This window comes from Natrix helvetica (assembly GCF_964273705.1).
Source record: "Natrix helvetica genome assembly, chromosome: 5".
In the NCBI taxonomy this organism is placed as follows: domain Eukaryota; kingdom Metazoa; phylum Chordata; class Lepidosauria; order Squamata; family Natricidae; genus Natrix; species Natrix helvetica.
In genome coordinates this window covers 79,231,331-79,342,760 of record NC_138551.1, presented here as the reverse complement: position 1 = coordinate 79,342,760, position 111,430 = coordinate 79,231,331, and the positions used below count along the sequence as shown (strand labels likewise).

At 40.5% G+C, this 111,430-nt stretch overlaps 3 protein-coding genes across 3 annotated transcripts; all 3 read right to left on the bottom strand.

The window, feature by feature from the left end:
* Window positions 1-1,631: 1,631 nt before the first annotated feature.
* Window positions 1,632-29,044, bottom strand: LOC309392660 (putative lysosomal acid lipase/cholesteryl ester hydrolase; the record flags this gene model as incomplete). The annotated part of the gene is made up of 9 exons (XM_081954089.1): window positions 1,632-1,868; window positions 3,453-3,518; window positions 11,620-11,691; window positions 12,965-13,111; window positions 16,866-17,002; window positions 17,829-17,938; window positions 23,385-23,583; window positions 28,030-28,147; window positions 28,961-29,044. 9 exons carry the CDS (start codon window positions 29,042-29,044, stop codon window positions 1,632-1,634), a joined length of 1,170 nt encoding a protein of 389 aa, XP_081810215.1.
* Window positions 29,045-35,355: 6,311 nt separating this feature from the next.
* Window positions 35,356-66,485, bottom strand: LOC309393520 (putative lysosomal acid lipase/cholesteryl ester hydrolase). Its single transcript, XM_081955831.1, has 10 exons — window positions 66,440-66,485; window positions 64,420-64,526; window positions 63,643-63,760; window positions 61,534-61,732; window positions 59,398-59,507; window positions 56,253-56,389; window positions 48,347-48,493; window positions 41,817-41,888; window positions 37,466-37,531; window positions 35,356-35,945 (listed from the first exon to the last, which is right to left on the bottom strand). Exons 2-10 carry the CDS (start codon window positions 64,519-64,521, stop codon window positions 35,709-35,711), a joined length of 1,188 nt encoding a protein of 395 aa, XP_081811957.1. The 5' UTR covers window positions 64,522-64,526; window positions 66,440-66,485; the 3' UTR covers window positions 35,356-35,708.
* Window positions 66,486-83,801: 17,316 nt separating this feature from the next.
* On the bottom strand, window positions 83,802-110,609 carry LOC309392659 (putative lysosomal acid lipase/cholesteryl ester hydrolase; the record flags this gene model as incomplete). The annotated part of the gene is made up of 10 exons (XM_081954088.1): window positions 83,802-84,911; window positions 86,519-86,584; window positions 88,283-88,354; window positions 93,120-93,266; window positions 95,484-95,620; window positions 100,822-100,931; window positions 103,611-103,809; window positions 106,389-106,506; window positions 109,807-109,913; window positions 110,582-110,609. The coding sequence occupies 10 exons, from the start codon at window positions 110,607-110,609 to the stop codon at window positions 84,675-84,677; spliced, it is 1,221 nt and encodes a 406-aa protein (XP_081810214.1). The 3' UTR covers window positions 83,802-84,674.
* Between the last annotated feature and the right edge of the window lie 821 nt (window positions 110,610-111,430).

Here is a 111,430-nt window from a genome sequence, read left to right as displayed (position 1 = left end):
TGTTGGCTTCTGTTTTCCATGATCTCATATTCATGCAATCCCTTGTCCTCTGGGAGAGAAGTGAGAGGCTCAATTATTGGGGAGACCAGATCTATAAGCGACTCTGCTGTGTCCATTGTGACCAAAAAGGATTTCTTTAAATTTTCTAACTTCTCTATCTTGCGCATTAGAGTTGACCATGTCTGTTGAAAGAACTTTATTGGGGGTGCATGGAGCCCGATATTGTGCTTGAAGAAAAACAGCTATAACTTTTCTCAATGTCTCTAAATCATGTTGAATGGCTATTAGTTGTTCAAAAATTGAAACCACCGTTTGCCCTGTGAGAAGGCATTGCTTTGGCATAAACTCTGTTGTATTTTTCCACGGTAAACTCTCCATACTCTGAATTAGCTTGTTGTTCTTAGACTTTTTATCCCTTATCTCAGACTCCATACAGGATGTAATTGGACTAGTTGTCTGTGAGAACACCTGGCTGTCAGTTTGCTCCCCCCCTCCCAAATTGGGAAAGTCTAGTAGCTGTAGTTTTGCCAAATCTCTTTGCTGGTCTTGTTCTAATGTCTCAAGATTTTTGGAAATGGAGGGGAGGTTAGTATTACTTACAGATCTCTTGCCAACATAGTGCTCCTCAATTCTTGGTTGTTTTGCAGTTTTCACGGGAGGGAGAGATCCCGGGCGGGTACCATGGCATTTTTTTCTTTTTCCCCATGCCTCTTTAGTCCCTGGCAGCAACAAAACTTTTGTCTGGGTTATGGTCTACGCAGTTTCTCCTACAAAAAATATTAGTTAAATAAAAAAGAATCCAATGGGAGTACTAAAAATTAATAGAATAAAATAAAACCAGGAGGCGCTACCACAAACACACACCGGCTGCACCAGCTGCAGCTCTGCCCCCTTCAGGGTGTCATACAGTAAAATAAATCATTTGAGGAAAAAACGATCAGATATAATCTGAAATCTCTTCAAGGACAATGTGGAATAAATATCTATAGATACAAAGAGAACTTCCATAATATATGAGGTAATCTACTCAGGAAACTTTGTTACGCATGGATTTCTGTATAAACAAGTAACCAAAAATTATGGTAGAAAACCTCAAATGTTTAACTTAATCATGGAAATTATGTATATATAGTTGTGGTTTAAAATGAACACACTTAATTTGTCAGCGTTCCTGAAAACCCAACTCCAATGAAACTCCAAGACAGGCATTTTCTCAAAGCTCCCATTTATTAGGGTAGGTATACAGGCACATCTGCGAAAACCCAAACTTGATGGTTCCAGGTTTTCCCTCCTAAATGTCAAAAGTCCAAACCATCCCATCCATGAATCAGTCCATCACCTTGTCCAATCCCAATCTATCCCAACTCAAGACATCACTCCAACCACTCCTTCTCCAGATGAAGGAATACCCTGAACTTGACCAAAAAGAAGAATGCTATTTTATCTAACTACATCCCCTCTACTAACACCCCCCCCTCCTGCTTTCCCAGGCACACGAATGTGGCAGCGTGGAATCATCCGGTGTTAATATGGCTCCCAAAGCTGACATAATTTTTTAAAAAAAGATTTCAAGAAACAGGCAAGTGGCTGAGGTGTTGTCCCCCTTCCACCAAGAGGCTCCAACCCTGAAATTAATCCTTGTATTTCTGCATCAACTCAAGCACATCGGGATAGAAGCGTTGTGGGGCATCCAGACCCCAGATTGGATCAAAATGTTGCCAGTCAGGAATATTCTTATAGAAAACCAAATGAGGGATTCGAGGAAGCAGGGATTCAATATCACGTTTGGTTGCAGCAATATCTTTTCCTCCACTCCACATGGCCACTGGCACAGTAACATCTTCTATTTTATAAAATGGAGGTTTTGTCTGCGGAGGAAAGAGGAGAAAACAAAGAATGTGATTTGGGAGTCACCCCCACTGGGCAGAGAAGTTGCCTAATGGATTCATGGACTTTTGAAAGCAGATTAACAGCAATACTGAGAAGATTTCACTAACGGCTTGTTTAACAGCTATTGACTATTAGTCCTAATAGATTTCTTCCTCCTCCTCCTCCTCCTTCGCTCACACAGAGAGGGACTCTTCCGGGTGCCATCCACCAAGCAATGCCAACGGGCGGCGCCTAGGAGTAGAGCCTTCTCTGTGATGGGCCCAACCCTCTGGAATGACCTCCCCCCCCCCGATATTAGAACTACTACCGACTTCCGCTCCTTCTGACAAAAACTTAAGACTCACCTGTTCCAATTAGCCGGCCTGGCCCACTTATAGTTCTACTCTTACCTCCTGGCGGACATTTTATTTGGGATAGCTTTTAAGGTTAATGTTTTTAACTTTTTTAAATTTTTTAAAAATTTTAATCTAACTTAACTAAATTGTACAGGGAACTTTCACTACCTCCTCCAGTCCTATTTTTAATTTATTTGTTGCATACTTATAATATGTATATTTACTGTTTAACTTTTTTAATATGACTGTACACCGCCTCGAGTCTCTTTTGAGAGAGGGGCGGTCTAGAAATTCAATAAAGTTAAAGTTAAGTTAAGTCCTCCTCCTCCGGTCTTGCAGCCAGATGGTGCCTTAATTTCAGAGGTTTAGGGAAAGCTAACGTCCAAAATTAAGACACCATCATCTGGCTGCAAGACTCCAGTGGTAGGAGAAGGACCAGAAATCAAGACAGTAAATGTTATAGCAATAGCATTTTGGCTTATCTACTCCTTCATAATGCTTTACAGCACTCTCTGAGCGGTTGACAATGTCAGCATATTGCTCCCAATAATCAGAGTCCTTATTTCACTGACCACAGAAGGATGGAAGTCAACCTTTGATCCATAAGGATTGAACTCTAGACTGTGGACAGAGTTACCCTGAATATAACATTCTAACCACTGTGCTACCAGAGTTCCTCCTCCCTTGTTATGCTGATATTAACTGAGCCATGGAAAAAATTCTGCCTGTCTTTGAGGATACTGAAGTTTAACGAGGCTGGAAAATCATTTACAAGGGGAGATCTGAAGCTTTCCTAGCCAAACATGGCATCTTTATTTTTTCTTTGAGTGTGTTGATTGAGTTGAGTGAGTTGATTGATTATCGAGAGTTTATCTCAGTCTTAACAATCTAGGCAGTTTACAACAAATATACTACAAACGGTGTAAATTAGATCATGAGAATTCAATTCTCAGACCAATGGTTTTATTTATATACAGCTGATGAGAGCTAAATAGCTCGAAATGGATCCATACTAGTCTCCCTTTATTTATTTATCAGCACAAATACAACACAAATATAAAAAGGCAACATTAAAAATAAAAATATGGGTTTCTGCCTGGATGGTTTTCTGTTTGTATTTGAGTTTGGAGGTATTCATAGTTGTTAGATAAATTACAGGAAATCAACAATATTTAACCAGCAATTTAAAAAACTGTCAAATCCCTATCACCATTATACTTTTCTTACCATATTGTATATCTCTATGTTTCTCTGCCCATAGTCATAATATTTAAATTCATGAGAGTGTATAATCTAAAAGAAAATGAAAACATTATTCACAAATTAAAAATTAGTTTTGAAATCTTAATATTAAGAAATATTAACAATATATATGTACAAAATATGTATGCAAAATATTTTTCATCTAGAATTTTATAGAAAGATTGCAAAGTTTTTTAAAACAATAAAGGCAGTAAACATAGTGAAAAATAATAAAATATTTACTTTACTCAGATAAGTATCACAGAAATTTTAAAACTTTAAAAATGTAAAACCCATAAAAGGAAGTAAGCTTAATATATTCTATATGGTTTAGATTTAATCATAGTTATTTTCATTAATCAAATTTATATAGCCACCTATCTCACAAATGGGACTCTGAACAGTGTACCATTGAAAACAACAAGAAAAAACAATAACCTATAATAATTTAGGGATTTCCGCCTTTTAGTATATTTAAATTACTAGTATGTATTACTGTTTTTAATTGCATTATTATTATTATTGTTATTATTATTGTTGTTATTATTATTGTTATTATTATTATTATTATTATTGTTATTATTTACATAATAATGTAAAATCACATCTGTCGGTTCTTTTGCCTTGCCATATCTGTTTTCTGTTCTTCATTCGGTGTTTCTTGTAGGCCAGTTTGGTCTCTCTAATACTCAGTTTCAGGTTTCAGGTTTATTTGGATTTATATGCCGCCCTTCTCCAAAAGGACTCAGGGCGGCATACAACATTAAAAACACACATCACAAAAGTTAAAAAAAAAGGTTAAACCCATTTCCAAAAAGACTAAACCAATTTTTTTTTAAAGAAACAATACATTTAAAATAAATTTAAATTAAACTTAACATTAACAGGCCAGGCCGGCTTCCTGAAAAAGCCAACTTTTTAGGGCGCGTTGGAAGGACCGGAGGATTATGCGGAGCTCCGGGGGCAGCTCATTCCAGAGGGAAGGCGCTCCCACAGAGAAGGCTCTCTCCCTGGGGGTCACTAGCCGACACTGCTTGGCCGACGGCACCCTGAGGAGGCCAACTCTGTGGGATCGTACTGGACGGTGGGAGGCTACTGGTGGCAGTAGGTGGTCTCGTAGGTACCCTGGGCCTAAGCCATGGAGCACTTTAAAGGTCATAATTAATACCTTGAATCGCACCCGGAAAACAACCGGCAACCAGTGCAGGCCGTCTAAAAGGGGTGTGACATGGGAGCACCTAGGTAAGCCTCATGGTATATTAGCTTCAGTAGATATTCTTCACTGGACTTAGTAGATATTCTTCCAATGCCCTTGTATCTTCTTCAACTGCCTGATGTACTTGCAATATTCCAAGCCCATATATTTTCCTTTGATCAGTTGAGTCTGTCAACATCACTCTGTGGATGAGGGACATGATTTATTGTCATTATTTTTTCTGCTCTCCTGATCCAGGAAGTTCCAGTTCTGATTCCAGACCATTATTTCAGCTGTGTATCTAAGGACTGGAATTCCCCAGATGTTATTTGCCTTGCTGGAAGAATATTTTCAGATGTTCTTCACTCTCAAGATGCATTCATTGCTAACCTTCTTGATTGTAATGTCCTGCGTAATGCCGGTTTCTAGGATGTCCAGGGATTTTTAATTAATTATTATTTTTATTTGTTTATAATATAAAATACAAAAATAGGAGAAATAAGGAAGGGAAAGGGGAAGGTTATTGTGCAGAAAAGAAGGGAAAAAGAAGGAAAAGGCATTGACTTCTGACTTCTTTTGGTGCAGTATAATAAGTTAGTAATATCCAATCTTAACTTTTTACGTTTACAAAATAGTATAAACTAGCCCTTTCTATATCCACAAATCTATCTAATTGGTAAAACCTCAAGCACAAAGTCCAGAAGCAGTTTCCAAGTAGAAACAAAATTACTTACCGGTATATATTTTTTCTTTTATCAAAGCAATGAATTTAGCCATCTATGCAACCTTCATCAACTTTTGCAGCCATTGGATGTTCAGGGATTTTTAATGATCTCCTTCATCAAGAATATTGATCAGTTTTGCCCTATTTTCTTTGTTCTTGCCTGTTGATTTTGTATCCAAAAGGTATTTAGTCATAACGTGAGGTGTTTAATTTAATTTAAATGTTAATATTTTGGCTAGCCTTGTCTTTGGACCAAGCTTCAATGCAGGCAATCTTATTCTGTTGTTTCTGATCTGTTCTTGATGCTCAATTATTTTTTGTTTCAATTTCTCTTATTTTTTGATAGGGGGCTTTGAGCTTCCTGTGGGGAAGGCAGAAAAGAGGGTGTCTGGTTTAATAACTATGCTTACTTCCTCTACTGTCAACAACTCCTGATTTGCCTCTGCAGTCTGAGCTACTTCTGATAAGGTTTCCTTTGTTTGCCTGAGTAGATTTCTGCAATTCTTCCAAGTCAACTTCCATGTGAAGATCACAATGGTGCTTTTATCAAGAAGTAACTGGACTTTCTAGCTTTTTTTTTTTTGAAGATATTTTGAATTCTCATCTTGGATGAGAAGCAAAATATCTTCAACACCCCCCCACCCCCCGGAAAGTCCAGTTGCCTCTTGGAAAAAAAAGCACCTTTGGGACAACCATGATTTGGTTGACTGATAATCTCCATAGACTTCTGTGTGAATACTTTATTTCGCAATATAGGTCCTCATTGATCTGCTAGTCTCTATTCTGTTAGTTCTGATTCTGGATTTTGTTCTTTCCATTTTTTAAAGATATTCTGTTCTTGGTGAACTTGATTTGTTATAACAATTCATTCTTTCTTGGTTTTCTTGGTATTGTATTTGTGATTTGTGAACAATTATTCCTCCAGTAATTTTGCAACTGCTGGTCTTCATTGGTCAACCAAAATCCTGAGTCCTGTATCCCATTTGTCACCAGATATCTAAGAGCTCCAGCATCTAATGACATCCTTGTCCAGTTGGGCAATGAGGAATCTGATATGGATTTCTGTCAATGAAGTCTCACTGAGGTTCTGTCAATGAAGTCTCAATGAGGAGGAGGAGCTTCCGGCGATGGCGGTAGCCTTCCTACGCTCCGAAGCTTAACATGGAGCGTCCCGACTGGGTAGGAGGTTGCTGCCGGCCCTCATGTCATCGGAGGGCCGAGAATTGGGTAGCCCGACCACCCTGGCTTGCTTTGGGCTCATTTTAGCCCACCAGGGTTGGTCGGAGAAGATCGGAGAGTAAAAGGAGCGGAGCGGTTGCAAGCGGCTGAGGAGGAAGCCGTGAGGCAATGGCGGCGGCGCACGCAGCGGCGCAAAGGCGCAAAGTTTAAACTGCGTTGCGAAAAAAATGCGAAAAAAATGGGAAAAAGCAAGAGAATGGCACCAGAGAGAACAAGGTGGCACCGGAGGTACCAGAGCCACCCTACGACACCAGAGAAGACAACGAGGCACTGGAGGCTCCGGAGAGGTGAGCAGATCAGGGAGGCAGTCGGGAACGGCAAAGGGAGATGGCTGCAGTGTCGGAGGTGTGGAAAGAGCTTCAGCCAGGGACTCCTCTATGACATTTGGCCGTAGCCTGGCTGCTCCCATGCTCCCGGGAACCTGGAGAATGTTCTTATAATTTTTGAGAGCTTTACCCAAATTGCAATGAACACTGAGGCGCCGGATGGGGGACCAAGATGAATGTGTTGGGGAACCAGAATTGAGGAGAAGAACTAAAACAACGGCTGGGGATGGCCTAGAACTTCAGAGGCCACTGGAGGCCTGTTTCAGGGCTATGGATGGGCCTGACTGACTGCCTAGATTAAGAACAGCTGGGCCCAGAATGCCCCTCCCCACCCACTAAGGATCCCACATCTGTAATTATATCTATCCTCAACCACCTTAGACTGTCTCCCATTTTTATGACATCTCTGCCTTGCTCCACTATTTGGGAATATTTGAACATTTCCCTCCCGCCTTCTTTCCAAGTACTATCTGGACACTAAAGCCTCCAGCTCCCTATTAAGACCTTAGCCCTCCGGCTATTGACTTTTACCACCAGCACCCTTACCCAATTGGGCTTCAATATTCTATCAATTTATTCAAGGTTAGACCTGCTCCGCCTGCGGGAGGCCCCTCTCTCGCAGGTATGGCCCTTGGCTCTTACAAGGGCCTGCCTTGATGACGGGTTTGTGAACCCCGAGAGGTGGAAGAAACGGAAGCTATGGGGATTTTTAGCCAAATGTTTTACATTGTTTTTAGGGGGTTCCAGGGAGGGGGAGGTGGGTTAACCAGGCCGGGAGGGAAGCCAGCGCCAGACGAACAGGTGAGTCCAGGAGGGAAGTGAGCGGGGTGGGGGGGGGAGAGGGAACAAATTATTCCGGTAGAGGGTGGTTTTATTACATCGGTCGCGGGGAGGGGGGATGCGAGGACAAGAGAAGATCACAAGGTCGGTTGGGAGACCGTGGCTGTTGGCTACGCCCGGTCGTTTGTACCAACCCCCGTAGCCTAGGTGGTCAGGAACTACAGAGCCAGGGCCTGCGGCTGATGCTTTGCAATGCAAGGTCCGTAACCAACAAGGCCCCCCTCATTAGCGAGTTGATCTCCGAGGGGGAGCTGGACCTTGCAGGAATAACGGAGACCTGGTTGGGCCATGAGGGTGGTTTACCCCTCATGGAAATGTGCCCACCAGGTTTCCGTGCATTCCATCAGCCTCGGGCCCTGGGTAAGGGTGGTGGGGTGGCGGTAGTTATACGGGATGGTCTGGAACCGAGAGAGTTCACTGTTCCTCAGATACCCTGTTGTGAATCCCTAGGTGTGAAATGGGGCCCAGGGAGGCAGTTGGGCCTGCTGATTGTATACTTGGCTCCTCGCTATACATCAGCGGCCCTGCCCGAGCTCCTCGAGCTGATCTCAGAGACGGCGGTTGAGATCCCCAGGCTCTTGGTCATGGGGGACTTCAACCTTCCGTCGACGGGAGCAGCATCTGAGGTGGCTCGGGAGTTCATGGCTTCCATGACAGCCATGGGCCTGACCCAATTAATTCAGGGCCCCACACACGAGGGCGGTCACACACTGGACATTATTTTTGTATCTGAACAGTGGACGAGTGATCTGGGAATAGGGGACTTAATTATTACTCCCCTGTCATGGTCAGATCACTCATGTCTCCAGCTTGACTTCCCTGCCGCTACCCCCCACGGCGAGGAGGCGGAGCCAGCCTGTCCAAGCTGGTACTGCCCCAAGCACCTGATGGAACCGGATAGGTTCCAGACGGAACTTGGGCCACTACTTGTAGCCCTGACCCGTGCTCAGTCGGAGGACCTAGTGGCCGCCTGGAATACGGCGGTGGCTGGGGCCTTGGACCGGGTTGCGCCTTTGCGACCTCTCCTGCGGCAGCGATCCACCCGAGCTCCTTGGTATACCGAGGAGCTGAGGGTGATGAAGCGCCATAGGAGACGTCTAGAGAGCAGGTGGAGATCCTCACGCTCCGAGTCTGATCGAACACAGGTAAGAGCCTATTTACGGACCTACCTTGTGGCATTGAGAGCGGCCAAACGTAGACATTGTGCCGCTCTTATTGTGTCCGCGGATAACCGCCCTGCCGCCCTGTTTAGGGTGACCCGCTCTCTCCTGTCACAGGGGACGCGGGGGGCACCCTTGCAGGGTAGAGCAGAGGAGTTTGGGGAATATCTGCAGGACAAAGTCGCTCAGATCCGGAGCGGATGGGCCCCCTCCAGTGGGCCGGACGAGCCGTCAACAGTGAGTCTTGTGAGACCATTCTGGGAGGAGTTTGACTCTGTTGCCCCCGAGGATTTGGAAAGGTTGCGTGGACGGCTGCGACCCACCACATGTTTAATGGACCCGTGTCCCTCCTGGCTGGTACTGGCATCCTGGGAGCTGACTCAAGGCTGGCTTCTGGGCCTGGTGAACGCCTCATTGGGTGAGGGATCCTTACCAACCGCCTTGAAAGAGGCGGTGGTGAGGCCCTTGCTTAAGAGGCCTTCACTCGACCCAATGGAGCTAGCTAATTATTGTCCAGTCTCCAACCTTCCGTTTCTAGCGAAGGTTGTAGAGAATGTGGTGGCACAGCAATTTCCACGACACCTTGACGAATCCGAATATCTAGACCCACGCCAGTCCGGCTTCCGACCCAGGCACAGCACAGAGACAGCCTTGGTCGCGCTGGTTGATGATCTATGGAGGGCCAGAGATAGAGGTTGTTCCTCTATCCTGGTCCTATTAGACCTCTCGGCGGCTTTTGATACCATCGACCATGGTATCCTATTGCGCCGGTTGGAGGGGATAGGAGTCGGAGGTACCGTTTTTCGGTGGTTCGGCTCCTACCTCTCCGACCAGACGCAATGTGTGTTGGCAGGGGAGCAGAGGTCGACCCTGAGGTCGCTCACTTGTGGGGTACCACAGGGGTCGGTCCTCTCGCCCCTTCTGTTCAACACATATGTGAAGCCGCTGGGGGAGCTCATCCGTGGTTTTGGGGTTGAATACCATCTGTACGCTGATGATACTCAGCTGTACGTTTCAACCCCAAATCACCCCAGCGAGGCTGTCAAAGCGATGTCCCGGTGTTTGGAAGCCGTCGGGGTCTGGATGGGGGACAACAGACTCAAACTCAACCCCTCCAAGACTGAGTGGCTGTGGCTACCGGCACCTCGGTTCAGTCAGCTGACTCCAACGCTGGCCATAGGGGGCGAACAACTGCCCCCTGTGGAACGGGCGCACAATTTGGGCGTCCTCCTTAATGCCCGGCTGTCAATGGACGACCATGTGGCAGCCGTGGCAAGGGGGGCGTTCCACCAGGTTCGCCTGGTGCGCCAATTGCGCCCCCTTCTGGACCGGGATGCCCTACGCACGGTCACTCATGCACTGGTGACGTCTTGCCTGGACTACTGTAATGCTCTCTACATGGGGCTTCCCTTGGGACGCGCACGAAGACTGCAGCTAGTCCAGAACGCAGCCGCGCGGGCAGTCATGGGGAGTACTAGGTACTCCCACGTAACACCGCTCCTGCGCGAGCTGCACTGGCTACCTGTGGTCTTTCGGGTGCGTTTGAAGGTTTTGACCACCATCTTTAAAGCGCTCCATGGCATAGGGCCTAGTTACCTGCGGGATCGCATCCTCCCACACACATCCCTGCGGCCAATTCGCTCTCACAGGGAGGGGCTTCTCCTGGTGCTGTCCACTAGGCAATGCCAATGGGCGACACCAAGGAGTAGGGCCTTCTCTGTGATGGGCCCAACCCTCTGGAATGACCTCCCCCCCCCCCCCGACATTAGAACCACCACTGACTTCCGCTCCTTCCGGCAGAAACTGAAGACACACCTGTTCCGACTGGCTGGCCTGGCATAATTTTTAACATCTACCTCCTGGCATATATATTTCCTACTGGTTTTTTAGGGGACTTAATTTTATAGGACACTGGGGTTTTAAATTTTGTATATTTTAAATTATTCATTTAGCAATTACAGTTCTGTCTATTTTTATCCTCCTCTTATTTATGTATTTATCCATTTAATAATTTCAATTGTTTAAATTTTATTTATGATGTTTTTGATATGGACTGTACACCGCCCCGAGTCCCTTTTGGGAGAGGGGGCGGTCTAGAAGTGCTAATTAAATTAAATTAAATTAAATCACAATATTGTTTAAGAGAGAGCCACTCTTGATCTGACTTCCGTACTGAGACCAGTTTAATATGGTTAAATCTCTGGCATAGTTCTCATCTTTCTCATACCCCAAATCCATGTACTTGGATAATAATGAGAGAGACACGGTGAGTGAACAAGAGTTCCTTGATGTCAGTATAAAAATCTTAATGAGCATTTATTTTCTGCAAACAATTTTTTTGAAGTGCTAATAGCAAAATCACTTCCATAATAATGTTTGTTCTACAATATCGAATGTATTTCCCTGGAATTAGAACTGGAGACATTACATTGGTGCCAGTTTTGTTTTTCTTTTAAAGTCAAATATCAAAAAGGGGCTGTCTATCATAAGACATTTCATCAAATATATATATATATATATTTGACTACATGGCCGACCAACCAACCAATAAACACCCCTGCTTGTCATGTCTTTTGCACTCAAACCAACCATTTAATTAAATATAAAACAGTGATATATCAAATTTGATTTGCCTTGAAATAACTAACAAGCTTAAATTGTACTCTACCTGAGTCAAGTGAATCCAATTTTTTACAGATGAATAATCAGGAAAGATTCCAGCATATACATCCGACCGGCTCTGAAAAACAAGAAAAAATTACATATTTACAATTTTTAAAATACAAAATATTTTATTGTTACATTGTTGTAAAACAGAAGCAAATAAGCTAAAGAGTTCTTTCTCCATCCCGTACCTCAGTCTTCCCCAAAAATGTTTGCATACTACCACAAACAATAGAAAATCCTATTGGAGAATAGGTGAGTGATTATGCACTTTTAAAAAGGGCTCCCTACGTTTTTGCAATAATTGTCCCATCACCAAAACTCTGATTTTGTGATGATTACTGAGGGCCTACATACTACTTTTGCTCTTTGTTCCAACGCAATGTACTCTTAGTAACCTTTACATCTAATAAGCCCTGGATGTATATATATGAATGCGACTGGTGATTTGATGATTCATTACACTAAACTTATTATATTTGTCGGAGATGACAGATGAGGTGGAGGAAAACTTCTGGCATTCAGGAGACACCCAACTTCCATTTTTATAATTTCTGTGAAGGATTTGGAGAAGGTGTGCGAACTATTGAAGTGATTATCCATTTTAGCAATGTAGGACCAACGAGGAACACAAATAACATTCTATAATTCATCTATCTTGCAAGATCATGACAGATCAGGTGGATGTTGTTATCTGTAGAAATACACATGTGGTGTAATTTAGATTTTGGACTAGGCAGTTGGTGAGGAGTCAGATCAGGTTGTTCTCAGCTCACAGATAAATTTGGTTTAACAATGATGTCTCCATTATCTCACACAGTGCTATTAGCTGTGGAGAGCCACGTGGGCCATGATGAAGAGTTTGATTGTGTAACTGCATTGGAGTGTAAGCCCAGTTGCCATTTCATTTGGCAGCTGCTTTGCTTAATGACCAAATTGCTGGTTCCAAATGTAGTTGCTAAACAAAGACTACCTGTATGGAAGGAGAAAGGATATCTTCAAAATAGAAGAGGCAAATGTCCCAGATGAATGAATAGGTATATTTTAAGCACCTGGGCGGGGTGTTGCTGTTAAGTACTTGGTTTCTGCACTGTATTTTTTTCTTTTTCTATTTCCTCCTCACTTTTAGGGAGCCATGATGATGACCTTGGAGAAAGCAGACCGTCAAGATTCAAGATCAAGCAGTGTTTCTCAACCTTGAATTCTGGATGTCCATAAAGCTGCCAAGTGTTGAAATGCACTCCTATTAAAGTCTTGTCCTGGACTTTAGTTTCTGATCTGGTCTGACCTCATCTGGTTAACCCCTACCTTGCTTGTAGAAAATTTAAATAAAAATAGAGCTTACTTACCACATTTAGGTTTTTCTCATTATATCCGCCTGAAGAGAAAATGAGCTGGAGGCAGAGCTGGTCGATTACTGGATAACTGCATGCATAGGTCATGGTGTTCTTTATTCTCTCATTAGAAAGAGCAAATTCTTTAGTGCCCCATATTAGCTGTAAAAAAATGGCCCATGAAGAGAAAGAAACATGAACTTTACTTTGACCCAAGTTATCATTGGAAGTCCTTCTCTAGACTTCTCCCACCAAATCCTTTGTTTTCATACACCTCTACAAAGTCACATTGTAGGACTGTACATATTTCAGTCAGTACAATTCTATGCTATATTGCAACATAAATTGAAAACAACTACTTCTAAACAAAAAGGAAAAGTTTTATGTTATTTTTTTCATGTTTTTAATTCTGGTTACTTTTTTATTATTTCCATTCTGTTTTTATTGTAAGCCACCCAGAGTCAGGTACTGCAGGTAGTAGTCCTCCCGTAACAACCCTAATACTAGGTGAAGCAGTCATTAAACAGGAAATCACATTCCTGCGATTATCCATTCTGGCTGGAAAGAGAGAAGACTATTCATTTTTACACCTTAGCCGTCAAACTAGTTCCTTACCCTTTGCAATCTTCAGAGTGTTTCCTTACATGTCAAAAGTAATGTGATCATGTTATTAACTCAGGGTTGTGGGTCGTCAGAAGTGGAGGGATTGAAATAACGCGAGCCAAAAAAGGTTCGCCATCGCTGAGCTAGATGTAGCACTCTGAAGGAGGATAATTATATTAAGACTAAAACAACAAATTGCAACTGACTTCTTGAAATGCAAGTCACCTGCAACTATCAATGATAGGAAGAATCTCTACAATTATAATGAACATTTTACCCAGAATTTTATACCTGTTCCAGGCAATTCCAATTTGATTGGGCAAAGACTTTTTTGAAGACCTAAATAAAATAGTCTTGAAGTTTATTTGGCAAGGGAAAAAAGCAAGAAAAAAACTTAAATTGTTACAAGATGCTAGAACAAGAGGAGGATTGGGCTTACCTGATTGGGAGTTACATTATCAAGCAACAAACCTGATGTGGATTAAGGAGTGGGTAACACTAAAAAATTCCAGACTATTGAATGTAGAGGGTCATGATTTACTGTTGGGATGGCATGCTTTTTTATGGTATAAGGGAACTAAAGCACATGGTTATTTTAGAAGACATTATATAAGGGAGGCTTTGTTATTAAATTGGGAAAAGGTTAAAAGATTACACTACTTAAAAACTCCAGCCTGGATATCAACTATTGAAGCATTTTCATATCCAATAATATCTAAAAAGGAACAAACAGATATGTTGAAATATTGAATACGGAGAGTGAACTCAAATCTATTCAAGAGTTGAAACAAGAAGGAATAGAAATGAATTGGTATTCATATCTACAGATACAATCTAGATATAATAAAGATAGAAAATCAAAAGGTATTTACAATGAAATGATTGAGTTAGATAAAATCTTAACAGGTACTGATGAAAAAGTAATTTAAAAACTATATGGATATTTATTAGGGACTAAATTACAAGAGGAACAAGTTAAAGAAATTATGATAGCTTGGGGGGGAAACTTTGGGCATGGGATAGATTTAGAGAAATGGCAGAAATTGTGGTCTCAAAATTATAAAATGACAATGTCAACTGCATATAGAGAAAATTTGTATAAGATGTTTTACAGGTGGCATTTACCCCCAACGAGAATTGCAAGAATGTCCAAGAATAAATTGGAAAAGTGCTGGAAATGTCATCAGATACTGGGTTCATACTACCACATGTGGTGGACTTGTATTGAAGTTAAAAGATACTGGACTAAATCCACATGTGGTTGGAGAAAATGATACACAAACACATAGACCTTAAACCAGAGATCTTTCTATTGGGAATCATACCAGAAATTTATAACAAAGACGTAAAATATTTGATTGTAAACGTTTTAACAGCAGCGAGAATTGTATTTGCAAAAAACTGGAAAAGTGAAATGATACCAAAACAGGAAGAAGTTATTCGAAAGATAATGGAGTGTGCTGAAATGAGCAAATTGACATTTGAAATTAGAGAACAAGAAGATGAGCAATTTTATAAGATATGGGATTCGTTTAATCAGTGGCTGGAAAAAAGAACCTGGAAATGAAAAATGTTTTACTTATGTTTTAATTGAAGGAGAAAAGTGAGAATACAATAATGTTGTTAACTAGACTAATAACGATACAATGTTTTAATTGAAGGAGAAAAGTGAGAACACAATAATGTTGTTAAATAGATTAATAATGATACAATGAAACACTGACATATATATGTATAATTTAGAATATTTTGTTATAAAATGAAGGACAAAGATAATAAGGAATCTATGTACATTTGATAGAGGATTGGTAATATAATGTATAACTCTAAGTGCATACTATAAAGATATCCTGTTGAAAATAGTGATAGATATATAAATATCCATTCTGGCTGGAAAGAGAGAAGACTATTCAGTTTCACACCTTAGCCTTCAAACTAGTTTCCTATCCTTTGCAATCTTCGGAGTGTTTCTTTACATGTCAAAAGTAATGTGATCATGTTATTAGCTCAGGGTTGTGGGTCGTCAGAAGTGGAGGGATTGAAATAATTTTACAACGAGTTCATTGCCCTGATGATTTCCTCCAACAGTGAGTTCACCAAACTGTTCAGAAACTGTCTGGATCCTACCACTGGTTGTTGGTGTTCTATGCTAGCACTTTACTCTCTTGAAATCCTCTCTCCCCTCTGCCCCATCCTTTGGGATGCTCAAATGCATTTAAGGTAATGGCACAGCATGGCCACAGCTCCCAGCTCAAGGCTGCTGGCACAACTGCCTTGCTTTTGATGCATAGAAGTGCTTATTAAAACTTATTAAATTAAACCTTACAAATTAGTGTTACAAGGTAGAATAGGCTCAGTATATAACTGGGATTAATGTGTATCGGGCACCACTGGAGAAGAAGGAAGAAAGAAAGAATTGCTGCTGAATCAAAGCAGGGCAGCATTGCAAGATTTTATCAAGGTAGTTATGTGATAGAATTTGCTCCTTGGGTTGTTCCTATCTGGTTTATCTCACGAGTCTGATATCGATCTTGCAGGCCTGAAAGAACAATCCTTCTTTTCTCTCCCCACCCACATCTCCTTTACATACTGCAGTTACCATTAATATGCTTAGTAACAATAAGACAGACATATAGTTTGGGATGTCAAAATCATGCCATCGCATGCCAAAAGCATGGGGAGCACGTGGGGGGGGGTCATGCACATGTGTGCCCACACCCATAATTCTTTATACACGGGACCCCCACTCTCCCCCTATTTTTGGCACGCAATGGACCAGTTTTTCACCCTCCCCAGGCTCCAGTAGTTTTCTAGGAGCCTGGGGAGTTCGAAAACAGCCTCTGTCGCCCCCCTGGAGGCCCTCCGGAGGCTTCAGGAGCTTTCCCTGAAGCCTCCGGAGGGCGAAAAACGGTCCCACATGCAAACCGGAAATCTGTTCCTGAACCTCTGGGTTGGCCATAGAGTTGTTTTTCACCCTCTGGGGGTTTCAGGAGGCTTCCCTGAAGCCTCTGGAGGGAGAAAAATGGCTCAACACACAAAGCCCGTTCCCAAACTCCCAGTTTAATTGCTAGATTGTTTTTCATCCTCCAGAGGCTTCAGGAGGTTTCCCAGAAGCCTCTGGAGGGAGAAAAATGGTTCAACGTGCATTGGAAAGCCTCCGGAGGGTGAGAAATGGTCAAAAATGAAGGCCAAAATCAGCTGGCCAGGACACACATGTGCACTGGAGCTGACAGGGCAATACCTTGCATGCCCTAATAAATGGCTCCAAGTGCCACCTGTGCCACAGAGCAACTGGAAATAAATAAATACCTACTTTTACAAGTCCTTCTGGTATTATTCCAAGTATACGAAATGTCCCACTTAAGCCTTTCAGGGTATAGACAGGTGAGAGGCTTAAAAATAATTTCACCCTTTCAGAGAAATGGGGCAGGACTGCCAAAGCAATGAAACCTGCAAAAAGTAAAGAAGTAATTGAAACTATAGAATTGTAGAGGGTATTTTAATCTTTTAAAAACAGAAAATATGAGATTAGGAAATGTTTTATTATTATAGTTGACTAGAATGGAGAAAATATGGGATTTTTGGAGAGTTAGAATTATACTAGTGAGGAAGTGAAACAAATGTAAAAATTATTAACAAAAGAGTGTACTTGGAAAATTGAATTAATGAAGATTATGAAATTGACTATTTGGGTCCTTTTAAGATTTTGTTTAGGAAGAGATTATTTTTATAATCTTGATTTATAATCTTGATAATACTTTTGGATTAATGATTGGGTAATTATGGTAAAATTGTAGAAATATTGTACAGAGAGTCCTCAACTTACAATTATTTGTTTAGTGACTGTATGGAGTTACAATGGCTCTGGAAAAAAGTGATTTATAGATGTTTTTTATATTAAAACCATCACAACATCCCCCAAAGTCATGTGATCAAGTTTTGGGTGCTTAGCAACTGAGATGTATTTATGTAATATCTTTTATGTAACTGGTGGCACAATGGTGGCATTGCAGGCTAACCCTGCCTAGAGCCTGAAGTTTGATCCTGATAGTGCTCAAGTTAATTCAGCCTTCCAAATTTCCCAGGTCTGTAAAATAAGGACCCAGATTGTTGGGGGTAATTAGCAAATAATGCTTAACCAGAATAGATTTTGAAAACTTTGCAGCAGAGATGTAGAATGGTGTGTGTGTTTGTTTGTGTGTGCGTGCGTGCGTGCGTGCATGCGTGTAAGATGATATGGACCAAAGCCAAGAAAAATAATAGACTATATTCTTACCTATTGATGCTCCTTGGGAATAGCCAACATAATATAAAGACTCTTGTTTTGTTACCTCTAGGATGAAGTTTACTGTTGCTGGTATGTCATAAATTCCCATTTCATGAAAACTGTAATACGAAAATACATAGAAATCAACCTGTAATAATATTCACCTAGGTTACCATCTTTGGATAACGGGAACGAAGCACTAATACTAATATTAGTACTAGTACTAGTACTAGTATTGTCCTGTCCTGTCCTATACAATACAATAGCAGAGTTGTAAGGAACCTTGGAGGTCTTCTAATCCAACCACCTGCCTAGGCAGGAAACCCTATACTATTTCAGACAAATTCACAACTTCTAGAGCCAAACTGTTCTGATTAATTGTTCTAACTGTCAGGAAATTTCTCCTCAGTTCAAAGTTGCTTCTCTCCTTGATTAGTTTCCACCCATTGCTTCTTGTTCTACACTCAAGTGCCTTGGAGAATAGTTTGACTTCCTCTTCTTTGTGGCAACCCCTGAGATATTGGAACACAGCTATCATGTCTCCCCTAGTCCTTCTTTCTATTAAACTAGACATACCCAGTTTCTGCAACCGTTCTTCATATGTTTTAGTCTCCAGTACCCTAATCATCTTTGTTGCTCTTCTCTGCACTCTTTCTAGAGTCTCCACATCTTTTCTACATTGTGGCGTCCAAAACTGAATGCAATATTCCAAGTGTGTCCTTTCCAAGGCATTATAAAGTAGTATTAACACTTCATGTGATCTTGATTCTATCCCTCTGTTTATGCAGCCTAGAACTGTGTTGGCTTTTTTGGCAGCTGCTGCACACTGCTGGCTCATATTTAAATGGTTGTCCACTAGGACTCCAAGATCCCCCTCACAGTTACTACTGTTGAGCAAGGTACCACCTATACTGTACCTGTGCATTTCGTTTTTCTTGCCTAAATGTAGAACCTTACTCTTTTCACCATTGAATTTCATTTCATTAGATAGTGCCCAGTGTTCAAGTTTGTCAAGATCCTTCTGTATCTTAAGCTATCTTCTGGAGTGTTGGCTATTCCTGCCAGCTTGGTGTCATCTGCAAATTTAATGAGTTCCCCATTTATTCCCTCATCCAAATCATTGATGAAGATGTTGAAGAGTACTGGGCCTAAAACAGAGCCTTGGGTTACTCCACTGCATACTTCCCTCCATGTAAATGCAGTTCCATTGAGGACTACATGATGTGTACAGTTGGTCAGCCAGTTACGAATCCATCTGGGGTGATGCTGTCTAACCCACATTCTTCTACTTTATCTAGTAGTAGGTTATGGTCTACCTTATCAAATGCCTTACTGAAGTCCAAGTATATCGACGGAGTTCCTTTGGTCCACTAATTTTGTCACTTTGTCAAAGAATGCAATAAGATTAGTCTGGCATGATCTGTTTTTGACAAACCCATGTTGGCTTTTGGCTACTACTTTGTTTACTTCTAGGTGTTCACTAATTTGTTGCTTGATTATCTTTTCCAGAATCTTTCCTGGTATTGAGGTCAAGCTGATAGATCTGTAATTTCCTGGATCTGTTTTTTTTCTCTTTTTTGAAGATGGGAACCACATCAGCTCTTTTCCAGTCCTCTGGCAGTTCTCCGGTGCTCCAGGATCTCTGAAAGATATAGTTCAGTGGTCCTGAGGTCTCGTCTGCCATTTCCTTCAGAACCCTGGGGTGTAATCCATCCGGTCCTGGTGATTTGAACTCGTCTAGGGTAGACAGGTGCTCACTTACCATTTTCTTCCCTATTTCAACTTGTGTTCCTAATCTGATTTTTATGGTGCTGTTTTTGATAGGTTGGACTCTTTTATCCCTTTGTGTAAAGACAGATGCAAAAAATGAGTTAAATAGTTCAGCTTTCTCCCTGTTGCTTGTCACTTTCTTGCCACTTTCTCCCAGCAATGGACCAATTGTTTCCTTAACTTTTTTCTTGTTTTTAACATGTTGGAAGAAGCTTTTTTGTTACTTTTTAATTGGGTGGCAAGCCTTTCTTCATTGTGAGCCTTAGCCTTCCTCACTTCAACTTTACATGCTCAGGCTATTTGCTGATATTCTGCCTTAGTTATGCCCCTCTCTTTCCACTTTTTATACTCATTTTTTTGTCTTTCAATTTGTCGGAGAGTTCTTTATGCAGTCATGCTGTTTTCTTTTGGGAGCTGTTATTTTTCTTCTTCATTGGTATTGTGCTAATTGTAATCTCATTTTTCAAAATTCCCCAAGCTTCTTGTGTTGTTTTCCCCTTGAGGATTTTCATCCATGGAATTCTTCACGAGCTCTCTCTAAGTTTATTGAAATTAGCTCTCTTAAAGTCCAAGACTCTAGTTTGACTTTGTTCTACTACTTGTGTTTGCATAATGTTGAATTCCAATATTGCCTGGTCACTAGCCCCCAGGGTTCCTGTGGCTTTAACATCTTCCATTTTTTCTCTCTGTTAGTGAGAATAAGTCCAATATGGCTGATCCCCTTCTTCCCTTCTCTACTTTTTGGGAAACAAAGTTGCCTGCTAGGTTTGTTAGGAACCTATTGGATCTTCCACTTGGTGCAGAGTTTGTTTCCCAGTTGATGTCAGGGTAGTTAAAATCCCCCATTATTATTGTGGTGTGCTTCCAACATACCTTGCTTAGCTGACTGGCAAAAAGTTCATCTACTTTCTCTGCTTTGTTGAGTGGCCTGTAGTATAGACTTATGGCAATGTCATTTCCCCCTCCCCAAACTTTAATATTGACCCAAATGCATTCAAGATAGTTCTCATCATTATTGTGCTAAATTTCTGTAGAGATGTAGTTATTTCTTATATATAGTGCAACTCCACACCCTCTTTTATTTGGTCTATTTCTTTTAAATAATTTTAATCCTTTTAGCTGTATGTTCCATTTGTGGGTTTCATCCCACCGAGTTTCTGTAATGGCAACAATATTGTATCTGCCCTCATTTACTTGAATTTCTAATTCACCCTGTTTATTCCTCATACTCTGTGCATTGGTGTATAGACATTTGAGTCCATTTTGATTGACCCTGTGTTTACTGTCTACACAACCTGTGTTATGCCTGACTGCCCCTATTTTCTTGCCACTTGTATGATTCATGCACATGGTATGGCACTCACTATTAAATGCTTGGTTTTGCTTGATAGCAGGAGTGATAATCTTACCCGCACAAACATCTATGTTACATGCACTGATAACCCTATGAATTTTAGATTGCTGGTTGCAGAAATGTTCTGTATCAATTAATTTTCCTTCCCCACTGTTCAGTTTAAACTCTACTATATTATACTTACTATCCTCATTTCAAATTTGTATTAGCTATCTGTGTCACCAAAAGTTACTCTAAGTGGCATACAACAATCAAGTAAATAATAGACATAAACTATAATAAAGAATAAGTATTATAAAAAAAATACACAAGGAAAGATTCATATAGAGCACAATGGAGTAGAACAATCTGGAGGTCTCTAGGGCACAAGTGATTATAAGCAGGAGCTGCCAATCCAGAAATTGGCTGAACTGGAACATAACACAAAACTTTGCACCTCTCAGTAACAATCTGCAGTCATGAGTCAAGGATTTCCAAATTGTCCACTGGATCTATGTGGGGCAGTGCAACTCCATCCAGCAGCAAAAATATCAAAAATATCACAGTTCTGGAACCAGTGGCTCCCCAAATCCAGAGCCACTCAATTGCCAGAGTTCAATTGAAAACTGTTGCTCAATTAATGTTCAATCAATCAATCAAAACTGGGTTAGTTTTTTAGGGGTAGTTTTTAATGTATTTTTAAATTTTAAATTTTTAAATTTGAACTTTAACTATTATTGTACAGTAAATTATATGTTACCTCCTCCAGCCCCATCTATATCTATATCTATATTTATATTTATGTATATTTATTGTGTTTTTAATATGACTGTACACCGCCCCGAGTCCCTTCTGGGAGAGGGCGCGGTTTATAAATTAAATAAAAGTTAAAGTTAAATTCCAACTTGGCACAAAATAAATATCTCATGAAGTTGGAATTCATCGATTGAACATTTTGTTTTTAGTCCCACAAACTTTTGTTTCTCTGCACATGGTGGCAAGAAATGCGATAGAGAACACGACGATGATGGGAATGAGGTTAGCGAAAAAATGCTTGGGGGAAGCGAGGGCATCTGGGCAGTGTTGGGTGAGGCAAGCTCCATGGTGCAGTGTTGCACTGCAATGGAGAAATGGGAAGCGGAACAGCTGGCACGAGGTAAGGAGGAGGGGCAGGGAGAAGAAAGAGGGAAAGTGGCCTCCTCAGAACAGGTTGTTAAATTATTCAAATCCCACCACTGAAGTAAACACAAAAAACTCACTTAACCCAATGTAAACATAATTATGAAGAGACTCAATCCACATTATTTGATTTAATAGACTCCTTCTCTAGGGTCAACACATACATAAGCCCATGCATGCCCCCTCAATTGTTACCTTGAATAAGTACATAAACACATCTACACCTATCAAGACCCACACCAAGGACAAGCTCCACTCTAAAACAGCCCTTTTATACCTAATTTTCTCTGTAGCTACCCATCACCCCTAGGGAAATTGCTTTCCTTTTGGGAATAAATAAATCTCCTCTCCTCAGAGCACGCGGGATTTCATTTTGTTATTGAAGAGACCTGGGTCGAATTGGAACCCCAAATTATTCCTCTGACAATAGTTAGGGTGGCTCAAAACATTTCTCATGTTCATTTTGCTCCGCAAACTTAAGGATTCTTTGTCACTTACAATTCCAAGATTCACAACAGGAGAATCAGCAGAACTATTCTACTCCTTAAAAAAAGAACATTCCTTCTGCCTCTTTCTGTTTTCTAAGGCCACTATTTCATGTTTGGTAACAACTCATTTCACTTTAAGAATACTTTTTTTGTAGCAAGTGACTCATTTATGAGGGATGTTAAAAGATTAGTTTAGTTGTGTGATAATGTAGTTAAATGGCCATATATAAGAAACATGTAAAATCAACATTTTCTTTACCCTTCACATCTTAGTTATCAAAGAATCTTAGCTTAACTTAATTTGATATTCAAAACCTTCGGCAACACATGATAAGTGTTCATCTTTTAAACATATCAAAACTGAACTGACATCTTTTTTCTCCTTATATTGTGTACTCAAAATTCATATTTTCGCTAAGAAGACCAAAAGGGTTTTTAATTTTTTAAAAATAAAATGTAGTTTAATGACACTCTAGTTTTCTAAAATTAGAGTGTCATCAAAAAACACTTTGTTTTTAAGAAATAAAAACCTTTTTGCACTGAAAAACCGATGCCTCACCAGTCCATATACTTCAATACTATTATTGTTGGGGTTGCTGCTAATCTTTTTTCTATTTTTTTGTATTTTTCCTTTGTGATGTTGCTTTTTGAATAAATGATTATTGTATCCATTTTATATTTATATTATAGAAAAATATTTATTCATTAATTTACATAAATCCTCCAACATCCTTTCCTAACAAATTGCAAGACTTTCACCAAACATTTTTACTATCAATTCTCCTTGGAATGTACCTGAATTCCCAGAATTCCTGCTGGTCAATTGAAAACTTCTTGTGTCTTCTAGACCAAGTGGTCCCTCTAACATTTATTATCCAGACATCATAGCAAGCATCTGCTAGGAAAAATCCCAGGCTGTTGCTAGGAAGATTTGCAATCCAAAATCTCCCATCACACAGAAAACCATGTACCAATAATACAATTGGTCTGGGCCCTGCAAAAGAATCGAAGAATCATGATTTATTGTATGTCATCTCCAGAAATGAGTCAGTACACTTTCTCTTGGTAAGATCCCTTTACAGCAGCACACTTACATTAGGATTGTGTAGAGGTCTGGATTCAAATGACAAAATATAATTTTTACACATGAACCCTTTGTCGAAGGTGCTCCATACCAAATGCTTCTCTTCCTAGGATTATGAGGACCCAGATTGTTGGGGGCAATATGCTGACTCTGTAAACCACTTAGAGAGGAGTGTAAAGCATTGTAAAGCATTGTGAAATGTCTAAGTGCTAGTGCTATTATGGACCATCTGCAATAACATCCACAGGATCTCAAGAACAGATGTGGTGGGATTCAAAAAAGTTTACAACCGGTTCTGTGGGCGTGGCTTGGTGGGTGTGACACGGGAAGTATACTGTAAAATCTCCATTCCCTCCCGATCAACTGGGACTTGAGAGGGAGAGAAGAGATGGGGTGGGGTGAGTTCGAGGTGGTATTTAGCGGTTCTCTAAATTACTTAAAATTTCCACTACTGGTTCTCCAGAACTGGTCAACACCTGCTGAATACCACCACTGGAACAGATGTAGTTGCTGTGTATCCCCCCCCTTTTGTGGGCATCACCAATCACAGTTTTCCCTGCAGAATCTTAACTGTGCTACTAGATCTACCACTGATATTGCTTTAACAATATTTATAAAATATCTTATGCTAAATATGTAAGAACGTAAGAGGATTGACAGAGGTATAAAGTACTTGTGTATTTGCCCAAAATCATTCTAGGAGCCAAAACTATTCTGGTAGTCTATGCAACAACCTTGTCATCAATATCATCTTACAGTAGCAGGTTGCCTTAACTAGCAGTCTGGCTACCACATTCTGCACCAGTTGCAACTTCTAAGCTGTGCTCAAAAGTACTCCTAAGCGAGGGTTCACATTTGATTTTTCTACCAATGTGAAGTAGAACCAGGAAGATGCTCAAGTCACGGACCAGCTATTCAGGATGATCCTGACCCCACCAAAACTAAGTGCCACGATTAAAGTTAATGTGGAGGCACAAAGTAGCAATTCTGATTGTTGGTAGGGTCTACTCTAAGCTGCCCTATCTAGACTCCCACAACATCCTGGAGCCAATTTAAACTTTCACTAACTCTCACCCTGGGATAATAATGTACAGCTGTGCATCATCAGGAGAGAGAAATTCTCAGCCCAAACTGACAATTATTCCCAGTTTCAAAATGGGATTAAATAAAATAAGTGAGAATTGAAACCTTGCAATATTCCAAACTGGAGCAACAAATTGATTATCAGTTGGAAATACACAAGTAAGAATGAATTTATTTATGAATGACCATGAAGTACTGCTTACTACTCCCAGAGCTTGACATTAGTTTAGAAACATACCACGTGTGTTGTGTACCGAGCCGGTCCACCAGCAGGTGGCGCTGCACAGGCCTTCCCTGATTGGCCCTTACATCCGGCGGTAGAATCCTGGTTACCCCATTGGCTCCCCGACGGACAGCTATCCGTATAAATAGCTGTCAGCCGAGGTTTTTGTTGCTCTGTTCTGTAAGTTACTGTTACGAATAAAAGGGTTAAACGTTCAGCAGCCTCCTCGTACTTCATTACCTCAGAACATAAAAACGTGTGATTGTGTTCAATGTCACCAAGGAGTCTAAGAGGATCAGGACAGATGCACTACTCTGAGTCTCCATTCCTCAGAATGATCAATGCAGTTTCTGTCCCATGACCCAAATTAAAAGTAATGAAGACTATTCACTTCCAGTAGGATCATGTGCAATGGACTCCTTGTTGTTGTTAGTCACAAAGTCGTGTCCGACGCATTGCAACCCCATGGACAATGTTCCTCCAAGCCTTCCTGTCCTCTACCATCCCCTGGAGTCCATTTAAACTGCTCCAGTGACTCCATCCAGCCACCTCATTCTCTGTTGTCCCCTTCTTCTTTTTTGGACTCCTTATCACTTTCTTAATTACCAATCCTAAAATTGGAGACTAGCCTACAGTTGGAGATTAAGTGAAAGTTCTCTCAAGTAGAGATGGGTTAAGGAATGTCTCCTTTAAAAGAGAGACAATCAACCCTTTTTCAAGTCAAGTGGAAAAACTCTCTCCCTCAGAGAAACCTTAAATCTCTCCTGAATCCAGCCACTCATGCTCCACCAGTTATCTTCAGGAGCCACAAAAGGGCATGGACCAGGCAAACAGAGACGGAGTTGATGCTACTGAGAAACTCATCATTTATTTGGTTTCACAAGTTCAAAGGACTCTCAGAGTGAATCATCCATCATAATAAATCATGCTGCACAATTATTTGTAGAAAGATTATAGAATACTCATGCCAAGTATCTATGGCTTTAAAAAAACCCACAGCAGAAGCTTCCAATCAAAGCTGAACTTTAACTTTAACTTTTATTTAATTTATAGACCGCACCCTCTCCCAGAAGGGACTCGGGGCGGTGTACAGTCATATTAAAAACACAATAAATATACATAAATATAAATATAGAAATAGATATAGATGTGGCTGGAGGAGGTAACATATAATTTATTGTACAATAATAGTTAAAGTTCCAATTTAAAATTTAAAAATGCATTAAAAACTACCCGTAAAAAACTATCCCAGAATAAAATGCTTGCCAGGAGGTATAAAATGCGACTATAAATGGGCCAGGCCAGCTAATTGGAACAGGTGGGTCTTGAGTTTCTGTCGGAAGGAGCGGAGGTCGGTAGTGGTTCTGATATCTGGGGAGAGGTCATTCCGGAGGGTTGGGCCCATCACAGAGTAGGCTGTACTCCTGGGCGCCGCCCGTTGGCACTGCTTAGTGGACGGCACCCGGAGGAGTCCCTCCCTGTGGGAGCGAATTGGTCGCAGGGATGTATGAGGTAGGATGCGATCCCGCAGGTAACTAGGTCCTGTGCCATGGAGCGCTTTGAAGATGGTGATCAACACCTTGAAACGCACCCGAAAAACCACAGGCAGCCAGTGCAGCTCGCGCAGGAGAGGTGTTATGTGGGAGTACCTGGTACTCCCCATGAAAGCCCGCGTGGCCGCGTTCTGAACTAGCTGCAGTCTTCGGGTGCATCTCAAGGGGAGCCCCATGTAGAGAGCGTTGCAGTAGTCCAGACGGGACGTCACCAGCGCATGAGTGACTGTGCGTAGGGCGTCCCAGTCCAATAGGGGGCACAATTGGCGCACCAGGTGAACCTGGTGGAACGCCCCCCTCGCCACGGCTGCCACATGGTCATCCATCGACAGCCGGGCATCTAGGAGGACGCCCAAATTGCGCGCCCGCTCCACGGGGGGCAGTTGCTCGCCCCCTATGGCCAGCGATGGAGTCCACTGGTTGAACCGAGATGCCGGTAGCCACAGCCACTCTGTCTTGGAGGGGTTGAGCCTGAGTCTGTTGTCCCCCATCCAGACCCGAACGGCTTCCAAACACCGGGACATCATTTCGACGGCCTCGTTGGGGTGGTTTGGGGTGGAAATGTACAGCTGTGTATCATCAGCGTACAGGTGGTATCCAACCCCAAAACCACGGATGATCTCACCCAGTGGCTTCACATATGTGTTGAACAGAAGGGGCGAGAGGACCGACCCCTGTGGTACCCCACAAGTGAGCGACCTCAGGGTCGACCTCTGCTCCCCTGCCAACACACATTGCGTCCGGTCGGAGAGGTAGGAGCCGAACCACCGAAAAACGGTGCCCCCTACTCCCATCCCCTCCAGCTGGTGCAATAGGATACCATGGTCGATGGTATCAAAAGCCGCTGATAGGTCTAATAGGACCAGGATAGAGGAACAGCCCCTATCTCTGGCCCTCCAGAGATCATCAACCAACCGGACCAAGGCCGTCTCCGTGCTGTGACCGGGTCGGAAACAGGACTGGCGCGGGTCTAGATAATCAGTTTCTTCCAGGTGCCGTGGGAGCTGCTGCGCCACCACACTCTCTACAACCTTCGCTAAAAAGGGAAGGTTGGAGACGGGACGATAATTAGCTAGCTCCGTCGGGTCCAGGGAAGGCTTCTTGAGTAAGGGCCTCACCACCGCCTCTTTCAAGGCGGCCGGTAAGGACCCCTCACCCAATGAAGCGTTCACTAGACCCAGGAGCCAGCCTCGTGTAACCTCCCAGGATGCCAGTACAAGCCAGGAGGGACACGGGTCCAATAAACATGTAGTGGCTTGCAGCCGCCCACGTAACCTGTCTAAATCCTCGGGGGCAACAGAGTCAAACTCCTCCCAGTGTGGTCCCTCAAGACTCGCTTCTGACATCTCCCCTGAAAACAGCAACTGTACAGGAAGTACAAACAGTTTTATACTCCCCTTCCCAAGAACGCATAGTGAGATTTCCATGACCACTTGAATGACTATATATGAAGTATGTAAGCAATTCATATCTGGAAATATCATATTACAGACCTACCTTCCTTATGTGGACAGTGTTTCCCATAAGGGATTCTGTTTAACTGAAGGTAATAACCATCATCAGTCAGAACTTCATACTGTTCACTGGGATATCCCCAATATTGGATGATTTCAGGCTGCAAAAGAAATAGTAAATTCTTGCTCAACATCTAAGTTGTATACCTATGGGGTATATAATCTGTTCAGTAGTTTGAATATATTTCTATTTTATATACCTTTGTGGCTTCATCTTCTGATATAGTGACTTAGCAGTTCTGGAAAAACTAATCCTGGTGGTGAATGCAATAATGAATTATACCTAACAAAAATTATAGCTAAACACCCTTGACTGAGCTTGGTTCATATGCCCTGCCTTGACAAGAAAACTCTTGAGTTTGGAAAGTTATGTCTTTCATAACTGCTGAGTTAAACTGCTGTGATGCCCCCTACCTAAAGTAGCCTTTGGGGGTACCTAGAAATTGCAGGTGGTATACAATGTGTTAGCAAGAGTATTTGCAGAGCAGCCCCACCAAAGTAGAGTTATTCTTAAGCCAAAATTCCTGCATTGGTTGCCAATGGGCTCCTGAATCGAGTTGAAAGTGCTTTATAGCCCTTCAAAGGGATAGCCCAAAGACACTGTTGCTACTCCTTGCCCAAACTGAACCTGCTCCTCTGGTTCAGTTGGGGCAGGGGGATTCTGTATCCACATCAGGTTAAGCTATGCACAAGTTTAGTATTTACATTTAGACTTGATATTGCCTTGGAGGTCAATGAAAGTTGAGTTCAATTTATTAAGGTATCCATTAAAACAAAACCATTCTTTGTTTAAAAGGACCTGGGCTGGTAGTGTGCTGTAGTGGGACAATCTTTGTTCTTGTCTTGGTGGAGGAGGAGGAAAGATAGGGCAGGGGGTGATGAGTCAACCTACTTGTTTCATGTCAACAACTTACAATTGTCATGAATCCTTGAGGATTCAAATGCCTTCTTCGGAAAGATTCTTCTGAATTTGTAGTCTGCTGGATTAAGCATGCCATTGCCAGAAACAGCCACATCCCACCTGTGTGGAAAGTGTTTTAAAATTACAGTGTTAATGTCTGAAAGTCTTCAGGAATCTTTTTAAATAGGCATTAGAATACATTCACCTGGCTGTATTGAGCTAATAGCAAAAACAATTTGGCTGCATTGGCACATCCTACATTTTATGCTTCTCAGAACTATTCTAGAATACTCACTAGAATAACAATGATAAAAAATATATTTTCAAGAAGAAAAATATATATTTACAGTCCAAATATAATTTAGAGGTATTTTACAAAAGATCATTAAAATGAATGGGAAAAAAGCCAAAGAAAAAACCTTGGTTTTGATACCTTCAAATTCTTTAATGCATGAGAAAGTGGAAAAGAACAACAAACACCCAAATACATTTCCCATTACATTGGAAAAGAGGAGAGGCATATTTTGGCTGTCCTAGCTTTTGGAGGTATTGGTTGGAATACTTGGAAGTATTAGTTATCATTCTGAGGCTGGACCAATGAATGACTTATATTCCATGATTCCCAGCCAGCATTATTAATCAGTCCTGTCCTTATAACAAAAATAACTTAAATTCGATTGTACGTACCTCTTAATTTATCACTCCGGAGAGCTTGAGTACTGAACAGATGCTGCATAAGGTTTAATTAAATGTACCTAAGTACAAGGCAGTGAATCTATGCTATTTTAAACGATGATGTAGGAACGAATTTGCTTAGAAATTCTGCATGTCCTCAGGTAAATGTTCACCAAGTTTAATTTCTGAAATGTTCTGTTTTGCCCGACTCAGCTTTAAATTAATGTTCATAATAGACGACTTCTGAGATCACAGAGTTTTCTTATCCAAGAAGCTTCTTCAGCTCTTCAGAGAGAAACCAGACAGCCCAGTTGGCTCTTGAAAAAGCACCTTTTGGGACATCTGTAGTCTTGGGAAAAAAGAAAAACAGGATCCAGGAAGACACAACCTAATGCACAGTTGAGTCTGAGGCTGCTCATTATGCATTATTATGTCCATCGCTGCTTTTTGTTTGGGGGGGATGAGTGGACACGAAACAGCTCTGACAAGAAATCGTTCATGGTGCCTATTTGTGGAATTGAAACCTTGGTGAAATCTTTGAAGACTCCTTTTAAATGCCCCACAGTGATGAAACAGCAATCCTGCCATGCCAGAGGACTGATTTAATGATTGTTAAATGATTGAGAATTTGTAATGATTGTGAAGAGCGGAAAAAACTGGCATAAAGAAATTGGCATGTACAGTATTTGATGCATGAGTACATGTGTGCAACACATACACACATGTACACACACATCCCATACTTAAATGCTTGTTCCTGAAACAGCCGGACTCCTACAATTTCCTATGGAAAGATTTAAACTTGCTCCAATCACACAGAATGAATGTGGGTCTCTATCTTTTCCTTTCAGCTCGTTGTTTGTTTCAAGCACACCTCACTTTTAACTTCACGTTTTGACATTTAGTGTTTTTACTTGCATTTTTTACTTTTAAATGTTAATTGATTGAAGGCTGGTTTATTCTAACCCCTTGCTGAATTTTAAACTGATTGTTTTGCGTTTTACTGCTTTAATATGCTGTTGCAAATACCTTCGCTTTCTCCGTATGGAAGTCAGGGTCAATTTCCCGAATAGTGAAAGTTATCTGATATGATTTATACTTCTATTGTATTTTCACTAAAGGAATTTTGCATTTTATTCATTTTTTAAAACTCTGCTCTTATTTTTTTTTAAAATCTTTGATGGAAATTTTCCTTTCTTTCCACTTATTTTTATCATGGGAAAGACTATCTCAATATTCTTTGAGGTTATTTTGTTTTGTTTTGCTCTCCTTCTCTTTGAGATGAACTTTGGGCTCAGCTACAGAAGATGGATATATTTAAAATACAAACAATGCATCAACTGAAGGATAAAGCCCTTTGGGAAGCCTTTAAAAATGCTTTTAAATTTATAAGTTCAAATTGAAATTTTAGATCAAAAGGTTTGGTAAAATAACAATGGTTTAAATCAACCCGTGCTATTCAGGTAGCGTTGTGGCCGGCCAGAGGTCAGCGAAGGTGACAGCAGATTCAATACAATAATACAATAGTAGAATTGGAAGGGACCTTGGAGGTCTTCTAGTCCAATCCCCTGCCTAGGCAGGAAACCCTATACCGTATACAATGAGGAGGTAGGGGAGGATACAATGAGGAGGTAGGGGAGGAACATGGGCCAGTCCTGGAGTCTGGGAAAGGCTCTGATGAGGGCTCTCTCTGTGTGTGTTTTTTTTTATCATGGGAAAGACTATCTCAATGTTATCTGAGGTTATTTTACTATGTAGCCTGCAGTACTCCACTCTAACCACTGGGATGTACTTGAAATACATTTATCAGTATTCAACTAGGGGGAGACAATTTATGAGTATAGTTTTTTTTCCTTTTTACATCATTTATTTTCTTGCCTAGCTTTGCTTTCTCTTTGTATCCTCCCCCCCCCCCCTTTGGAGTTTGTATTTTAATGTTTTGAATAAAAAAATATTATTTAAAAAAAAGATGTACAGATGCATATAAACAATGCTGCTTTCATTATTTGCCCTAGTGCCACACATCCCCTCCAACATTGGTTTCTGGTTTTATTTTATTTTTTTTAATATAATTTTTTATTTTTGAATAAACACAAACAGACAAAACACAACAAACACCACAAAAATATCTTCCATTACAAATTGTAAGAAGTGTGACAATTGGTTACAAAGAGCTTCCATGCATCCCTTCCACAGTCATCACCTACAATTCATATCAAGTTATATATTTTAAATCAAATATACATATTTATATATATTGCTATCATCATATCTCAATCTTCATATGACTATAAGTTGTACACTTTCTAAATAAAAATTAATTATGTTTAATAACAAAGTTTCTAAACCTTCTTTCCCTTTTATCATGTCAATACATATATTACATTATTATTATTAATCATTTATTTAACAATAGCCATCATTATTTCATATATATATATTTGGTCTTAGTTTAACTAAATTTAACTTACTCTTTTTTTATATATTATAAGCTTTCATACATAAGAGAGTTTCTAAACTTTCTTTCATGATCACCATTTAGAATTTATACCAAATTTCCTCTTATCAAACCAATACATATGTGTACATTGTTATCATTATCAATTATTTATCTAACTATATGCTTTCAGTATTTGTCCTAGTGCCATACATCCCCTCCAACATTGGTCTCTGGTTTTATTTTTTTTTAATATCTTTTTAATTTTTGAATAAACACAAATAATTTTTGAATTTCAAACATAATCTGTTGTAATGTTATGGTTTCTTTTTGGTGCTCTGCCATTCTTCTGACTAGCAAACACTGCCACTCTAGTTTCAAAACAAAGTTTTGTTTTCACTTCTCTCCAGCTGCCAAGGAAGCATCCAAAGAGCACCTGCATAAACAACCCATGCTCTTCTCCTTATCTCTTCTGTAAACAAGCTGAAGCCTTTGAAGTGCAAGGTCAAAATGATCAAAGAGAAAAAGAGAGAAAGCAATATTTCCAGGACTCAACCTCCAACCTCCAAATAGCAGTGCAACTTATTTTCCCTGTTATTACTATATACCTTTTATATCTTCTTTTATTCCAGGCTTAAAAGAAACACAATTCTTAAATGGAGCAAAATAAAGAGAAAACCCCCCTCCAAACCAATGTTATAAAAATAAAGAAAAAGATTTAATCCATAGGTAAAAAAAGAAATGGAAGAAGAAAAACCAATACTTTCACTTTAAAAAGTAGGAAATATTTGCAAAATTTCCATCCATAAAAGAAAATGAAAAAAAAGGATAACACACTGTCCAATATAGCTTAATTTCGCTGCTTATTTTCTTTTCTTTGCAAGTTTAATTTAGCTTTGATTTTTTGGGGGGGACAGTCTCTTTTATAACACTAAAATTTTCTCATCAGATGGACACACTTTCTCTTTCCGCTTACCTCCCATTGCTGAGCTGTCCCAACTTCAGCAGCTTTTGGCTGCGCTTTTGACGTCGGCAAGAAGAGATTCTCTTGGATCAATCAAGGAGTTTGTGATGTCCCTGAGATCAACAAGACATACACTTCCCTGTCACCATCTCTTCAGGACGGTTTAGGTCCAAAAGGACCATCCGGTGGTAAAAAAAATCAACTGCAATCTCGGAGCTCCAAGATCGCACGTCGTACCATTGCGACATCAGTTCCTGGTTTTATTGATGCACAATAAAGTCAGTACAGAAATAAAAAGAAAACAATACAGTTGAAAGCAATAAAATGTTAGTCTATAGCCGTGATGGCAAGCCTCTGTGGACCTACGAGCCATCGCCCAGCTCAGCTCTACGCATGGGCCTGTGCATGCCTCCCACCAGCCAACTGATTTTCATTTTCTGAAAATCGGGAGACACACACACATGCATCAGGGTCGTGCTCGCATGTGAGGGGGGGCAGGGGGAGCACTGGGGGTGGGGGCCTCCATGTTTCATTTTTGCTGCCAGGAGGCTTCAGGGAGAGCCTCCAGCATCTGAATGAGGGCGAAAAATGGGCCTACCGGAAATACTGGAAGTTTGAAAAGTCGCCTGTTTCCGGCCTCCAGAGAGCCTCTGGAGCCCATGGGAGGCAGTTTCCACCCTCCCTGAGGCTCATGGAAAGCTTCCAGACTCTGGTATGAGCGAAAACGCTTATCCAGTGGTACAGGAGGCCAAATAAGCTGCATCGGGGGGACGGGCTGTGCACACATTCACAGGGGGGCAGGCACATTGTATTGTGGGTGTGGGCATGCACACGCGAGAGCATGCATACACAATTTTCACACCCGAGGAGAAAAAGGTTAGCCATCACTGGTCTATAGAGTACATGTATACAATCCTTGCTTTATTGATTGCATGTAATATTCTAATTTTCTGAGATGGTGGATTTGAGGTTTTCATGAGCTGTACGCCATAATTATCACAATTATGACAAATCACAGCTTGAACTATCTTGCTTTGCATGTAATGAGTCTTCTCTCATATATTAGTTTCACCTTTTAAGGTGCATTACTGAAATAAATGAACGTTTGCACGATATTCTAATTTTTCAAGTTTCACCTGTATAATACAAAAGGAGTTATAATTAATCATGAAAATATACAGTCATGGATTACAAGGCATAACAATAGTAGCAAAGTTTTAATGAAAAGAATTTAAAATTTAAAAATGCCCATTGTTGTTCAGCAACTAAATTGGCAGACTATTATTTTATGTGTCTTAATAAAAGCAGACTAGAACATCATTTTTAGAGCTATAATCCATGCTAAACTGCCCAGTTTAACTAGAAAAATGAAATAAAAGAAAAGTAAGCTGGGAAACTGTTTTCCTACAACAAATGGATTGGCTCAGCCACATTGAGTACAATATTGTAGAATAAATCATTTGAGGAAAAAACAATCAGATATAATTTGAAATCTCTTCAAGGGTAAGGCGGAATAAATATCTATAGATACAAAGAGAACTTCAATAATATATGAGGTAATCTACTCAGGAAACTTTGATATGCATGAATATATATATATATATATATATATATATATATATATATGTATATGTATATGTATATGTATATGTATATGTATATGTATATGTATATGTATATGTATATGTATATGTATATGTATATGTAATGTAAATGTATATGTATATGCATATGCATATGCATATGCATATGCATATGCATATGTATATGTATATGTAATGTATATGTATATGTATATGTTGCATTTGTGCTGATAAATAAATAAAGGGAGACTAGTATAGATCTATTTCAACCTATTTAGATCTCATCAGCTAGCCATACCCTTACTGGGAATCGAACCTGAACCTTTATTTATTTATCAGCACAAACGCAACACAAATAACAAAGGCAACATTAAAAATAATAGTTTTCCGTCTGGATAGTCTCTTGTGATGAGCCGATAGACAGAGAAAGGAAGCAGTATGCTTCCTCCCATATTTGGGCATACCAGGGGTTGTAATTCAATGCATCTATGTGTGTCTCTGTGTGTGTGTGTGTGTGCGCGCGCGCACGAGCGTGCGCGGTTTCTAATAAACTCACTTAATTTAAAAAAACCTCAAATGTTTAACTTAATCATGGAAATTATGTATATAGTTGTGTTTTAAAATAAGCTCACTTAATTTGTCAGCGTTCCTGAAAACCCAACTCCAATGAAACTCCAAGACAGGCATTTTCTCAAAGCTCCCATTTATTAGAGTAGGTATACAGGCACATCTGGGAAAACCGAAACTTGAGAGTTCCAGGTTTTCCCTCCTAAATGTGAAAAGTCCAAACCATCCCATCCATGAATCAGTCCATCACCTTGTCCAATCCCAATCCATCCCAACTCAAGACATCACTCCAACCACTCCTTCTCCAGATGAAGGAATACCCTGACCAAAAAGAAGAATGCTATTTTATCTAACTACATCCCCTCTACTAACACCCCCCTCCTGCTTTCCCAGGCACATGAATGTGGCAGCGTGGAAGCATCCGGTGTTAATATGGCTTCCAAAGCTGACATAATTTAAAAAAAAAAAGATTTCAAGAAACAGGCAAGTGGCTGAGGTGTTGCCCCCTTTCCACCAAGAGGCTCCAACCCTGAAATTAATCCTTGTATTTCTGTATCAACTCAAGCACATCGGGATAGAAGCGTTGTGGGGCATCCAGACCCCAGATTGGATCAAAATGTTGCCAGTCAGGAATATTCTTATAGAAAACCAAATGAGGGATTCGAGGAAGCAGGGATTCAATATCACGTTTGGTTGTAGCAATATCCTTTCCTCCACTCCACACGGCCAGTGGCACAGTAACATCTTCTATTTTATAAAATGGGGGTTTTGTCTGCGGATGAAAAGAGGAGAAAAGAATGTGATTTGGGAGTCACCCCCACTGGGTAGAGAAGTTGCCCAATGGATTCATGGAATTTTGACAGCAGGTTGAACTTTTCGTGTAGGCATCTCTTAAAATTATATGCTATTCACAACAGGACTATGATAAGTAGATGAGTAGTCCAAGCAGATTCGCAAGGCAATAGGATGCGCATGTGTGAAGAAGATGGTGGCAGCCACTTTTTCGCTGACCAGAGGACTTTTCAGCAGCCTGTGGTCAGCCGCCAGTCTCTTTGAGAGCCGCTTTGCAAAGAGGCGGTATGAGCAAGTGGTGACTGGGTAGGCGGGGTCAGCAACCGGCAACAGGGGGACCAGTTTGGGGGTGTGGCCAGTCAGCCATCACTACCAGTTCACCAAAGTGGACAAAATTCCCACCACCGCTTTGGGTGAGCTGGTGTGAATCGACTTAATACCACCTCTCACCTTAGGAGAGCAAGTTCCAAGAGAAGAAAGTCATAGCAGACAACGTCTGTTTTTGAGGCCCCACCTGTCCTATTCATCAGCACCAGGGGGTGAGAGTCGTACACAAGACCTGGCCTGATAATGTCAGACAAACATGTTGTACCTTTAGTAGATGATCTAAGCCCAACTGAGGTCTAAGGAAATACTAGTCCATTCTCTTTCTTAGGCTACTTCCCAATTAAACCCTTCAAGGAACTGGAATCTGCATTCAAAGGGAGGATTATATAATTCTACTCTAGAAATATACTGTTATGTCTGCTTTGTGGTAAGGTTGCAACTGGATCTATAGGCCTAATTGCCCTTGATACTACTGGATTTCTGTTTATCCCTAGGCTGGAACTTTGATGGAACAACCTCAATGTTTTTTTCCTTTACTGTAATTTAATAGAAATAGCCAGGAAGGCCCTCTGGTGGATGAAAAAGGCAGTTACCACCACAACATAGCTCTTGCTATGGGTTTCCTCCAGTTCTGTGGTGATATTACTGTTCTTAATATCTGTTCTTATGTTCAACTGCACCACTTGAATACGATTCTTTTTGAGTCCAAACAAGGCAGGAAGAAACAGGAAAAGAAGAGTTTTCACTGGCTTTGAGACATAGGAAGCAAGGTAAAAGCAGGATCTGAGGCAGCTTCTCCTATAGAAACTGTAGGATCAAAGTGAGAAGTTGGACTCTTCCTACTTGTAACCTTGTGGTTACAAATGTCCTCTGTGAGACTCTGGAGAAGACTATGTCTTCTGAAAGACGTATATCTCCCGCAAAATGGAAGGATGCAAAAATGTAATGGTGTGTGTGTGTGTGTGTGTGTGTGTGTGTGTGTATACATACATGTATACATACACATACACACACACACATACATATAAACTTGTAGAACTCGCATTTCAGCTAATGTTGATATTTTAGTTTGGAAGTATTCATAGTTGTTAGATAAATTACAGGAAATCAATAATATTTAATTAGCAATTTTAAAAAACTGTCAAACCTTATCACCATTATACTTTTTCTTACCATGTTGTATATCTCTCTGTTTCTGTGCCCATAGTCATAATATTTAAATTCCAGCGAACGTATAATCTAAAAGGAAATAAAGACATTATTCACAATTTAAAAATTAGTTTTGAAATCTTAATATTGCAAAATATTAACAAGATATATGTACAAAATATGTATGCACCAGTGACCTGCGGTAAGGTTTATGGCTGGTGTGGCATTGACACAGTGGTGGGTTTCAAAATTTTTTAGAGCCTCTTCTGTAGGTGTGGCCTGCTTTGTGGGAGTGGCTTGCCGGCCATGTGACCGGGTGGGAGTGGCTTACTGGCCATGTGACTGGGTGGGGTGGAAAATGTGGTGAAACTCACTTAACAACACTCTTGCTTAGCAACCAAAATTTTGGGCTTCTTTCTTTCTTTCCCTTCTTTCCTTCCTTCCTTCTTTCTTTTTCTTTCTTTCCTTCCTTCCTTCCTTCCTTCCTTCCTTTTTCTTTCCTTCCTTCCTTCTTTCCTTCTTGTGTCTCTCTCCCCAACTTATTTTCTTTCTCTTCCTTCCTTCTTTCTTATCTCTCTCTCTCCAACTTTCTTACTTTCTTATTCTTTCATTCTCTCTCTCTCTCTCTCTCTCTCTCTCTCTCTCTCTCTCTCTCTCTCTCTCTCTCTCTCTCTCTCTCACTCACACACACACACACACACACACACACACACAGACCATTTCCCTCATGTCTTCCAGACTGCCACTGACAGCTTTCAAAGAGAAGGAAAGACTCCTGCCTTCGGAAGGGGTTGGACTAGATTACCTCCATGTTCCCTTATATGCTCCTAGGTCTACTCTACTCTACACACATATGTTCTGCTCTGTGCCAGTTGAAACTGTTTTGCGTTTGTGTGTGAGGGGATGTTGTTAGAAACTACCTTGAGTATTCTGACGAGGTAGGGCAGAGTATAAATAAAAATGAATAATAATTATTATTTACTATTTTATCCTACGACTTAAAAACATATTTTGGTATTGTTTAAGTGATGAAAATGAGGAATAGTTTTAAATAAATGAATAAATTACTTTTTTAAAAGGCAGGTTTCAATGAAATTCACACACATACTATTTAGGCTCACCACTGAAATTGGGAATGAGAGTCTGTGGCTCTATGTCTCACGATATTCTTCCCCACCTCGGTTCCGTGAGCGAGAAGTGCTGCTGCTGCTGCGGCGGGGGAGTCGGGTCGCTGCCCGCCGAACAGTGCGACCCATGGCTAGCCCAGGAGCAGGAGCTGCCGCCGCCGCCGCCATCGCTCGCTACCACTCAGGCCAGTGCTCGGGCACCAGGAAAGCACGCAGAGTGGGTGTGGTGACAGTGACAGCAGCCCAGCAGGGGAAACGCTTTGCCAAAATGTGTTATCTCACATATCTTACCATCATGTCGTAGAGAATAGTAAGCTGCAATAAAGCATGTCTTATATATCTCCCCAGCTATCCATGCTGATGTTTGCTTAAAAATCCTTCTGTTTTCCCAGTCTAAGGTAGATTTGGTTTTGCTCATTTTGTCATATGCTCATAAAGTTGGGGGTGGAAGTGGAAAAGAACAGCCATAGTGGCTTCATTTCTACTTGGCTTCTCTGCAATTTCAATGTCATCTTAGGGCAGAAAACTGATTAATTAACCCCATGGTCAAAAGTCCCCTTGATACAACTAACCAAGGGGATTGTTTTAATCCTATGTAAACTATGTCTGCTTAGGGATAAATCTTATCTATCCAGGGTCTAAATGGATGAACAGATTCCTTTTGGAATCCACTCATCCCACTGGCCAATGAAGGCAGTCCCATGGACAATAGCTTAGAGTTACACCCAAGAGATTGCAGGGGGGAATTTATTTCTCTTCTTCTTCATTCTGTCTGCAATCACCTGGGATCTCCTAATCTGGGATGTGAGAATGGTTTGGGAATGCTGAGAGAAGGAAGGAATAATGGAGGCTGCAGGGGAGACTCATTTGCCTCAGCTAAGCTATCTTGTTTCGTGAGGCAGACGGAGAACGAAAGGAGATAGTCGAGGCAAATGAGCCTGCCCTGCAGCCTCCTTCATTCACACCCATTCGGGCAATGGGGGGGGGGAGCTTTCTGAAGTCATGCAAGAAAGCCCCCCCCCCGCCCAAACGTGTGAATGAAGGAGGCTGCAGGGCAGGCTCATTTGCCTCAGCTAGGCTATCTCCTTTCATAAGGCAGACGGAGAAGGCAGCATTGGCAGCATTGCGTTGCTGGGCAGCGGGCAAGGAGGAGGAGGGCACAACACTGCCGCCTTTGCCCTTGGGGCTCTTCTTGTGGGACATGATGGCTGGGACTGCTTTAGGGCGCTCCGGCCGCCGGCTCCTCCGTGCGCAGCCCAGCTCCCAGCACCACGGTCAGTCTTTTTTTGGGGGGGAGAATCCCCAGAACCAGGTTGCCCAGCACCCTGAAGAGGTCTGCGCGGGGCTGCAGTGGCTGCAAAGCAAGGCATGAGAGGCAGAAGTCCCTGAACCCAGTGGGGCAATGCAGCTCCAGCAGCCCTCACTAAGGTTTCCCTCTTCCTGCGCCCAGCCCTCCTTTGCTTAGGCTTCTTTCTCAAGAAACGGTTTTTGGGGCTAATGGGAGAGGAGAGTTCGAAGGTTCTCGGCACTCTAAGAAGCCGCGAAAGCGGCTGGGAGCCCACACCTCCACCATCAGCAATCCGGAATGAGTCGCGCTCTGTGGCTGTCACTTACCCTGCTGCCGCTGAGTCACAGGAAGAAGAAGCGCCCTCTACTATGAGGCAGGAGAACTGCTTGCCTCACCTAGTCTGAATTTTTAGGCGTTTTATGATCGCTCAGCACAAGAAACACGTTCCACACATAGTGATCATAAAACGCCTAAAAAGTCAGACTAAGTGAGGCATGCAGTTCTCCTGCCTCATAGTAGAGGGCGCTTTTTAGAGGCTTTTTTTAACAGTTAAGCAGAGTCATCAGCAGCCTCACCTCAGCTGTCGCCTGAGAGGCTGAGCTGGCTGAAGCCTCACCGCAAGCTCTCGCTTGACTAGTTCAACACAATATTTTTCAGCTGGAATTTCATAGAAAGACTGCAAAGTTCTTTAAAGAAGAAAAGCATTAAACGTAGTGAAAAGTAGTAAAATAGTTATTTTACTAAGATAAGTACTGCAGAAATTGTAAAACTTTAGAGATGTAAAACTCACAAAAGGAAGTAATCCAAATATATTCTATATGGTCTAGATTTAATCATAGTAATTTTCATTTATCAAATTTATATAGCCATCTATCTCACAAATGGGACTCTGAACAGTGTACAATTCAAAACAACAAGAATAAACAATAAATTATAATAATCTAGGGATTTCCATTTTATAAGTATATTCTAATTAGTAATATGTATTACTGTTTTTTTAATTGCATTATTATTATTGTTGTTATTATGTACACAATAATGTGAAATCACATCTGTCAGTTCTTTTGCCTTGCCATGTCTGTTTTCTGTTCTTCATTCGGTGTTTCTTGTGGGCCAGTTTGGTCTCTCTAATACTCAGTAAGCCTCATGGTATATTAGCTTCAGTAGATATTCTTCACTGGACTTAGTAGATATTCTTCCAATTCTTCCCTTGTATCTTCTTCAACTGCCTGATGTACTTGCAATACTCCAATCCCATATATTTTCCTTTGATCAGTTGAGTCTGACAACATCACTCTGTGGATGACGGGCATGATTTATTGTCATTATTGTTTCTGCTCTCCTGATCCAGGAAGTTCCAGTTCTGATTCCAGACCATTATTTCAGCTGCCTATCTAAGGACTGGAATTCTCCAGATGTTATTTGCCTTGCTGGAATTTCCTCAACTGACTTTGAATTTGAAGAATATTTTAAGATCTTCTTCGCTGTCATGATGTATCCATTGAAATCCTTCTTCTAGATTTTTATGTCCTATGTAATTGTTTTAAGGATGCCCAGGGATTTTTAATTAATTATTATTTGTTTATAATATAAAATACCAAAAATAAGAAAATAAATAGTAGGAGTGGAAAATAATTTGTGATGTGCTAATAGTAAAATGACTTCCATAATATTGAGGTGTCTGTTCTACAATACTGATTGTATTTCCCTGGAATTAGAACTGAAGACATTGCATTGATTTTTCTTTTTAAAGTCAAACTCAAACAGGGGCTGTCTACTATGACATTTTATATATGTGTTATTATTATTTATTATTACTTATTTATATATACCAACCTATAAACATTCCTGCTTATCATATCTTTTGCACTCAAACCAACCATTTAATTAAATATAAAACACTGATATATCAACTTTGATTTGCCTTAAAAATAACTCACAAACTTAAATCATACTCTACCTGACTCCAGTGATTCATGGTTTTTAAAGATGAATAATCAGGAAAGAATGCAGCATATACATCCGACCGACTCTGAAAAACAAGAAAAAATTACATATTTACAATTTTTTATAAAACAAAAGTCTTTTTTATTGTTACATTATTGTAAAATAGAAGCAAATGAGCTAAACAGTTCTTTCGGCATCCCATGCCTCAGTTTTCAAAAAAAAAAAAGTTTTCCAAAAAAGGAGAGTAGATGAGTGATTTCCTATTATGCGCCTTTAAAAAGGACTCCCAAAGTTTTTGCAATAATTGTCCCATTACCAAAACTCAGATTTTGTGATGATCACTGAGAGCCTATATACTTCTTTGGCACTTTATTCCAACACAATGTACTCTTAGTAACGTTTACACTTAATAAACTGTGGATTAGGGGTGGGTTTCAAAATATTTTACTACCTATTCTGTGGGCATGGCCTATTTTGTGGCTTGGTGGTCGTGTGACTGGGTGGGCCTGGCCAACTTGTAAAAGGTGGGGAAACTCACTTAACAACACTCTTGCTTAGTAACCAAAATTTTGGGCTCAATTGTAGTCATACGTTTTCTTTCTTTCTTTCTTTCTTTCTTTCTTTCTTTCTTTCTTTCTTTCTTTCTTTCTTTCTTTCTTTCTTTCCTTTGTCTCTCTTTCCCTTTCTCCCTTTCTTTCGGTCTCTCTCCTTCTTTCTTTCCTTTCTCTCTCTCTCTCTCTTTCTCTCTGTCTCTCACTTACTCTTACTCTCTCTCTCTCTCTCTCTCTCTCTCCCCCCCTCTCTGTCTCTATCTCTCTCTCACACACACATCCCTTCCAGTTGGCGAAAATTTCTGTTTTGCCAGCTGGGAGGTGAAGTCCACAAGTCTTAAAGCTGTTGAGTTTGAACACCCTTGGGTTTTTTTTTCTAAAGGGTTAGGGGTGCAAGGGTCTTGTAACTTGACAACTTTAAGACTTGCGTGCTTCAAATGCCAGAGTTCCTGAGCCAACATTTTGGTTGCTAAGCAATAGTGTTGTTAAGTGAGTTTCACCACATTTTTGGCCACGCCCACCCAGTCACATGACTGCCAAGCCACTCCCACTCAGTCACATGGCTGGCAAGCCATTTCCACCCAGTCACATGGCCAGTAAGCCACTCCCACAACTGCAAAGAAGCCTCCCTTTCCCTGCCGCCACCAAACGGTCTGTGTTCTCCCCCTACGGATTGACGCCACAGGAAGGAAGGAAAGAAGCGGGTCTTGGGAGAGACCTTCCCTCCCCATTCAGAGAGCCCATGTGTAAAGTTAGCCAATTGCTAACTTTATGTGAAACTATGACAGGATTAGTTAGGTGGAGAAAAACTGTGAGGGGATTGGAAAGGTATTCTCATTGCCTGAAGTTCTTGGAGCTGAGTAAATCCCCAGAAAGATTTTTATTATAATAGTGAGACACATCACCATTATCGTATTTTTCAGAGTATAAGACACACCAAGATTTTGAAGAAGTAAATTTTTTAAAAAGCTTTTGCACTCTGCAGACCTCCCAAACCCTGTGCACACCTTATTTTTTGTGAAAAATGGGGCATGCAGAGAGTTTGAGAGGCCTGAAAAGTGCTCCTGGGAGTTGGGGTGGCAAAAATGAGCAAAAAACAGCCCAGGTTTTTTTGCCAAATAAAGGGCATGCATAGCCTTTAGGAGGCTTGTAGATTGCTCCTGAGGGGGGGGGGACATCCTTTTTTTGTGAAGAGGGCGGGGTTTCTGGAGGCCAAAAGTGCTGTATTCAGTGTATGAGATGCATCCAGATTTTCACACTCTTTTTGGGGGGGGGGGGGGGAAGGTGCGTCTTATACTCCGAAAAATACGGTATTAGTTTGATTTATATTCCAGTTCCTATTTCCCTTAAACTACACCATGTTGTCTGTGGAAGAATATATCTGCTGTAATAATTCAGATTAGGGGTAAGCAAATAACAGATTGGACTGGATGGGATCTCACTGTGTCCTCTCTGGGCTTGGCCTTCACATTTGATTGATGTTCTAACAAAATGGATTGCTTGATTGCATCAGTTTCAAGATTCTGTGCTCTAGTCATTAGACTGAGGAAATCTAAATACACATAGCAACTGCCTTGTTTAGCAACTGCCTCATTGAATGACTGTTTGCAGTTATGACAGTGATAAAAAAATAACTTTATTACCGATCCTCCCGACTTTCTCAGGTCCGTGTGATGATTTAATACCAATAAAGGCAGACAGCAAGGAGCTGGAACTAGAAGTTTGTCTTTACTCAGCAGAGCCTTCTTACAACAACTTCCTGCCCCCAGATCCCATGACTAGAAATGTTAACTGTTTCCTAACATGCACAAAGAACTGGGCAGAACAATTGAACTTGAAATATAACATAAAGCATACACATCACTACATCTCCCCTCTTAAATATAAAACATCTAATATGATACAAAGTCTTTCCATATTTTTGGTTTAATGGCTCGACCATAGCAAGAGAAAGTAACCGCTGTCTCATTATCAGTAGGATTGCTGTCAGACACAAGTTCTTCACACACTCCATTTCTTGAAAGTATTGTCTTAAAAGCCCATATTACTATTGATGCTTTTAGACTTCCCAGCTGCACTAGTTCAAAGTATTTGCTGTAGTAGTCTCCTACCATCAGGTAGTGGATGCCTTCAAAATGAAAAATATCTGTAGCCAGTCTTTGCCATGCCCATGAACGAGCATTTCATGGTGTAAGCGTTTCTTTTGCATTGTTTTTTTGGAAATGTCTGGCAGGTGTCACACTTCTTCACAAGTGTCTCAATATCAGAGTCCAAATTAGGCAAATAAACCACCTCCCGTGCTCTGCGCTTACACAGAGTAATGCCCAAATGTCCCTGGTGAATTTGTTCCATTACTTCTGCCTGCTGTGATTTAGGAATAAGAATACGGTCACCCATTAATATGATATCCTCATGAATGGATAGTTCATCTTTCACAGGCCAGAATTCCTGCAGCTCAGGACGCAGCTTCTTGCGTTTTTTCTGGCCAGCCATTGCACATGACACAAGTTAGTTTCTCTAGTACTTTATCCTGTTTGGTGTCTTGTCTTATCTTCTCCAGGCGTACATCTGATATTGGCATGTTCACTAGTACTGTATGTGCCTGCTCTTCCAACTCCGCTTCATCCCTGGCTTCATGTCCTTCTGAAAACATCCTTGACAGGCTATCAGCCATTGGAATTTCCTTTCCAGGCTAATATTTCACTGTGAGATCATACTGCTGTAATTTCATAATCATTTACTGCAAGCGTGGAGGTGTAGAAGCTAGCGGTTTTTGTAGTATGTACTCCAACGGCTTGTGGTCAGTTTCCACAACTACTGGGTGACCATATATGTATTTGTGAAATTTCTCACATCCACTCTCAATGGCCAGCATCTCTTTCTCAATTTGAGCATAATTGGCTTGTGTCGTGGTCAGTGCACGTGAAGCATATGCCATAGGATTTCTTTGTTGAGTCAGCACAGCACCTAACCCAAACTGGGATGCATCCACTTGAAGCACAGTGTCAGCATTTACGTCAAAATATTTCAGTATTGGCCCTGGATGTTTAGTGATCAGCTTTTTCACTTTGTCAAAAGTCTTTTCGATGTTTGCATCCCAACACCAAATAACATCCTTCTGAAGCAATGCACGTAACGGTGCTGTCTGCTTAGCGAGGCCCTGAGAGATTTTATCTAGTTAGTTGAAAATGCCCAATTATGTCTCCAGCTCCTTTCTGGAGGTTGGGGCCTTCATGTTAAGAACTGCTGTAATCTTCTTTGGATCAGGCCCTCTTTGGTTAGTAGGTGTCCTAAATATGTCACTTCTTCTACCCCAATTTGCATTTTGTTTGGATTGAGTTTAAGATTTTTCTCATGACATCGATTGAGTAAAGCAGTAAGGTTTCTGTCATGCTCTATTTGATCCTTTCCATAGACCAACAAATCATCAACTATTACTTCAACACCCTGTAGACCAGCAATCAATTCGTGTGATTTCTTTTGAAATATTTCCTGTGCAGACGCTATGCCGAAAGGTACCCTTGTGAAGCACCAATGACCCACAGGAGAGTTGAAAGTGGTGAGGTAACTGCTGACTTCATCAAGACACAATTGCCAGTAACCGGACTGGGCATCTAATACACTGAACACTGTTGCTCCTACAACTTGTGTGCTATGTCCTCCATGGTGGGGAGTTTGTAATGTCTCATTATTACTTTGTTCAAATCATGTGGGTCAATACATATGCGAATTGCACCTGTGTTCTTTTTCTCCACCACAACCATAGAACTGACCCATTCTGATGGTTCAGTGATCTTCTTTACTACTCCCAGCTTCTCCATCCTAGTGAGCTCCTGTCTAACTTTATCCACAAGAGTTAGAGGTATTTTCCTTGGGGCATGAATGACAGGCTGTGCACCCTCTTTTGTACGCATATATAAAGCATGTGCCTTATACCTGGGAGGCACCCCAGGCTCTTGAATGGATCACAGTACTCATGTTTAATGTCAGCCTCCGTCAGACCTCTATGCCCACCATCCACAGTCAATACGATATTCACAAGTCCAATCTCTTTATTTGTTTTGAGACCTAGTATGGCTGGGGCTTGTATTTCTATCACAAACAATTGTAAAACCCTTTCAGATCCCTTGTAAAAGCATTTTGCATGACAGCGACCCATTACTTTCAGCTTTTCACGACCATATCCCATTAGTTTCGGTAGGTCCAGAGTCTCTAAGGGGGATTCGTTCCTGGGGTGTTCCAAGTATGTGACTGGAGTTTTGTTAGCCCCTATCTGTAATGTTACATATACTTCATCTGCAGACTGATGTGCTTTCTGTACCGCTGCAAGATAGATCGGGGAGCAGCACGAGTCTGATCCTGCATTGTCATCATTGTCCTCTATGGCATGTACAGCCCATGTTTGTGATCTTCCGGTTTGTGAAGACAGTTTACACACCCTGGCAAAGTGTCCTCTTTTCTTGCATTTATTGCTTATCTGCCCCCTTGCAGGACAGACACTTTTTTATGGTGCATGTTTCCACAGTATCCACAAGCTGCTTCTCTGTTACTCATCCCAGTGCCATGGGTGCCTTTTGTTCTTTTGTATGCCCTTTCTTGACCATATCTACTGTTTTGAGTTTCTATAGCATTGATCTGGTGCTGTGTTCCTTCCAGCACCTGCATGTCCTTTCTTGACATTTCATATGGTCTGGCAATCCTTATGGCTTTCTCAAGATTTAAGTCTTCTTCCTGCAGCAGTTTTTCCTGAACTTCCTTAAACTTCATGAAGTGCAAGCAAGTGCAGCTGTGTCACCCATTCATCCACAGATTCACCACCACACTGGTTCCTCTCATAAAACAGTTTTCTCTGCACTGTGGAGTTTTTCTTTGGGTTGCAGTATGCTTCAAACTTTGTAAACAGTACCTCTGTTTTCTTTTTGTCCTCTGCAGTGATCTCCCCACTTGCTTGCCAGGCTCTGCACAAATCACATCCTTTCTGTTCCACATATCAGAAAGTGTGCTGCTTTCTGCTGATCAGTCCACTTGTCTGCATCAGGGACGAGCTCTATCAGCTCCCTCCACTTTGACCAGTTTTCAGATATGTTCCCTGACTCCAAATCCCAGGAAGGAATGTTCTTTGTGTTGCTGCTTGCTGCCATGACTCTTCTCACCCCACTCCTGGTGCCATGTGATGATTTAATACAAATAAAGGCAGACAGCAAGGAGCTGGAACCAGAAGCTTGTCTTTACTCAGCAGCAGCCATTTACAACAACTTCCTGCCCCCCTGATCCCATGACTAGAAATGTTAACTGTTTCCTAACATGCACAAAGAACTGGGCAGAACAATTGAACTTGAAATATAACATTAAGCATACACATCATTACAGTCCGGAAAGCAAAAAAAAAGTTGAAATAATAGTGTAAGCCCAATTGCCATTTTATTTGGCAGCTGCTTCAGTTAATGACCAAATTGCTGGTCCCAATTATGGTTGCTAAAGAAAGACTACCTGTATGGAAGGAGAAAGGATATCTTCAAAACAGAAGAGGCAAATGTCCCAGATTAATGAATAGGTATATTTTAAGCACCTGGGCGGGGTGTTGCTGTTAAGTACTTGGTTTGTGCACTGTATTTTTTTCTTTTTCTATTTCTTCCTCATTTTTAGGGAGCCAAGATGTTGACCTTGGAGAAAGCAGGTAATAGCTATTAGTGAAACAGCAAATGCAGAAGAACATGGATGTATGAAAAGTGTCTCAGGCTGATTCTCACAAACTCCCTTGACTCCCTCGGTTGTAAGAGAAAGGAAGGGAAAATCCAGCCAGACCTTCAAGATTCAAGATCAAGCAATATTTCTCAACCTTGAATTCTGGGAGTCCATAAAGCTGCCAAGTGTTGAAATGCATTCCTATTAAAGTCTCATCCTGGACTTTAGTTTCTGATCTGGTCTTACCTCATCTGGTTAACCCCAACCTAGCTTGTAGAAAATTTAAACAAAAATAGAGCTCACGTACCACATTTAGGTTTTTCTCATTATATCCGCCTGAAAAGAAAATGAGCTGGAGGCAGAGCTGGTCAATTACTGGGTAGCTGCATGCGTAGGTCAAGGTGTTCTTTATTCTCTCATTAGAAAGGGAAAATTCTTTAGTGCCCCATATTAGCTGTAAAACAAAAATGGCCCATGAAAAGAAACAAACCTTGCAATTCCCAGCACGTCCCTCCTTTTCCAACATGAACTTTATTTTTACCCAAGTTATCATTACAAGTCCTTCTCTAGACTTCCCCCACCCAATACTTTTTTTCATAAGGTAAAGGTAAAGGTTTCCCATATTTTTATTTTTATTAAACAAACAGCACAAAAAAATCATCATCTTACATTACATCTTGTAGAAAGTGTGTCAATTGGTTACAATTAGCTTTCGTGCATCTCTTCCACAGTCATTACTTATATTCATATCAAATGTCAAAGATTCTTAATGAGTCTTACTATCAACATAGCATAGTTCTCATTTCACTGAAGTTGTTTTTGTGTCCTTTTGCCTAAAATAATCCATAGTTAAAAACACAACCACCTGATGGCATTTCATTAATTATTACAAAATCATCCAATAGCCTTAAGCCTTTATAACATATTCTAAATAAAGATTAGTTGACAAAGTTTCTAAGCCTTTTTTTTTCCAAGTCACTGTTTACAATTTGTATCCAGGTTCCTTTTGTTATAGTAGTACATTTATATATCATTAACTGTATCCCTTATCCTTATCATTCCATTATTAGTTGTTATAATTAATATTGGTTAAAAGAAGATCCTTACTGTTTATATCCATTTTCTTCTCATCAAGCCAACACATATGTGAACCTTATAGCCCTTATCAATTATTTATTTAACATAACAATCTAAAAGTTATTAAATTACTACTTACTAATCGTAAAACTTAGTTAATTTTTTGTTATCAACTTTCATATATCCAATAACATTACACCTTTTTAACCAGTGACGTGTGGTGAGGTTTATGGCTGGTGAGGCACTGACGTCATCACAATCTTTTTATTAAAATGCCTTTGTAATACAGGGAGTTTTAATAAAAGGATCTGCGCCATTTTGTCCCGTCCTTGCATGTTTCGGAGGGGTGGCGGGCAAGAGCGTATCACCGAGGACCATATGCAGTGACCACTAGTGGCCAACAACAACAAAAAAAGAGATTTGTGGGGGAGGAAGCAGCTGAGGAGTTCCTTGTTGTGTTTTCCACAAGGGAGGACAGTCCCTCCGAGGGGGGGGGAGGAGAGAGAGAGAGAGAGATGACGATGATGATGATGATGATGATGATGATGATGATGATGACAATTAAGTATCAAAAACCTTTTGAGTTTGACAATATAATACATTATCCAAAATTATAAATAATCTTATTTTCAGATGCATTTTTTGCCATCTGTTATTTTACTACCTATTCTGTGGGCGTGGCCTATTTTGTGGCTTGGCGGTTGTGTGACTGAGTGGGCCTGGCCAACTTGTAAAAGGTGGGAAAACTCACTTAACAATACTCTTGCTTAATAACCAAAATTTTGGGCTCAATTGTAGCCATGTTTTCTTTCTTTCTTTCTTTCTTTCTTTCTTTCTTTCTTTCTTTCTTTCTTTCTTTCTTTCTTTCTTTCTTTCTTTCTTTCTTTCTTGTATCTCTCTCTCTCTCTCTCTCTCTTTCTTTCTTTCTTTCGGTCTCTCCTTTCTTTCCTTTCTCTCTCTCTCTTACTTTCTTTCTCTCTCCCCCCCCTTCTCTGTCTCTCTCTCTCTCACACACACATCCCTTCCAGTTGGCGAAAATTTCTGTTTTGCCAGCTGGGAGGCTGGCAAAGAAGCAGGGGTGGGTTCCTGCCAGTTCTAACCTCTTCTATAGAAGAGGTTCCACAAATCTACAGTGCCATTTAGAACCAGTTCCAGCTCCCTCCCCCCACCTGTCCACACATCATCAAGTTGAAGGGCGAGAGGAGGAATTCTGGGATTTGAAGTCCACAAGTCTTAAAGCTGTTGAGTTTGAACACCCTTGGGGGTTTTTTCTAAAGGGTTAGGGGTGCAAGGTTCTTGTAACTTGACAGCTTTAAGACTTGCACATTCAATGCCAGAGTTCCTGAGCCAACATTTTGGTTGCTAAGCAATAGCGTTGTTAAATGAGTTTCACCACATTTTACAAGTTGGCCACGCCCACCCAGTCACATGGCCAGCAAGCCACTCCCACAAAGCAGGCCACACCTACAGAAGAGGTTCTAAAAAATTTTGAAACCCACCACGGCAAAGAAGCCTCCCTTTCCCTGCCGCCACCAAACGGTCTGTGCTCTCCCCCTACGGATTGACGCCACAGGAAGGAAGGAAAGAAGCCGGTCTTGTGAGAGACCTTCCCTCCCCATTCAGAGAGTCCATGTGTAAAGTTAGCCAATTGCTAACTTTATGTGAAACTATGACAGGATTAGTTAGGTGGAGAAAAACTGTGAGGGGATTGGAAATGTATTCTCATTGCCTGAAGTTCTTGGAGCTGAGTAAATCCCCAGAAATTTTTTATTATTATAATAGTGAGACACATCACCATTACTGTATTTTTCAGAGTATAAGACGCACCAAGATTTTGAAGAGGTAAATTTTTAAAAAAGCTTTTGCACTCTGCAGATCTCACAAACCCTGTGCACACCTCATTTTTTTGTGAAAAATGGGGCATGCAGAGAGTTTGAGAGGCCTGCAAAGTGCTCCTGGGGGCTGGGGTGGGGAAAAAAGAGCAAAAAACAGCCCTTTTTTGCCAAATAAAGGGCATGCCTAGCCTTTAGGAGGCTTGTAGATTGCTCCTGAGGGGGGGGGGGACATCCTTTTTTTGTGAAGAGGGCAGGGTTTCTGGAGGCCAAAAGTGCTGTATTCAATGTATCAGATGCATGGAGGGAGGGGGAAGGTGCATCTTATACTCCGAAAAATAAGGTATTAGTTTGATTTACCGTATTTTTCGCCCTATAAGACACACTTTTTTATTCCAAAAAAGAGGGTGAAAATCTGGGTGCGTCTTATAGGCCGAATGTAGCCACCTGGGCAGTGGTGGGTTTCTGCTGGTTGGTCAATGAACCCGGAAGCCCCACCCCTGTCACTCACTCGCAAGTCCTTGGCGTTTTTTTTGCATCGGGGCTTGCTGCAAGAGAGAGGGAGCAAAGACCTTTTCCGGATTGGTGGTGGGAGAGGTGCGGGCCTGTACTCACTAAAGCAAGTCCGGGGAAGTCCTTTGCGCCAGCTGGAAAAGGTCTTCACTCCCCTCCCCCCCTTGCAGCATGCCCCGATGCAAAAAATGGCAAGATCTCTTCTCAGAAATGTCTTCTCGGGCTGGCCGGATCTCTCTCCAGATCTTGCGGCTTTTTCAGGGTTTTCTTTTTAAAAAATACCTGTCCAAACTATCTTGAAAACCTGCGATGTTGCTTTGGGAGGGGGCAGGCGGCAGCATTTGCCCCTGCTGCCCTCCCTGGGCACCTGCAGCCTTGGAGCCTGCAGCTTTAAAACAAGCCTTTGCACAGCTGCCCGTCTTTCCCCTCTGAAAGCAACCTCGCAGGTTTTCAAGATCGTCTGCAGAGGCATTTTTTAAAAAGAAAATGGTCTTTTTTTGGGGGGGGAACAGGCTGTGCATGGAGGAGCTGGCGGTCAGGGCGCCCAGAAGCAACGCCAGCCAGCATGTCCCTTAAGGGCAAGGGCAGCAGCGCTGCGCCCACCTCTGCCCTGCCCACTTCTCAGCAACGCGCCCCCACGTCCTCCTCCTCCTCAGCAGGCAGGCCAGGCAGGGGCGTGGGCACGGCTCAGGAGGGAGCAGCCAACGGGGGGGGGGGGCTCTGGCCAGCCGCGGCTGGTGCGAACTCCTCTCCTGTTCCTTCTTCTGCCAGGAAGCTGAAACCTGGGACTGGAAAACAACCTTTTCTGTCCCCTTACCAGCCCATCCGGGAAGATGAGGAACACGAGGGGGATCCCTCCCCCCCACCGCAGTTGGGCTCCGAACTAGCGGAGCCTCGTCCTTCTTTTTAAACAGGTGATCTTTAAGCAGGCGATCTTCGGCTGCTGCACAAGCCGCGCTGCCTTCTTCTCTCTGATAGCTGCCTGCTTAAAAAGAAGGACGAGGCTCCGCTGGTTCGGAGCCCATCTGCGGGGGGGGGAGGGATCCCCCTTGCGTTCCTCATCTTCCTGGATGGGCTGGTAAGGGGACAGAAAAGGTTGTTCTCCAGTTGGGACGGAGAGAGAGACGCACACACACACACAGAGTGAGTGATTGAGTGAGTGACAGACACACACACACACACACACACATATACACACAGAGTGACAGACAGAGAGGAAGGGAGGAGAGAGAAACACAGAGAGATAGAGAGAGAGAGAGAGGGAGGGAGGGAGAGAGAGAGAGACAGAGATACAGAGACAGACAGACAGACACACAGAAAGAATGACAGAGAGAGACAGAGGGGGGAGGGAGAGAGAGACAAAGAGCTACACACACACAGAGAGACAGACAGACAGAAACACAGAGAAACAGAAAGAGAGAGAAAGAGAAAGAAAGGCAGAAAAAATGAAAAAAGAAAAGAAAAAAAAGAAAGTGGGAGAGAGAGATGAAAGAAACAAACAAAGAAAGAAAATTTATGACCACCATTGAGCCCAAAATTGAGCGGCTCCTCACATTGCTGGGGAGTGAAGTTGTTGTGGCCATTGTCTCCCCTGAGCTGCTATAATAACTCCCCTGAGTTGATATAAAATATTTTACTACAGTATTTGGTTCAGAATCTTTTTTTTCTAGATTTTCCTCCTTTAAAATTGGGTGCGTCTTATATTCCGGAGCATCTTATAGGGCGAAAAATACGGGTATATTCCAGTTCCTATTTCCCTTAAACTACACCATGTTGTCTGTGGAAGAATATATCTGCTGTAATTATTCAGATTAGGGGTAAGCAAATAACAGATTGGACTGGATGGGATCTCACTGTGTCCTCTCTGGGCTTGGCCTTCACATTTGATTGATGTTCTAACAAAATGGATTGCTTGATTGCATCAGTTTCAAGATTCTGTGCTCTAGTCATTAGACTGAGGAAATCTAAATACACATAGCAACTGCCTTGTTTAGCAACTGCCTCATTGAATGACTGTTTGCAGTTATGACAGTGATAAAAAAAAATACTTTATTACCGATCCTCCCGACTTTCTCAGGTCTGTGTGATGATTTAATACCAATAAAGGCAGACAGCAAGGAGCTGGAACTAGAAGTTTGTCTTTACTCAGCAGAGCCATCTTATAACAACTTCCTGCCCCCAGAAACCATGACTAGAAATGTTAACTGTTTCCTAACATGCACAAAGAACTGGGCAGAACAATTGCCATTTTTTTGCCATCTGTTATTTTCTTTTTAAAAAATCAGACTTTGCTTCCAATTTGTGCCTTCTGGCAAAGTGCAGTTTTCTTGGCAAGAGATCTAGCTTGCCATTGCTTTTGTCATAGATCTGAGAAAGTTAGTTTCTTTCTTTCTTTCTTTCTTTCTTTCTTTCTTTCTTTCTTTCTTTCTTTCTTTCTTTTCTCTTCCTTTCTTTCCCCCTGATTTGTTTCCCTCTCTTTTCTCTCTCTCTCATTCTCTCCCTTCAGCTCTCTTTCATTTCTCTCTCCCTCTCCCCCTTCTCTCTCTAATTTGTTTCTCTCTTTTTTCACTCTCTCCCATTCTCTCCTTCCAGCTCTCTTTCATTTCTCTCTATCTCTCTCTCTTTTTCCCCTTTTGTCTTTCATCTCTTTCTTGCGCGTGCAAGCAAAATACCCCAGGATCACAGTGGCGGGGACATCAACTCCTTCCGCTGCACTGTGGAGAAGAGCCACGCTGTGCAGGAGACTCCTTAGCGCTAGACTCAGGTCAGCGCGAGCTGCAGTCCTATTCCCCTCCTTCCCGAGCGAACATGAAGGGGACTCTACTTGCATTTTTACATGCTTTTGAACTGCTAGGTTGGCAGAAGCTGGGACAAGTAATGGGAGCTCACTCTGTTACTCAGCACTAGGGATTTGAACCACCAAACTGCTGACCTTTCTGATCTTGAAGCTCAGTGTCTTAACGACTGAGCCACCACATCCCTTCTTTTTTTCATACACATTGACGAAGTCACATTATAGAATTGTACATATTTCAGTCAAGTACAATTCTGTTCTTTATTGAAACATAAATTCCGAAAAACTACTTCTAAACAAAAAGGAAAAGTTTTATGTTATTTTTTCATGTTTTTAATTCTGCTTACTTTTTTATTATTTTCATTCTGTTTTCATTGTAAGCCACCCAGAGTCAGATACTACTGGTAGTAGTCATACTAGCCCTAATAGTAGGTAAAATCACATTCCTGGGATTATCCATTCTGGCTGGAAAGAGAGAAGACTATTCAGTTTCATACTTCAGCCTTCAAACTAGTTCCCTACCCTTTGCAATCTTCAGAGTGTTTCCTTACATGTCAAAAGTAATGTGATCGTGTTATTAGCTCAGGGTTGTGGTTTGTCGGAAGTGGTGGGATTCAAATAATTTAACAACCGGTTCTCTGCCCTAATGATTTCCTCCAACAGCCAAGTGGTGCGAACTGACTGAATCCCACCACTGGTTTATCGGTGTACTATGCTAGCACTTTACTTTCTTGAAATCCTCTCTCCCATCTGCCCCATCCTTTGGGATGCTCAAATGCATTTAAGGTAATGGCACAGCATGGTCACAGCTCCCAGCTCAAGACTGCTGGCACAACTGCCTTGCTTTTGATGCATAGAAGTCCTTATTAAAACTTATTAAATTAAACCTTACAAATTAGTGCTACAAGGTAGAATAGACAAAATTAAGTAACATATTCAAGTTAAGAACTATACAACTCCTCTTGCATGAATTTGCTGTCAGTCAGCCATGTATTAATTTTGTAAAGTGTGAATACAAACTTTGTAATGGGCCAAGAGTTACTGGGGCTTCTTCTCGGTTTACTAAAAGTTACTTATAAAATTCTTTACTCCTTCCCAGAAATGGGTATAGAAGAGGCATTAGGAGCAATTTTTGGATTTCTCAATGGAAATTGCACTAAAACAGAATAAGTGTTTCTGGACCAATATTACCGTATTTACAAGGCAAAGCTGTTCTGTAAATGGAATGTTAGGAATGTTTCACTCAGTTCTGCTGTTGATAGTAATGAACCATAGTAATGTATTTGATTCATTGTGGGTACAAAGGTACTCTGGATACAAAGCTGCTTTAAAGTCTGCATTGCTCTAGGTTTAGACTATGCAATATTCTGACTATAACTCTATATCAAAGTTCCTTTATTTTAGACCCAGTATTGTACAATCTTTTCCCATTGGCATTAGAACCAACATTAGCTATGATTTCAATGTAGCTTTTAAGTTCAAAATTTTAGGAATTTTGACTGACCCTTTCCCAGTTCTGGTAATTAATTCCAGGGATTAACTGGGCTCGGTATATAACTGGAATTACTGTATATCGGGCACCACTGGAGAAGAAGAAAGAAAGAAAGAATTGCTGCTGAATCAAAGCAGGGCAGCATTGCAAGATTTTATCAATGTAGTTATGTAATAGAATTGGCTCATCTGGTTGTGATTCCTATCCTATCCCTATCCTTCTCTTTCTTCTCACACCCACATCTCCTTTACATAGTTACATTAATAATCAGTATGTTTATTAACAATAAGCCAGACTTATTGAGTTTGGAGTGTCAAAACCATGCACTATTAGCCACCTAGAGCAAGAGAGCATAGAGCAGGGATGCCAAACTTGATTTCATTTCGCTGGCAAAGGCCCCATAGGCTGGTCCTTTGCTGTTTCCAGGTCCACCCCACCAGCCGAATCCAGTCCATGGGACTTGAGTTTGACACCCCAGACATAGAGCAACTGGAAATAAACCTACTTTTTTTAGCCCTTCTGGTATTATTCCAAGTATACCAAGCGTCCCACTTGTACCTTTCAAGGCATAGGCAGGTGTGAGACCTAAAAATAACTTCACTCTTTCAGAGAAGTATGGCAGGAGTGTCAAAGCAATGAAACCTGCAAAAAGGGAAGAAGGAAATAATGAAAACTATAGAATTGTAGGGGCCATTCTATCCTTTTAAAAATAGAAAATATATTTTGTAAAAGACCTCCATTTTTACAACCCTGTAATGCCTTAGTTTGGAGTGGAATTAGGTCAACTGGATGGCGCTGAGCGTTTACTGGGTGGATGCCCTTCCTGACACCACGCAGGGTTCGGAGCAGATATTTTTCCTTTGTGCCCTAGGAGAGAAACATCTGCTACCTAGGATTGAATTTGGGAGGTGAATTTGGACTACAATATTAAATTTGATTATTGGTAAGTATGTTGGATTAGGGAATGAAGTTATTGAATAGGATTTTAATGAGAGATTTATAAGAATGTAAAGATGGATGTGTAATTGAGATTAGGAAACTTTTTATTACGATAGTTGACTAGAATGGAGGAAATAGTGGATTTTTGGAGAGTTAGAATTATATTAGTGAAAGAAATGTAAAAATTAGTAACAAAAGAATAGTCTTGGAAAATTGAATTAATGAAGATGTTGAAATTGACTATTTGGGTCCTTTTAAGATTTGTTCAGCTAGATGCTATTTTTATAATCTTGTTTGTCAATGATAGATATATACTTTTGGATTAATTATTGGGTAAATATTGAAAAATTGTAGAAATATTGTACAGGTATTCCTCAACTTACAACTATTTGTTTAGTGATTGTACGAAGTTAAAACGGCCCTGAAAAAAGTGATTTATAGTTGTTTTTCACATTACAATAATCACAACATCTCCATAGCCTCGTGATCACATTTGTATATGCTGTTAAATGTAGAGTTAAATATCAGTTACATTATGTTTAATTTAAGAGTAAGAGATTGCCTGATTATATCATTGAATCTGTACTGAGGAGAGTCAGAGGTCTTTCTTTTTTAAAATATTATTTTACTTTATCCCTTTTGCCTCCCATTTTTCTTTTGAAAATTTAACCTTTCCATCTTTAGATAACCTTTTTTCAGTTATTTTATATTTTCTTTTTTAAGTTTAATGAAATGGTTTGAAAAAACAAAATTGTAGAATTCAATGAGTGCTTTAGCTTACTTTCAGTACTGGCCCAAGTCTTATTAATCCTTTTTTTTTAAATGCAAACCAATATCTTTCTTATTAGTTTTCAGAAAAGCACCACTTGGTATCAGAAAAGTATTTTGGAAGTAGTTTACAACATTACCACCACTATTTAAAACAGCTCCCATAACTGAGAGACCCACAGCAGAAGAATTAAAATTAGCAGGAAGGAGAATGTGAGAAAAGTGAAGGCCATTAGGAGATTTTGAATTGGAAAAAAGATATTGAGAAAAAAAAAAGATGTAAACTAGATAAATGCCGTCATTTTCAGTCCAATGGAGGAAGATTTCCAGCAAGTTTATAATACTGCAAATTGCAAATCCCCAAAGGAGAGATTCCTACTTAGGTATCTTATGGGAGCTAACTAAAAACCGGCTGGTGTGTTACATTTGCCACAATTGGCTTTGGCAAACGTTCAGTGGCCATTTTGAAGTTGATTGTCCTCAGCAGAAACAAAGTTCCTGCGTTCAGGCAAAATGGTGCATCTCCATGAAATCAAGGCTCACTCTGTAATGGCTGAAATGGCCTTTGTAAATTCCTGACAGATATCTCCATATAGACAATATGTCAGGCCTGTAGTTGTGTTCCTTTTAGGATCTTTGGCCTGCCACACTTTCTTATAATTTCATATGTGTTTCATTAGTGTAGTAGTTGGGAGGGGGGAATAGAAAGGAATAAGATTGTGGAATGTATTGTTGTCATTATTTTCTAGAAGCTCAAGGTCATCTTTTGTCACCACACCTCGACACCTGACCGGAAGCAGAGAGGTGTAGATGCCAGCGTGGAAGATGATGATTGGAAAATGTGATGGATTATGGAGTGTGGGGATAGATCAGGGGTGTCCAAACTTGGGAACTTTAAGACTTGTGGACTTCAACTCCCAGAATTCCCCAGCCAGCAGCGCTGGCTGGGGAATTCTGGGAGTTGAAGTCCACAAGTCTTAAAGTTCCCAAGTTTGGACACCCCTGGGATAGATCATGCACTTTCAACTGGGTGGAATTCCAGAAAGAGAATCAGATTTGAAATTCCACAGAAGTGCTAACATGCCTGCATGATTAAATTGGAACTTTAAGGATGATTCTGCCTTGGTCTCTGATTGATTTCATGCATGGTATTTAGAACGCTGGCACTTTCTATCATATGTGGTGGACGTGCAATGAGGCAAAAAAATATTGGAAAATGATTCAATCATGGTTAGAACAAATGGTGGGAGAACAAATTATGTTTAAACCAGAAACTTTTCTCCTAGGCATAATACCGGAGGGGTTGAAGAAAGATACACTTTATTTAATTATACATATACTAACTGCAGCACGCATAACCTATGCACAGTATTGGAAAAAAGAAAATACACCATCAGAGCTAGATACAATCAGAAAAGTGTTGGCCTGTGCAGAAGCAGATAGGCTCACTCTTGAACTTAAAAATAAAGGGGAATCAGAATATTTTGAAGTATGGAACAGATTTTATGATTGGAACAAATGTATATATTGTGATTGGACAGAAGGACAGACAATGTATTAAGTAGATTAACTGTTAATGGTTGAAACTAGCTGTACATAATGTGAATGTATGGTCACTCAAATGTAAAAATAATAAAAATATATTAGAAAAAGAAGAAAAGAAAAAAAAAAGAACGCTGACACAATATCTGTTAAAGACTCTTAACCAGAATAGATTGTGAAAACTTCACAGCAGAGACATAGAATACTGGTGTGTGTGTGTGTGTGTGTGTGTGTGTGTGTGTGTGTGTGTGTAAGGTGATATGGCCCAAAGGCAACAAAAATACAAAGTCATTTTCTTTTAATTGCTCAACCCAGTTGAAAAAAAGGAGTGCTGGGTCCTTGTTTGATAGACAGAGAAATACAGTTTTATTACAAAATGATGCAAAGACTATATTTTTTACCTATTGAGGCTCCTTGGGAATGGCCAACATAATATAAAGAGTCTTGTTTTGTTTCCTGTAGGATGAAGTTCACTGTTGCTGGTACGTCATAAATTCCCATTTCATGAAAACTGTAACATGAAAATACATACAAATCAACCTGTAATAATACTCACCTAGGTTGCCATCTTTGGACAATAGGATTGAAGCACTTAATCAAGGGGCACAGAGCAAGGTCTCAACACTGTTTCAAACCCCAACTAACACAGAGATACTCTAGTTTTTCCCATTTAAAAATAATAATTCAAACTAGATTTGCTCAGAAAAATGTCTGTTTCGCATTAGTGATAGAGATGATCAGTAAGCTCACCACTTTGCGGTGAGGCAATTTATAATATGCAATGAGAATGTATAGCTAGACCCTGTCCGTGGGTCCCTATTCTATTCTATTCTATTCCGTTCCATTCCGTTCCGTTCGTATACTATACTAATACTTGCACTATTTGTACTTGTACTGTACTATTCTGCATTATTTCAAATTTGTATTAGCTATCCGTGTCACCAAAAGTTACTCTGAGTGGCATACAACAATCAAGTAAACAATAGGTATAAAACTATAATCATCATACTAAAAATAAGTATTACAAAAATAATACACAAGGAAAGATTCATTTAGAGCACAATGCAGTAATGCAATCTGGAGGTGTCTAGGGCACAAGTGATTATAAGCAGGACCTGTCAATCCAGGAACCGGCTAAAGTGGAACATAACACAAAACTTTGCATCTCCTAATCATGATCCAGAGTCATGAATCAAGGATTCCCAAATTGCCCATTGGATCTATTTGGGGCAGTGCAACTCCATCCAGCAGCAGATATAGCATAGTCCTGGAACCAGTGCCCCTCCCCAAAATTCCAGAGCCACTCAGTCTTGCCAGAATTCAATTGAAAACTGTTGCTCCCTGTCCAGATTCTCTCAGTTTCCAGACTCTTAGGTGAGATATTCAATGCATTTCTTAATTCACCTGTTTACACCCGTTCGGTAGAAACGATACCTAATTTTTTGTTGAGTTCAGCGAACCGGTTTTGATAAATCTGTGTTTTCTAAAACACATCTGGTTTTCGTTCAACTTCCTTCCAGGTGGGAAAAATAACTCCTCTCTCCGAAAATAACCCCTCTCTCCAAAAGTCCAAGAGAGGAGCAATGGAAACCAAACGGAGACGAGGCGCCTTCGATCAGATCACTTAGGCAGAAACTGTCTTACTTTACAGGAGCCAGAGTGGGGCCTGCGCATAAAGTAGGGTGTAGAGTGCTGAGGGTCAAAGCACCAGTGGAGTGCCAGAGAATCAGGGAGGGTGGTGAAGCGAGCGGGTGTTCTGCCTGCAACACCCATGCCTGCTGCCTCTTCCCAGCCGGAGCTGGAATGCCAACACATTTAAGTGCCAGTAGATGCCAGCCTTACCTCTGGTAGGCCTGAGCAGTTGCTCGAGAGAGAGATGGGCCCATTTCAGTGCCTGGTTTCTTGCTGTCATGTGCAGGGAAACAAACGTTTGTGAGACTAACAACTTGCGCTCACATTTGCAAACCGTTAGGAAGGTAAGTGAATACCACCCCTGGTGATAATGCAATTAAATGGCTATATATAAGAAACATGTAAAACTAACATTTTCACATCTTAGTATACAAAGAATCTTAGTCTAACATAATTTGATATTCAAAACCTTCAGCAAGACATGATAAATGTTAATCTCTTAAACATATCAAAACTAACATCTTTATTCTCCTTATATTGTGCACTCAAAATTCATGTTTTCTTCAAGAAAACCAAAGGTATTTAATGATGAAAACTAGAGTGTCATTAAACAACATATTGTTTTTTAAAAAAAACCTTTTAGCACTGTAAAACCGATGCCTCACCGGTTCATATATTTGAATACTGTTATTGTTGTGGCCGCTGCTAACCTAGTTTCTATTTTTATATATTTTTCCTTTGTGGTGTTGCTTTTTGAATATAAATTTATTGAATCCATTTTAACTTGGTTTATATTACAGAAAAATATTTATTCATTATTTTACATAAACCCTACACCATCCTTTCCTAACAAATTGCAAGACTTTCACCAAACATTTTTACTATCAATTCTCCTTGGAATGTACCTGAATTCCCAGAATTCCTGCTGGTCAATTGAAAACTTCTTGTGTCTTCTAGACCAAGTGGTCCCTCTAACATTTATTATCCAGACATCGTAGCAAGCATCTGCTAGGAAAAATCCCAGGCTTTTGCTAGGAGGATTTGCAATCCAATATCTCCCATCACACAGAAATCCATGTACCAATAAAACAATTGGCCTGGGTCCTGCAAAAGAATCCAAGAATACATTATTTATTGTATGTTATCTATAAGTATAATGCTGCTCCAGAAATGAGTAACTGATGAGTACATGACCCAGATGGTTGGGGGCAATATGCTGACTCTGTACACTGCTTAGAGAGACCTATAAAGCATTGTGAAGTGTCTAAGTACTAGTGCCTGTACTAGAACTTGAGCTAGAGCTAGTGCTGGTGCCATTATGGGCCATCTGCAATGGCAGCCACAGGATCTCAGGAACAGATGTAGTTGCTGTAAGGTTTTCTGTGTGCATCGCCAATCACAGTTTTCCCTGCAGAATCTTAACTGTGCTACTAAATCTACCACTGATATTGTTTTAACAATATTTGTAAACTGCCCAACTGAAAGAATTCTGGTCAATGAATGTTGCATAACAATCCAGCACATTAAATATGTAAGAACATAAGAGGATTGACAGAGCTATAAAGTACTTGTGTATTTGCCTAAAATCATTATAGGAGCCAAGACTATTCTGGTAGTCTATGCAACAACGTTGTCATCAATGTCATCTTACAGAAGCAGGTTGCCCTAACTAGCAGTCTGGCTACTACATTCTGCACCAGTTGCAGCTTCTAAGCTGTGTTCAAAGGCAACCCAATGTACAGTACAGCATACAGTATTGTTTGTCAGGTGACAAAGGGTTCCTGAGCTGTGTAGTGCTGTAACTATTGTGCTGGCTGCTGCTAAGAGAGCACTCCTAAGCGAGGGTTCACATTTGCTTTTTTCTGTGAAGTAGAACTAGGAAGATGCTCAAGTCATGGACCAGCTATTCAGGATGTACCTGGTCCCATCAAGACTAAGTGCCATAATCAAGTGCCATGATTAAAGTTAATGTGTAGGCACAAAGTAGCAATTCTGATTGTTGGTAGGGTCTACTCTAAGCTGCCCCATCTAGACTCCCACAACCTCCTGGAGCCAATTTAAAATTTCACTAACTCTCACCCTGGGATAATAATGTACAGCTGTGCATCATCAGCAGAGAGAAATTCTCATCCTAAACTTACAATTACTCCCAGTTTCAAAATAGGATTGAATAATATAAGTGAGAATCAAAACCTTGCAATATTCCAAACTGGAGCAACAAATTGATTATCAGTTGGAAATACACAAGTAAGAATGAATTTATATATGAATGACCATGAAGTACTGCTTACTACTCCCAGAGCTTGATGCTAGTTTACAAAGATACCATGTGTGATTGTGTTCAATGTCACCAAGGAGTCTAAGAGGATCAGGATATTCCTGCCCCTACCATCCCCTGGAGTCCATTTAAGCTACTTCAGTAACTCCATCCAGCCACCTCACGTTCTGTTGTCCCTTTCTTCTTTTTTGGACTCCTTATCACTTTCTTAATTACGATTCCTAAAGTTGGAGACTAGGCTACAGTTGGAGATTAAGTGAAAGTTCTCAAGTAGAGGTGGATTAAGGAATGGTTCCTTTAAAAGAGAGACCATCAAACCTTTTTCAAGTCAAGTGGAAAAACTCTCTCCCTTAGAGAAACCTTAACTATCTCCTGAATCCAGCTACCCATGCTCCACCAGTTACCTTCAGGAGCCACCCAGCCCACAGAGGCGGAGTTGATGCTACTGAGAAACTCATCCATTATTTGGTTTCACAAGTTCAAAGGATTCTCAGACTGAACCACCCATTATAATACATCATACTGCACTATTATTTGTAGAAAGGTAATAGAATACTCATGCCAAGTATCTATGCCTTTAAAAAACCCCAGCAGAAGCTTACAGTCAAAGCTGAAAACAGTAACAGTTTTGTACTTCCCTCCGCAGAATACAGAGTGAGATTTTCATGACCATTTGAATGACTACATATGAAGTATGTAAGCAATTCATATCTGGAAATATCAGATTAAGACCTACCTTCCTTATGTGGACAGTGTTTCCCATAAGGAATTCTGTTTAGCTGAAGGTAATAACCATCATCAGTTAGAACTTCATACTCTTCACCCGGATATCCCCAATATTGGATGATTTCAGGCTGCAAAAGAAATAGTAAATTCTTGCTCAACATCTAGGTTGTATACCTATGGGATATATCATCTAACCCTAACCTTCCCTAGACAAGAAAACTCTTGTGTTTGGAAAGCTATGTCTTCATAACTGCTCAGTTAAACTGCTATGATGCTCTCTACTCAATGTAGCCTTTGGGGATACCTAGAAATTGCAGCTGGTACAGAATGCATTAGCAAGAATATTGGCAGGGCAGCCCCACCAATGTAGAATTATTCTTATGCCATAATTGCTGCGGTTGCCAGTAGGCTCCTGAATCGAGTTCAAAGTGCTTTACAGCCCTTCAAAGGGATAACCCAAAGACACTGTTGCTCCTCCTTGCCCAAACTGAATCTGCGCCTCTGATTCAGCTGGGTAGAAAATTCTGTCTCCACATCAGGTTAAGCTATGCACAACTTTAGCATATTTAAGTATTTACATTTAGACTTGATATTGCCTTGGAGGTCAATGAAAGTTGAGTTCAATTTTTTAAGGTAGCCATTAAAACAAAACCATTCTTTGTTTAAAAAGACCTGGGCTGGTAGTGTGCTGTAGTGGGGCAATCTTTGTTCTTGTCTTGGTGGAGGAGGAGGAAAGGTGGGGCAGGGGGAGATGAGTCAACCTCCTTGTTTTATGTCAACAACTTACAATTGTCATGAATCCTTGAGGATTCAAATGCCTTCTTCGGAAAGATTCTTCTGAATTTGTAGTCTGCTGGATTAAGCATGCCATTGCCAGAAACAGCCACATCCCAGCTGCGTGGAAAGTGTTAGGGTTAGGGTTACAATTACAATGTTAATGTCTGAAAGTCTTCAGGAATCTGTTTAAGTAGGCATAAGAATACATTCACCTAGCTGTATTGTGTTATTAGCAAAAGAAATTTGGCTGCATTTGCACAGCCTAGATTTACGCTTTTCAGAACTATTCTAGAATATTCACTAGAGCAGAGGACGGCAATCTTAAGCACTCAAATAGCCACAAAAGTCCTAGAAGCCCCCCATTCAATTCTGGAGCTGACCGGAAGTCTGGTTCCCTCCAGCATAGAGTCTCTTCCTGGCACACTGTGTTCCCCTCCCCCAACCAGGGAGTCAGGGAGCCACAGCAGAGGGATGAAAGAGCCACATGTGGCTCCAGAGCCATGGGTTGCCTACCCTGATACTAGAGTAACAATAATATCGTGTTTCCCCGAAAATACGACAGGGTCTTATTTTCTTTTGCCACATGAAATATGGTCTTGGGCTTATTATCAGGGAGGGCTTATTGTTTTGGGGTTGCTGGGTGGCTGCTCCCTTGCGAGCCGATTCCCGAAGATCCGGGCACAGCCTCAGGGGCAAAGCAGCCATGAGGTAACCATGCTCACGAGCAGCCGCCTGGCATATCCCCTCTCCAGCTGGGCAAAGCGCCATTCACTGACCTAGGGGATATCACTAAGGCACCAAGACACGTGGTGCTCTCCCCGCCCTTCAGCTCCTATGGCTTGGCACATTCAGGATACCCCCTAGGTCAGTGCATGGAGCTCTGCCCAGCTGGAGAGGTGGGGCTGTGCGAGCACTTGTTCCACCCCCAGCCTCACCAAGCCCTTGCGCAGCTCTACCAGAGCACCGCCACCGCCCGCCACTGCCTGCCGCCACTGAGCATAACTTCCAAACTCCAAAATTTGGTTGCTGAGTCTTCCAGCATTGGCCGCTCTAGGAGTGCTCTCTATGGTGGGCTGGCTGCCAGAGAGCTGCGCAAGGGCTTGGTGAGGCTGGGGGTGGAACAGGTGCTTGCACAACCCCCCTCTCCAGCCAGGCAGAGCTCCATGCACTGACCTAGGGGGTATTCCGAATGTGTCAAGCTGCGGGAGCTGGGGGGGTGGGCAGAGTGCCACGTGGCTTGGCACCTTAGTGATACCCCCTAGGTCAGTGAATACACTCTGCCCAGCTGGAGAGGGGATTTGCCGTGTGGCTGCTCATGAGCATGGTCACCTCATTGCTGCTTTGCCCCTGAGGCTGTGCCCGGCTCTTTGGGAGCCCGCTTGCAAAGGAGCAACTCCCCCCTCCAGCCAGGCAGAACACCACTTGCCAACCTAGTGGTATCCCGAAGGCAGCAAGCAACGTGAGTGCTTTTCCCTCCCTCCCGGCTCCTGCCGCTTGGCGCCTTCAGGATATCGCTAGGTCAGCGAGCGGTACTTTGGCTGGCCAGAGGGGGGGTTGTCCAGGGGGTTTATTTTCAGGGGTGGGCTTATATTTTTGCACACACGAAAAATGTGGCAAGGCGTTAGTTTCGGGACAGGTCGTATTTTCGGGGAAACATGGTAAAAATAGATTTTTAAAAAGAAAATATATATTTACAGTCCAAACATAATTTAGAGGTATTTTAGAAAAGATCATTAGGATAAATGGAAAAGAAGCCAAAGAAAAAACCTTGGTTTTGATACCTTCAAACTCTTGAATACATCAGAATGTGGAAAAGAACAACACACACCCCAATACATTTTCCATTACATTGGAAAAGAGGAGAGGCATATTTTGGCTGTCCTAGCTTTTGGAAGTATTGGTTGGAATACTTGGAAGTATTAGTTATCATTCTGAGGCCTGGACCTGCATCATATTCCATGATTCCCAGCCAGCATTATTAATCACTCCTGTCCTTATAATAAAAATAACTTAAATTCTATTGTACTTACCTCTTAATTTATCACTCCAGAGAGCTTGAGTACTGAACAAATGCTGCATAAGGTTTAACCAAATGTACCTAAGTACAAGTAAGGCAGTGAATCTATGCTATTTCAAATGATGATGCAGGAATGAATTTGCTTAGACATTCTACATGTCCTCAGGTAAATGTGCCCCAAGTTTAATTTCTGAAATGTTCTGTTTTGCCTGACTCAGCTTTAAATTAATGTTCATAATAGACGACTTCTGAGATCACAGAGTTTTCTTATCCAAGAAGCTTCTTCATCTCTTCAGAGAGAAACCAGACAGCCCAGTTGGCTCTTGAAAAAGCACTTTTTGGGACATTTGTATAAAGTATGTAGGGAAAAGTCCAACTAGCATCAATGCTTAGCATTGAAGTAATGTTTATAATAGACTTCTTCTGAGATCACATTTTTTTAGAGAGAGAGGCTTTGCAGTCCCAAGATGGATGGGGCTGGATGAAAGAGATTTGGGGTAGCTATACCCTAGAACCATGATGGTGAACCTATGGCATGCTGTCCAGCTGGTCTTCATGGGCGCCAGAACGCTGGAGTGCCTGAGTGCCAGAAAATACCTAGTAGATTAGAAAGTTATGGCTTTTGTTTGGCAAAATCCTGGCTTAAGCAAATAAAGGATTGAACTTAATTGGATTTCAATGCGTTGTCTCTGGGCTTGAATGAAAAAGTTACATTTCAGTTAAATCCTATTGATGCCAATTGGTTTATTGAAATATACTGTAGTTAAGTCTGGATTCCAGCCTGTTTCTCATAGTAAACCAATTGTGTACAATGGTTTGTCCTATAATTGTCAGATTTTCCCACTTCTCTCCTTAAAAAGAAACATGTTTGTTATAACTCAAAGAAAACTAGGACTGTCTGGAAGGTGAGCTGTATACAAAACAGCACTATCTATATACAGTATGTCTATGGAGATTCTCAAGTCATCCAGGACATGAATGTTCCAAAGGTGATTTTTCAAGAGGCAATTGGACTTTCTGGTTTTTCTTTAAAGACATTTCGCTTCTCAATCAAGAAGCTTTTTCAGCTCTGAAGAGCTCTGAAGAGCTTTTTTTTTTTTGTATATGTTTTATTTGTAATTTTCCTTTAACCTCCATACATATTTTGAAGACAGTGTATTGACTGGGTCAATATATTTTTTACACAATGCTAACAATAATACAATTAGGTATACATAATACTAACCTTCCAATTCCTGCTGCTAACCTGCACATTGTACATATAAGTTTCAATAACATTCCTTCATGCGGTATATTTATTATCCCCTTTAAATCATTAGTATTTTAATATTTTTAAAATTACTCAATTTTCTAGTAAATCCAATATCCCAATTGCTTAAAAACACCAATGAAACCATTCATTAACCAAATTTAATCAATCCTGGGATTATATCGCCAATCCCCATACATTATAAATTTCAGTATATTTCTACACACCGATAACAACAACAATAACAACAATAATAATAATAGGGCTCAGCTCCCTCTGCTAGGCAACCAGGGCATGGAGCTGACAAGCTACTGGAAGAAAAAGTTAAAAAGCGAAAAATCTGGACTATCTCTATTATGGAAGCTTACTATCAGTCTGAGCCAGAGAAACATGGATTTCAAAAACGAATGTATCAGATTTGTGATACAATTGAATAATAATAATAATAATAATAATAATAATAATAATAATAATAATAATAATAATAATAATACAGACAAAACAAGAATACAGAAAAGATGTGATAAAATCAAGAATGGAGAATTGGCAGAACAAAGCATTACATGGTCAATTTCTGGAAAAAATAAAAGATAAAGTGGACAGTGAAAAAACTTGGTTATGGTTAAGAACAGGTACAGCTTAAGACCCACCTTTTCCAAGTAGCTGGCCTGGCTCAACCATAGTTTTATCATATCGCTCCTGACGGGTTTTTTAATGGTGTATTTTGTATTTTAACTGAGGGGATTTTAAATTGGAATTTTAATTCTGTTTTTATTCATCTGTTTACCTCCTCCATGTATATGCATATGTATATGTTTATGTACTCTTTATATTTGTATATTCTATGTGTTTTAATTGTACGCCGCCCCGAGTCCTTCTGAGAGGGTGCGGCTAATCAAATAAAAATTTGATTTGATTTGATTTGAGGTACATTAAAGAAAGAAACCCCTTAGAGGCTTCTTAGGAATGGGGTGTGGTCCACAGTATGCAGTTTAAGGTTAAAGTTATGGGGGTTTGAAGATGTAACAACAGAGTCAGGTAGTGCATTCCAGACATTGACCACTCTGTTGCTGAAGTCATATTTTCTGAAATCGAGTTTGGAACAGTTTACCTTGAGTTTGTATCTATTGTTTGCCCGTGTATTATTGCGGTTGTAGCTGAAGTAGTCATTGACATGGATGCTGTAGAAGACAATTTTGTATACTATGCTTAGGTCAGACCATAATTGGCATAATTCTAGGTTGTCCAAGCCCAAACTTTCAATCCTGGTGGCATAAGGTATCTATTGTGAGCAGAGGAGTGGAGTACTTTTCTTGTGAAATATGTTCCAGCATAACTCTTGAATGCCTTGAGCAATTTCAACCAAACCTGGTACTCAGATGACTTACTCTCTGGAAACAAATACTGTGAGGGTAAGACGCCCCTAACATCTCTCGGTGTGCGTGTTTGTGTATGTCTCTGTGTGTGTGTGTGTTCCAGCATAACTCTGGAATGCCTGGGCTGCTAAAATGAAAAGGAATCAATTATATCTATAGTAAATTTTTTGTCTTCACACTATAGGTATAATTCATTCATTTTCCTGTCTAATACAGCATTAGGATAAATAAATATCCAGGCAACGCTGGGTTATCAGCTAGTATTAAATAATTATCACTTTACTCAGGTTCTCATATTGTCATGCTCTCTTTCCTCCAGTAGATGGCTCCCCTATTCCCAATTCCAGCATTAAACAGCGTCAAATAGCTGATTGTCAAACCAATAGAAGGGGATTAAAAGTAAAAATAAAAGGCAATTTCTCCCAATAATAAACTTTTTAAATAGTTGTTAATTTGTTCTAGGTTTTCTATGTTTTAAATCTTCTGTTAAACATTTCTTTCACCTTTGGTTCTTTCATCTTTCTCCCTATATCCAATCACCACTTTTTTGCTATTTGGAGATTATTCTTGAATTTTTAAAACTTGTGTTGGATCTCTAGCATAAAAGTTGGAAGTTTTCTCACCCAGTTCCAATGCTCTGTCATCGCACTCTCCAGCACAAATCTTATTGTCCCAGTTGTCACAGCTTGTGACATGCCAAAATGGCCATCGTCCCTGCTGCCGTTCAAGAGAGCTTTCTTCTGACCTAACAAGGAAATTGTGATTTTCCTCCTGGTCCTCATGAACCTCTCCTTCACCATCCCTCCAGAGTAGATAGGGCCCCGTTGGGTCTCCAGGCTGTTGCGGCTGTTTTTCATGAAGCTTGGCAGAGCTCCACTATTTTCAACCATTCCAACCACGATGCCAACTGGAATTCTCACTCTCTCATACTTTAAATGGTCTACTAGGACATTTAGATTTCTCTCACAGTTACTACAATAGAGCCAGGCACCACCTATTCTATATCTGTACATTTCATTTTTCTTGAAGGCAAAGTAAACTATGTCCTTATCCATTATTCAGTCACTTTTATCAAGGGTTGTCTGGCATGGTCTGTTTACAACAAACCCATGCTGGCTTCTATTAATTGTCTTGTTCATTTCTAGGCATTCGCAAATGCACTGCTTATCTCTTCCAGGATTTCCCCAGGAATTGATGTCAGGCTGATTGGTCTGTAGTTTCTTGGATCACCTTTGCTTTTGGATTCCACAGTTAACTAACTATTGCTACACAAGCTGCACCTGTTTCATATGTACGTATGTCTGAATTAAAAATGGATGTACAAGTGCATGTGTACCAACACAATTCTGCTTTCATAATTTGCTCCATTGCCGTACATCCTCTCCACTGCTTGCAAGCAGATGCCTTTGGTTTTATTGATTCAGAACAATAAGTACAGAAATAGATAAAAAATAACACAGTTGAAAATGGTAAAATGTTAGTCTATAGAGTATTATAAAAAGTCTTAGGATATAATCATTAAAATATAGAATCATGGATTACAAGGCATAACAATATTAACAAAGTTCTAGTGCAGAGAATTTGAATTTAAAAATGCCTCATATTGTTCACTGTTGTGGCCCAGCAGGATCTGGTTGAGCTGCTGATGGACTCGGATAGCGAGGAACCATATGAGTCTGCCCTGGATGATGTGGAGGACCCTGTGCAGAATTCAGATTCAGAACAGGGACCAGAGAGGCTGGTTGGCCACCAGGAGGCGCCTGAGGCATGGAGCAGTGGGGAGGATCAAAGGCAGTTTGTCCCTGATGCTAGATTGAGAAGCTGAGAAACGGAAGCAGCAACTCCATAGGCAGACTTACAGAGGATGATTAAGCACAGGTGGTTGTGGATTGGCCCCTCCCAAGAGAGATTATAGGTGAGGCGTTGGGAGGGGACATTTGCAGGAAACAACCATTCAAATTAGTAGTTAAGAAAATCTATCTGTGTATTCTAGCCATGACTGTTCGTTTGGACTATCTGCGTTGCTTCATTTGAATTACCTGGGTTGCTGCAGAGCTACTCTATTGAACGTGAGTTGTCTGAGCCCTCAGCCAAAGGATTCGTTATCTCAGTAATTAAATAGTGGCAAACAGCCAAGCTTGTGTTTTAGTTTATTCACAGGCATGGAGGGGGGTCAGAACAGTTCACTATCTATATTGGCAATATAATTCATCTTTCTTAATAAAATACGCCAAAGCAGTCTAAAACAACTTTCTTATACCATCCATGTTTAAACTACTCCATTTAACTAGAATAATATTTGTGTCTCAAATATCTTTACCAGAGGTGGTATTTAGCCAGCTTGGGCCGGTTCGCCTGAATGGGAAATTCGATTTTGCCACAACTGTGGCAAAAGTCTTAAAACTCATTAACAACTGTCTTGCTTAGCAATGAACGTTTTGGGCTCAGCTGTGGTTTTAGGTTAAGGACTACCTTTAAGTGATTTCCCCTTATTTAAATTCCTGCACTCTAATCAAGGATCAAGATAAATTTATTTCTCTAAAAGTAGCATTCTTACATGTGTAAGCTTTGCACACAGACATTTGCTAATAGTTCTTGTTGTTAAGGGATTATTTTGAGTTGCTCATTTTATTGATTATATTCTACTATTATATTTTATTCAACTGAATAAAATTCTTTCGGTTTTAGAATAATAAAAGAAACCTAGGTTATGAATCTATTTTCCTACAATAAATGTTTTGGCTTAGCCACGTTGAGTATAGCAGGAAAAAAAATCATTTGATGGGGGGAATCAGATATAAAGTAAAATATCACTAAAGATGCTATATATACACGAGAACTTTGATAATACATAAGCTACCCTCCTCAAGAACCATTGATTTTCCTGAATTTCTGTAGAATAAGCAAAGTAATGAACTAAACAAAATATAGAAACCCTGAAGTGCCCACTGTAATTTTGGTAATTATGTAAAGGTTATGTATAATTATGTTTCTTTAATAATCCCAATTAATTAAAAAGCTAGATTCTAAGACTTCAAGAAACAGGCAACTGGTTGACCTAGGTAATTCCAGTCATTAGATGCGTAACTGAAATAGTGGATTGAACTCAAGGAGAACTAAAAGACCTGAATAGAAAGACAGCAAAATAATGACAATGAAACATGTCCTTCATCCACACGGTGACATTGGCAGACTCTTCTTACTAAGGTAGGTAAGTCCTGCCTCACACATTTTGCCATTTGGAATAGCTTTCTCGGGCATTTTGACTGTACCCTTCCCACGGTCTGGTTCCTGAGACCATGTCATGAAGGGTTTTAAAGGTGATAAGAACTTGGTGTTTTGTCCAGAGGCTCCAACCCTGATATTAATCCTTATACTTCTGCATCAATTCAAGCACATCGGGATAGAAGCGTTGTGGTGCATCCAGACCCAAGGCAGGATCAAAATGTGTCCAGTCTGGAATATCCTTATAGAAAACTAAATGAGGGATTTAAGGAAGCAATGCTTTACTATTCTTTGGGGTTGTATTAACATCCTTTCCTCCACTCCACATGGCTACTGGCACACTAACATCTTCTATTTTATAAAATTGAGGTGTTGTCTGTGGATGAAAAAAAAAAGAGACAGAGAGAAAGAATGTGATCTGGAAATCACCCTCAGGGTGCAGAGAAGTTGCTTAATTGATTCATGAAACTTTGACAGCTGCCTAAATCCATAGTGTAGGCAGCTGTTAGAATTAGCTGTCAAGTACAACAAGACTATGACAGATAGTTGACTTTTGGCATTGAAAAGGGAGGACAGTAAGAGGTCTCTGCCATGTGAATACACAATTAACTGTTCTGACCCAGCCTTCACAAGTAGTGATAAGATGTTTACTCACAAGTAAAATAAACCTTTTTTTGATAACAAGACAGTAACGGTCTTTTATTCACAGGGATAAACAAAAAAATCAAATTGTAAGTAGTCCCAACAAACCTGGGTTTCTCCAAGAAATCCAAATTTCTTGTTGTACACTAGAAACAAACCCTAAACCTAACCCACTCCCAAACCCCTCCTATTTATTTCCCAGCCAGGAAGGGGCTGGCTATCATCTGCATCTGTTTCTCCCTGAGAGCTGGCTTATTGCTTTCCATTGCTCTCCTCTCCTTTCCTCTCTGTGCATACGTGCATCTGGGATGGGCCCCATCTGTTCCTCCCGCTCACTCTGCTCAGACCTTGAAGACAGCTGCCTCTCCACCTAGGGGAGGATGGAAGTCCCTGCCTCTGCCTCTGATGCTGTTTCCTTATCAGAGTCTCCCAAAGGCTCCGAAGCTGGTCCAGGCTTCCCCTCCACCTCCTCCTTGTCTGGCTCTGCAACTAGCTCAGATACAGCACAATAACCACAATAACTCTTCTCAAGTCCAAAGAAGGGCAGGAAGAAAAAGAAGAAGAAAATTTTCACTGGCATTGAGATAAAGGAAGGAAGAGCAAACCTAGGGTCTGAGGCAGCTTCTCCTAAACAGAAGTGGTCAAAGTGAGAACTTGGACTCTACCGTGAGACTCAGTAGAAGGTAATATTTTCAGAAAGATAGATAACCATAATACTTTTTCTTATCATGTTGCATACTTCTATATTCTTATTACCATAGTCATAATATTTAAATTCCGCAGAAATTAGAATCTGAAAGCAAATAAAAATATTATTCACAATTTAAAAAATTAGTATGGAAATCTTAATTTTAAAAACAATGAACAAGACAGAAGTATAGAAGTACACATGTTTATAATCTGCAAATTTATAGAAAGAAAGAAAAACTTAACTATTTTACTATTTTCAATTTGTTTTTTTTAATTAAATAAGGTAAGTAGCACCAATAAACTTTAAAACATTATACTTGTAAAACTCATAAAGGAAACTAACCCAAATATAATGCGAAGTAGTAAATCAAAAAGAAAATCTTTAAGAAATAAGAAATACCTTAGACTGGTACTGAAATATGGGCACCAGGTATAGTGGAATAAGAATGTCAGGAAACATTTTGCAAATGTATTGTTATTGCTAAAATCAGAAAATGGAGTCATATGGTTTTAAGTAGCAGAGATTTAATACATTCATTTGTATCTATCAAATTTATGCAGGTGTTCATTTCACAAATGTAATTGTCCAGTGTACAATATAAACATGTCTTAAAACAACTAGGAAAAACAAAAAAATGGGGTTATAACCCAGGAAAATGTTTAAGAACTTAGACATAACAGAGACGCATATACTAGTACATGGATTTCCATTTCTGAGTATATTTTAATTCTTAAATGCATTAGTGTAGTGGTTCTCAACCTGTGGGTCGGGACCCCTTTGGGGGACGAACAACCCTTTTACAGGGGTCGCCTAAGACCATCGGAAAACACATATTTTTGAAAAAATACAGAAAACATAAAATAATGTTATGGTTGGAGGTCACCACAACATGAAGAACTGTATTACAGGGTCGCAGCATTAGGAAGGTTGAGACCCACTGCATTAGTGTCTTCTCTGATTGCATTATTATATATACAACAATCTGAAATAATAACTAGCAGTTGTTTAGCTAGTGTTGACCTTCATGCACATCAATTTCTTCCCAAGGTCCTAGCATTTTATGAATGATATCTTCCAGGACCTCTTGGACCAGTTTGTCGTTATTTACCTGGATGACATTTTGATTTACTCGGCTTCTCGGGAGGGTCATCAGCAGCACTTACGGCTGGTCCTACAACCACTCCGGAAGCATCGTTTGTATGCGAAGTTGGAGAAATGTCAGTTCTGGCAGACTAATATCAAGTTCCTGGGGCACTGTATCTCCCCTGAAGGAATTGCGATGGAGCCGGGCAAGGGAGAGTCTTTGCGCAGTTGGCAACCTCCTCGGCGAGCGAAAGATGTCCAACGACTCCTAGGGTTTGCCAACTACTACCGGACCTTCATCCCAAGCTTTGTTTTCCTGACCGCGCCCCTCACTAGGCTCCTGCAGAAGAAAGTGCCATTTTGCTGGGGGCCTACGGAGCAACACGCGTTCGACTTAGTCTTACTCATAAAAGAGGCACTCTAACAAGTGACTATTTAGTTGATACGATGGAATGTGCACTTCAAGGAGCAGTGGAGAAAATTTTGGGCAACACAGAGGTTTCCTAGAGAGAGACTTGAATTAAGAGATTGTGCAGTTCTGAACTGGATTGGGCAGGAAGGTAGCCACACTCTGGAATAGACCTAATGGATTAGAAGGTTATGATTTTAGTTTGGCAAGATTCTGTCTATTAGGTAGAAGCAACTAAAGGATTGGATTGGATTGGATTTGTTTTAACATGACTGTACACCGCCCCGAATCCTGTTTATGAAAGGGCGCGGTTTAAAAATTTAATTAAATAAATAAAATAATTGGTTTTTGCTGTGTTGGCTCTGGACTTGGATCAGATGGTTACATTTAAATTAAATCTCATTTCAATTAATAGGATTAAATAACCTTAATCACAATTAAGTCTGGATCCAGTCTGTTTCTCATAGTAAATAATTAGTGCATAATGGTTTGTCCCACAATTTGGCAGATTTCCTCACTCCATATACACACATCCTTTTAAGGAAAATTTGGTTGCTAATAGTGGGCAAAAAATGAGCATTGTTTAGAGAGTGAGTTGTATACAAAATATCACCTAAATGGGGATTTATACTGTGTTTAGAATCTACCCCCCCCCCCCATTTTTCATATTGAGTTCTTTCTCACTCAGATGCTTGGTAGCTCCTCAGTGGCTTAATGACGCTGGGGACAGACTTGGCTCCAGCGATCCGAGTGTAAGCACTGTGTGGCGGGGTGAGCTTCCATCACTCGCCTCAGCTTCTGCCCACCTAGCAGTTCGAAAGAATGTTCTGTGTGAATTGATAAATATGTACCACTTTGGTGGAGTGATGTGCCACAGCTTTGTTGAGCAGATGGTTAGAATCCTTCCGATGCTGAAACTTCCCAATTGTGATGCCTGTTTACAAGGCAGCTTTGGTGGAGGGAGATGGCCTCAGATGACACTGCAGGAATGTCACTCATCTTTCTTTCTGGTGCGGAGCTAGCTCGCCTTCCTGTGGCACATCTTGGGAAGCATGTGAGCATGAACCAAAAGGGCTAATAAACAGGCAGCAGAACCAGTGCTGAAATTCAATGTTTTTTTACTACCGGTTCTGTGGGCATGGCTTGGTGGGCGGGGCAGGGGAAGGATATGGCAAAATATCCATTCCCACCCCAATCCTGGGGAAGGATACTGCAAAAACCCCACCCTGGAGCCAGCCAGAGGTGGTATTAGCCAGTTCTCTGAACTACTCAAAATTTCTGCTACTGGTTCTCTAGAACCTGTCAGAACCTGCTGAATTTCACCCCTGAGCAGAACTACTGCTTTTAATTAGCATTGTAGCCCCCTAGATAGCACAATATTGCAGTGCATTAAATAAATAAAGATTTCACTCAGACTATCTATGTAGAAGAAAAATATAAGTAACATATTGAATCTAAGAATCTGTGCTATTATATTATTTAGAGCCAAGCTGAACAAATTTACTTAGACATGTCAAGTAAATCTGCACTTAAATTTAATTCCTCAAATTATGCAGCCAACTGCAGAAAGCAAAAGATAGGATCTAGGAACACAAAATATGCTGCACAATTGCCTGTGGTTGTTCATTATTTATAAGAAGAAAAGCATTTGGCCATGAAACAGCGCTGACAAGAAATGACACTTGTTTATGGAATTTATAACTTTCCAAAATTGACATTCTAAGTGCCTTTCATTTTTACTCTGAAATTAAAAAAAAATGATTCAGTCCTTAAACTTACACATGCTTACACCCAATGTAATGAAAGATTAATTGTCCTTGTAAAGATTCCCAATAGTCAAAAAGCAGTAATTTCCAGAAGTGATTAACAAAGCATGTGAAAACAATGTCCTTTTGAAGATTCAAAATTGCTGTGGCATACTAAGTTCTCTCAGCTTCCAGAGTTCCAAACCCACCACAGGCTACAGTTTGGTTTCCTGTAGGGAGTCTCTGTTTGGAACTCTTGAAAATAATTCCAGGTCCTCCAATTTATCTGGAGATAAATTCCAAGAGGCCAATCCATTCATCTGCTTCTTATTCTGCCAGGGTCTACTTAAACTAGAGCTCTATTTATTCCACCATTGCTTCCTCAGAAGTTCACAGCAAAAGTGAGTTGCTTAGTGTTCGGCCCGGTTCCGCTGAACCAGTAGTGGAATTTAGGCCTGGGTCATAGAACAGGCAGCAACCCAGGCTGGCCACGCCCCCGAACTGGTTCCCTTGTTGCTGCCGCCGGCATGTTGTTAAGTAGTGCGTGCACGTGCGCAGTTCACTGTAAATAGTTTTGCGCATGCACGAAGAACAATTTACATTGAACTGTGCACACACGTGCAGCACACACGAAGCAACAAGTAGTAAAGCCGGGAGCAAACCACCTCTGGTTCACAGCATAATATTTTGCAATGCATACATAAGCCAAGGTGGAAATTGAGAAAATGTTCTTGATTCCTAATGTAGCCATACTTGTTGATAGCATCTTAGGGGCAAACAATTCTCCTGAGAAGTCAACGGGACAAGGAAGAATCACAGAATCAGCTGAAATCCCAAAGAAATCCTGAATGACCATCACTGTAGATGTTTCTCAACCAAGAATAGGAAAATGAATAAATAATAAACTAATTCGTAAATAACGTTGGCTATTTGAATGGGAGAAGAAAAAAAGATTTCAGGCGTGCATAGAAAGAAGTCACAGTACATTATCCACTGTTGCTGGGAAATTTGAAGAATTATTTACATTACTTGCAAAAAAAAAAACAACCCTCAACTTTGGGGAAATGTGAAAAGTCAGCCATTCTGAAGAATGATTGTATTTGCCCCACAGAGGCATAAACCCAGGAAACCTAAAGCAGCAAATTCAAAATAAAAACATTAAAACATGCCAGCTGGCTTTCAATCAGAATCATAAAGATGGAACAGGTGTGTCAAGAGTAGTAAGTTGGAACTGCTACTCCTCCTCTACCTCCAGCAATATGCGGTCAATGAAAGCACTAATAAACTGCTGCTGAAGCAGCTGGTATTTTACAGGTGAGAGAACCACTTTTCAGAAGTGGTTCTCTCACCATCAATCAAAGTATAACACATATTTGTTTTACCTGTCATGCAGTCTGTGCCTCCCCAACAAACTGGATGAAATCCCACATATAGAACCAAATGTCCTCCTTATATTTCAGTGCCATCATCATGAATGATGTGTAGTTAAGTTACTGTGAAAGTCCGAAATCTGGTGAATGTCGACATTCACCGGTGAATGTCGACATTCACCGGTGAATGTCGACATTCACATAGTCGCTTGGTGTATGTGCGAAATATTTGCTAAATACCCTTATCCTCTCGACACCCTTACCCTAATACCCTTACCCTAATACCTCGGCTCCTCGCTTCCTTTTAAGCGTCTTCTATTCGCGGACTTTTTTAAAAAAAAACCTGCGATCCTGCGCGGTTAGAACGAGTAGTTTCCAGGACCGCGAATTGAAAAGCAAAAGTAAAGCTGACTCGTTATATATATGTTACCGTGAAAGACCGAAATTGGTATGTGTCGACATTCACCGGTGAATGTCGACATTTACCAACATTCACTGGTGAATGTCGACATTCACCAATTTCGGTCTTTCACGGTGACAGTTATCTACAGTAGAGAGCTGGATGCTGATTATTACATTTTAGATCTTGTACAATATCAGGACCTCTTCAGTAACACATTAAGGTCAACTGGATGGCTAATGTGGTTTTAATGGTTTAAGTTTTTAATTTTTATAAATTTGTACAGGGGATATTTAATTCAATTTTTAATTATGTATATTATCGAGTGTATGGTTTTTAAATTTGTACCTGTACACCGCCCCAAGTCCCTTCGGGGAGAGGGGGCGGTCTAGAAGTTTAATAAATTAAATTAATTAATTAAAATTAATCACGGGTAAGCAAAATTCTTCCATCTTTTTAACAAAGGTGATAGTAAAGGAGTCTTGCAATAGGATCAATAGCATTTTAAGAGTTTATACTTTAACCTACTCTAATGAAAAACGTTTTCCATACGTTTACCTAGTCCAACTAAACTATACATTGTAATGGTAGTTTTAATATGTTACACAAAATAAACATTTTACTCTACGTTTGGTCAACATAGTATTATTGCCAAAATTTTGGATGTCTAATTTTGATATTAATAATTTTCAAAGTCCTACATATATTTAAACATGGATAAATCAAGAATTTAAGGCAGTAATAATTCAGTTTTATATATGATTTAACACAGAGCCACAATGTTGCTGTTTCAGTCTGTAACATCTTTGCTCCAACAAATGGATGTATCAGAACAATGCAGAAGAGGAAGACATTTGAATCCTCAATGATTTATGACCAAGGTAAGTTATTTATTTGGATGTGCTTGGAGACAGCACACTGCATCCTTTGCTAAACCAATTCTTACCAACTTTTAAAAAATTGGCTCTTAAGAACAAATGCTTTTACAGTGGGATCTCTTTGCTTGCTTATAGTAGCTCAGATGAACTGGCTATTAATACCCTGGTCTCCTCAATTAGATATGAGCTCCATAAACTCAAGTCAGCATATGCATACAGTGGCGTTAAGGAAGTGGCCAGAATGTAAATGCTGACATTAATCAAACTTGCAGAAACCTAATCTTCATTAGTGGATGCTGGTGATAAAGAACAACTCCTTGAAAAGAATTAGAATCCTGGGTGGAAAACATACCTTTGGAATGTTGTAGGCCTGGTATATATACTCACTTCTGGTGGACTATCCCTGTTCTGTGGCTAATGAAGTAGCTTGGCTTCAGCTTATTTCAGATTATATTTTCTGGCCTGAAGAGAATCAAAAGGGAGTAGCACATGATTTCTTGAGCTGCATGATGAGCATAACTTGATTATCTGGAAGTGACACCACTACTGGAACTTGGACTACAAAACAGATCTTAGCTCTAGTTTTTGTAACAGGGATCACTGCCGTAGTATAGTCATTGCTCCCCTAAAATATTTTCCATCTTGTCTCTTACTTAGTCCATCACCTGATTGGAATATCAGAGCAAAGCACCAAAGATTATTATAGTCAGAATAGACTTTGAGTATAATGTAGACTTATTTATGGCTACCAATCTCAACTGCAAACTTGGGAGTAACCACTAGATGGACACTTTGTTTCACAGATTTTATTTTTTGTCATAACAGCTTCATCGAACCCCATTAATAAAGTAGACAAACTGTTAACTATTGGGTCATCATTTCAGAGATGTATCTCTACCTAAACCGAGAAACAGAATGACCAAGGCAAAAAAAAAACAAAAAAAAAACCAGTGGGAATAACTTCCATCTTTTTGCACCTGACTGCCCTTTGGTGGCCAATGGTAGGGCTGGTCTACCCAGTCCCCAGAGGACTAGGGTGGCAGCAAGGTACTTGATTTCCCAAAGCTGAAGGAGGGGTCAGTTTACTAAACCCTGAACGGTAGTGCAGTAGCATGGTAGCAAGTAGCATTAAACAAAACACAGAAAAAGACTACAAAATAGTAATTGAAATAAGTATAAACCATGCAGATAAAAGCAAGAGAAAGCAACTTGAATTAGTTCAACATCATTCATTAAACCTCTTCAATGCTTTCTATCCCTGGAAAACATCCTTGCTTCAACCATGATATATGTTTTAATGGATGCAGAGGGAAAGAGAAGGGCCTTGAAGGACAAAAAGAAGAAATACCACCAAAGCAATGGTCAGATAAAAGGGGACCTGAGATAGGGAAAAGAAAACAATGTGAATAATCATCACCATACTTATCTTACCCTAAGATAAAAGGAGGGGGGATGAAGTACATAGTGATTTGGACATTTCTGTTATTGTAGCTTTCTAATAAAAATGGTACTGACCTACATCCTGTTGGTTTTCTAGTCTGATCTGTATTTAAGGGTTGACAACCTACTAAAGAAACTTTGATTTACACCAATGGATTTCTGTAAAAAAATGCAAGCAACCAAGGGAGTGAACCAGAGAAATAATAGAAAACTTGAAATATTACTTTAATGTTGGAAAATACGCAAAGGATATGCCTAATTGGATTTTTAACAACCTCAATTTAAAAATCTAGATTCTTTCAAGATACAGGTAAGTGGCTGAGATATCGTTTTCCCCAGGAACTCCAACCCCGATATTAATCCTTGTACTTCTGCATCAATTCAAGCACATTGGGGCATCCAATGCTCCATTGAAGCATTGTGGGGCATCCAGACCCCAGATTGTAACAAACTGTGCCCAGACTTGAATATCCTTATAGAAAACTAAATGAGGGATTCGAGTAAGCAGTGATTCAATATCACATTTGGTTGTAGGCTGGGGTGGGTTCCGGCTTCTCTTACTGCCGGTTTGCTCAGGGATGTGCTTCGGGTGTGTGCACTACACGCACATTCGCAGAAGCAAAAAACAAGATGGCTGCGTCTATGGCACCACTGATAGATCCAGTTTGGGAATGTATCCGGCCGAGTTATTACCTACTCGGCCAAACCAGTCCGAACCAGTAGGAACCCACCTCTGGTTGTAGCAATATCTTTTCCTGCACTCCACATGGCTACCAGCACAGTAACATCTTCTATTTTATAAAATGGAGGTTTTGGCTGTGGATGAAAAGAGAATGGAAATAAAGAATGTGATTTGGGACTCACTGTCAGTATGCAGAGAAGTTGCCTAATGGATTCAAGGAATGTTTACAGTTATTTAAACCCTTATGTAGGTATCTGTCATATGTATCACAACAGGGCTATGACAAGTCCATGACCTACTACAATCTAGTGGAATCCAAAAAGGTGGAAGCCAGCAAAGGAATTTCATTAATAGCTTTGTTTAATAGCCAATAGCTATTAATGGAAAAAGCTTTCCTTTCCTTCCTTCTATGGGTTCTATGTAATCAAATGAGTTTTAAGAAAAGCTAGCATCCAAAATTAAGACACCGCTATCTAATTGAAAGAGTACAGAGGTAGGAAAGGGGTCATCAATCAATCAGACAATAAATGTTATGCTGTTACTAATTGAGCCATAGAAAATCTCTGCCTCTCTTTAAGGATACAATTAAACAAAAGACAAACTTTCATTATCTAGGTGTATGTTGCTTTGACTTTAGAGACTTGTTTCACATTAGAATAATATGAAGCTACGAGGATATCATTGTTCCTAGTTATAGAAATATAACATCAATAAGAAGAATAGCAATAGCACTTAGACTTATATACTGCTTCACAGTGCTTTACAGCCCTCTCTAAGTGGTTTACAGAGTCAGCATCTTGCCCCCAACAATCTGGGCCTTCATTTTACAATGTTTGGACTGGAGTATTTTCAGCCAAAGATTGTTATGGGTTTGTGGAAGAGCTTTTCTCCAGGCCATAGAGTTGAAAGGGACATTGGGAGCACAGTTGGTGTTAATAAAGGGACTCATGCCAGTTTTCTGGCTGTGTTGCCTTTGTGCCATGCCCTGGGTCATCACAACTGTTTTTTTTCCAAAAGGCATCTTCCAAAAGGTATCTTGTTGTTGTGTAGATTTTAGTCCAATATCTTTTAGCTTCTACACATGTCCACCACATATGGTAATATGAACCTGGTATCTGATGACATTTCCAACATTTTTCTGATTTGTCCTTGAACATTCTTGCTATTCTCGTCGGGTGTAAATGCCACCTGTAAAACATCTTATACAAGTTTTCTTTATATGCTGTTGACATTGTCATTTTATAATTGTGTAACCATAATTTTTGCCATTTCTCTAAATCAATTCCATGACCAAAATCCCCCCCCCAAGTAATCATAGATTCTTTAATTTGTTCTTCTTCTAGTTTAACCTCTAATAAGTATCTATATAATTTTTAATCACCTTTTCATCAGTATTTGTCAGAATTTTATCCAAGTCAATCATTTTATATTATTGATATTATTGAGATAAACACTGGCCACCATGACAAGAGCACTCATTCCACCCATCATTCTCAGGATTAATCATTGGCTTATCATACAAATTTTAGTAGCAAATGAACAATTTCTGGATTAATTTTCCAAGACTGCTAACTCACTAAATCTGAAGATAAACCCACAAAGATATGTGGAGCAGAAGCAATAGCAATGGCACTTAGACTTATAAACCACTTCATAGTGCTTTAGCCCTCTCTAAGTGGTTTATAGAGTCAGCCTCTTGCTCCCCAAAATCTGGGTCCCCATTTTATTGACCTTGGAAGGATGGAAGGCTGAGTCAACCTTGAGCCTGGTGAGATTCGATCTGCCAAACTGCTGGCAGCCGGTGATCAGCAGAAGTAGCCTGCAGTACTGCACTCCAACCACTGCGCCACCGCGGCTCTTATAACATTGCTTGCAACATTGAGATATTCTCCTAATATTGTTATTGAATAACACTGAGATATTAAGAAGAAGTTTTATGAAGATGGGTAAAAGAGGTAAAAATATTCAGTAAAAGTACCAGAAGGCTCATTAGAGCCTTTTAATTGTTTTCTTCAGAAAACAGAATTGGAGACCTTGGTCAAAATGAGAAAATAGCAGCACCGTAAAATCACAACATAAGCTCCAGCTCTTTTGTTTGTGTGTGTTAGATTCAACAAACAAACCTATGCATGAAGAGTTCAAATGAACTACTTTATTGTTCATTGCCTACTTCACAGCAATCTTCTCGGAGTGGCAGTTTGTACCTGGCCAAACTAAATAAGGTTCAATGGCAATCAAGGGGCGGTGTCAGACTTTGTTCTCTTGTACCGGTGTAAGGATTACAGACTAATTCCCTGCTTGACACTCTTGGCAGAGACAATCTCTCTCCGATAGTGCAGATGATTTCAAAATGGATGTACAAATGCATGTTTAACAACTCATTGCTGCTTCCGTAATTTGCCCCATTGTTATTACACCCCCGCCATCACTTGGATTACAATGCATAACTTTGTTAACAAAGCTTCTAATGCAGAGAATTTGAATTTTAAAAAATGCCTTATGTTGTCCAGTATCTATACTGACAGATCACTCTGTTACCTTTCTTAGTGAAATACAGAAAAACAGACTAAAGGAATATCTTTATAGGTATAATATATGTTTAAAGTGCCAGTTTAGCTAGAATAATGAAATAAAAGAAACCTAGTCTAGTCTGTAAAACTATTTTCCTACAACAAAAGTTTTTGTTCAGCCACATTGAGTACAGCAGAGTAGAACATTTGAGGGTGGGGGTGGGGGGAATCAGATACACGTACTGTGGAACAACTATCTACATATACACAGAGAACGTTAGTAATATATCAGCCAATCTTCTCAGGAAACTTTGATTTACATGAATTTCTGTAAAATAAGCAATCAAGCGAAGTAATGAACTAAAGTATAAAAGTAGTGAACTAGAGAAAAAACTAGAAAACATGAAATGTTTACTTTAATCTTGGAAATTATGTAAAGGGTATGCATAATTTGTTTCCTAATTTTATTTAGAAAGCTACATGCTAAGATTTCAAGAAACAGGCGAGCGGCTGAGATATTGTTTTCTCCAGAGATTCCAACACCGAGATTAATGTTGGTGTTTCTGCATCAATTCAAGAATATCGGGATAACAGCGTTGTACGCCATCCAACCCCAAGATAGGATCAAAATGTTGCCAGTCAGGAATATCTGTATAGAAAACTAAATAAGTGATTCGAGTAAGCAATGATTCGATATTTCTTCTTTTTGTAGCAATATCTTTTCCTCCACTCCACATGGCTACTGGCACACGAACGTCTTCTATTTTATAAAATGGAGGTGTTGTCTAGGGATTTAAAAAGAAGAAGAACGTGAATTGAGAATCACACTCTCTGCAGACAAGTTATCTGATGGATTCATGGAATGTTGATAGCTGGTTCAGCTCATGGTGAAGTCATCTGTCAGAATTATCTGCCAATCCCCGCAAAGCTATGATGAGTAAGTGACTAATTGCTAACATGTGGCACCAGAAAGCAAGAGGACAGCAATATCAAGACTATGTCACTAATAGCTTTGCTTACAAGGTATTAGCTATTAATAGTTTTCCATCTTCCTCTTCTATAGTCTTGCAGCCAGATGCTGCTGCCTTAATTTCAGGTGTTTAGAGAAAGTTAACATCTAAAATTAAGAAACCATCATTTGACTAAAAGACAACAGAGGTAAGAGAGGGATCATCAATCAAAACACTACATGCTCCGCTGTTATTAAATGAGCCATGGAAAATGTCTTACTGTCTTTGGGGACACTGAAGTTTAACTAGGCTGGAAAATTATTTACAAGGGAAGACATGAGAGCTTTCCTAGCAAAACATCTTTATCTTGTTCTTTGAGTGTAAGTGTAATTGATTAATTGTTTGATTATCAAGGGCTCCTATTGGTCTTAAAAATCTAGGATATTTACAATAAATATGCCACAAGTAGAATATAGTAGATTACAGATATATAATTCTGAAAAGTGTTAGAAATTTCCACAATAGCTCAATATTCATCCTTGGGATTTTTTTTGGAATTATGTGGAAAAAAATACCAGTGTAATTCACCCAACACTGTTGCTCAAAAGTTGGATATTAACAGCTTTCCAAATCTTTTGCCCACACAGCAGCCATCTTAGCCTGGGGAGTTCCAAGGAAGACAGTCATAGCAGAAAATGTATGTTTCCGAACCCACATATGTCCTATTCAGTTAGCAATAGCACTTAGACTTATATACCACTTTACAGTGCTTTACAGCCATCTCTAAGTGGTTTACAGAGTCAGCATATTGCCCCCAACAATTTTACCCACCTCGGAAGGATGGAAGGCTGAGTCAACCTTGAGCCTTGTGAAATTTGAACTGCCAAATTGCAGGCAGCCGGCAGTCAGCAGAAGTAGCCTGCAGTACTGCACTCTGACCACTGCATCATCAGTTACCAGTTACCACCACATTTTTTGTTCAGAGGTTGCTTTTGCTATGGTTTTGCTATCCTCTCCTTCGGTTCCGAAGCATCCACCATTACCCTTTTAGGCCTCTATCACTTGAACACTCTCTAGCTCCTTTGAGTTCAAGAGAGGAAGAAACAGAAGAACAAAGTTTTGACTGGTTTTGAGCAAACAGCTTCTCTCAGAGAAACCGTAAGATCAGAGTGGGAAATTGGATTCCGCCTACTTGAAACTTCACCTCTGGGAGACTCAGGAGAAGATTATATTTTCAGAAAGATGCATAGTCACCCCTCCCCCATACAAAATATAGAAGGATACAAAGATCTATCGCTACATGTTTACATATATAAAGTTGCATAACTCATATTTCAACTAATTGTTTATTAGTTTGGAAGTATTCACAGCTGCAAAATAAATTATAGGAAGTCAATAATATTTCATTATAATTATTTTTTAAAAATCATACTTTTTCTTACCGTGTTGTATACTTCTCTGTTCTTAAGACCATAGTCATAATATTTAAATTCCCCAGAACGCATAATCTAAAAGGAAATTAAACTATTATCTACAATTTAAAAATTAATCATGAAATCTTAATGTTAAGAAATATTAACATGATAGATATATAGACGTATGCATAACATTTTTATCTGGAATATTATAAAAATATACAAAGTTCTTCAAAAGAGTAAAAAACAGTAAACAGTGAAAAATAATATTTACTAATTTTACTATTTTTTATTTTACTAGGTATGTAAGGTAATAGCATAAATAATAAATTTTAAAATATTAAACATGTACCACTAATAAAAGGAACTAACCCAAATGTAATGTGAAATCTTAAATCAAAAATGAAACTTCTTGGGGAGATAAGGAATATTTTATAATAGTGCTGAACAGACTTTCACATAGGAACTAATTATAGTGAAAGAAGGGTTAATACAATACAATAGCAGAGTTGGAAGGGACCTTGGAGGTGTTCTAGTCCAACCCTCTGCCTAGGCAGGAAACCCTATACCATTCCAGACAAATGGTTATCCAACATCTTCTTAAAGACTTCCAGTGTTGGGGCATTCACAACTTCTGGAGGCAAGCTGTTCCACTGATTAATTGTTCTAACTGTCAGGAAATTTCTCCTCAGTTCTAAGTTGCTTCTCTCCTTGTTTAGTTTCCACCCATTGCTTCTTGTTCTACCCTCAGGTGCCTTGGAAAATAGTTTGACTCCCTCTTCTTTGTGGCAACCCTTGAGATATTGGAAGACTGCTATCATGCCTCCCCTAGTCCTTCTTTCTATTAAACTAGACATACCTAGTTCCTGCAACCATCGTTGGTTGTCAGAAATAATTTCCTCCTAGATTCCGGAAATGTATTTTTATGGTCAAAATGACAAGATGTATGTAAACATATCCTATATTTTATCACATTTATTTATCCAATTTATATAGCCACCTATCTCAGAAATATGACTCTAAGCAGTTGTACACACACACACACACACACACACACACACACACACACACACAAAAGTTGGATTGGATATCTTTTCCAACGGCTTGAAAGCAGCTTCTCTGACATCCCCTCCATTCCCCTGCTGCCTTCCCCAAACACCTCCACCATTGCAAATGCAGCCTGCTGTCTGGGTGGGAAATGGAACACAATGGAATGCCTGGAATGCAATAAAGCCCACCCACTCACCTCCTGCTCACAGGCTGGGGTGAGAGGAGAGGCAGAGAAGCCGCAGGGGAGCCGATCTGAGCCTTTCAAAAGAAAGAGGTTGGGGGAAAGTGTGTGTCCTACAGCATGGCTCTTTGCTTGGCATCCGTGGATGACTCTGCTTAACTGTTAAAAAAAGCCTCTAAAAAGCGCCCTCTACTATGAGGCAGGAGAACTGCTGCCTGAACTACGTCAGGAATTTTTAGGTTTTTAACCCCTGCTTAACTCTGCTCGAGTGATTATCAAACGCCTTAAGTCAGACTAGAGGAGGCATGCAGTTTTCCTGCCTCATAGTAGAGGGCGCTTTTTTAGAGGCTTTTTTAACAGTTAAGCAGTCATCCACGGTGAGGCAGCAACTAGCTCAGCTTTTTCCTTTTACATTTTTTTTCTTTTCATGATGAGAGTGGTGAGGCTGTGCCTCACTTGCCTCACCTGACTGCACGTCACTGCATACAAACCATTTAGTTAAGTATACTTTGACATATAAATTTTGATTTGCCTTGAAAATAAGTTTAATCCATACTTACCTGACTCCAGTGATTTATGTTTTTTACTGATGTAAAATCAGGAAAGATGGCAGCAAATACATCTGCCCGACTCTGAAAAATCAAAAAGAATTTACATTTTCACCCCAAGGGAACATATGAAAATATTAGTTATTGTTATATTGTTGAAAATACAAAGAAATTGGGAAAATAGCTGTTTCCTCCTGTCACTGCGTTTATTTGGTTTGCCAGCTGTGACTACATTCTGAGTTATACGGTAGAATGAACTGTTTCTTATCTAAGCTTCACTGCGCATGTCACACATTCCATACCTTCACTTTACTTTCTTTTATTTTGTCCATCTGCCAAGGCAGACAGGAATTTTGCCAAGATGTAATCATTTGCTTAGTAAGTTTGTATTTTTACTTTCTTTACAATAAAACATTTTTCTTAGAATATACCTCGGGTTTATTTTGCTTATTTAAAAAGTATGCTTCAAGGATTTGCCAAGATTCATACCTCATAAATTTACAGGGCTGGAATTCACACCCTGACATATGGTAGCAGAGGATGGTTGATTTATGGCTTTTTCCTTGCTTGTTACTTTGAAAATAAGCGCCCAGGCTAATCTAGACAAATGATTTATCTCACGACTGAGGAATGCTGATTTAAATCACTTCTAAGATGCCGAAGAAGAAGAAGAAACTTAAAATACATTCCGATGGCTCTAGCCTCTCTGATGAAGAGACGAAAAGCATCTTACACAGATTTACAACTCTCGAAGCCCCATTTGCTTCAGCAACCTGACTGGGTGGAGAATCTGCCATGGGAGAAATGTTCTTACACAGATCTCAAGAAGATAAAGCTGCTTTTGAAGGCGACGTGTTCCGACTGAGGTCAGTAACACCTCCTTATAATTATGCATGCTCCCAAACACTTCTTAGAGATTGTGAAACGCTCGGTGCCAGGCCAAAGCTTTCACAGCCAGAGAAATTTCACTCCCACACAGAAAGAGAAATGTATAATTCTCCCTGAAGCTCTGAGCAAGCTATGAAAAGCTATCATGATCAAATATAATATTTTGAACGTCAGCTATTTCAGGCCAAAAAAGCTTTTTCCATGCTCAAGTCAGATAAGAAGGATTCTTCTGCTGTTCAAATTTCTGAAAACGCCATCTTGGCTCCTTCTTCACAGCCTAAGACACCCCCCCTGGAGGATATTGTGTCAGGCAAATCAGAACAGAGAGATGTGCACACGTCACAATTGTCACGTGGTCTCCTTTGTTCTCCAGTTGCACATGCAATGCAGGCAGAAATATTACACCCAAAAACTGTAACTGCAGCACCATCTCCTGGCAGAAATAATTTACTACAGAGAGCCAACATGTCATTAAATTACTCAGATATTCAGGCTGCAATGCAACAAGTGCCTCTACAGGCCCAATTTTCAGCACCCCCTTCTCAGATGGAGCACAACAGTACTTAATGCAGCAAAGGCAAATTTCCAACCACGCTCAGTTTATTGTCAATATCAACAATTTTCTTATCTCTTTGTTTATCTTTTTCTTCAACTTTTAGAACTTTGTCCTCAACTATCATCACCGTTTGATATTTTTTCCATCTATTTTTCCTGTTCTGTGTTCTATATTCATTCTCTTCTCAATATTCTCTGTTGTTACTAGTATTGTAACAACTAGTAATGTTGCACCCTTCTTCCAACTTATAAACACTGCCACTATAACACTCAAGGCTTTTTTGTTAAATTTCAAGCAAGTTCATTATAATCTTTCAAGTCAAGACTTTCTCTTCATTCAGTCCAGTTGCTGATAGTACTCCAGAAGAGCACCTGTATAAACAACCCGTGCTCTTCCCACTATCACTTTCAATAAACAAACTGAGACGCCTTGAGATATAAGTCAAATGTTCAAAGAGAAAAGAGAAAAACAATGTTTGCAAGCCTCCAGCCTCTAAGTGGCAGTTCTACTTCTTTTTCCTATGCTTTTACATCCCTCTTTGTATTCCAAATTTAAGGAGAAAAGTTCTTAAAAGAAAAACAATATGATCAAGGGTTGTAAAAAAAAAGAAATTCTTAATCCATAAGTATAAAAAAAGAATGAAAAGTAGAAGAACAATTAACCAATCCAATTTAAAAGGTAGGAAACATTTGTAAAGATTCCATTCGTAAAAAGAAAAAAATTAAAAAAAGCTAACACACTAAGTTTAATTCTGGCTTAATCTTGCCACTTACTCTCTTCTGTCTTCAATTTTAATTTAACTTTGGTTTTTTGTGAGTGATCTCTTCTATAAAAATAAAAGTTTTCTCACCAATTGGACACACTTTCTCTCCCACTTTCCTTCCATTATGGAGCTGTCCCAACTTCAGCAGCTTCAATAACTGCATCTCTGTCACCAGAAAAAAGAGCTTTTCCTGGATCAATCAGGGACTTTGCAATGTCCCTGAGATCAGCAGGATGTGCCCTTCTCTATCACCATCTCTACGGGATGGTTTAGGTTCAAAAGGACCATCCAGCAGCAGAGATATCGATGGTGATCTTGGAACTCCAAGATTGCACATCGTATCATCGCAACGTCAGGTCTGGCTCCTTGAGTAAGTGATTTCTTATTATATGCCTTCAAAAAATGTCTCCCCAAATGTTTAGAATTATTTTTTCCTGAATTTATGATGGTGAACTGAGGGCCAGTTCACTGTCTCAATGTGATTGGCTGGAGAGAACCAATTACATCATTCAACTCTTTCAATAGACTCAATATAGAGAATGGAAGTTGCAATGCCAAGTAGCTGAAAAGTTATAACATTTCTGGATCTGTTTTTTAGTTTTATTCGTTAAACAGAAATTGCAATTTGAACAAACAAAGTAGGAAAATCAAAATGTGATAGGGACAATAGGCATACCAATGCTCATACACGCCCCCTTAGGGACCTCCTAAATATGGACTGAGAGCCACAGAAGTTAAGTTAGAATTAAAACTATGAATGTTAATGGCTGAGACAACTGAATCAAGTAAGATATTCCAGACTTCGAAATCAAATTTTTTACAATCAAGTTCAGAAACATTAATTTTAAATTGGTTTTTCACATGCATTAAATTACAATTAAAACTTAAAAAGTCATTTACAAGTAAGCATTATTTATACAATTTTGTATGCAATACCTACCTCTAGCCACAAATGTCACGGTTCTCAACTATCTATACTAAGCCTAGTAGCATAGGATATTCTATTATGGAAAGAATGCAAGACTATTTTTTGTAAAGTACTTCTCAACTTGCTTGATTGTGTTAATGCCTGATTAGTATCATTAAGGATTCCAGACAGTTGAACTCTATTCTAGGATTGGCCTAATGTATATTTTATAAGCAGTAATGAGCTATACAATATTTCCAGAAAGACAAAATGTCATAGAATGAAATTTACATTTTATAGTTGTCAGGCCTGGAAGTAGTGGTGAAATTCATTGTTTTTACTACTGATTCTGTGGGCGTGGAGTGGTGGGCGTGGTGTGGCGTGGTGGGCGTGGTGTGGCGTGGCGGGCGTGGCAGGGAAGGATACTGCAAAATCTCCATTCCCACCCCACTCCAGGGGAAGGATATTGCAAAATCCCCATTCCCACTCCACTCTGGGGTCAGCCAGAGGTGGTATTTGCCAGTTCTCTGAACTACTCAAAATGCCCACTACTGGTTCTCAAGAAGCTCTCAGAACCTGCTGAATTTCACCCCTGCCTGGAAGACATCTTTTGCATTAGGCCTTCAGGCCTGCCACATTTATTGCTATGGGAAACTGGGAGGGGGAATTATATGGAGTGGGGTAGATATAATCAAAATAACATTCCTTTCTCCGAGAGTCAAGGACATCTTGCCCTGCATTTGGAGTGGTGTGACTGGGAGGCATCTCTAGTTGGGATGGTGCCTGATTGGATCATGTGAACAACATGTGGGTGCTGGGCAGAGACTTGAACTTTGGTTTGGGTGGGGAAAACCTGGAAACTTTCAAATTTGGGTTTTCCCAGATGTGCCAATATGACATCCCTAATAAAATGGAACTTTGAGGAAACTCAAGCCTCGAAGTGTTCTTTCATTGGGGAGGGGGGTGTTGCTTTTTTAACAATGGTGTTACAATGAACTTTGGAACATCAATCATTAGAGATGAGTACGCCCAGGTCGTTTCTTGCAGTCATTCAGACCAGGTTCTTGGTCTTGAATGGTTGGTTTGAATAACACTTCACTAAATCCAAGCTCTGAAACCCATTAAGTTTCCTATATCCTTAAAGAATATCCAATTCACTCTTCCATTTCTGCATGCAATTAATCTGACGAATTTCAAACATTGAACCCAATACAACGTATTTACTACTGTTTGAAGGAGCCAACTCATCGTTTGTTCTCTTCTATCTCATTGCTCCTTTCAATCAACTTTATAAGTTTTGGTCTATATAATGTCAACATTTCTCAATACATCTCCCCTCTAAACATTTACCTAATTTTGCTATTGTAGACACAAACACAGGGCAGGTTTTTAATAATGGGGTTTTCCTCCATCTTTGCTTAGTGTGTCACCTTGTGCCCATTGAGGCAACATAAGACTTTCTCAGAAGGCCCCCCAAATTAAGAGTCAAGCTAGATGAGGAAGGAAGCAGGGCAGGCACAGGCTAGGGAAAACACAGGACAACTTCTAAAATTCTGCTAAAGAAATCTTTTTCAATTTTGATTTCTGGGAGTTCAAGTCCACATAAGGTTGAGAAATATTGCTTAAAGTCTAATTCTAATCTTCCAGTGAACTGTGGTTTCCTGATCTGCTCTACTACATTTGGCTAAAAGTACCTTCTTTGTAGAAAGTATAACTAAAAATAGAGTTTACTTACTACATTTAGATTTTTCTTGTTATTCCCTCCTGCAAGGAAAATGTTTTGTAGGCACAGTCGATCAATCCCTGGATAGCTGCATGCATAGATCATTTTGGTTTTTACTTTCTCACTAAAAATGGAAAATTCTTTAGTGCCCCATATAAGCTGCAAAATAAAAATGACCCGTCAATATTATAATTCCAAGCACCTTCTTCCTTTTCTAACATGAATTATACTTTCCCCGTATTAAATTTATCATGAGAAGTCCTTCTCTAGATTTCCCCCATCTGATCTTTTTCACACATTTTGACAAATTCACATTCACAAAATTTGCAAATTTTATACATTTCAATCAGAACAATTCTGCCTTTGATTGCAACACAACTGGGAAAAACTTCTAAAGAGGAACAAAAAAATATTATTTTTGTTGTTTTTAATTCTGCTTGCTTTTTATTGTTTCCTTCTGTTTCAATTGTAAGCCGTTCAAAGTCATGTGCAGGTAGTTTTCACTTAATGACCCTGATTGGGACAGGCAACTCCACTATTAAGTGAAATATCTACTAAGTGGAAATCGACAACACTACACAATTTCACACCTTTTGCCTTTGTCTCCTGACAAGTTCCCTGTCCTTTGAAATGCTAGGGTGCCTACTAACTGTCTTGTACAAACTAAAAGAAATATGGTCATGCTGGCAACCTGAGATGATGAGACAGTTTCTGGCTCCACATCATGAAGGTAATAACTAATAGCTTGAATCATAGGTACATGGTGGCTCGGTGTCTAAGACACTGAGCTTGTCGATCAGAAGTGTTGGCAGTTCAGTGGTTCAAATCCCTAGCACCGCAAAACAGAGTGAGGTCCCATTATGTATCCCAGCTTCTGCCAACCTAGTAGTTTGAAAGCATGTAAAAATGCAAGTAGAAAAATAGGAACCACTTTTGGTGGGAAGGTAACAGTGTTCATGCGCCTTCGGTATAGTCATGCCAGCTGCATGACCACAGTGATGTCTTTGGACAGCACTGACTCTTCGACTTTGAAAGGAAGATGAGCACTGCCCCCTAGAGTCAGGAATGATTAGCACATATGTGCAAGGACAACCTTCACCTTTACCTTAATTGCTTGAATTAGACTCACAAACCAGCAACCAATGCGGTTTGTGAAATAGTGGTGTTACATGTGCTACCCTAGGGGCCGCCATAATTCTCAGCTTGCCAACGAACTATGGGGGGAGGAAAGGGGAAAATGCAATGTAGGCTCCTGACATCAAGAAAACAGCCTTGCAAACAAAGAACACTTCTGCAGATGTTTACCAGAGGCAAAAGACTTTCCCATAAGAATACCATGAGACTCAATTGGATAATGTGACCTGGTCTAGTAGGGGACCAGAGATTCTAAACTTTAACTACGTGGGTTTGCGCAGGAATTAGTTAGATCTGGTTTTGCCCTCATCTGTGCCGAAATGTTGTACTCAATAGAGTTTTGCATTAAGAGATTGGATCGTATCAGCTATATAAAAATCTTATTTCTGTTTCAATTTTAATCTTTAAAACTTTGGCAACAAACATACCTCAATAAACATTAAATACAAGGTTTTGGGGGTTACAATCAAGCATTAGCCCCCTATAGCTAGATTTGGAGCATACAAGTTAGTGGTGTGTTCTGGATCCCATTGCAACTGGTATGGTGAAACGGGGCCGGTTGTCCACCACATGCACATGTACAGCACACAAACAGCACGCACATGCGTACTTACCACCCATGATGCTCCGCGATGCTCCAGCTGATCGGTGGAATGTTACGCAGACGCCGTACGCTCCATGCATGTGTGTGTTAGCTCCGTTTGGCTTAAATACTGGTAAGGAGGATGGGTGGGCGGGTGGGCCCTCTGCAGTGGTGGGTTCCTGCTGGATCGCACCGGATCGCGCGCGCTCCCTTTCAGCGCTCCACCTGGCTCGCGCGCTCCCTTTCAGCGCTACACCTGGCTCGCGCGCTCCCTTCCGGCGCTAAAACAGGAAGTACAGTCTTGCCCCGCCCCTGGCGAAGCAACGACGCCTGCCTGCGCTCCACCAGCTCGGCTGGGAACGGAGATGTTTCCTCAGCAGAGCGGAGTGCCTGAAAAGTGTAGCGCTGAAAGGGAGCGCGCGAGCCAGGTGTAGCGCTGAAAGGGAGCGCGCGAGCCAGGTGGAGCGCTGAAAGGGAGCGCGCGAGCCAGGTGGAGCGCTGAAAGGGAGCGCGCGCGATCCGGTGCGATCCGGCAGGAACCCACCACTGGCCCTCTGGAGCACCATACCGGAACTGTAGCTGGTGCTCCCAGCAAGCAGCAGTACTGGTCGTATCCCACCACTGATACAAGTAGAACAACTGAATAGGTAAATACTTACTTCTCTAAATCTGTCTGGAATTCTTCCAAGTACACCAAGTGTCCCAGTAGTACCTTCCAAGGAATAAGCAGGTGTAAGGCTTATAAAGAGCTTCACTCTATTAGTGAGGCAGGGCAGGATCGCAAAAGCCACAAAACCTGCAAAAAAGGAAGGATTAAAACTGCAGGATTGCATGATTCCTCTATTTACTTTTAGAGATGGTCTGAATCTTATCCCTCTGTTTTGAGAAAATCTCTCCCTCCCCCCATCCACACACAGACCAGAGGTGGTATTCAGCAGATTTTGACCAATTCTGGAGAGCCAGTAGTGGAAATTTTGAGTGGTTCAGAGAACTGGTAAATACCACTTCTGACTGGGCCCGCCCCCATCTATTCTCTGCTTCCCGAGTCCCAGCTGATTGGGAGGAAATGGGGATTTTGCCATAACCTTCGTCTGGAGTGGGGGGGGCGAATGGAAATTTTACAGTATCCTTCCCCTGCCACACCCACCAAGCTATGCCTACCAAGCCACACTACACCCATCAAGTCACGCCCACAGAAGCAGAAGTAAAAAAAATTGAATCCCACCACTGACACGGATACCAAAAAATTACATCCCACAATTTTTATATTTCTAGGGTTGGAAGAATTTCTTTATGAATTCTCAGCCTAGGGATAAGAAGTTCTTAATTTACTAAATGAATGAGATGGCTGACAGATATATGTGAATTGTCATTATTATTTCTTGGTAGTCCTGCTTTGAACATTCCTATGATTATGCAGCATATTGTCCATGGATCTATAGGGAGATAACCCAGGGCTAATATAGGGAAACTTTTTAATGAAAAAAAGAAAGAATTGTTCATCTGTTTCTAGAAAACACAATCAGAGCTATCTTTCCCATTTGAAATCTTAAGAAATTTCATCTTTCTGTCTTCATCTTTTTTAGCCATGGTTAGAGTGCAGTACTGCAGGCTACTTCTGCTGACTGACGGCTGCCTGCAATTTGGCAGATCGAATCTCACCAGGCTCAAGGTTGACTCGTCCTTCCGTCCTTCTGAGGTCGGTAAAATGAGGACCCAGATTGTTGGGGACAATAGGCTGACTCTGTAAAATGCTTAGTTTACTGTAAAAACAAACTTCACAGGCTGTAAAAGCACTGTGAAACAATATATAAGTCTAAGTGCTATTGATATCCCTTCTATTTAAAACTTGTCACCATTTTAAGTCAATGCTTCTACTGGATGTACTTGACAAAGGAAAGAAACACTTAGAAGGTATGAATTGTCAATTGATTGAATGTAGTACTCTTGAATATGCCCATTATTAAATAAGGCCTCACAACTGATTCTACCTGTTCTAAATTCATAGAGAGCGCCTACAGTATATTATAGCCTAATCATATCTAAAGATGAGCAGCATCCAACATTATTTTAGCACTTTTCTTATTATTTGTCCATATACTGTTTACTTTATCCCTAAGCTCTGGAATCTAATCATACCTATCTGGTAAAGGACTTGGTAAGAAAAGGAGAGGAACCAAAGAAACAACCAACATACAGTAGGAGCTGTAACAGTTGATGGTGACTGAAGTTGATCTAGTTACTCTGTCACCTAGGTGACTACTTGATAGCTAATCTAGGCAGCATATTTGTCCTGATAAAGATCCATTTGATTCCTGCTTTAGGGTACAATATTGGTGCCATAATCAGTTCTCAATAATGCCTCAAGGCGTTCAGCTTCAAGGACTCAAAGCAAGTTTTTTCCCCCCCTAGTCGGAGTAAATATCTGTTAATTAATGTCAGAAACTTGTCTAGTAGTTGTCCACACTGCAAACAGTTAATTCTAAGAATATTTATCTCAGCTCACAACTCAGCAAGATTTTTTTAGAAGTAGCTTATACTGGATGCAAAAATTCTATGAGTATTCAACTTCTAAATAAGAAGTCTCAATAGAAGATTATGCTGATGATGTTATCTAATTTGTTAATGAAATGTCTACAGGAAAATCACCAAGATGACAGAGTACGAGGGTCCCACAAATAAGAAGTCTAAATATAAATACATTTGGGGAGCAATATTATGATACTCCCTTCTTTTTAATCTAAGGGAGGTCATTCATATTTATTTTGAGAAGAGCACCACTTATTACAAAAAAAAGTATTTTGGAACTCTTTTCCAATTTAACCATCACTATCTGAAAGGCTCCCATACCTTAGAGACACACAGCAGAAGAATTAAAAATAGCAGTGAAAGAGAATGTGAGAAATACCAAGGCCATGACAAGACTCAAGAGTGAAAAATGATATGAGGAGAAAAAGAGCCAAAGGAACTAGATAAATGCCCTGCAAATGAGCCATCTTAAAGCCCCCTCTGATGGTGAAAGACTTGCCAGTAAGTTATAATACTATAAATTGAAAATCCCAAAAATGATATTTAGGTATCTTATAGGAGCTAAGTGTGTGGCAGCTGTGTGATACTTGCCACAATTGGCCCAGAGGTTGGTTGTCCGAATGATACTGAACTGGAAGTGGAGGTGGCAGGAGGCTCCGCTCACCCACCCAGATGCTCTGTGCATGCGCAGAAGCATCGTGCGTGAGACAGCACAAGCGCCAGTGGTGGGTTCAACTAGTACGTCCCAGTAGGGGCATACCAGTGCCTGCTTGGAGCACCAGGTACTGTTCCAGTACAGTGCTCCAGAGGGCCCATCCGCCCGCTCTCCTTACCTGTATTTGACCCAACTGGACCATTTGCATATGTGAATGGAGCATATGGCACCTATGCGATGCTCCGGAGAGCAGCTGGAGCATCGCAAGTGGTGGATATGCATGCGTGCGCTGCGCACGTGCACATGGTGAATGCCCGGCCCCATTACAGCGTACCAGTTGCAAAGGGATCTGAAACCCACCACTGATGAGTGCGTATGCACGAGCAAACCAATAATAAAACCAGGACAAACCCACCACTGAATTACTCTCAACAAATGTCCAGAAAATAAAGTGAACATTGGATGCTGATCTCAGAGGAAGTAAAATGACCCCAATAAGGTGCTTTAGTGCATTTCCAAGGGCTACTCTGTATTGGCTGAAATGGCTTTTAAAAATTCTTGATAAGATATGCTTATAGAGCAGAGGTGGGTTCCCGCCGGTTGGCACCTCTTCGGGCGTACTGGTTCCAGAAATTTGCTGTACTTTTGCATACCCATTTCACGGAGGCATGCCCATTTGCAAGGCACTCCTCAAAGAAAAGGAAGCGAGGGCGGGGCTTCTTCAGAGGACCCGAGGCAAGAGCAGCGTTGAAGCCTTCTCTGAAGCAGCTGGAAAAAGTATGTGTGGGTTGGAGGGAGCGGGAGGAATTCAAACTTCATCCTCCTGGTGCTGTACGGGGCTTTGGCCAAAGGCTGGAGAGAAGGACCCTGGCTCGCTTGTGCTCTCCCTCCCCAAGTGTAGTTTGATTGCAGGTGGAGCCACGTTGTGGTTTCAAACCTGTAATCAGTGAAGCTGGGCTGGATTTTTACATAGCGTATCCGAGCCTTCTGGGGCTGGGGGAAAGTGTGTGTGCTACAGCATGGCTCTTTGCCTGGCTTTCTGCCTCTTCCTGTGGTCTCCTCAGTGCTCACTCATGCTCTCCCTTCTCAAGTGTAGTGACTTCCTCCCCAGGCCCCCATCCATTTCTCTCTCTCTCTCTCTCTCTCTCTCTCTCTCTCTCTCTCTCTCTCTCTCTCTCTCTCACACACACACACACACACACACACACACACACACACACACACAGCTGGATAAAGCTATATAAAAATCCAGCCCAACTTCACTGATTACAAGTTTAAAAAGGCAACATGGCTCCGCCTGCAATCAAACTACACTTGGGGAGGGAGAGCACAAGCAAGCACTGAGGAGACCACAGGAGGAGGCAGGAAGCCAGACAAAGAGCCATGCTGTAGCACACACACTTTCCCGCTGTAGCACACACACTTTCCCCCAGCCCCTTTCTTTCGGAAGGCTCGGATGGGCTCCCCTCCAGCTTCTCTGTCTCTCCCTCACCCCAGCCTGCCAGCAGGAGGTGAGTGGGTGGGCTTTATTGCATTCCAGGCATTCCCACCCAGACAGCAGGCTGCATTGCAATGGAGGGAGGTGTTTGGCGAAGGCAGCGGGGGAATGGGGGGGATGGCAGAGGAGCTGCTTTCAAGGCATTGCAAAAGATATCCAATCCAACCTGTAATCAGTGAAGCTGTGTGTGTGTGTGTGTATGTGTGTTTGAGAGAGTGAGTGAGAGAGGGAAGGTGGTAGGAGAGATAATCCAATCCAACTTCTCTGTGTGTGTGTGTGTTTGAGAGAGGGGGGGGAGGGAGAGAGGGAGGAAGGAAGGAAGGAGGGGGAGGGAGAAGAAAAAGAAAGAAGGAAACTTTTTTCACAAAGGAGAAAAACAAATGCTGTTGCTTTAAATCGAAACTGAGCATGCCTGGCTGTGGAATTCTGGGAGTTGAAGTCCACAAGTCTTAATAACTTTAAATTGAAAAGGTGCAGGAAAGAACAAATTGGTTATATGGTTATATGTTATATGGTTTTATGTTTTTGAAGTTTTGGGGTTTATGCAATATGAGCATTGTGTTTCTAAAAGGGTTTGGATGATTCCCTGCTTGTGAATGGAGCCAAACCTTCCCTAGGGTCATTATCTCATTATCTCTATCTGGCAGGCATGTGGAATGAGCCTCAGGCAGGTTTCTTTGTTAGCAGAAAGAAAGAAAAACAGCACAGCAATTTAGGGCTAGAAAGCTACTAGGAGGTCATCTAGTCCAACCCTCTGCTGCAGCAGGAAACCTTACATTGTATGGATTATTTTGGTGCCTCTAACAGAGAGGAAAATTGCTAGAAAGGAGAAATAGTTTACTAGAACAAGGCTGCCATGCAGAGGAAGGCAGATAGTCCTTGACTTATGACTACAATTGAGCCCAAAATTTTGGTTGCTAAGCAAGAGCTTTGTTAAGTGAGCTTCACCACATTTTACCCAATCCATGACATCTCCTGGTGAGTGACATCAAGTTGGCCACTCCCACCTGGTCACATGACTGCCAAGCCACTCCTACAAAACAGGCCACACCTACAGAATAGGTTCAAAAAAAATTGAAACCCACCACTGTTATAGAGGATATCTATCAATAGTCCTTAATCAGGATAGATTTTGAAAGCTTCATAGCAAAGACAAAGAATGCTGGGGATAAGCTGATGTGAAGAAAAACAAACAAATTTACATCGATATTTTCTTGCAGATGTTCAATCCGATTGAAAAAGAAGTGCTGGATCCTTCTTTGGTAAACAGAGAAAAACAGAAAAAAGTGATACCAAGACTATATTCTTCACTTACCTATTCCTGCTCCTTGGGAATGGCCAACATAGTATAAAGAGTCTTGTTCTGTTTTATTTAGAATGAAATTTATTGTTGCTGGTATATCATAAATTGCCATTTCATGAAAACTGTAACACAAAAATACATAAAAATACACAACTGTAACTTTATTTGCTTCTTACTGGATCTTAACATCAAGGTATCTGATCAAGGCCTCGACCATACACATGCTGTAATTGTTCCCATTAAAATAATAATAATAATTCAAAGTAGATTTGTCCAGAACAATGTCTATCTAGTAGTGGTAATAGTGGTTTAGTTGGGCCCTTGCTGAAGGCTGAAGGGACTTATATTATTGTACTGTACTGTATTATTTATATTATATTGTACTATACTTTGCTGTGCTGTGCTACAGTACATTATATTATTCAAATCTGTAGAGCTGCTCATCTCATTACAAGTAATGGAATGTCATGCAACAATCATGTGAACAACAGGTATAATAATTTAAAAATAAATACTATAAAAACAATTATACAAATCCTGGGCAGAGGGAGGATAAGAATGGCGTCTTCAACAATGGAGACATCTAAACATATCTCTGGTTCCCTGGGAGCTAAAGCCTGATAACATAACCAGACCTTGAGGTACTTCTGAAATGTCAAAAAGGATGAAGCTAATTTAATTTCAGGGAGCTGCATGTTCCATTAGGTGGGTACCATGGCAGAGAAGACAAGACTCTTGGTGCCTAGTTTGTAGTACCCATGGTATGTTTATTCTGCCTGATCTAACCAGGCAGGCTGATATACCTGGGGAGAGGCAGTCCCACAGATAACACAGTCCCATTCTTGAAAGACTTTAAAGATCATAACCAGAACTTGAATTAGACCTGGAAGCAAACTGTCAATCAATGCATCTTGAAGAGCAGAGGTGTAACATGCTCTGTTCTAGGAGTGCATATAATGGCTCATGCAGCTACATTCTGGACCAATGGCACTTCCAGATATTCTTCAAAGACAGCCCCATATGTAGCGCATAATGTAGTAGTCCAATTTGGATGGGATTAGGGCACGAATGAGTGTAAGCAGGGCCCAACTGGCCCAGAAGACAAAGTTGAACAAAAACCCTTCTAGTCATGACTGCCACCTCCTCATCAAGCAGGAGTTGTGATTCTAGGATGACCCTCCAGGTTGCCCATTGGGTCCATCCAGCACCAAAGATGGCATAGTCCTAGTTCCAGGAAGTAGTGGCCCCCAAATCTACAGGCACTCGATCTTCCAGGGTACAGCTGAAGATTGTTGTTCCCCATCCAGATCCTTACAGCCCCAGATAAGACATTCACGGTATCACTGAATTCACCAAGGTAGAGATATACAATTGGGTATAATCAGGATAGTGATATCATCATTACCAGCATACCCATGGCAACCGGTTAGCTTTGCCCGTGGCCTCATATAAATGATAAAAAGGAGAGGAGAAAGCATCAAACCCCATGGCACCCACCACATGACCAAGGCTGAAGGTGAGACTTCATGTCCCCAATCATCATTCACTAGAATCAACTGATTGGATAATGTAGCTGTGAATATATTCACAGAAGGGAATTTATTAATTTCCTGGTTCAACCCAATAAGCTGAGCAGTAGGTGCCCTGGTTGCACAGTGGTTAGAATGCAATACTACAGCTGAACTCTGCCCATAGCCTGGAGCTCGATCCTGGCGGGCTCAAAGTTGACTCAGCCTTCGATCCTCCCGAGGTTGGAAAATGAGGGTTGTTGGGAGCAATATGCTGACATTGTGAACTGTTGAAAGAGTGTGATATACAAGTCTTATTGCTATTGCTATTACTACATTTTTAGCTTTCCTTAAGGTTTCCTTCAGTGGTGGGATTCAATTTTTTTACTACTGCTTCTGTGGGTGTGGCTTGGTGGGTATGGCAAGGGAAGAATACTGTAAAATCTCCATTTCCTCCAGATCAGCTGGGACTCGGGAGGCAGAGAATAGATTGGGGCCAGCCAGAGGTGGTATTTACCAGTTCTCTGAACTACTCAAAATTTCCACTACCGGTTCTCCAGAACTGGTCAGAACCTGCTGAATACCACCTCTGGTTTCCTTCATGGGAATCTGTCACTTACAGTTCAAAAATTCAGAACATGTGAACTAGCAGATCTATTTGACTCCTTTTTTTAAACAAAACTAAACATTCCCGTTGCCCATTCCTGTTTCCTAAGTCCACCTTTCCATGTTGTTCAGCAACACGTTTCTTTTTCAGCAACACCTTTTATACTAAAACAAATAAGCCTATTTGTTTTAGTATATGACTCATTACAGGAGGAATACCAGAACATTATTTTGTACTATCATAAGATGGCCATATACAAGAAATGTGTGTAATATTTTTCCATATCCTAGATATCTTGATTATCAAAGAACCTTCCTCTAACCTTAAATTTATATTCAAAAGCTTCAGTAACCCATGAGAAATAAACAGATTGAAATTTATATATCTTTTTTCTCCCTACTTTCTGCCTTCAAAACTCATATTTTTGCCAAGACAACCAAGAGCTTTTTAATGAAGAAAACTAGAATAAAAATATATTGTGGTTAAGCAATATAAATATATATTGTGGTTAGCATTTTATTTTTATGCATTTCTACTTTGTCACCCTGAATAAATGCATATTGTAACCATTTTAAACTTGGCCAATATAATATGCAAATATTTATTCTTAATTTACATGCACCCTAAAACAATAAATTTATAGAATTGACCAAATATTTTCATTATCAATTTTCCTTGAAATTTACCTGAAGTCCCAAAATTTTTGCTGGTAAATTGAAAACTTCTTGTGTCTTCTAGACCAAGTTGTCCCTCTAAGATTTATTATCCAGACATCATAGCCAACATCTGCTAAGAAAAATCCCAAGCTGTTGCTCGGAAGATTTGCGATCCAACATCTCCCTTCCCACAGAAATCCATGTACCAATAAAACCACTGGTCTGGGTCCTGCAAAAGAATCCAAGAATGCATGATTTATTGTATGTTATCTATAAGTACAATGCTCCTCCAGAAGCAGTGTATTATTCAAAGAAATATATTCTGCCTAGTTTAAATGCCTTTACAGCATTAAACTTATTTTATGGTTTTGTAGAGATCTGGGTTAAAAGGTCCAAATATAACTTGGACCCTTGCACATTTGTTGAGTGCCCCATAAACCAAATGCTTATGTTTGCAAGATAATGAGCCATCTGCAAAGACAGCCACAAGAAATTCGGAAAAGATGCCGCTGGTGTAATGTATTCTGAATAGACGCTGCATACAGTATATAACTACGCACACTGTCAGCCGCAGTTTGCCCTTCAAAGTCAGATATCTACAAAATCTTAATTGTGCTACACTAATCCACCACTTATATTTCTTTCAGAATATCTGTAAACTGACCACCTAAAAGAACTCAGATAAAAAAGAACAACTAGCAATAAAATTGCATAACAATTACGGTAGGCATATTAAATGTATAATAACAAGATGATCGATAGAGCTATAGATTACTTATGTAATTCCCTAAAATCATTCCTGGAGCCAAAATCATTCTGGTAACTTGTGCAACAACCATATCATCAGTATCATATTTACAGTAGCAGTCTGGCTAACATATTGTGCACCAGCTGTAACTTCCAAGCTGTCCTCAGAGACAACCCAATGTACACCATATAGCATTCAGTTTATCAGGTGCACATGGTTCTTGTCACATAGATTTCCTGGTCCATGTAATTGTACTGGTGGTTGCTGCTGGAAGAGCACTTTTGGCTAAGACTCAGACCTGGTTTTTCTTTCTATCAATGTGAAGTAGAAGTAGGAAGATGCACAAGTCATGGGCCAGCTCTTTGGGGTGAGCCTGACCCTACCAAGACCAAGTGTCAGGATCAAAGTTAATGGATACCCATAAAGTAGCAATTCTAATTGTCAGTAGGATTTTATCTGAGCTTACTTCGGCTCATCTAGTTCCCTGCAGTCTCCGGTACAAATTCAAAATTTTACTAACTCTAAGTCTTGTAATATTCCCTACTGGGGCAATGAAGGAATAGAATAGAATAGAATAGAATAGAATAGAATAGAATAGAATAGAATAGAATAGAATAGAATAGAATAGAATAGAATAGAATAGAATAGAATAGAATAGAATAGAATAGAATAGAATAGAATAGAATAGAATTCTTTATTGGCCAAGTGTGATTGGACACACAAAGAATGTGCATATGCTCTCAGTGTACATAAAAAGACATGAAAAGATACATTCAACAAGAATAATAAGATACAACACTTAATGATAGTTATAGGGTGCAAATAAGTAATCAGGAAACAATATCAATATAAATTGTAAGGATACAAGCAACAGAGTTACAGACATGCAGTCATAAGTGGGAGGAGATGGGTGATAGGAGCGATGAGAAGACTAATAGTAATGGTAATATAGCTTTAGTGAATAGTTTGACTGGTGAGAGAATTATTTGTTTAGCAAAATGATGGCATTCGGGGAAAAAACTGTTCTTGTGTCTAGTTGTCTTGGTGTGCAGTGCTCTATAGCATCGTTTTGAGGGGAAACAATTTATGTCTAGGATGCCAGGGGTCTGTGAATATTTTCACGGCCCTCTTGACTGCTCTCCCTTCATGATTACCAATAGGGACTACAAACTCAGGTGGGAATTATTTATGAATAACCATATAGTAATGCTTACTACTTCCAGTTCTTGATGCTAGTTTAGGGACATACCATAGTTCAGGGGTGTCAAACATGTGGCCCGTGGGTCAGATAGGCCCAGAGTTGTCCCATGGGGCCATCCCAAAAATGGTGAGGGACCTGGCCCCCTAAGAGAAAACAAAATCCTGATATGGCTGATGATGGGCTTGAGTTGAATGCTACAAAGGAGTCTAACAGGATCAGGAGAATTGCATTACTACCATCTTCATTGGAATGAACAATGCAGTTCTGTCCCATAACCAAGATTCAAAGTAATGAAGATAAGTCACTTCTCCTGGAATCCTCTGTAACAGGAACATTTTCTTAACAACATTTCCTAATGTTGGAGATTAATGTAAGGTTGGAGATTAAGTGAAAGTCTCAAGTACAGCTGGAATAAGGAATGTTCCCTTTAAAAGAGAGACCACTATGTTTCTTTCATGACAAGATAAATGGCATAATTCTCCCTCAGAGAAGCCTTAACTATCTCCTGAATCCAGCCACATGTGCTCCACCTGAAGGAGCCAGAAGGTCCCTGGATCCAGATCACCGGAGGCAGAGCTTTCACTACAAAGAAACCTATCATTTCTTTGGTTCCACAAGTTCAAAGGAATCTTGGAATGAACCATCCATCATAATATACTGCTAACACCTGCCCATTGTAGAATGGTAATATAATATTCAAGCCAAATATCTATGGCTTGAAAAGAAGCTCTTTTCCAAAGTTGAAAACAGAAGCAGCTTCGTACTCTCCCCCCCCCCAAAAAAGGCAGAGTGAAGTTTTTGATGATCACTTGAAATATATATGCAATCCAAGTAAGGAAATGCTACACTTCAGACTTACCTTCATGCTGGGGACAGTGTTTTCCACAAGGAATTCTGTTTAACTGAAGATAATAGCCATCATCAGTCAGAACCTGATACTCTTCACAGGTATAGCCCCAATATTGGATGATTTTAGACTGTAAATGAAATAAATGCTTACTCAATATCTAAGGTGAACAGCATTTTCCATGATGGCACAGTGGTTAGAGTGCGGTACTGCAGGCTACTTCTGCTGATCACCAGCTGCCAGCAATTTGGCAGATCGAATCTCACCAGGCTCAAAGTTGACTCAGCCTTCCATCCTGCCAAGGTCAGTAAAATGAGGACCCAGATTGTTGGGGTCAGGAGGCTGATTCTATAAACCAGTTAAAGAGGGCTGTAAAGCACTATGAAGTGGTTTCTAAGCCTAAGTGCCATTGCCATTGATATTTTACATAAGTTGAATAGACTTCTGCTCCATATATATTTGTGGGTTTATCTTCAGATTTACTGAGTTAGCAGTCTTGCGAAAATTAATCCCGATAGAACATTCAAAATTGTCAATACAGAACAGTTAAAAGCTATACCTGATCTGCATGGTAGATCACAAGCAGACGGATTCGAATTAGCTAACATTTGGTGGGTGTAGTAGCAGATCTTTTGTTGATTTGCTGATTGTTGATTTGTTGCTAAAATTTGTATGATAAGCCAATTATTCATCCTGAGAATGATGGGTGGAATGAGTGCTCTTGTCATGGTGGCCTGTGTTTATCTCCCCACACCCCAGGTATCAGAGTGGAGCAAGTGGAGAGTCTGGGGCTCAGGAATCCCAGTCGTTTTTGGTTAGTTTTGGTAGAGCTGGCTTGATGTCAGGGTTCTGACCAATGCCCTAATAAAATCAGGAGCCTCAAGCCATTTTGCAAGAGAAATCCAGTTGTTTATTAGAATGCCATGTTGGCACGACCTAAGTGAAACCAGTTCTGACTTCACCCAGTTCGTACTTTGCCTCTGACCCTGTTGACACCTGCCCCCAAGGTGTGTCACCAATCAAATTCCCCAATGAAGCAATTTCGTGGGTTGTAGAAGTTACTCCCTCTGGCTGTTGCGGGTCTCTGTGGAGATGACCTTGCCTTCAGCCAGCTAGGATGTCTTTTGTTTTGAGTGAGATGTGAATTCCTCAGTGCAGTTGCAAGGCGCGATTTCCCATCCCCCTGCCTATGGCAACATGGGAGCAGATCAGGAAAGCTTTGTGAGTTGACAGCTCTGCTCAATGCGTTAATCCTAGGATAAGTCTGCACCTTGTAATTATGTATTGGTATCCCTACTGGGCAGCAGAATAGAACATGTTCCGGTTCTGTCATATTATAATAAAATAATGTCATCATAAATGATGGAGCTTCAGAACAAATGGATTTCTACTTCAGAGGTTGTCTCAAAGTTGTTTTTTCCAAAAGGCAATGAGACTTTCTTAACTTTTTCTTTGAAACATTTCCTTTCTCGTTTCTCATAAAAACAACAACAACAAAATAGTCCAGTTGCCTTTTGGAAAAAGCAGGTTGTGGCACAAAGGCAACACAGCCAGATAACTGGTATGAGTCCCTTTATTAACACCAACTGCGCCCCCAACGTCTCTTTCAACTCTCTGACCTGAAGAAAAACTCTTCCACAAACCTGTAACAGTCTTTGGCTGAAAATAATTCAGTCCAAACATTTTAAGCAAAAAACTTCCAATGATACTCAGCTGTACATTTCCACCCCGAACCACCCCAACGAGGCCATTGACGTGATGTCCCGGTGTCTGGAAGCCGTACGGGTCTGGATGGGAGACAACAGACTTAAACTCAACCCCTCCAAGACGGAGTGGCTGTGGCTACCGGCCTCTCGGTTCAATCAGCTGACTCCATCGCTGGCCATTGGGGGCGACCAACCGTGGAACGGGCGCGCAACTTGGGCATCCTCCTAGATGCCCGGCTGTCTATGGATGACCATGTGGCAGCCGTGGCAAGGGGGGCGTTCCACCAGGTTCGCCTGGTGCGCCAATTGCGCCCCCTATTGGACCGGGATGCCCTTCGCACAGTCACTCATGCGCTGGTGATGTCTCGTCTGGATTACTGTAATGCTCTTTACATGGGGCTTCCCTTGAGATGCACCCGAGGACTGCAGTTGGTCCAGAACGCGGCCGCGCAGGCAGTGATGGGGAGTACAAGGTACTCCCATGTGACACCTCTCCTGCGCGAGCTGCACTGGCTCCCTGTAGTCTTTCGGGTGCGTTTCAAGGTGTTGATTACTATCTTTAAAGCGCTCCATGGCATAGGACCTAGCTACTTGCGGGATCGTATCCTGCCTCATACATCCCTGCGACCAATTCGCTCTCACAGGGAGGGACTTCTCCGGGTGCCGTCCACCAAGCAATGCCAGAGGGCGCCGCCGAGTGGCAGGGCCTTCTCTGTGATGGGCCCAGCCCTCTGGAATGACCTCCCCCCCGACATTAGGACAGCAACCGATCTCCGCTCCTTCCGCACGAAACTCAAGACCCACCTGTTCCAACTAGCCGGCCTGGCCTGAATTATAGCTATCTTCTAATCCCTCTGGATAAAATTTTAAATTAAGTTTGACTCTGGGTATTTTAATTGTTTTTAATTGCATTTTGCTATTTTTAATTAATTGATTATTTATTTATTATGTGTTGTACATTGCTTTTTATATCTCCTCCTTGTTATTTATTTGTTGTGTAATAAATTGTACGCCGCCCCGAGTCCCTTGGTGGAGAGGGTGCGGCATATAAATTAGATTAACAAATTAATAAATAAATAAATATAAGTCCAATAAGGCAAGATAATGTAATTAATCTGGCAGGGCAAGCAAGATGAGGAGTTCCAGAAGTGAAGTAGCACAGCAGTAAATCAAATCAGTTAGGAGGATGCCAATAACTCAGATAAGCAGTTAACATCAGATGAACTCAGTGTTTGTTCCCAACAATCACCTCTCCCATTTGCCTCTCCTTTAAACTCCATCCCCAGGTGTGCCTTGTGAAGGGAATCAGGGCCCTTTCCTCCCTCGTAAGCCACGCAACCCACATTGCTCTCTTCTCCGTTCTTCCCTGTGTGCCCTAGGATGAGGAGGGGGTGGGCCTTGGTCTTCATCTGAACCCCTTTTCACTTGTTCTACCTCTTCCCTGCTCCGCCCAGCCTGACTTTGCCCTTCCCCAGTTTCCTCCATAGCCAAAGGAACCACTCTCCCACTCTCTGCCAGCTGTTCATCTTCCCCCTCAGATTCAGACTCTGATGGGGGCATGACAGCACTTTTGGGACAACCATGACCTGGATTAGTCAGAATCTCTATAGATACTTTAGAGGTTCTTCCTAAGTAAAAACTTAAGATGTTCTTGGCATGCCAAGGACAGAAGCAATGAACACAATCACAAAAAAAGACATACTTGTTTCATGTAAACAACTTACGATTGTCAAGAATCCTTCAGGATTCAAATGTCTTCTATTGAAAGGGTATTCTGAATTTGTAGCCTGCTGGATTAAGCATACCAATACCAGAAACATCCACATCCCACCTGTGGGTAAAATAGTCATGTTTTAAGATTATAATTTTAATGTCTGAAAATATTTGGGAATCTTTTTTGGTAGGTATTAGACTACGTTTTCCAAAAGCATGGCTGCATTGTCTTCATAACTAAAATTATTTGGCAACATTTATTAGTTGGCATTTCCTAGATTTATGCTTTTCAGAAGGTCAACCATTCTCACCATAGAAATAATAATAATGATACTAATAAAAACAATCTGTTCTTTACAAAAAAACAACCTCTATTTATAGTCCAAAAATAATGTAAATTTATTTTAAAAATTATTATTAAAATACAACTTTTTAAAAAGGCAAAGATCTTGATTTTGATAACTATAAAATCTGTTTTTCTACACTATAAATGTATACACATACATTGAAGTATTGAAGTATGTGATATGTTTTCCTCATTCTCATGTACTGAAAATGAAAATGAGGCACATGAGAATGAGGAAAACATATCTCATACTTCAATCCACATATACATTTAAATCAGAGAGAGATACGTATTTCGGCTGCCCTATTTTTTGGAAGTATTGGGTAATTCTGAAACCTGACCCTTTAAATGATTCAAATTCCATAATCCCTAGCTAGAATTATCAATCAGTTCTGTCACTGTAAGAAAATTAAATTCAGTTGTAAAAGTCTAATGCTTACCTGTTAAGCTTATTGTCCCGGAGATCATGAATACTGAACAGATGCTGCATGAAGTTTAACAGAATATAGTAAAGTACAAGTAAGTTGATGACTGTACCAATTTATGTGATTATTAACGATGATGTAAGAGCTAAGCTGAACACATTTTCTAAGACATTTTGAATCCCCTTAGGTAAAATCTGTATCAAGTTTTAAGTTTTAAATTGGCTGACTCAGGGAAACAAAAGATGGAATCCAGGAAAACAAAAGGTGCTGCATAATTGCCTGAGGCTGCTCATTACAGGTATGTCTCATTATGCCCGAGGATGCTTATTATTTATGGGTAGAAAAGGATTTGGACATGAAACAGCTTGGGCAAGAAACCCTGGATGGTGCCTCTTTATGAGATTTAAAAAGTAGACTGGTAAAAGCTTTAAAGACTCCTTTTTAAATTCCAAAGAGCAAAGAAAGATTAAATCCTGGCAGTGCTACAAGGAAGTCTTTAAAGGTCAGAGCAAAAAGAAGGAATATAAAGTCGGACTATTTGACCAGCAATGAAATATTTGTTTGATGTTTCTGTAATTCCCAATGGACCTTTTACTGAACTAAGATGGAACAGATGATGATAATGAAAATTTGGGTGCTTGGCAACTAGCATGTACTTCTGATTATTTATAAGATTATTGCAACAAATAAGATTTTATGTCTTTTATCTATTTAAAATGTGTATATAGCCGCCCATCTTATATTGAACTGTGGGCAGCTGCCAATCAGCAATTAAGATAATATAAATAATAAAATATAGTACATAAATAGATTAATACCACAAACAATAAAAGCCAATAAAAGCCTGGCACAGATGAAAGTTAG

Excerpts from the sequence above, each read along its gene's own strand:
- LOC309393520 (XM_081955831.1), bottom strand. The coding sequence starts at position 64,521 with ATGTGGCTGTTTCTGGCAATGGCATGCTTAATCCAGCAGACTACAAAT. Across the intron at positions 59,508-61,533 it reads CAGGAATTCTGGGAATTCAG|TTTTCATGAAATGGGAATTT; the intron begins GTACATTCCAAG and ends TTCATGTTACAG. Across the intron at positions 48,494-56,252 it reads TACCAGAAGGGCTAAAAAAA|CTAATATGGGGCACTAAAGA; the intron begins GTAGGTTTATTT and ends TTTGTTTTACAG.